At 49.2% G+C, this 138,564-nt stretch overlaps 6 protein-coding genes and 2 long non-coding RNA genes across 18 annotated transcripts; 2 read left to right on the plus strand and 6 right to left on the minus strand.

Annotated features, from left to right (window-relative positions):
- Positions 1-7,672: 7,672 nt before the first annotated feature.
- Positions 7,673-13,991, minus strand: LOC128815150 (lymphocyte antigen 6E-like). The gene is made up of 3 exons (XM_053991573.1): positions 13,940-13,991; positions 9,751-9,870; positions 7,673-8,281 (listed from the first exon to the last, which is right to left on the minus strand). Exons 1-3 carry the CDS (start codon positions 13,989-13,991, stop codon positions 8,070-8,072), a joined length of 384 nt encoding a protein of 127 aa, XP_053847548.1. The 3' UTR covers positions 7,673-8,069.
- A 4,809-nt stretch (positions 13,992-18,800) lies between these two features.
- LOC128808718 (lymphocyte antigen 6E-like) lies at positions 18,801-25,054 on the minus strand. The gene is made up of 4 exons (XM_053980163.1): positions 24,947-25,054; positions 23,935-24,260; positions 20,101-20,220; positions 18,801-19,415 (listed from the first exon to the last, which is right to left on the minus strand). The coding sequence occupies exons 2-4, from the start codon at positions 23,984-23,986 to the stop codon at positions 19,207-19,209; spliced, it is 381 nt and encodes a 126-aa protein (XP_053836138.1). The 5' UTR covers positions 23,987-24,260; positions 24,947-25,054; the 3' UTR covers positions 18,801-19,206.
- Positions 25,055-27,798: 2,744 nt separating this feature from the next.
- Positions 27,799-32,368, minus strand: LOC128810672 (lymphocyte antigen 6E-like). 3 transcript variants are annotated; one of them, XM_053983742.1, is made up of 4 exons: positions 31,904-32,368; positions 31,643-31,717; positions 29,033-29,152; positions 27,799-28,245 (listed from the first exon to the last, which is right to left on the minus strand). In XM_053983742.1, exons 1-4 carry the CDS (start codon positions 32,160-32,162, stop codon positions 28,037-28,039), a joined length of 663 nt encoding a protein of 220 aa, XP_053839717.1. In that variant the 5' UTR covers positions 32,163-32,368; the 3' UTR covers positions 27,799-28,036. The 3 variants fall into 3 exon arrangements, with proteins under 3 accessions (XP_053839717.1, XP_053839735.1, XP_053839726.1); XM_053983760.1 differs by having other exon boundaries at positions 31,643-31,783; XM_053983751.1 differs by lacking the exon at positions 31,643-31,717.
- Positions 32,369-32,512: 144 nt separating this feature from the next.
- LOC128817122 (uncharacterized) lies at positions 32,513-33,515 on the plus strand. The gene is made up of 3 exons (XR_008440114.1): positions 32,513-32,781; positions 33,218-33,275; positions 33,413-33,515. It is a non-coding gene; the product is annotated as an uncharacterized LOC128817122 (long non-coding RNA).
- A 13,254-nt stretch (positions 33,516-46,769) lies between these two features.
- Positions 46,770-50,205, minus strand: LOC128807297 (lymphocyte antigen 6E-like). The gene is made up of 3 exons (XM_053977573.1): positions 50,154-50,205; positions 47,930-48,049; positions 46,770-47,014 (listed from the first exon to the last, which is right to left on the minus strand). The coding sequence occupies exons 1-3, from the start codon at positions 50,203-50,205 to the stop codon at positions 46,857-46,859; spliced, it is 330 nt and encodes a 109-aa protein (XP_053833548.1). The 3' UTR covers positions 46,770-46,856.
- An 11,888-nt stretch (positions 50,206-62,093) lies between these two features.
- TOP1MT (DNA topoisomerase I mitochondrial) lies at positions 62,094-83,310 on the minus strand. Of its 4 annotated transcripts, none has more exons than XM_053977548.1 (21): positions 83,225-83,310; positions 80,475-80,572; positions 80,164-80,245; positions 79,968-80,044; positions 79,412-79,502; positions 77,431-77,489; positions 75,322-75,394; positions 74,240-75,198; positions 72,215-72,330; positions 70,858-70,979; positions 70,216-70,338; positions 69,668-69,855; positions 68,741-68,885; positions 67,829-67,972; positions 67,152-67,337; positions 66,602-66,670; positions 65,364-65,478; positions 64,741-64,868; positions 63,973-64,067; positions 63,348-63,497; positions 62,094-63,149 (listed from the first exon to the last, which is right to left on the minus strand). In XM_053977548.1, exons 2-21 carry the CDS (start codon positions 80,513-80,515, stop codon positions 63,047-63,049), a joined length of 3,066 nt encoding a protein of 1,021 aa, XP_053833523.1. In that variant the 5' UTR covers positions 80,516-80,572; positions 83,225-83,310; the 3' UTR covers positions 62,094-63,046. The 4 variants fall into 4 exon arrangements, with proteins under 4 accessions (XP_053833523.1, XP_053833514.1, XP_053833528.1 ...); XM_053977539.1 differs by having other exon boundaries at positions 79,412-79,505; XM_053977553.1 differs by lacking the exon at positions 67,829-67,972 and having other exon boundaries at positions 79,412-79,505.
- Positions 83,311-84,018: 708 nt separating this feature from the next.
- Positions 84,019-110,390, plus strand: RHPN1 (rhophilin Rho GTPase binding protein 1). 6 transcript variants are annotated; one of them, XM_053991093.1, is made up of 16 exons: positions 84,019-84,120; positions 85,017-85,130; positions 92,696-92,814; positions 96,953-97,081; positions 99,209-99,302; positions 99,583-99,660; positions 100,472-100,596; positions 100,988-101,154; positions 101,641-101,828; positions 101,946-102,102; positions 103,955-104,074; positions 105,869-106,063; positions 106,257-106,333; positions 107,063-107,209; positions 108,096-108,254; positions 108,346-108,763. In XM_053991093.1, exons 2-16 carry the CDS (start codon positions 85,041-85,043, stop codon positions 108,541-108,543), a joined length of 2,043 nt encoding a protein of 680 aa, XP_053847068.1. In that variant the 5' UTR covers positions 84,019-84,120; positions 85,017-85,040; the 3' UTR covers positions 108,544-108,763. The 6 variants fall into 6 exon arrangements, 4 of the variants coding, with proteins under 4 accessions (XP_053847068.1, XP_053847094.1, XP_053847085.1 ...); XR_008439489.1 differs by lacking the exon at positions 84,019-84,120 and adding an exon at positions 108,879-110,390 and having other exon boundaries at positions 84,271-85,130; positions 108,346-108,664; XR_008439488.1 differs by lacking the exon at positions 84,019-84,120 and adding an exon at positions 108,780-108,873 and having other exon boundaries at positions 84,271-85,130; positions 108,346-108,664.
- On the minus strand, positions 87,000-88,527 carry LOC128814852 (uncharacterized). The gene is made up of 2 exons (XR_008439490.1): positions 88,249-88,527; positions 87,000-87,104 (listed from the first exon to the last, which is right to left on the minus strand). It is a non-coding gene; the product is annotated as an uncharacterized LOC128814852 (long non-coding RNA).
- Positions 110,391-138,564: the final 28,174 nt, after the last annotated feature.

The raw sequence follows: 138,564 nt of genomic DNA on the forward strand, positions 1-138,564 counted from the left end.
GGGTCTGCCTGCTGATAAGAAGGAACAGGGAGGACCTAAGAGTAACAGAGGTCACAACCTAGCACGGGATCTGGAGTCATCCTGATACTGCTGGAATGGCTGGGCGGGGACAGCACTAATGACAGGATGCTGCAAAAGGAAGAGGTGACCAGAGCCACCAGGGACCAGTTTTCTGTGTTGGGAATCACACCAGGTAAGGATGGAAGCCCTTCTGAGAACTCGATGATCCTTTTGGGTCCCTTCCAACTCGGGATATTTTATATCCCATGGCCTAAGCTCATCTCCCACCTCCCCCCGCCAAGGTTGTTGTGTGGGACAGACTGCAGAGCTCAGCACAGCAACTCTGCTGGAAGAGATTTCTGTTCTAGTCCAACCCACAAAACACTGCCCCAAGTGCTCCAGCCTCTTCTTGCAAGTTTTGAGGTCACTGGAGGACTTTATTGAACCACTGGCTTAATATTGTTATTGCAAGGCCAAAAAATATTTCTTCACAAAAAGAAGGGTGAAGCAAGAGAGGCAGCAGGGGTAGAGTCCAGCACCAGGAATGTGGCCTGTGCTGGGGAAAGGTGGAGACAGCTACAAAAACACACTTGAGGGTGAAGGAGATAAGGAAGTGGCTGGATCAGAGGACAAACTGTTGCTGGGGTAAATACTTCATGGCTGTGGCACACTGGGGAGGAATGTGTACAGTTAAAATCAGGAAATGATGAGTGGGACAGGTCCCTTGATGGGTCAGGGCAGCAGGGATGGTGCAGAAATTAAACCTAGACTAACCAGGCCAGCAAGGGTTTGATGTTGAACAGGCACTAGACCAGTTAAAGCTTGTAACTGGGGGTCAGTAAAAGCTTGCTCAGCTTCTGTGGAGCCAGGTGGGACGGGGAGAGGTTCCTTCCCCACCACGCTTCTGTTTCAGGGTTTGTGTGAGACTTCCTGGGCCTGGCTGTGCACGTGAGGCACCAAAACCCCGGAGGAATTTGCAAATGAGACGTTTCCCCTGTTAGTGGAGCAGAACTGCTCAAACAGCTTTCCTCCGATGACCCAGGAAGGGGACAGAGCCCTTTTTATTTTCAGTAATTGCATCATGCTCTGGAGCTGGGAATTGCTCTTCCAGAGAGGGTTGGAACTGCTCTGTGGCAGAGTCCTGTCTCACCTGCCGAAACGTGGAGAATCAGTTTGGCAGAGGACTGGGAGGACATGAGGGAGCGGGAACCCAGCATCTCCATCCTTGCTGCTTCCTCTCATCCCCAGAATTCTCTTTGTCCAGAGCACTTTGCTGCAACATAATCTGGGCATGAAGGTCCCAGCACCCTTGCTCAGGTGCTGGCACAGCCCCAGACACTCCACGGAATGCTGGAGCTGGAATTCCATCCCTGGAATTCCTGCTCCCACCGCCCTGCTGCTCCGGGCTGAATGAGAGGCCCCATTCCATATCCCAGCCCCTCCTCCTCATCCCACCCTGGGTTTTCCTCCTCCTGAAGTCCCTCCTGATCTCTTTGGATCAAATTTGTCCAGGACACCCTCAGGATCGTATCTGGAGCATCCAAGGATGCTCTGGACATAGGTTTGCCATGGGCAAACCAAGCTGCAGGTTATCCTTTGCTGTCGACGGTGCCAAACAGGTCATTGTCCTCTACCACCTCTGCTGCATCCTCTGGGGAAAAACCTGGGATTTTTCTCAGGAAGCTACTGAGATTCCTAAAAAATCCTGAAATAAGGGTGCCCAACCAGGTCTTTGGACCACGCCATTTATTATATTTTTTATAGATAAAGGAATAAAACCTTCATCTGCCCCCTCCAACCACAACCTGCTGTCAGGTTGATGAACTTTCACTTCTGGCTGACATCCACATTTCCTTTTCCCTTCTCTCCCTGAGCCTAAGGTGAAAGTGGATTGCTGTCTGGTGATGCTCAGCTGGTGTTGGAATTCTCACACTTCCTCCTTCCGAAGTCTGCGTGACTCACCCTCAGCCGTGCTTGTTTTAGGCTTTTGACAGGAAAACAACCGTGACTCTTCAAAGAAGAGCTTGTTTCTCAGGCAAAAACTTGAATTTCCCTGAGCAGTCTCAGCAGGGCCCTCCTCAGACTGGGCCCATGGCTCCAGGAACCCCCGTTAAACTCAAGCCTAACCCTTTAGGCCCTGCAAGTGTCCCTGTCTCCGGCCACGTCCTGGATGACCTTGGCCGTGTGCTGGGGTTTGTCTCCATCTGCTTCTGGCCTCAGGTTGTGACTTTTAGGTTTGGAAATGCTGATCCTTTTGCTCTTCCAACTCAAGATGTTTCATTATTCTCTTCTCCAACACTGATCCTTAACTATATAGTGTCTGTCCCTGTCTCCAGGCCTAATTCCATCTCCTGGGCAAACTCTGGACTCATTTTATAGCTTTTTTTTTCCCAATCCTGGCTTTTTTTTTTTTTTTTTTTTTTTTGTGCTATCAGAGGTTCTGGACCACCCGCAAAATTTCCTGGGCACCTCCTCTCCCTGGAGCCTCATCTCCAGGTTTTTTGGGGGGAGGGAAGAGGCTTTTCAGTCCTTTCCCTTATTCCTTTCACCAAAAAATGCGCTTTTCTACAGACAAGGAATTCACCAGGCTCCAAGCAGGCAGCACAAAAATATGCTGAAGCTGTAGGCAAGGTGATAGACTTATGGAGGTTTGTAGTGGAAATGTTAAAATTGGTGTAAAAAATAGGAATGGGAATATTCCCGGGTGTGGAAAAACCAGAAGAACCAGCAGAGCAAAGGGTAAAAGGAAAGGCATTTGCTGAGTGCTGTGGAGCACTGTGCCTGTGTTCATTCAAAAGTACAGAAAGAACAAGCTGACCTTGGATAGGAAACTCCAGAGGACTAAGAGCAAGGTGGGAGCCATAAAACGCCCAGATAAAGTAAACAAAAGGGCCGGGATATTCAGGAATTTCATCTAAAAGAGGAAAAACGAAAGAGAAAGTGAGCAAAGGCAGCATCCTCTCACCAAAAGCTGTAAAAAACAAGTTCAAAATTGGGGTTTTTTTTGCTCTGCCTTTCACCTTTTACCTTCAACTTGTGCTCAACCTTAAAGGCACGAGGGGAGTTGCGGGGCTTTCATCTTTTTTGGCTGCTGGTGGCACAGAAGTGACACGGGCCAGATGATCTGGGCACGCCCGCACTGGTGCTTGTGATCCAATGAAATCCACAAGGAAGAGTGTGAAAGGCAAAATCCACTTTCTCCAAGATTTTTATACTATCAAGTGTAAAATCTCTCTTCTCCCCGAAGATCTCGTGGGGAGTTTTGTTCCTCCAGTTTCCTGTGACTGCAGGAGGGAGTTTCTCATTCCCAGGAGCCGTGTCTGCTCGTTATCTAATTGCTGATTAACATCTAATTCTGCATCCTGGAGCTGCAGGCAGGTCCCAGGTGAGCTGTTGTGAGCACTGGGCACAGAGCCAGGGCCTGCTCCTGCCTCTCCTGGACCAAGGAAAATTGTACCCCTGGCACCCCCAATTCTTTGTGTGGAATTTAAGGACTTGCCTGATAAGGAATCAGCTGGAAAATAGTAAAACCATCATTCCTGTGCAGAGCTCTCTCCACCTTCTGCCTCAGCACTGCTTTAATGTTGACTGAAATCCTGGAACCCCTGGAGCCAAACATCATTTGGAGCGAAAATCCCTACATGGAAGTTCTTTCCACATCACCGAAAGAGCTTTGGGTCACTTTTGCTGTTCAGTCTTTGTCTTGGAGCAACCTGATCTCGTGGAAGGTGTCCCTGCCCATGGCCAGAGTGGTTGGAATGAGATCTTTTAGGTGCCTTCCCACCCAAAGCATTCCATGATTCTGTGACAAAGCAAAGCCCAACCCCGAGCACCCCAATTCTGCTCTGGTGGAGGGAACGAGCTCCACGTGGGAATGACAGAAAGGTGACAGAGAGGGGCAGGAATGGGAATGACCAGGAATGAGTTCATTCAGCCCCAGTGGAGGCACGAAGGAGACGCTGAGACCGAAGTTTTTCCATGCTTTGATGAATCCTAATTATGGTACTAAAGCTGCTGCTTCTGGAGGCAGTTTTCCAGCTCTTCACCCTACTTTAGATGCCAGGAATTCCTTCTGATCCTATCTAAAATCCTCTTTGCTGCTGCGTCAACCCCAACACAAAAAGTGGGAAGAACAAAGCAGACGGAGCCTTCCATGTGGAGGATCTGGAAGGTTCTCATCCCGTCACACACCAGTTCACACTTCCCAGTACAATGTGTAAGAGTTTTCCATGGAGTGCAGAATTCCAGCAAGGCTTTGTTTCACATTTTTTCCCAAAGTTTGACATGTGTTACACTTGTGATCCAGCACACCTTCTTTTCCTGCCAGATTGCTGCAAGGGAGATTCCCTCATCCCATATTTGTGCCACATTAACTGGAGAGCTTTTGTGCTTGTCCTTCCTAAATTACACCCTCTTTTCTCAACCTACCACTTAAATTTACTGGAATCACCCAGAATTCTCCTGTTTGCAGATTCTCTCAGCTCGTCACCCGTGAGCTCGGTGAATTTATTGTCTAATACATCATCCAAACCAGCAATTAAAACTTTGCATCATCGCAGAGCCAAGAGGAGCCTTTTAATGGATCGTTCCAGCCTGACAGCAAATTGTTGGCTGTGATTTGCTCATGATTTCAGCCCCACTGGGTTTCCTTGGTTTTGCTTCTGAGCCCATCACGTGACGCCGTGCCAAAAGCTTTATTAAGGCTGAGCTGTGTGACAGGTACCACTTTTACCCTCACAGATTTTTGTTATCTTGTCACAGGGAGGGATATCACCCACCTGTCACAAAATCCTTGCTGATCATCCCTCCCTCCTTGATAGCCCCTACACCGTTAATTGATGATCTGTTTCAGAGCTTTCTTCCCACTCTGGGTTGGCTGCTCTTTGTGTCCCTAGAGAGTACCCTATGACCTTTATAATAATGGGTTATTTCCACATTTCTTCATGGAAAGGCTTTGGATGTGGCAATCAGTGCTCTGGTCTGGTTGACAAGGTGAGGATTGGTCACAGGTTGGACTCAATGATCTTGGAGGTCTTTTCCAACCTTAATGAGTCTGTGATTTGTTGTTGCCCAGTCTCCCAAAACACCCAGATTTTCCTGTTGCAAAGGAACAGGAGCAGGAGAAACAGGCTGGGTTTGGTAGCTGTGATGGATTTCTTTTCCCAATTTTCCTGGACACCCCTTTGGCTGACAACCCTCACTGATTTGCATATTTATGTAGAAAACACTAATTTTATTCACTTTTGATGTGTTAATTAGTTCATCTCATTAATGTCTGTGACAGCAAAGTGGTTCTTGCTGTTGTGTTTGATGTGGTTGTGTCTCCACACCTGTTTTCCCTCTTACTCCACACGTGGAAGCACAAACACAACTCCTGACTCTGCAAGTACAGCTCAAAGCTGTGGGATTGGAAAAACAAATCCTACACTGAGGCTCCAAGAATCGCCTGGAATTCTTCTCCCAGACAGCTCAGGCTGGAGAGCACCAGCACCCAAACCTCACACTGGAAAAGGGAAATGGGACTGATTCAATCCATGGGGAAAAAAAGGAGATTTAGGCTTTGCCTAAAGCTGAGCCACAGAAGCCTTGATCTTCTACCTGCACCTTCCTCCAGCCCAGGGAAGGGAGGAACCAGTATGGAAAAGGATCTGTGACCTCATAATCAGCCCATTCCTCACCTCCAATCAAGAAGAAGAGTTTTAAATTGTCCCTCTTCCTTCTTTATTTGAAAGAGTTCCAGCAGTTTTCCACTCAGAGGATCAGCGCTGACAAAGTCCATCCAGAATTCCCAGATTTACTTTTCCATGACCTTCAGCTCCCACAACCAGGAGCTTTCAGTCCAGGAACTAGGTGGGTGGAAAAGACAACGAGTAAATCCTGTTAAACACAATCCCTTCACCTCCAAAGAATCAGTCAGGATAATCCTGGCTACTTCAGCTGCTTTGGCATCCAGAAATTTCAGGAAGAGAAAGGGTTCCTCTAAAATTGTAGACAGTTTTAGGAAACCCACTCTCATTTGACCTTCTGGCAGCACTTAAACTGCTGTGGTGAAAAGCGGGGGAAAGGTGGGAGTAAGGGTCTGCAAAAGATCAGGATAAAGTTTGTTCTCCCTCCTGAACTGTGTCCATCCTGGTTCCCCACACCCTCACTGGACTTATCTCTACCTTCCACGTGTTCCTTCCCCTCCATATGGTCTCTCCACCAAGATTTTGCTTTCTTATGTCCAGCAAAACTGGTTGAGATATAAATTGCTCCTTCTACTTCCTCGTTCTCCTGCCAATATGACAGGTGGGAAAACAGTAACAGCTTTGGCCTGGAGCCCAAATTTCTTGGAGTTTTTTGAAAGCACCTGAGGTCCTGCAGGGGAAAACTGTACAGGGTATGAGGACATGCTCCTGGCGGACTTGCTCCTGGAATTGGGATGCAGCACAGCCTCCACAGCCCTACCAGTGCCTGCCCTGAGCAGCCGGACATCTCTTCCTTCTTTTTATTCTTCCCCTTCTCCATCCTACTTTTCCTTCCCTTTTCAGGTTGTGTTTGGTGAGAGAAAATTAACAGCAGGTTCTGCTGTTGATTTGGGCTTTTGACAGCTGTCATCTCCAGCCACAGCTCAGTGTGCTCTTGTCCCTGCCCACCACCTCCTTCATTTCCTTCATTTCCCCTCCATCCATTAAACAAAATATTTTAAACCAGTCACCAGATCCAGAGCTCACAGCACAAAACATGAAGTTCATGTGGAATCTTTCATCCTCCTGGAAAACCAGTGGCTCTGAAATCCAGGCTCCGTGAAATGCCTCAAAAATCCACATGTGCAACCAAAACCTGGCAGAGTTCCAGGGGAGTGCTTCAGAGAAAGCAAAGATCTTGTTTAACCATCAAACACAACAAAAAAACCGACACCCTTCAATTGTTTGGACCAGCTCTGGTTTCTCCCAGGACACAGCTGAGCTAGGGATGCTGCCAGCTTTTCCTTTTCTCTCTCTCTCTTTTTTTTTTTTTTTTTTTTTTTTTTTTCTCTGTGTTTTCCAGGAATGGGAGCTTGCAGCTGGGGCTGTGACCCAAGAAGCTCTGAGCTGTTTGTGTGAGTCCCTGGCTGGCTGCCCTTCTTCTCCTCTGTGACACCCCCCAGGCCTCCTACAGAGCTTTTCTGTCTCCCCTCAGCTGCAGCTCCTGCAGGGAGAGGAGGGAGCAGAGAGCGTGGAGGGCAAAACCAAACAAAGCTCAACACAATCGATGGTTTCTCTGCCAGGAACGTGGGTCTGTGGAAAGCCTCTCTCAACCTCTGAATGACAGGGATTGGTGACAGCTGTGTGAGGTTGTTTTGGCCCTGGGAAAAAAGAGGGCAATAGATACGGGGGTGTCTTTTCCAGCTGGATGAGATCCATGAGGAGGCAGTGTGAGAGCAACTCCCAGCTCAGCGGGCTGCCCCCAATTCTTTCCCTTCTCCCTCCCACCTTCCCACTGCCTTTCCTCTCTCAGCCACATATTTCCCTCTCTGCCTTTCCCTCTTTTCTCTGATGAGAGAAGCTCATTTCAAAACGGGAATGGGAGGAAAGACCCTGAGGAGCCAGAAATTGCTCCCCACCGAGGCTGGAGAAACGTCCACAACACTGCCACAAATCAGCTTTACTTCCACCTGCTTGTTTGTAAACAGATGTTTGATAACCAGACTCACTGTGAACAAATTCACCGATCATCCCCTGTACTGACACAACTGTGGAGTCATTCCCTGTGTTTCTGGCAGGGTGGGATTTTATTCCTCACAGAGCTTTGAAAGTGAGAGACAAAACTATGCCTTCAAGGATCTCCTCGGAGCAGTAATGATTTGAAGTTTGAACATGTCAAAAAGGCCATTTTCTGTATGTTTTCTTAGGTGAGTTGGATGTCTGGGGACACTTCGGATTCAAGCAGGCTCAGGAAATCAATGGGAGTTCAGCACCTGACTTATCCTGGCTCTCTCAAAAATCCCAGGGGGAAGCTCAACCACAAAACACGAATCTTTAAGAGTGGAAAATTATCCCAGAACAACACTTTTATTTCAGCCATCACGGGGAGCTCTTCCAAACCCATCACAATCCATATGCAAAGATGTAAGTGAGGCTGGCCAGGACACCCAGGGACATCACTCCATGCCTGCTTTGCCTGCTGCTGACTCCATTCACGTTGCACAGGGGTTTCTCACAGCAGGAAACATTTTGGGAGCTTTGGATTTGTTGCTGACCTGTTGCTGGACATGTTGGAGAGCACATCTTGGAGATGACGTATTTAGGCTTGTTGGGCTCTGGTGCAGGAAAAAAATAAAAGGTGGGGGAGAAAAGAGAAAAAGGGGGATGGAAAATAATTAAGTATTTTTGTGGCTATATCTGTTTTGGTGAGTAAAGGAAGGCCAGGCACTAATCCTCAAGGCAAATTTCATGGAATTAATCATAGAATCATGGAATGGCTTGGGTTGGAAGGGACCTTAGAAATCATCCATGGGCAGACGTGAGAAATGGATTTGTAATGAGTTGTATACTTGTGTACTTAAATATGTACAACAAATGACAAATAAGACCATCAAAAAAGTTTTTACAACCCAAAAAAGAGGGCGAGATGTGAGAAAGGAATTTGTAATGAATTCTCAAAACCGACTGAAAGCTTGTACAGCCTTGTACATGTGTATGCAAACACTGAGATGAGGTGTGCTGACTTAGGAAGGCCATGGGACAGAGATGACATTGTTGAGAGAGAGATTGAGCTGGGAACAAGTTTCAACAGGTTTCAAAATATGGCCTTGTAAAAAAAAAAAAACCCAGGTATTTTAGAGAATTAGAACTGTGAAAGATACATTGTAGCAGGACCACGTGGGGTAAAAATATAAGTGATTAATGTTAAAAGTAATAGCAGCGCTGTGTGGCAAAAGCTAATAGGCTGGAAAACATTTATAAAGTATTGCAACCAGGAAGTGGGTTGGCTTCTGATAGAATTTTTACATCTCTAATGTCTCATCCTTCCACGAGACTGATAATGGAATAAAATCTTTTAAAATGCCTCTCAGTTGCCCTGTTTCTATAAAAGCCAGGAATAATCCAACAGGCAGGGACACCTCCCACCAGACCAGGTTGCTCAGAGGCCCATCCAGCCTGGCCTTGGACATTTCCAGGGATGGGGCAGGCACAGTGCCATAGAATCCTGGAATTGTTAAGGTTGGAAAAGGCCTTTAAGATCATCAAGTCCAACCAGGACTACTCTGGGCTCCATGTTTTTAAGTTTTGTCAATCCTAGCGTGGAATTAGCACCTGTGGTTCTCAGCTCCAGCTGCCTGGAGTGATGCTCGGGCTGGGTCATTCCCACCAGGATGGTTTTTCCTACAGCGTAAACACTGGGGGAATGTTCTGCACGACCTGAGATTTGGGACAAAAGCACGTGGAGGTCTTTGAGGGCACAGAGCCCCCAGGACAGACCTGAAGGATTATGCTTGGCACAGGGAGTCAGCCACAGTGAGGTTTGGCCAAAACATTTCCCAGAACAGTTCTGGGAGTGAAACACGCACAGCTCCAGGTGGGAATCCACTCCCTGGTGCTGCCTTGTGTGTCCTCAGCGTTTCCCCAGTTTCCAGCAGGAGTATCAAGTGTGTCACACTGCAGCAGCCACAAGGTCAGTGTCTCCTAAAAGTTGGTCATCGAGGCCTGTTGATCCCGTACTGGGATGAAATCCCATTCCTGGGACTGCTTTCCTACAAAACAAACAAGGTGTTGTTCCCAAACCTACTTGTCCCGACGTCCTTCCGGACGGTCACGCAGTGTTTGTCCTCCTTGGCACACATGGAAATGGTCAAACAGTCCTTGTTGGACTCCTGTTCTTGGCAGGTGTAGCACATGAATGGATAAACTGGGTGGGAAAAAAAAAAAAAAAAAAAAAAAACAGGAAAAAGCACATTACAAGGTTTTAAAACCACAAAAGTTCCAGCACAGAGATCTCCATTTCCTCTGTTACAGCCTGAGGAATGTTTTTGTGGGAATGACCAGCGACTTTCTTTATCCCCTGACCCGTGGCAGCAGCGCTAAATCCCTCTCTGTCTCCTCTGGCTCAGGCTGTGAAGCGTTATCGATCTGTTTGCAATCCCTGGGAGCAGGAGATGTGAGTAGAATTCAAGGATTTGGGAGCTTTTATGAAGGAGATTATTGCTGAGCCATAGCAGCTCAGTCCTGAGGGCTCGGCCATGGGAATTGCCAATTACTGCTCAGGGTTTCTCCTGGGCAGGGCTTGGCAGGGAGAATTTAAAGATGCCCGTAGTTCTTCGAGGAGATGGACAATGCCCCATGTCCTACTTCTCTTTCATCTGGCTCAGAGTCTGCTGCCACATCTCTTTTTTTGTGCTTGAACTGGCCTAACCTCAGTTCTAGGAGGTCTGGTGAGAGCCCTCAGATGCTCTGTCAAACTCCTGTTTTTAGCCTAAAATTGGGAATGGATGGAAAATCTTAACCAGAAGCTTGGTTAAAATGCTAAAGGCAGATTTGGTGAGATAATTCCTACATCTGCAGCAGTTGCAGATGATTGGCAGGAAGGCCACGCAGCGATGAGTGGTGTTTCCTGCTGAGAATGTCTCTGCTTGCCCTCAAAACCAGAATGTGGTAGGCCAGACCTCTGGAAAGTAGGAAATAAGAAGGAAGTGATGCCTTGTGAAGGCTGACCTGGAACAGAGGCTAGACAGAGTTAAAAAATAAAGTAGGGATTTATTAAAAGGCCTCAATGGATCCACCTTGGGCAGCACAAGAGCCCAGCCAGGGCTATACACAAGATGAACCCAAAATGGTCACAAAATGCACGACCAGTCACGGAGTCTCTCACTTTTATAAGTTCTGATCAATTTGCATATTGGAGTTAATTGTCCAATTACAGCTTTAGCTTATGAAGTGCCATCCTTCTTGTTTTTCTCTCTCCAGCCCACGTTGTTTGTGCTCTTGGGATTGAGATTTGGATCATTTGTCCTTGGTCCCCAGCTAGAGAAGGAATTGTTTTGTCTCCCTACTCTGTGAAGAGAGCTCACCATCCCCTAATATGAAGCCCAGACCCACACACTAAAGCAGCACAGAATCTGAAAAATATAAAAACTAAAACCTGAGGCATCATGATGAGGAGCAAAAACAGAGTCTGGGTGATAAAACACCCTAAAATATTTGCAGAGCACTCCCCAGCAGGGCAGACAGAAAGGTTTAATAGTGGTGGTCGAGTTCAGAGCTCGTGAAATCACCCAGAGCAAAGTGTGGGGTTTTGTGATTGAGTTCTTTTAAAAACAAAGCTAGTTTTTTGGGGGAAACAAAGGCAAATGCTGGCTGAGTTCCTGCTAAGTCTGGGGCCAGTCTGTCACTTTGGAAAGGGCAAAAACAACTAAAGGACACGTCCCTGTGAACACACTTTTGCCCGATAAGAAGTTGGCAGTGAGAAAGTGGAAGGACAGCAGAGGTCACACCATGAAATGAGAAGTTTCTGATAGAAAGGAAAGAAAAAAGTCCCCAGCTGTTGATCCTGTGCAGCTTTTTTTGCATCATTCTCCTCTACAAGGAGTGGAATTTTCATGTGCCGAGTAGAGGAGATTCAAGGAGTTTTTATGGAGTTTTTGGCACAACTTTGAATTGTGCTCTCAAGCAAGCCCAGGAAACACGAGATGCTGAAAATTCCAGGGAATGGTTGCAAAGCCAGGTATGAAAACACCCTCAGAGGGTAATTCCCAAGGATTATTGGTCAAACCAACTGGAGCAATGGAAGGAATTCTTCCCTGTGAGGTTGCTGAGGCCCTGGCACAGGTTTCCCAGAGAAGTTGTGTCTGCCCTATCCCTGGAAGTGTCCAAGGCCAGGTTGGACAGGGCTTGGAGCAACCTGGGATAGTGGAAGGTGTCCCTGCCCATGGCATCTCTGGGATGAGATGATTTTGAAGCTCCCTTTCAACCCAAACCATCCCGTGATTTTAAGTGATTTTGACAGATGGATGCAATAAAAGAGCAAAAAAGAAGAGCGGATGCAACTAAGTAAAGAGAAATAAATTACAAAAGATAAAACTTAGACAAATACAGGGTGACAACTAATTGGTTCAGTTACGATTCAGAACCACAGTGACAACAGCGGGAGTCAACAGTGTCACATCCCAGCCATGGAAACAGGAGTCACCCAAGGGGACACGGGCAGAAATGTCATGTGCGAGATACACAAAGTGGCCTTTCCACCCTGGCAAGGCCTCAGCTGCAGCCCCGGTGCCCAAATCTCTCCGCAGCACTTCCAAAAATTCAGAGCATTTGGAGAGGGACCAGAGGAGAGGGAGGAGAGAAGGTCACAGATCTTGGAAATGTGACCTTGCCAAAAAGGTTGGAAGGGTTTTGTTTGCTTGTTGAAAATGAGGATATGCTGAGGAAAGTCGCAGGAATCTTCTTCATGCAAGAAAAAAGACGCAGCAAAGAAGAAAGTAATAAAATATTTTATGTGTCCCGTGGTGGGAATATGGGAGAACAGAAGAAAAACAGGTGCTAAGAGATATTGAAACTAAATTCCTAAAGGGATGAAAGTCTCTGAGCAATTCCAGGCTCTGGAATCTTCCTTGTTGGAAACTTTCAGGGGCACCTTAAGCAAATATCTGCCTGGTCTCGTCCAACATTCAGCAAGGACCTGACGATCTTAGAGGTCTTTTCCACCCTTAATGTGGTTCTGTGAAAAGGATCAAGACCTTTTATGATTTTTGCTCGACTCAAAATTCACAAAACAGTGAGTTTAGGGGTTGAAAAGGTGAAAGACCCTCTTTGGTTGGCTGAGAGATCAAGAGTTTTGATCAAAATTTGGTCACTAGGGTCTCAGATGAGACCCAGGATACCTGAGAAGGATCTAATGCCAGTTTCCACATTTTCCTTTGTCCCAGTTTTAGGCCAGAATGCTGCAATCTCTTATTCTGGATCTGGGCTGGGCCACAGAAAGGTGCTGTGTAAAAGCCTGTCCTTAAATCCGTTGGGAATCTGCTGCCAATACCAAATGTCACCAGTAAGGAATCCCACCATGAACCTGTGATCCTGCATCTCCGTGAGCTTTCCAATTCATCCTGGGTCACGCTGAGAACGGTGCCGTTGAAAATTCTCCTCTTCTGTTCATGTCTCGTTGCTTCAGTCAGGAATTGTGGGCAGTAAATCGATTTTTTTTTTTTTTTCAATAATTGAACAATCCTTTTCCCACACCCAAAACTGGCTGAAGGTCCTGCTCTTCCAGGCACGCTGGAGAACCATTCCAAAGGATGTAGGAGTAGGGGGTTGATACATCAGTGATAATTGATTAATTAGATGCCTCTTTCTCAACCAGATTCGTATCACGGTTTCTGGGAAACCCATCAGGTGTGGGGGAAATTTTGGCACTCTGGTCATCATTCCCACATGCCAGGAGCGATGGAGCAACATGTGTGTCTCACTCCCAGAAGGAGGACAACACTTGGCCTTCCCTTTGAGAGCGGGATGCCTTTAACATGAAAAGTTCTGTCACCTCTGCCGCTGATTTTATCTACAAAAATTCCCAGTGTTGCATTTCCTAGGAAAACACGTGGCAAACCACTACAAGGGAGGAAGCAGCAGGACAGAAAAGTCTCTAAAATACTCAAAAAACTGAAATTATTAAGGAAAAAAAAAAAAAAAATTTTGTTATGCTTTCTATCACTTCCAGCTTGCCTCCTTTTGGAGGATCCCAAGGACCACAGTGTGGATTTAACCCGGCATCCAGCACCACCAGAGCTCCAGCACCGGAAAGAAGAATCAATTCACCAGATTCTCACTTCTGCATCAAATCACTGTCTGAGGTGCAAAAGGGCATTGGTGACACCACCACAACACTGCAAAGTTGGTGACAGCCCTCTGGAGTTTTGCCACGTGGAAAACTGTCACCATCTTACCCCTAATCCTTGTCTCAAGTAGGAGCAGCACGAGAGGCTCACCTTGTTCCACACAGAGCACAGCAGCCAGCAAGGCGACAAGAGGAGTCCTCATCTCCAGCAGATCCTCCCAGCAGGACTGGGAAGCTGTTTGGAGGGAAGGTTTTATACCCCAGCCCAACAGCAGCAGTTTTACAGGTTCCAGGTGGACATGAAATCAACCCGAGGGTGTGGAGTGTTCATGTGGGAGTTTTCCAGACCAGAGCCCTTGGAAACGGGCTGGCACCTTGGGGAAAAGCCCTTTCAGCCACACATTTCTTGCTCTTCTGGTCGTGTGAGTGATGGGAAGTCGGGATCTGCTCTCTCCTCCTCTGAATTTCTTCCTTTTCTTCCTTCCAGAGCCGCTCTCTGATGAAAGCAGAGTCCGGAGGCATGGGAAAATTGTCCTAGGAATGAATATTTCTAGTCCCTTTGCATAGACAGCACGTGATGTTCCAGGGTTTGTACCATTCATTTGCTTTAATTATTCAACAGCACCAGCCTCTGAGCTGGCCTAAGCTGGTTTACCTCAAAATCAGTGTGTTTTACACTAAATTAAATTAGCTAATGGTTGGTTAAACAGAAGATTTTTCTCAAATTTTCATGTCAGTCTTCATTTCTTTATCAATTTTCCTCTGGTTAATCCCTCTGCTTGCTCTTTTTCCTGCTTGTAATCCTCAAATACCTTGTACAATTTTGACTTAATGACGTTTTGCTGCTATCCAGGGATTCTTTAGAGGAGCTGCTTTTCTCCACGCCCAACAGTTTCTGGAAATCAGGCCTCCGTTTCCAAGCCCACAAATTGGCACCCTGGAATTGCAGCTCTGCTCTGGAAAGAGCCATCCCTCAAAGTGTCATTTTCTCAAATCTCTCCCCTTAAATCAATCCTTTTGCTTTTATTCCTCCGTGTTATTCCTCTCCTCTGAATTCCTTAAAATCTGTTCCTGACAGTCTGGGACAGAGACCCTCATTCAAGATGCATCTTGTAAGAACTCAAGCTGCCACATCCACAGAGCTTCCTCTAAAACAAGATTAGTCCTGGACAGCAGAAAGAAAATATTGTCAAACCCCGCTTTTTTTTCTGGCAATTAGGGAATAACTTAACTGGCAATTCCCTGCATGTAGCCATCAGCAGGGTATTTTTGTCTGTTTCTTACATGAATCATTCCAACACTGGATGATTTCCCGATCCATGTGATTTTCTGACACCTTTTTCAGGCTTCTCCTGATCTGCTCCCGGAATGACGTCATCAGGTGGTGAATTCCAGAGTTGTTCAAGCCCTGTGTCCAAACAGACATTGCCTGGGTTTTGGAGGTCGGTGAGGTCAGCGGGGGATGTGGTGATGATCAAATTGAGCCTTGTGCTTCACGCAGGACAACTTGGTCCTTTGCCCCAGTGTTTTATAAACAGGTTTTTCTCCCTCATTAGTGGGTGTGGCTCCTTGCTGGCATTTTGCAGTGAGGCTGAAAGAACCATTTTTTTCCCCCTTATTTTTGGCCTTATTTATCCCACAGACTTGTGTTATTCCTTTCCCCTTCCATATCCCAGCTCCTGTTGATTTCCATAGAATCATAGATTGGGTTGGTAGGAAGGGACCTTAAAAACCAACTTGGACCTTAAAAATCACCTCATGCCATGGGCAGGGACACCTTCCACTATCTTAGGTTGCTCCAAGCCCCATCCAACCTGGCTTTGTTGACTTTTCCAACATCCATTTTATTCCCACATGAATCCTCTAGGAATAGGATAAGCACAAGTCAGCTTTGTCTTGGACTTTGACCTAGACTTTGACTTAGACTTAGACTTTGATTTTGATTTTGATTTTGACTTTGATTTTGATTTTGATTTTGATTTTGATTTTGATTTTGACTTTGACGTTGACTTTGACTTTGAAGGAGCACTGAGGCTGAAACATCCCCAGCATATCCAACAAATATGTACTAATAAGAGAAATTTGGGTGGGAAGTGGGATTTTCTGAGTTTTCTGGGAGCTGTCTCCAGGACGTGAATGTCTTCCTTAGTACTGTAGTTCTAAGGTACCTTGGAATGCTGGAGCATTCCCCCTTCCCGGTGCATGGAGAGCATGGAAAAGAGATTTATCTCCCAGCAGGGCAGATTACAAAACTCAAAAGCACTCAGAGGCATCACTCAAGGATCCAGCATGGAGAGGGTGTCTCCTGCAGCCTGGGATCACAGCCTGGAGGAGGGTCTGGAGCAGGGACACCAAGTGAGGAGTAAGACTGAGAAAGACTGGGAAAAAAAAATCCCCAAAGATGCTGAGTCACCTCTCTGGAGTAATCTTATCATTTTCCATACAAGAAAATTAAAGTGGATCGAATTGGAGTCATGAGTTGGCAATGGACTCAAATTGGAGCCATGGGTTGGCTCTGTGACAAGAAAGCAGCAGTCAGCTTTGAAAAAAGGGTTGCTTTTGTCCCTTTCCATGGCTTCCAGAAGATTTTTAGACTCACTGAGGGTCACTCTTGCATCCATCCTGTCTCTTGCTTTGGCATCGAGGCACTGCGTTGGATCTGGGCAAATAAACAGGGAGAAGGGGGAGAAATTTCATGTTGTGGGGGAAAAGGCAGGGGAATTATTCAAGGAGAGCAGCAGGCAGCACAAATCCTTCAAAACCAATGGTGGGAAAACCCTGAGAGAGTTAAAGCACCTCCTGCAGATGCCTCGTTTAGGCAGGGAAAGGCCTCCTTGGCTGATCCAGGTCCTGGTGCAGTGACTCAGAGCTCTGAAAAATGACTTTTATATAATCCACAGGGAGAGAGAGGCAGTTACCTCCCAGGATCTATCCCAGCTGCTGGAATGAGACTCCCATCTCCTTCCCAAAAGCCCTCCAGGCATCACAGATGTCTCTGCTCATGGGGCAGCTCAGTGCTCCCATGTGAGGAGTGTGCAGCCATGGGAGACACCAGAAACCCCGGGTGATGGAAGGATGTGGAATTAGGGAGCAGCACCTGCGTGGGAGGCGTCAGTCAGGATTTCTCGGGAGGGCTGGCAGAGTCTCCTCTTACACAACACTCCAAGGGGAGGGTTCACCACGGGAGCTCTCATGTTTTTAGGGCCTCCTGTGCCCCAGGGAAGTTGCTGCTCCCGCCTCCAGATAAGGGCTTTGGGGTGTGGGTCAGCTTTGGAGCAAATGGATGCGTTTCGTTGGGCACTAGGGAAAAACCGATGGGGTCAGGGGGAAATTAGGCAAGAAGGAACCAGCCAGGATGGAGCGTCTCCCTTAGGGATGGCACTTCTGGATTCCCAGAGCTGTTTATAACTTCTCCATGCAACAGCCATGAAACCCTCCAGGGGTGTCCCACATGCTTCCATCCCCTTTGCCATGCCAGGATCCTTCCCATCCCAAAACAGAGGCACCTGCCAAGTTCAGGCAGGTCAAGACATCACCTTAGTTTTAAACCTGGCTGCCAAGGGCAGGTCTGGACACCCAAGCTGAGCAGAACAAGAACTGAGGCCGTACCAGCCCCATCTTGGCCTTTCCCCGTGCCAGCCATTGTTCCCAAGGAATCCTAAACTTGCGGATGGCACAGGATGAAGATTATTCCAAATAGTTCAGTTGTCACCATGTTAGGAGCAGGGTGTGGGGCAGGATATGGCCAGCCAAGGTCATAGAATTGGCTTTTTTGGGGGTTTTTGGATCTGTGTCACATGAATATCCCTAAATTTGGCAGGAAGGGACGCTGGGTGAGGAGAATAAATCGTGCAGATGGATGGAGCCGGCTCAGCTGGGAAAGGCAATAAAATCCATGGTGAAAATGGGGAGACTCATGGCCAAAATCAAAGTATCCTTGGCCAATCTTGCATTTACACCGAGGGGAGAACAACGTGTTAAGGCAAGGAAATAGAGTTTGGATGGAAAAATCCAGAGTAAGACTGGAGGAAGAAGCCAACGAGAAAATCTGGGAAGGAAAACAACCAGGGAATTCTGAGCTGGGGTTGGACGTGGATGAGAGGAAGGTGCACGGGAAGGAGTAAGAGCAGATCGGGATGAGCTGGAGCCACGAGCCCACGTTTCCTCTGCAAAGCTGTTGTAAAGAACAAAGATGTGGCTGTTCCCAAGCGTTGTTGTTCCTCTAATCCCAGAAAATGCCTGTCAAATGGAGCTGTGCAAGGAGCCTAGGGAGAGAAAACCAGCTGGGTGAGCTGCACCCAACTGGTTTCCCTGGGAGAGCCTCCTCGGGTTGATCCTTGTGGAGGGCTCCTTCCTCCCAGGAGAAAGCAGTTCAGCCTCCCTGGAAAGGTCGGAGGGAGCAAACCTCTCATTCCAGAAGATTATCCACAAGGAAGGTCAGAGCAGGGTAATGAGTCCCTTCAGTTTTAACTTGACGAGCAAACATAAAAGGTTTATTTGCAGTGTTAATATTTTTTCACAGATGAGTCTGAAAAATTCCAGGTTTCTTTCCAGAAACCATTTGTCTTTTCCTACGATTTTCCTTTAAGCATGGTGCAAGATACTTTTCTCCCTGTTCTAAATAAACCTAATGCTTCTAAAGGAATTTCCACTGGGAGATCTTAAACCAGTTTAAAGAAAATGCTCCAGATCCCTTCCCTGGCTTGTCCCCTCTATTTCCTGGAGAGCTCAAGAGCCGTTTCCTTCCAGGCAGCTGACCCAGGAGAGGAATGAAAAGGAAGTTAAATAGAATTCAGTTTCTTCCGAAATGGAGTCACAAAAATGCCATTTCTGCCAGTGCAGAAAAAAAAAATGAAATCTGGGGAGAGGCTTCCTGAAGTGAATGCAAAGTAATTTTAATATATTTCAGCATTATGCCCATTCAACTTGCAGGCGAACGCCTCCGCTTTTATCCCATAACATGGATACATCCAGCAGCTACGCCCAGTGTGCCACTCCACACAGCCACACAATTGAATAAAATAACACTTTATTGTGCCCAGTTTCTGTTTAACAACTGGAATATTAAAGGCTTTCTCAGAGCAAAATGATACAGGGTGGGAAATGGGAAAAAAAAATTGGCACGAGAGAATGGCGGGGATAAAATGAAAGGCAAAAAATGCATGGAGTTATAAATGCCAGGAGCAGGAGAGATGGTGGCCACATGGGGCCATTCTGCACGTGCAGGGCTCCATTTTACCCCTTTCTCTCCCAAAACATCACTTTGTGTTGTCATCAGAGCGCGGAAAGAGCAAAAAAACACCTCCTGATGGGAGGTGACCTTCCAGGCAGGAGGCACGGGGCAGCATTCCCACCTGATGGACCGCAGCTCGAACCATGCCATGCAAAGCCAAGCAGCTCATTTTCCCCCAAAACCCCTCAAAAACCCATCCTGAGGATGCAGGCGAGACTGGCCAGGACCCCCAGGGTGAGGATGGTGGAACTGGTTTTCACGCTGCTGGCCCCACTGATGTTGCACAAGGAGGTCTCGCAGCAGCTGGTGGCGACTCCAGCTATGCCGATGTTCAGGTCAATTGTTGGGCAAAACGCAGAACATTTCTTGGTGATTCGCTGGCTCCGGTCACTGCCTGGAGTGGGAGGGAGAAAAAAACAGCAGGAAAAGTTTAGGTTTCCATCTCAATCTTTTTTTTTTTTTTTTCCTTTTTTTTTTTTTTTAGGTTTCAGTCATAAGTCGTAGCCTGGCTGTGCAATCCCGCGGGGAATTTGTTATTCTGCCCTCGATGCCGTTGGGTTTTCCCTTGGGTTTCATCACATTCCATCATTGTTTGTGTATGTGTGACCTATGGACACCCTCTCCAGGCCTTACAAGTCCTTTGCTGGTTTCAGGGCCAGCTGAGGGCAAGAATTTGGGACTTATTTGTACAATGTGAGATTGCAAGACTTTGGCATCGTGCCTTGGGATTGCTCCTTCCACAGCACCCGGCACTTTCCATTTCCACCACTTCATGGGCATGAACTTGAGACAAGGAGTTTGTGCAGGGATAATAAAAAAAATTATTTTTATTCCAGCATCTCCCTGTCCTGAGAGTGTTCAATCAGCAGTACTTAATTTTAATTGAGTTTAATCAGAAGTATTTTTACAATATGTTGCAACAGACCCAGGCCAAGTTCCCGCCTTCCCAGGATTTGTCCTCTGCATGCTAAAATCCTCATTAATTCCTCCACTGTACCTCCTGGTGGGAGGAGGATGACCTGTCAGCCCCACCTGAGCCCCACCTTGTCCTCAGGGCCTTGGGAAAGCTCCACACTCACCGGTTCCTGAGGTGGTGTAGGTTGTCAGACAATACTTCTCGTTCTCAGAGCATTTGGTGGTGCTGAGACAATGGATGTTGGAAGTTGCATCTTTGCACGAGAAGCAGGTCAGGGAGAAAGCTGCAGAAGAAGCACAAAAACATCCTTCAGGCACCTCTGGGAATATCCTTAGGAGCACAAAACTGGGGGTGGATGGATGGAGGATCTGTCAAACCCAGTGGCCACAGGCAAAAAATTCCTGCATGGGCTAAACTTGTTCCCAAGGAGTCTCCAGGAGCCAGACTAAGCTCAAATTGCTGCCACAGCTGAGGTTTGCTCATTTAGGAAACCCTCAGGATGTTTGGTTGACTCTTCCTTGGATCCATTAAAACATCTGGCATCTCCACTGTGTTTTTGGGAAGAGCAGCCCAGTCTCCCACCACTTGTAGTGTGAAGCTTTTGGGTTTTCTTTCCAACCTGGCCCCTCCAAGCCTCAGTTTCTGGCCACTGGTTCTTGTATGGAGACACTGGACCAGGGAATCTGTGGCTGGCCCATCCCTGGAAGTGTTCAAGGTCAGGCTGGATGAGGCTTGGAGCAGCCTGGGATAGTGGAAGGTGTCCCTGCCCATGGCAGGGGGGTGGAACTGGATGATCTTTGAGGTTCCTTCCAACCCAAACCATTCCAGGATTCTATCATTTATTCTACGCGGGCATCAGAATGGTTCTTTCACTTAGGCCATCCGGCAAAACCCTAGAAAAATTTGAGCTAGGATTTCTGTCACTGTCTAAACTGTGTCTTAAATGGGGTGTGGACATGTGCTGTGCAAAAAACAAACAAACAAATAAACAAACACCCAACCCCCCCCCTCCCAAAATTTAAAAAAAAGACAAGAAGACAAACATTCAAAGGCAGCAACTGTCCAGGACTTGCTCTGAATACCAAACACTAAAACGAGATGATTTTTAAGATCCCTTCCAACCCAAACCTTTCTATGATTTGGGTTGATTTTCAGAGCTCTCCTGTGCCAGGAGGAAAATCTTGGATCTGTGGAAGTCCGAGCTCAGCAAATCCCTGCCTTGGCTGCAGCAGATTCCTTTTTCCAGCCACCCATGGGAAACAACTTCCTCACTCCACAAAATGTGCACATCTGGAACACTTTGCATCTGCAAAGTGCTTTGCTGAAATCAGTGAATGAGAACAGCTGGCACTCGAGGCTGAAGCATCATTGAGAGCAAAGAGATCCTTGGGGAAGGATTCTTTGCATGATAAGGGGAATTTCCTCCTCATCTGTTTATTTGGCTGCAATGTCACCCTCCAGGGATTAAACTCATCCTCATTTCAGGAATATCCCTGGCTACTGGCAGTTAATGCCCAGCTAATTCTTGCAGCAGCTTTGTCCTTTAGCTTTGCCTTCCTTGCTCTTCATCTTTCCTCAGTCCTCGCCCTTGCCCGGGTTTCTTCGTGCCTTTGTCAGTGATGTCCCAACCTCGCCACTGCCCTGGTTTGACCTTGGACAAGTCCTTCTGGCCCAAACAGGCTCCTTGAGTGTCCTGCTAGCCCAGATCTGGCTCCAGCTCAGTCCGTGACTGCAGGATCACTGTTTTGCTTTAGCTCTCTATTCTTCCTCTGCCTGTGTGGAAATTCTGCCTTCTTCTCCCACTCCAGCCAACATCCCCTTCTTTTCCATGGCCTTTCCTCTTGTGGTCCACAGCCCTCACGTTCCCTACTCTTCCTCTGCTGTCCCTCACTCACTGGCACCGAGCTGAGGCCACCAGACAACTCAGATCCCGCTTCCCACTATTCCCATGGTCATTCCAACAACCTCAGACTTGGCACTTGGCTCTCTTTTGACTTCGTATCCAGACTTTTTCACTTTACTTCCTATCATGGTCATTCCCATCTCCAGAAGCTCCATTTGTCCTGCCTGGCTCTTGCCTTCAATATTGTCCTGACCTTTCAGGCCCAAATTTTTTTTTTTTTTTTTTCAAGTCTGGGACCCTCGTTTAGATAGTCCCTGTCCAAAGTGTTTGGTTTCATTCTCTTTTCTCATGCAAAAGTCTATTATATGGAATATAATATGGGATATTTCACCTCCACCCCACTGGTTCCCACTGGGAACCACCCTTTGCTCACAGAAGCACTCAGTCTCCAAACTGGATTTTCCAGACGCAGAGCTCACTTTAATCCTTAATAAATGCAGCATCTTTAATCCAAGCCCATTCCCAGAAAAACTTCCTGAATCAGTGCAGGAAACAGTGGAGCCGATTACATGCCCAAATCCTGTTTCATCCCAACCTCCCAAAGCTCCTAATTTCAGACTCCGGTTGCCCTGGGAGCCTCCTTGGCAGGAGAAGGGGGAAGCGCCACCCAAGGATGCATTTTTCAACCTCTCTCTCTGCTCCAGAGATTTCTGACTCACCAATTAATCCAGAACTCCGGGATTGGCTCCTAAACTGGCACACCCTGAAGTCAGGGAGGACAATTTTGGGCAAGCTACAAAAAAACACTTTAATTCTATTTCATTTCTTGAGGTCTCAGTTGCAGTGAGGGCTGAGAGGGGAAGGGAATTTTATTTCTCCCAGATGCAAACCTTGATTTAATCCAGGCTGCCTTTGGATGTCTCCACACTCACCAAGACCTCTGCTCTAACTGAAGAGAAACATTCCTCAAGGAATTTGCTGTCTTAATTCCTTGATCTTTTAAAAAAAAGGGAATAAAGCTGCAGGAAAAGATCCTTGTATTTGCCTTAACATCCTCAGCTTGAGCACAATTCCAAGTTTCAAGCCTGTGAGATCCATCAATAGGAATATTTCCCTCCTCAGATTAAGTGGGAGCCAAAAAGATCTGTTCATCCAGGACCAGAATGGCCAGGAATTTACAGGTCAAATCCCGCAGGGAAAAATTCAGTTTGCAAAGAGGCAAAAGCCCCCCGAGCTGAGGAAATCAACCATTCCCCTAAAACAGAGGGATATTCCAGGCTGCACCTCCCGTTCCCTGCCTGACCCAGAGCACAAGGTGTGGTCTTTGGCAGAGTCCAGCCAGGAAAACTGAGGTGCGGCTTCCCAGTGCTCTCCCAAAAAATCCCCCAGACAATTATCAGAACGAGAATGGGACTCTGCGTCTCCATCCCAAGCCTGGGATCTGCTGGGAATCGTGGAATCGTTAAGGCTGGGAAAGACCTCCAAGACTGAGTCCAGGCTCAGCACTAAACCCTGGCTCTGAGCACCACATCCACGGATTTTCTGAACACTCCCATGGATGTGATCCCACTTCTTCCCTGGGCAGATCGGATGCTTGACCACCCTTTCCATGATGGAATTTTTCCTAACAGATCAGATTCCACAATCTTAGAGGTCTTTTCCAACCTCAGGGATTTTTTGATCAGCAAAGTTGCACCTGGAAGCAACAGGGAAGAGTTGGGAGCCAGAATTTCACCTTCTTGTGGCTCAACCACCTCTGTCAATTTAGGAAATGATGGTTTGAGGTGCAACCAATTAAAAACAAATAAGTAAATAAATCAGGCTTTGGTGTCAAATCCAGAGATTTACTGCACATATTGCCCTGGATATCCCTCATGGATATCCCTATTCCCATGGAGCTGCCCCAGGGGCTCTCAGCTGCCACTGAGCCATCCCAGGGGCTGGGCTGGGTCTGCGGGAATCATCTGAGGTGGGAATTTCACCCCCCACTCCTCATCACCCCTCCAGCTTCAGGTGGGGTTAAAACCCCCTGTCCCCTTCTCCTGGAATAACTCCTTCCTGACCCTTCAGCTTCACCATCCACACTGCAAAATCCTGGAATACCAAAGCCATGCCCCAGTTTTGGGATGGTCCCCCAGTCCTTTCGGGACTCACCACTCTCCGTGCACAGGGCGACGCCGAGCACGACCAGGAGGAAAAGCTTCATCCTTTAGAGGTCTGGGAGCCTCCAAGATAAGCAGGACTCGGGCAGGGCAGGTTTTATACCTCTGCAGTGCTTGCTTTGATCCGGAGATAATAACCAGAGGCTGCTGTGTCAGATGCTGGATAATTGGGAGCAGCGTGTCCGGGCTTGTATGGAGAAGGGCGTTTTTTTGGAAATAAGGAGGGGGGGTGTGTTTTTACCCACAACTTCTCCTTTTCCTCCTTGTTTCACAACGCAGCTGCTCCAGCTGACGTGAACTCTGCAACTGTTTCTAATTCTGGAGAAGTGGGGGAAAAGCAAAACACAAAAACAAAGCAATTTTCCCTGCAAAAGAATAAGGTTTTCTTTTCCAGGTCTCAGAGCAGGCTGCATCCTCCAAGATCGTGTCTTTGCACACATGGAAATGGAGGGAGTTTAAATTTAAAATTGAATTTTGGATGGAAACTTCTCCCAAGTGTCTCCCAGGATTGTCAAGGCAGTGAGATCAGAAGAGCAGAATCCTTCCACTGTTTTTCATAGGGGACCAGGCATCATTTTCTGTCTCCTTTTTAAGTTCAAAATCAGAGATATTTCTGAGATATTTTTTATGAGGATAAAATGTTATCTTATTAAAAAATAAATTCCACAGAGCAAAGGAAAATGGCCATTTAAGTTTAAAAAATAGAAATAACACCCACTCCCATGGCATTGAACAAGCTGGGAATTTTTTCACAAATTCATTAACAAAAAAAATGTCAGGGAGAAAAACACGAACCAATTAAAGCATGGAGAAGGAGGGGCTGGCTGATCAATAATCTTAACTCATTAAGTCTTCAGAAAAAGAAATTTTGTGGAATGCTAAACAGGATTATTCCACTGGATTCCCAGATTGTGCTCTTTATTCCTCTTTTTTTTTTTTTTTTTTTTTCCCCTTTAAATCATGTTTCACCCAATCTCCATGAATAAAATCAGAACCTTTCCCACCTTCTTGGGGATTGTTGTTGTTTTTCCCTCCCACTGTTGCCTTTCTGCCCTCGAGTCGCAGAACGGAGGCACAATCCCAGGAAAAGTCAAGCTGGATCCTCTCACGTGACCCTCGGAGCTGCAGGAGCTGCCCCAAATCCTCTGCCAGCACCCTTGCTGCTCTCCGTCTGCTTTATCCCCTTTCTCCTTCTCTCCAACTCGCTCAGATTCCCATCTCCCATGGAATATTTTGAGCTTCCAGCGTGTCCCACCTCCAGCCCTTCTCTCACCAGGAAAACACGCCGGGTTCCTGAAGTGATGTCAGTTTTTCCAGCACCTCCAAGCTGGACTTATAAACATTGTCCCTCTGGAAGCTTGCATGAGTAAGGGAATTTTGGCTTTCCCAATAGGCAGAGCACGGAACTAATTTGGAGCAGAGGTGGCAATTAGCCAGAAAAGCTCCGAGGAAGGGTGAGGTTTGGCTCCGTCGGCCTCCTGAAGGCACCCAGCAGGAGGAAAACAAAGCTCCCTCCATGCCAGCGCAAAATATTGCAAAATATTTTATTTCCCCCAAGCCAGAATAGATTTAATGAGTTTTCAGTGGTAAATCCATGTTTATTGGGGCCTATCTGGAGGGCTCCAGTCCCAAGATGTTGTTCCATTCCAGAGCCAGCCCACGTTGGGATTTATCTCCAGCAGCATCCCCTGACAGGCTCAGAAATAGCAGCTCAGGCACTGCTTTTTTTTTTTTTCCCCCTTCCCTCAAAATCTCATCCATGCCAAACCCTAAAATATCTCCTGTCTCCTGCAAGCTGCTGAGATTTGGAGAAGGACAGAATGGATTTCTTCAAGGCTTTATTGCAGGATTCCTGACACATTTTCCACGATATGCTCCTGAAATCTTCCAGCTGGTCCATATGGCCCTCTGATATTTTGTCCCTGCCAGGGCCAGGTGACAGAATGAAAGGAGCCCATGAGGGCAGGAAGGACACAAGAAGAACTGAGGCAAAGGAGAAGTTAAAAGCCCAGTTTACAAGAGTTTGGAATTCATGAAATTCAGGACAGTTTTGTAAAGAGTAACAAGGGATTTAACTGGAGGTGAAAGTGGAAGGTGAGGTGGGAAAATTTATTTCCCTTGGCACAGTGGAGTGGAGAAGGAAAGGAGGAGAATGTTTTGCTTATCTTGTTCTAAACCTGGTTGAAGTCATCACATGAGAAGGGCAAACAATTGTATATTTTGGGGGAAAAATGCAGTTTTCATCAAACAAGTGCTGAAATGCAAAAGTAGCTGTGAAATTCAGATGTTGTTACTAAATGTGGAACTTCAAGTTGGCCGAAAGCTTTGAGAAGCATCTCAGAAATCACAGATTGTGATTAACATAAAGCAATGGGAAAAGTGATTTAAAAAAATGCAAAGCCCCAAGTTTCCGGGGAAATAGTCCCCTCAGAAATTCTACAACAATTCCACTTTCAGTTATCCCACTGAAATAAATTCCAGAACACCCTTCCTGACCAGAAATTAAATCTTTATAGGATGACTAAACCTAATCCCATTTTTACAACCTTCACCCAGCACTTCACCGTTGCACGGAAACACATGGAATTTGCAGTGCTGCTGGAGTAGGATTCCCCTCAAATCCAGCACAGGATTGCCCTCAAATCCAGCACAAGATTCCTCTTAAATCCAGCACCAGATTCCCCTAAAATCCAATGCAGGATTCCTCTCAAATCTGGACCAAGATTCTCCTCAAATCCAGCACAAGATTCCACTCAAATCCAGTGCAGGATTCATCTCAAATTCAGAACAGGATTCCTCTCAAATCCAGCACAAGATTCCCCTCAAACCCAGTGCAGGATTCCACTCAAATCCAGTACAGGATTCCTCTCAAATCTGGACCAAAATTCTCCTCAAATCCAGCACAAGATTCCACTCAAATCCAATGCAGGATTCCTCTCAAATCTGGACCAAAATTCTCCTCAAATCCAGCACAAGATTCCCCTCAAATACAGCACCAGATTCCCCTCAAATCCAGCACAAGATTCCTCTTAAATCCAGCACAAGATTCCACTCAAATTCAGTGCAGGATTCCTCTCAAATCTGGAGCAAGATTCCCCTCAAATCCAGCACCAGATTCCCCTCAAATAAAACAGGGCTGGAGGCCTTTTTTCCATGTGCTGCTATAAAGACCCTCCCAAAATTCAGTGCTGCACTTTTCCACACTCTCCAGCTCCAAGATTATTTTATTTGTCTATTGTAGCTGTAGTTCCGCTCCTCCAAGAGCTGAAAAGGATCTCTATCCCATCCCCACCATCCTCAAGCCTGGAAATGCAGCAGAAACCCTGGAAAGGGATGGAGCAGAGACCTCCCAAATCAGCTCAGACACCATCACCTCTTCCAGGCTCTTCCTGCCCATTTCCCACAGGAAAATCAGGAGCAATCACTCAGCAGCTTCTCCCAGCAGACACAGGGCTCTCCTTTCCATGAGGACAGATTCCAGAAGCGTTTTCCTTACCTTGGGCATCTCCAGCATCTTGGGGTGGGACCTTTACCTGTTTTAAAAGCTGGAGCAACCCACCTTGCAGACATCCCAGGAGAACTTCCCACAGGACCAAATTCCTGGTCTTGTCTCAGCATCTACAAGATAATTCCCGCTGGTGTTTGCAATGGGAACAACACAAACATCTCTGACCTTTCCTTATCTCAGAGGGATCTGGGAGACAGTCTGGCTCTGTGGAGTGTCTGAAGCTGCTGGATGGAAGAAAGTTAGGAAAGGCACCCTGGAGAAGGCTCCCAAGTGCTAAAAAGAGGAATTCAATGTGAAGCCGAGCTGATTTCTCGGGCTGGTCCCGGTGCGGATACAACAAACACACTCTAGAATAACACAAATCTTTATTTTGTCTGACAACCATCACACACGTGCTATCAAAAGAGCTTTTCCAGGGGAAAATTAGTACAAAACAACATGGGGGGGGGAAATGGGTGTCGTGTTGGGATCTGAAGCAATGTCTTGGAATACAACAGGGTCGCTGCTGGAAACACTCGGCTGAGGTTTCTCACTTGGGGAATACCTTGTGGCTTCTCGGGTGGTCACAATCTTCTGCCAGCCCTGCTCACAATCCCACCCTGAGCACACAGATCAAACTTCCCGCGATTCCCAGCAGGACCACGGCGTAGTTGATCCGGATGCTGTTGGCGCCGCTGAAGTTGCACAGGGAGGTGCTGCAGCACTTGGTGGAATAAGCGGCCACCCCGAAATTCACGTTGGTCTCGGGACAGTCCACGGAGCATTTCTTGGTGATGCGGTGTCCCATGTCCTTGCCTGGGTGGAGAAGGGGTGAGAAAGGAGAGCTGGGATTTAGCATTCTGTTGGAAGAGCTGACCAGAGGAGAGGGATTTGCAATTTCCTTAATTTTCCACACAGCAATAAAAGCTCTCAGGGGGTTTGACAGGGCTGGGTGTGAATCCACAAGTCCTGGATCAAATGTGGGACACTGGCAAGTCCTTGATTGAAATCCACACCAGCCAAAATCTCTGATCTGGTTGCCCAGGTGGTGGCCAGTCAAAGGTTGGCTTAGAGACCTCAGAGGTCTTCCCCAACCTTTATGACTCCTGTAGTGGTTCCTGTAGGACAGCAATCCCAATGCATTCCCAATGCATTTTTTCAATGCATTCCAATTCCAATGCATTTTTAAAAACCATGCTATTGGCACCCAACCCTTTTCTGTTCTCCATCCCACAACTTCTCAGATCAAACAACAGAGGCTGCTCCTGAAATTTGGGTGTTCCAGCCAGCCCTTCCACACAGTGGTGAGGCCCTAGCACAGGTTTTCCAGAGAATCTGTGGCTGGCCCATCTCTGGAAGTGCCAAAGGCCAGGCTGGAGCAACCTGGTCTAGTGGGAGGTGTCCCTGGAACAAGATGATCCTGAAGGTCCCTTCTGCCTCAAAGCACCACTGAGGTATTCATACTCATCACACTGAGACACTTCAACCTCAAAATCATAACTTCTTTCCAACAAAACCACTGATTTCCATCAATTCCCTTTTAAAAAGTTGCCCACCAACATCTCTAGAAGAAAAAAAAAAAATCCCATTTTCTGGGACTCACCAATTCCGGCAGTGCTGTATGTGGTCGTGCAGTATTTCTCATGATCCTCACACTTGTAGGTTTTCATGCAGTTCCAGTTGGAATGTTCGTTGTCACAGATGTAGCAAAATAGGGAGGAAGCTGCAAAAAACACCCACAACACAGATTAGTGATTCCCAGAAATTCCCTCCTGGGGAAAAAAAAAAAGTGCCAAAAGCCTTGGAAAACACAAGGGGGAAAGTCTGGTGTGAACAACTTTTCCCAGCAAGTGAAATAAGTTTAGGGTTGATTAATGGAGCTGAGAAAACAAATGTAGAGAGCAAACCAAGTTTTCTTTCTGGACTGGAGATTTTAAGGGGTTAAATTTCCATTTTTCAGCCTGAGCAGCATTTTCAGGTGATTTTTTTTTTTTTCTCCCCAGGATCCACGTTGGCCTTGTTGAAAACCAACCTTCAAAAGCAAAGTCCTGGCGAGGAGACGAGGAACCAGCCCATTTCTAGAGGTCAGTTTTAAATATTTTCACCCAACATCTGCAAAACCCTGCCCGGACATGAATTAATTAATGCCTAGTGACAGCCCTGGGAGCCAAACTGAGTAAAGGCAGTTCCCTGGGAGAGGCTGCCCTGGACAATGGATGGATTATTCTTATCAGCACCTGGAACAGGGTGCTCTCCACAATGTTTTTTCCTCAGTGCTGAGCCAGGTCTATCCCAGAGCCAGAAAAAAAGTGGGATACTATTGGGCACAACTGAAGTAAATGGAGTCAAACTTCCAGGCTGGCCACTACAACGCAGATGTGCCTTCTCGTTCCCCAGAGGTGGATTCACAATTGGTGGAAATTGTTTCCCTCCTGCCTGAAATTCCAAGGAATGCTCTTCATTTTGGGGCAAGGGTGACAGAGGCAGCTGGGCTGCTCCGAGGAAATCCTGCTCCATTGTCACCAGCGGTGAAGAGCTCTTGGTTGAAGGTGAACAAAAATTGCAAACCAGCGAGGGGTCTCCATGAGGCTGAGATTTCCCTGGTTCTGCTTTTCCTGACTTTCTCAGCCCAGGAAGGCTATTTTTTTTATTTTTTTTTTTTTTCCACAGAACACCCCTTCCAATCAAACTTAGACTTGTTTTTAGCAAGGAAATCCCTCCCAATAGCCCTTCAAAGTTTGTTCTAGATTCAAGCTCTCATCTGAGGTTGAGTCTGCCCATGACACTTGGTTAAATGATTCCAGAAGCAGATTTAAAAGAGAAGTGAAAGTCCTTTTGGTCTCTAACTGTCCCAAAGGAGGAGGAAAAAAGGCCTCCCCTCTGTGATCTGGGGAGCTCTGGGTGTCTCAGCACAGGACTGGCTTGCTCTGAAACCTTCCCAGATGCTTCAGGGAAAGTTGGACAGGGTTTGGAACAACCTGGGACAGTGGAAGGTGTGGAACCCCCAGTTCCAGGAGGTGGAACTGGATGATCTTTAAGGTCCTTTCCAATCCAAATTATTTTATCATTTGCTGATTTCTCTGCTCTTTGCCAGTGCCAGGTGTTGGAAGCTCAGGGGCTCTCTGTAGCAGGAGGTAAAATCAGCCTTGTTGCAAACTGGATTTAAGCTCTCCTCTTCATCTCTCACTATTTCTCCATCACTTGGGAATTTTCAACCTCCTACTTCTCCTCTGGAGGTTCCCCAGCCCGAGCTGGAGGCTCCTGTCCCTCTGCGGGCAAAGCAAAACCCAGACCTGGCGAGGATTATTGCAATTTACAGACCCCGGAGCTCTCCCTGATCTGCTTTTCTGCCAAATTTCCCAAACCATTTCCTGCCGCAGATGGAGCCGAGTCCTCAGCACGTGCCTGAGAGCAGCTGAAAGCGCTGATGCTCCCTAAGTGATCCAAGGAAAATCCCTTCCAGCCAGGAAACAATAACAGCTCGAGCCATTAAAGCTGATCTAACGCCTTTCCTGCGTCTGCCCTCCACCCTTCCATTAGCTGGAGTTTTGCACATGCAGCCAGAAAAGACCTTAACGGAGCAAATTGTGCTCCTCGGGCTGGCAAATCCGTGCCCAGAGCCAAGATTTCCCAACTGGATAGTCCCCCACAATTATCCAGGTACGGCTGTGCCTCCTTTTAAAGAGGACAAGAAAGAGCAGAGCGTTCTGCGTCCCATTCCAAACACACTCCCAGGCACTTAACAGCTCTTCCAATTTAGGAGCAAAGAGCTCTGAGGCTTTCAAATACCTGCCAGCAGCCTCATTACCTAATTGGAGTTGTGGGGAACAAACTGAAATGCTGGCAGGAGATGTGGTGCCAAGACCAGCCACGCTTTCGTCCACAACAGCTCCTCGAGTTTCATTCAGGAACAAAAATCAAACCAAAGGCAAAAACCCTGAGCCCTGCTTGAGTCCTGTCAGCATTTTTCAGGTCGTGTCTTCAGCTGTGAGTGGTTTGAGCTGGATATCTGAGGGTGTGAGAAACCAGAATTCATCTCCTCTGGGTCACAGAGAACCCACCCAGAAGCGAGCACTCAACCACACAAAATATTTCTCGCCGTGGCTGACACCAAAAATACCCTGCCAAGACCTCAGCAGCTGCAACAAAAGCTGCCAAACCCTTTTGCCCCTCATTTGTTTTTCCTCTCCTCTGGCTCTCCCAGCCTCCTTACCTTGCTGGGCACACAGGACTGCAGCCAGCAGGGCCACCAGAAAAGCCTTCATGGTTGGTCCTCGTGCCCTCGGAGCTGGAGCAGTGCGGGAAGATGCACCCCAGGGAGGTTTTATACCAGCCCTGCCTCATCCCTGGCTTCCTTTGATTGCAATAATTTGAGGTTTGGGCAGTGGCAGCACCCAAGATGTGATCAGTGCTGGGTGTGTTTGTGCGTAGGGACCTATTACGAGGCTGAAGATAGCGATGGTTTTTTTTTTACCTCTCCGTCTCATCAAATCTTTTTTTCCAAGGCCTGCTCCTGTCTGCATTGCTACTCTGGGGAGTAATTGAGCTGATCCAAACACGGGAGTCCCTTTTTGGGCTGAGCCACAAAACCTGGAGTGAGTCAGGGCATGGCTGGGGTGACACCTTGCTTGCTGGCACCCTCCATACTTTCTCACTGCCATGGAATGGGAGCTTAATGTCTCTGGGAAGTGGGAGAGGAGGCAAGGAAAGATTTTTGGATTGTCCAGAGCCATTCAGAATTATCTCCCTTGTACAAAATGCTTTAAGCAGGAAGCAGCAGCATTCCTACAATCGTGGAATCATAGAAAGGTTTGGGCTGAAAGGGACCTTAAAGATCCTCTTGTTCCACCCCTGATCCCACTATTTATGCCTGGACCACCCCTGATCCCACTATTTATGCCTGGAAATGTCACTCAGAGGCTCCAGCAGTCCAGGCAGGGATGGGGGTTTGATGCTTTTGTTTTGTTCTTCTGTTCTCCAGAACCATCCAGGGTTTCCAGGTGACAATGTTTGTTGCTCCCTGGAGACCAGCTCCAGATTCTGTCAGGTTTTTCCAGTCCCCCATGACCTTTCCACTCTTTCTGGGCTCCCTCCTTCTGCTCCCACACCACCTCTTGACTCAGGGTGCAGAAGAGCCAAATGACTCAGGCTGCAGGAGAGGCACAAAGTGCATGGAGGCACCTGCAGGATTTAAAAATCTACAAAATGGGAGCGAAAATGACTGAGAAATGAAAGAAATCCTGGTCAAAAAGTCTTGGCAGGACCCTTTGGAGAGAGAAATGACCAGGGGGAGGTCAGGGTCAAGGTTTGTAAGGTCTCAAGTGGTGTGGAAACAGAAGAAAGAACATCCAGGTGCTCTTTGTTTTCCCCAAAATTAATCACAGAATCACGGGATGCCTTGAGTCGGGAGGGACCTAAAAGGATCAGTGAGGCCAACTCCTGTCCTGCTCAGGCAAAATCCTGGGAAGCTGGACCCATTCCCAACCCCTGTTAGGAGCTGTTTGTTTTTAATCATTTTTCCTTTGCCCAATTCCTCCTTTTTTTTTCCTGCAGCAGCTTCAACCCTCAGTGATTCTGTCTCAGTGTCCAGAGGGTGGAGGGGATGAGCCCCCAGTTTTCCAAGTTTTCCATTCTGTTCTCTGGTCTGACCTTGAGCAGGAATCTTGAACTATTTCATCTTTTAGCGAGGATGTGAAAGGCCCACGTGACAGATAATGCAGCAACAATATTTCAGAAATAATCTGGAGAAAAAAACATTCTCTCTGAGCAAGATTCTTTATAAATACAGGCATGAAAAACATCAGGCAGGAAACAGGATCTGCTGGAGCAGGGAGGGAAAAAAACAGGTATTAATCCACATGTTTGTTTAATGTATAACACCAGGGTTGTCTCAGTCAGCTGGAAAAATGGAAAATGAGGCTTCCTTCCCTTTTATCCCATCAAAAAATCCCAAAATGAAAATGAATTATCACCCCAAATCCAGCTCATCTCGGAGCCAATCAAGCAGAAAAATGCAGCTTCTCAGCGGGAAGAGGGAACAAGGCTTGAACACAGCCCACAACAAGAAAGAAGAAAAGCTTTGGAATTAAAACAAATAAATGAGCAGTAAATAAATGAGGCTGTTAAAACAAAGTGCAGCTGAATAGAAAAACCGTCAAGTGAGAAATGGGCTGTGGGAAGTGGGAATGTGAGAAAGCTTTTAAATAGATTGGAGAGAGGAGAGGTTAATAATAATAATAATAATAAACAAGATTAATATTTCAGACAGAAGTGAAAAGAGAGAAGGAGGGAGCAGAGAAATATTGGTGCAAAGCAAAATAATTCAAGGCAAACACACAAAGCTTGGGGGGGAATAATTAAGGACAGGCAGAGTGAGGGAAAGGAATAAGATGGGATGGGAGGGAAGTCCCTCCTGTGTGGAAAATGTACATTTTCTTATGTCCAGACCCTGTTCAGGTGCTAGAAACAGCCCTGCAAGGGGCTGGGAAGCTGCAGGATTCCCCAAATCCCAGTTTAACCAACCACTGGGGGCTCCTGTGTGACCTGGATGGGGAAAGCATCCAGGGCATCACCTGACCCCTATCCCTGTGTCCCTGGGGGAGGCTGCCAAGGCTTTGGGAGGCATCCCAGGCTCTGGCCAGGTCCCAAATCCCTGCTATTCTTGGGCCCTGTTGGCATTGCAGTCACGCCCAGGGCCACTGCAAGGGCTCTGGGCTCCAACCAGCACCATGACACTGGAGGGAACGGTGCCTTTGGAAGCAAAATCCAGGTTTTTTTTCCAAGCAAGGGGTGAAGAGAGCTGGAAGAAAATCCAGGGCAAAGACAACTGAGGGAGTGGGAGTGCAGATGGTGCCAGGAGAACACGGCAGGGAGGTGTTAAAACCATTTCCCAGGGACATGAAAAAAGCGGGGTGAGGAGAGGGCAGCAGGGTGAGCCTTGCAGCAGAAACTGGGCCAGGTGGGTGTCACCCGCTGGGTGTCACCCAGTGGGTGTCACAAGGGGAATTAAACAGTTAACAGGGCCTGGAAGTTTTAAGGAAAAAGAAACCTTCACCCACTTGGGGCTTGGCAGCCACAGAGGGTGTTTGTGCCAGACTTTGGGAATGCTTTGTGCAAGGCCAGGCCTTTTTGTGTAACTGGAGCCAGACAAAGTGTGGTTTCAACCCGGGATGGAGGGATGGGATGGAGCCAGGTCCAGGGATGTTTCAATGTCAACATTTCCTCCCTTTTTTTCTCTCTGGAGGGTGGCTCCAATCTCAGCCCCCCTCAGTGGTGCAGGGAGGAATCTCTGTTTCAGCTCAGGCTTGTGAAGTGCAGCCAAGAGGGAAGGAGAAGGCCGTGGATAAGCTGGGAGGGTGGAGGACATGGATGGTGCTCCCCGTGTCCCTGAGTCACACAGATGGTGCAAGAGGTCCAGCCTGACTCCAGACAACACCAGGCTGGTCTGGTTGTGTCCTCTCCTCCTTCCTTGGAGGGTCAGGGAAGGCTGGGTTGCTTCACCTGGACCTGCAGTGCCAACAGGGTTTGGTGAAGAAGCAGAAGTGGGAGGCTGTGGGGTTCAGAAACTCACGGAAAAAAAAGGAAAAGCCGAGTGTGACGTCTTGCCTTTTCCAGTCAGGCCTTTGCAGGCAGCCTGCTCTGTTCCTCCCTTTCCCAAAGCACATCTGGCACAGCTGTTCTGGCAGGCTCCAAACAGCAGGAGACACAGCTCCTCAGGTCATTCCCATGGCAGATTGTGGGAAATAGATCTGTAGAGAATTTTTAGGGTTTAATAGAAGGGTCATACGGTATGTATTTGTGCTTAAACTTTAAACTAAGGGATGCTGATTTAGAAATGTTATAGAATCAGATAGATATTGTTGAGAGATAAATGGAGTTAGAAGAAAGTTTTAAAAGATGGTCTTGTAAATGAGACTAGCTATTTTAGAGAATTAGAACTATGAAAGATGTATTGAAGTAAGAAGTATGAGGAGTAGTTTTAGATGATTGACAGCAGATGACAGAGGCTACCAAACTTACAGCTGGGATGGACAGAAGTAGCCCAAATCCACCATGTGTGGATGAAATACCAGGTGATCAAGGCTGGCTTCAAGGCCAGGTTGGAGGGAGCTTGGAGCACCATGAGGTAGTGGGAGACATTCCTGCCCACAGCTGGGGTTGGAATGAGATGGTCTTCAAGATCCCTTCCAAACCAAACCATTCTGTGATTCTGTGGCATCCAACTCAGCAGCTGTGATCTGCACCAGGAGCCTCCTTGTTGATCTCAAGAGCTGAGGAACTTGAGTCCTTTGGTGTTGAAACCCTGATTGCTGAGAATTTTAGACTTTCTGTCTAAAATCTTAAATTCTAAGTTTAAGGTTTCTAAGGTTTTAGCATATAGTAATATATATAAAGCAAAAAGAAGGACCAGCCTCCACCCTAAAACCTCCACCTTGTTTATATTTATTACTATATTCTAAAACCTTAAACTCTAAGTTTTCCACCCTGTGACATTACACGCTCCTATTCAAACCACACGCCCATAATCCCAGTTCTGTCAATCAATTTTGGAAGCCTTCTCCACGGCCTCAGGTCAAATGCAGCGTTCTCTCGGGGGTCAGTGCCTGTCAGCACAGAAAATCTAAAATTCTCAGCAGGAACCAGGGTTCCAACACTTTGGAACCAACAGGGAACCGAAGCCATTTCTGTGCCTGTCAGCACAGAAAATCTAAAATTCTCAGCAGGAACCAGGGTTCCAACACTTTGGAACCAACAGGGAACCGAAGCCATTTCGTCACATTCCCTCAGCCTCCAAGATCCTCAGGGATATTTCAGCCCCATCAGCTTGGAGCGACATCAAACAGCACCATCGTGCTTGGAGTCAACCTCCATGATTCACACCCCCAGCAAAATCCTGATGGAAAGGCCAGATCCGGATTCTGTCATCAAGCAGGGCACCAGCCCGGCCCCAGCGCCACCCAAGCCATGGGGCCACCAACATGGCTTGGGCACACCCCAACCTGGACAGTTCGCCTGGCATGGGGCTGCTGCTTGGAAGCCACTTGGATGTAACCACCCAGTTTGTGGAGGAAAAGGGAGTTATGGATGTGAATCATCCTCCTTGGAGCCAGGTTTGTTGTTCGGCGGTGGCATCTCCGAATGGGAATTTTGGAGACCTGCAGGGGTCTGAGGGGAAAAGGGCAATGAGGAGGGTGCTGGCGAGTAGGAACAAAAGAAGAAAACAGAGGGGAAAAGATCCAGCATCCTCTTAGAATTTCCCAAAAAACAATTAATTCCAGTCCCCCTCAAGGCGGGGGCCACTGGCTGCAACCATACTTGGGAAGAAATAACCCCTCTCCCTGACAAATCCCACATCTGCCATTGTTTCTGCACTGAAAGTGGGAATTTCCCCTTGTCCAAGTCCAACCCTGCTGATCCTGTTTCATAACACGAGGAGTCAACATGCAGGAGCTAAAACGGGATCGTCCCCAGCACCATGTGATCCCACAGGCCCTGACAAGCTCTGATGCCTCTTTGTAAATCTTGGCCTGTGAAAGGAATCTCAGCCATGCCAGGACAAATATTTACAAAAAGTCGACCAAAATCTTTGCCGCAGAATATTTTGGCCGGGGTTTGAGGAAGACAAGTAGGTGGCACCTGCTGTGTTTTTCTTCACAACACCTCTGTGAGCACTGTGGGGGGGGGTCTGTGTTTATTTTGTGTGTGTTTTTAAATTGAACTTTAAGATCCGGGGTGGTTCAGGGAGCTGTCAATGAAGCCTGCCGGGCTGGTGTGACACGGCTGTGGTGGCATTTTGAGGGCATCCCCAGGTGTCTGCAGGGCTTCCAAGACAGCTTCGGTCTGCTGCATTTTGGGTCATCTTCCACAAGAACCAACATTTTCCATGTCTGCCCATTTTCATGTGCTTTGGGTTCTTGACTCATGTCTTCCATGATGGCTGTTCCAGGTGTGGAAGTGATCCTCTGCACTGGAGACAAGAGCTGGAATTTCCAAGGTTGTGTGAGAGCTGGGAATCAAATGAGAGAAATAATTTCATTTTTATCTGTGGAAAATGTGGGATGAGCTCCACAGAAAATCTGTCTGCTCTTCATGGGATCACAGAATTGTTTGGATTGGAAGGGAACTTAAAGATCATTGAATTCCAGCTCCATGCCTTGGGCAGAGACACCTTCCACTATCCCAGGTTGCTCCAAGCCCCCTCCAATCTGGCCTTGGACACTTCCAGGGATGGGGCAGCCACAGCTGCTCTGGGTAGCCCATGCCAGGGCCTCCCCACCGTCCCAGGGAAGAATTCCTTCCCAATATCCCATCTAAATCCACCCTTTTCCAGTTTTAATCCATTCCGCCTCACCCTCTCACCATTCTTAATTTATTTTAACTTCTCTGAGTCGGGTTTTTTTTCCACAAGAAGATCCCAACTGAGAGCAGAAAAACTCAACGAGAGTGGAAAAACTCGGCCCACGTGTGGCAAGATCCGGACGCTCCGGTTCCTCTCCTGCCCCACTCCCACTGCCAAAGCATCAAAAGCCCAGTTGGGTGGTGAGAACGAGAGCTTGGGCTGGTCCTTGTTACGTCCAGAAACTTGTCACACCTTGTGTAATGGCCCTGCTGAAACCTCCCCAGCCACGGCCAAGGACAGTGAGGCTGTCCCCAGGGAGAGCCCACGCTGGCGGAGGAGCTCCGGAGCCAGGAAAAATCCTGGCTGGAACCATCCCAACTCCACGGGTGTGGCCACCAGGGCACAGAAACAAACAGTCCTATCTGAGAACTCAATCGTGTCCTTCGCTGGAAGAGATGATGGGCATTTTCCCAGGAGGGTTGGCCAAAAATTCAAGGCTGTGTTGTTGTTTAGGTTTGGGTTTTTTTAATTATTATTATTTTGGGAAGGCAGGGAATGGTTTTGTCAGGGTGGGACAGAAGGAGGGGAAGCAATTAGTCCAGCTCAGGTGCATCCCTGCACATTCCAGATGGGTTTGGCTTCTTCCCACCACCCCTGGGGTTTGGTGAGGGCGGCTCAAGTGCCAAAATCAAATCCATCTACTGGCAGAGGATCCCCTCCGAGCCCAGCGGACAAACAAGGGCTTGGAAACCTCATGGATGGCAGCCTGGGAGGGGCATGGGAATCAAAATCCACCCACATGATCCAGGGAACAACAGAAGGGTTCAAAATCCACCCTGGCTTTGCAGGCATCACCTGCTTGCCAAGGAAAGGGCACAGTAGGAACAACTCAGCCCTGTGCTGATTGTGTCCCAGGTTTGACTCATCTCCAAATTATTAAACTGTCAGGAAAAGCGCAACCAGGTCTTAATGGGACTTTAAAATGCTTCAGCGAAGAATTCCCGAGCCTTAAAGTCAAGCTTGAGCTAAGAGAGGCATTCCCAAAGTCACAGGCATGGGAGAGTGGTTCCTCAGCCTCCCTCCAGCTTTGCTTTGCAGCCCAATTACTGCTCAAGGAGCAGGGGAAGAGGAAGGAAAGAGGATCTCCAGTGGAGATAGAGATCCATGAAAATTTCCAGAAATTTATCCTTTCATTTCTGGAACAACATTCTGGAATGCCATTTCTTGGCATCAGGCCCATGTTTTGCTCCCTGACTCCCCACGTGGAAGAAAATCCACTTCCCTTCAAGCTGAAAGGGAGATTGGTGAAGGAAGTGCCAACAGAAACAAATTTGGGGTTGGCTGAGCACCTGGAGGCCAAAAGCCTCCTGCCCTTTTTCCCTGGGAATGGCTTTCACAGCGACATCCTGGGAATATCCTCTCCTCCACAGCACTGAGCAGTGCCTCTGGTGGCACTTCCAGAGCCAAAATCCAGCCATGACATCCCCTCCCCTCTGTCCTCACTGCCACCTGGTCCTGATGGTGGGATGGCTCCTGCCCACCCCGTCTGATCCATCTCATTCCCTTGGGGAAGCGTGCCCAGAGAAGAGGAGGATGCACCACGCCATCCAAGAAATCCTCAGGAATCCTCAGGAATTACTTCCTTTGGGTTTCTCAGCCACTCAGGGATCCTGGGCAGGTTCACAAAGTACTCTGATAATGAAGAAGAGCTGTGAATCAACTTCTACACCATTAAATCAGTCAAAAACTTGGCATTTTCCCCCTGTCAACACTCCCGTGCCAAGAAACTCCTCCCAGTCTGTGCCCAGGAGACGGATTTGGATGTTTTGTGGGTGGAAAGGGTGCCACAAGCATGCCATGACACGTGTCCTCACAGCAGGGGGGACATCCCCTGCCCTGTGCTGTTTATCTGCCTGGATGGAGCCTCTCCCTGTAGGATTTAACCTCGGGACCTTTCACGTGTTTGCTTCTTTCCATTCCTGCAGTGCCAAATTTAGGGTGGAGGATTTGGGGTGGGAGGTGGCACGATCTGTGGGGACACTGATGGGACAGCCTCCAACCCAGCTCCCTCTTGCTGCAGAGAAGAAGAAAGAACATTTCGGGAATGCCTGGGAAGACGCGGAGCACCACTCCTGCCGGTTTCCTTGGAAGCAGGACTGCGTCCAGGGGGAAGCTCTGTGCTTCTGCCACCAAACCTTGGGGGCTGGGGGTATTTTGGGGAATGAAATGTGGTTAAATGTAGAAAACCACCAAGCCCTGCTTCCTCTGAACCTGTCAGCCCCAGAGCAGGCAGCAAACCTTGGGAAGAGAGTCTGTCTGCAGATAATCCAACCCTGCAGCAAGGACCACGTGTCCAGGAAAAGCTTTGAATTTTAAGCATAGGGAAAAGAGAAACATTTTTCAATTAAAAGTGGAGAGATTTAGATCAGATATGGGGAAGAAATTCTTCCCTATGAGGGTGGTGAGGCCCTGGGATGGAATTCCCAGAGAAGCTGTGGCTTCCCCGTCCCTTGAAGGGTTCAAGGCCGGGTTGGATGGGGTCTGGAGCAGCCTGGAATAGTGGGAGGTGCCCATGGCGGGGGTTGGAACGGGATGAGTTTTAAGGTCCCTTCCAATCCAAACCATTCTGAGATTCTCTGGAGTTTTTCTGCTGTGGGGAGGGGGTAAAGCACCAGCTCCCTTGCTCCCTGCTGACATCCAGCTGGGAGATGGCTGAGGAGCAGACAAGCCGGTTTCCCAATTTTCCAGGGTGGAGCTGATCCCTGAGCTCCTCCTTGCTGTCCTGTCCTGTGACAGTGCTGGGAGCAGGCAGCTGCTGGAGGAGGAAGGAGATCAGTGGAGCTTTCCAAGGTTTTCTGAGGGCAAGGGGCTCTGCATCCCATCCTGGAACCCACCTCACTCCAGGGACCAAATCCTGGTCTCAGAGCTCCTCTGTTTCCACCATCAGGACACGACACATTCCAGGGACCAAATCCTGGTCTCAGAGCTCCTCTGTTTCCACCATCAGGACATGACACATTCCAGGGACCAAATCCTGGTCTCAGAGCTCCTCTGTTTCCACCATCAGGACACGACACATTCCAGGGACCAAATCCTGGTCTCAGAGCTCCTCTGTTTCCACCATCAGGACACGACACATTCCAGGGACCAAATCCTGGTCTCAGATCTCCTCTCACGACACATTCCAGGGACCAAATCCTGGTCTCAGATCTCCTCTGTTTCCACCATCAGGACCCTCCAAGTGGAACAAGGGGTCCTTGATCCCACCAGACCTGCTGGGCAACCTCAACCCATGTGAGACCTGTCACCTTGGTGCCACCAAACCAGGCAGTGGCCAAGTGACCAAGGCCCTGAGCAATGGCCACACCTTCATCTTCACCTCTGTGTCTACATCGAGCTCCTTTGTGACGGGGAGGAGGGCTGGGACGTCTTTCTGCAGGCCTGGCTCCTAAGAGAACTCCCAAAAAAAGCTTTCCAGTGAGTCAAGGGACAGAATTTCCGGAGGAGGGAGCGACGTGGGAGCAGCCCCAGCGTTGCCAGGACAGGTTGTGGGAAGGAGAAGCATTCCTCGCAGTTGGAGCAGAATGGAGCTGCAGGGGCCTGCGAGAGGCCCAGACACTGTGGGTGGACCCCTGACCCTCCTGATCCTGCTCTAAGGTCATCCCTGGATGAAACATTCCCAAGGTGCCAAGATCCAAAGAATCCTAAGGTCACCTGGAGTTGTTATCTCCATTCTTATCACATGAATCAGACACCGAGTGACTCTCCCGAGGTCAGACACAGGGAAGTGGTGGGAAAGCTTGGTTTGAAGTCACACCTGGACCACCCTCTCCCAAAAAATCTTGGAGAATTTCCTCCCTGCTCCACTTCCCTGGAAGTGCTGAAGGAATCAGGTTGAATACAGGGTGAAAGCTCAGAGAAAAGGAGGGAAAAGGGGGAATTTCCATTATTAGGCCAAGTGCTGGCCCCGTGTTTTGGCTGTGACCATTTCTGGAGGGAGCCAGTGGAATTTAGAGGGGCAGGAAGCAGCACAAGGAGTCACTGCAAAGAGGGAATGGATAGGAAAATCAGGAAAAGTCACCCAGAATGGAGCAAAAAGGCACAGCCCCGTCCAATCTGATCCCCTCTTCACTCCCCAAAACCTCATGGGTGCCAAGAAAGTAAAGTTCCCTTCATGCTGCCAGGCCCATCCCGACAATTTTGGGGATTCCCAAGAGCAGGACAGAGGATCACACCCCCTTCCAAGCTGCCCAAACTCTGGATTAAAACTTTGCAGGGCTTTGGGATTCGGATGGAAATTCCCCCTGTTCTAGCACAGGGTGCTCCAGAATTATCCCGGAGTCCAAAGCAAGGCACATCCCGGATTGCTGACGGCATGGGAGAGAGCAGACGCTGGAGAATGGCCAGGACCTGCTCGGTTGGAATCAGCAGGATGGACCCACAGCCTGGACGGATCCTTCCCTGGGCTGCTTCCAGCCCAGCTGGCTCATCCCTCACACGGCTGCTCGTTTTTTTTTCCCTGGAAATTGCTCCAGGATCAGCGGCTCTCCATGAGCTGGAGCATTCAGTGGACAGAGGCAGCAGCTCCCTCTCGTGGGCTTTGTCTGGCTCTTCGTGCTGGAAAGCAGCCAGAATTTCCTAAAAAAGTGGGGTTTTTGTTGCGTGTCGTCCCCCTCCGCCTTCCCTCCGCCCTCCCGCAATTCAGAATATTCATTAGTGCCCCAGGCATGGAAATTTTATGGGAAAAGATCCAACTTTCATCAAATCCCACCTCGTAGGCGGGTGGGTTTTTTATAGTTTCGCCACCTTTTTTTTAATTTTTTTTAATTGGTTTTATTTTCCTCACTCAGTCTGGGATTCAAAACAACTCATTTAGGAAAAGGATTATGGAAAGGGTTGATCCTTCGGGTTCACTTGCTCAGGGCCTCTGGAAAGATTTGGGGGTCTCCATGGAGCCACTCAGGCGCTGTCTTGGCAGGGGGGAGTCATCCCAAAATCTGCAGGTTGTGGGGCAGACACAGACTGAGGCATCCAGCATTTAGATAAGGCCAGGACACAAATCCCCAAAAGTTATTTCAGTTTGGAATGCTGGAAATCCGATGTGTTTCATGACACCAAAAGTTTAAAAAAATAAAAGGAGAATGAAAATTTTTAAAACACTTTTTTTTTTTTTTCATTCTATCTTGAACCCAAACAGCTCCAGAGATTTCAGCTTCCAGCTTTTGGTTTGGAAAACTCCTGGTTTCCCCAAAAATCTAGTGTTTCCCCTAAAGCTGAATTTCCTGCACCTTTTCCACCCAAAATCCCAGCAGAAAAGTGTCATGAGCTCAGGGATGTGTTTGTCCACCCCTGGCTGGGGACAGCCAGGTCACTTCTCCCCTCTCCATATTCCCTGGTTTCTGTGACCCAGCCGGTCACTCCGGAATCCCAAAATCAAACGAGGACCTCACCCCCTTCCCTGAACCCTACAAAGAGTTAGGAAACAGCTCTGGGGTTGCTGTGCCTCAGGTTTGGGGTTTTCCTGCCTGGCCCAACACTCATCTCATGGTGGGGGTGGCAGGGGGACAGTGGGGTGGCCACTGGTCACATGCCACCATCTGATGCCCCCTCTCTCATGGATCCCTGCCTTGGGAATTCCTCTCCCTCTTTTTTAAAGGTTTGATGGCTCTATCCCATTCCCCCCCCCCTGTCCCTCCCAGCACTCCTCAGCCTCGCCCACACACGTGGATTGACACAGGGATCAATTTCTCCACGGGATTTGGCCGCTGGTGGCTCTGATAGCAGAGATGAAGGGTGCCAGCTGTGCTGGACCCGAAGGAACCACGTCACAACTCCATCCAGCACGTCCCTGAGGTATTTAAACTGATGATTATCCACAGCCAGGCATTTATCATTCCATTTGGAATTGTTGCTCCATCTCAATTCCACGTGATCCTGCCAGCTCCAGCCGCTGAAAGGGCTCTGTGTTTGCTCTGTGCTGCCTCTTTCAGTGCCATGCTCAGGGAATTCTTCCTCCAAGGAGCTTTTTCCATGCCTTGGAAGACAATATCTCCCCCTCCCCTCTGTCCCCATGTGTATCAGGTTGGGTATTCCCTCCCCAAATTCCTGCAATAACGCTGGGATGAGCCTCTGGAGCATCTTCACCCCTGACCAAGTCTTTGGATGGGGTCAGAGAAGCTCAGGGCGGTCTGGAGCGAGGAGAAAAAGTTTTTTACAACCCTTTTTTGTTCAGGATCCTCCAAACACCTTCCCAATCCAAGGGGTGGATATTGCCTTGCACGACGCAGCTCGGGGTAATTTTCTGGGCAGCCTCATCCGTGCGTTAATGACTCCCATCTCTCCATGGTCCCGGCTGGCCCTAATTCCTGGCCAAAATTAGTGGCTGGGAATCACACCCTCCTCTCCTTCCTGCACATCTCAGATGTCTTGGAGAGGAGTAATTGCCGCCAGGGATGATTGGCATTACGGGAGGAGGGATTTCCATATCCTTGAGCTGCAGTGGGAATTATAGGATCACGGAATGGTTTGGGTTGGAAGGGACCTTCAAGATCATCCAGTGCCATCCCCTGCCATGGGAACACCTTCCATGATCCCAGGTTGCTCCAACCCCCATCCAACCTGGCCTTGGACACTTCTAGGGATGGGGCAGCCACAGCTTCCCTGGGAATTCTATTCCAGGGCCTCACTCCCTTCCCAATAAAGATTTTCTTTCCAATATCCCATCTAAATCTCCTCTCTTTTACTTTATCTTTAATGTTGTAAAAAAATAACCCTTTATTCTTCAACATGCCCAGGATGATTTCTTTTCCCTTTCTATTATCTGTGGATACAAGGAGGTTTTTCTGCAGCAAAGGCACAGCAAATAAAGCAAAAAAAAAAAAAAAAAAACAACAAAAAAAGAAAAAAAGAAAAAAAGAAAAAAAAAAAAAAAGCCAGTTTTGCTTTAAAGCAGAAAAAAAAAAAAAAAAAATCCCAACTGTGTTTTCCTGCAGGCTGGGGGAGCCTCTGTCTCCACGACTGCAGGAAGAATAAATCCAACCCCATGAAATATTAATTATTAGAGTCTGTCCAACTGGGATTCCTCAGTGCTTTCAGAGATCGGAAAAATTCTGGCACGCAGGAGAAGAACCACACAAATCCATTTTTTTTGCTTTGTTTTGTTTTTATGAGGAAATATTGTGTGATGAGTAAATTAAGAGTTTTGGGTTGAGGGAAGGGAGGGGGTTTGAATTGCTTTAGGGTGGGAAATAAAAATTCCTGAAGAGGGTTGGGAAGAGATCGTGCTGTAAATAAGAGGAAAAGGTTCCTTCACACGGTACAAGGGGGTGAAGGAAAACAGAAGATGATTAATAAAAGAGAGAGACATCCCTGAGAATTCCCTGTTCTGGAGGATTTGGAAAGAAATCCTCCAACCTGAGCAGCCCCAGGCTCCACTCTGAGGCAGCCCTGCTCAGCACAGCTCAAAGCCCCTTTTGTCCCCGTTGTTTACCAGGCTTGGGTTGGAAGCACAACACAGAGTGTCATCCCTTGGCTGAGGAATGTTTTCCAGATTTGGGAGCTTTGACTCGAGTTAAAGCACTCCCATGATTTTTCCATCACAAAATTCCTCCAGAAAGTGTTGTTTAGGAGAAAGGAGAGGCACTCAGAGCACATCTGGCAATGAAAAACCTCTGTTGTCTTGTCATTGTTTATTTTTCCAGCCTCTTTTTACCCTCGTTTCTCTGCGGCCTCTGGAAACCTCTCTATCAAATATTTGGCCTCTCTGCAATCTCTGTTTTCCCTGTAAACCTCCCCAAGCTTCCTTAGCAGCTCGACCCAAATGCTGCAAATGCTTTTCATGAGGGGCAGCGAAGGAAGAGGCACCAATTTCTTCTCTCTGGTGCCCGGGACCTGAGGGAACAACTGGAGATGTGCCAGGGAAAGTTAGGCTGGATTTTAGGAAAAGGTTCTTCATCCAGAGGTCCTTTGAGCACTGGAACTCCCCAGGGAAGTGGTCCCAGCACCAAGCCTGACAGAGTTCCAGAAGTGCTTGGAAAAAGCTCTCAGGCAGAGGGTGGGATTGTTGGGGTTGTCCTGTGCAGGACCAGGAGTTGGGCTTCGACGATCTTTGCGGATCCCTTCCAACTCAGGATATTCCACGATTACCCTGCTGTTGCTTTGGAGGATGTCTGAGGAAAAGGTGAGAAAATGGATTGCTGGAAGACACAGTTCCAAGCAGTAGGAATTGTGAATCCAGGGAGCTGCTGGCCCTGGGTGAGGTCGTGTGGCTCCAACAACAGCAAGGAAGGGATTCCCAAGGATGCTGGAAGTGGAGGTGGGGACAGATGTGCAGACAAGAGGGGTTGTTATTTTTGCCCAGAAGTTTCCACTCTGTGGCTCCAACTGCACCCAAAATAGGATAAAATTCCAGGAGAAACCCCTCTGGACATGCAGGAAGTGCAGAAGGAGCATCTCCCTCCCAAAGCTGCCAGACAAAGCATGACAAGAGAGACATTGAGGGGCTGGAGTGTGTCCAGAGAAGGGAACGGAGCTGGAGAGGTTCTGGAGCACCAGGACGGGCTGAGGGAGCTGGGAAAGGAGCTCAGCCTGGAGAAAAGGAGGCTCAGGGGAGACCTTCTGGCTCTCCAAAACTCCCTGACAGGAGGGGACAGCCAGGAGTGGCTTGGGCTCTGCTCCCAGGGAACAAGGGACAGGATGAGAGGAAAAGGCCTCAAGTTGCTCCAGGGAAGGTTCAGGTTGGACATCAGGAAGAATTTTTTCACAGAAAGGGTGGTCAGGCATTGGGAGGGGCTCTCCAGGGAGGTGGTGGAGTCCCCATCCCTGGAGGTATCCAAGGAACTCCTGGATGAGGCACTCAGAGCTCTGGTGGAGATGCTGGAGCCGCAGAGCTCAGGGATGAGAAGAAAATCAGAAGGTCGGGAGACACCACAGGACGAGACAATGACCACAATACTTTATCTATTCCTCATGCTTGATGTCCACACCCTCCTGGGGGAATCTGGCCAAGCTCTTCAGTCCTTCAGGGTCCATCTTCTCCCAGCAGCGCCGGGCAGGTGAAGAAGGCCACGGAATGGGACGCCCTGGGACCTCATGGGCGAGCCAGCCGGGGCCCTGGGCACGCACTCAGGTTGCACAGGAAGCTCTGGCAGCAGTAGGAGGTGTAGGTGGCCAGGCCCAGGAGGAAGTTGTGGTGTGGGCAGGTGCTGGAGCACTTCTTGGTGATCCTCTTCCAAAGGGACAAAAAGCCTGGCCCAGAGAAGGGAGAGAGCGGGATTAGCAATGGGATTTGTTGAGTGATCCTTGTGCAGGATGGAGTTGGGTTGATGAGCCCCATTGTACCCCCCTGGCCCCAGAGATCAGCATGAGACCCATCGTGGTCCCACCACAGCCCAGGAATTGTTGGTGACCTCCTACACAAGGAATTCCACATCCATGCTGGGCATCCAGCACTTCCCAGCATGGATCCTCATATTAAGACTTTTTTAGGTGTACAATGACAACGTTCATTCCTGGATTTAAATCACATTTCCAGGCTTCTCTGCTTGAGGGAAATAATTCTGTTTCCCTCTAAATCTGGCTTGGATCAGAAATGGCAGCAGGACCAGGGAAGGGATTTTTCCCCTTTCTTATCACTGGTGAGGCCACACCTCAAACCATGGTATCAGTTTTTGGGCCCTCACAGCAACGAAGAAATTGAGGAGCTGGAGCATGTCCAGAGAAGGGAATGGAGCTGGGGAAGGGTCTGGAGCACCAGGAGTAGCTGAGGGAGATGGGAGGGCTCAGCCTGGAGAAAAGGAAGCTCAGGGGAGACCTTTTCACTCTCTGCAACTCCCTGAGGTGCAGCCAGGTTGGGTTCAGGCTCTGCTCTCAGGGGAACAAGGAATCAAGGTTCAGATTTATTTATTCTTCCTCTGAATGATCCTTCTTCTTCTCTCAATGTCCCCTGATTTTCAAAGCAGGAACAAAACAACAGCTGAAGAGGAAAATCTCCATGTGTGATGGAGAGGAGAATTCCAAACCTTCAGCACGGCCAGGCTGGGTTAGGAAGGGCTCCACCTCCAACTTGTGCTTCCCAGCCACTCCTGAGCCCATCACAAATCCAGCCCAGACCTCACATCCCATTCCTGAGTGCCCACGAGGGGATCCAGAGCCAGCACCTACCGATTCCTACGGAGGCCACGTTGGTGACACAGTACTCGTCCTTGTCCGAGCACTTCTCGGCCTTCAGGCAGCTCCAGTTGCTTTGTTCCCAGTTGCAGGTGTAGCAGTACAGGGCATTTGCTACAGGAAGAGACACAAAGCAGGGAAAAGGGAGATGAAATCATCCTGGCTTGTGATGAGGCCAGGAGGATCAGGGCAGGGATTGTCCCTCTGTGCTGGCCACTGCTGAGGCCACGCCTCAAATCCGGTGTTCAGTTTTGTCCCCTCATGACAAGAAAGACTTTAAGGGGCTGGAGCGTGTCCAGGGAAGGGAACGGAACTGGGGAAGGGTCTGGAGCACCAGGACGGGCTGAGGGAGCTGGGAAAGGGGCTCAGCTTGGGGAAAAGAAGGCTCCAGTGGGATCTTCTGGCTCTGCACAACTCCCTGACAGGAGGGTGCAGCCAGGTGGGATCAGGCTCTGCTCCCAGGGAACAAGAGACAGGACAAGAGGAAAAGGCCTCAAACTACACCAGGGGAAGCTCAGGTTGGACATCAGGAAGAATTTCTTCACAGAAAGGGTGGTCAGGCACTGGAAGGGGCTGACCAGGGAGGTGGTGGAGTCCCTGTCCCCAGAGGTGTCCGAAGAATGCCTGGACATGGCACTCAGCGCTCTGGTGGAGATCAAAGGTTGGACTCGAGGATCTTTGAGGTCTTTTCCAACCTAAATGATTCTGGGATTCTGTGAAATGCCAGCAGCAAAAATCATCCCCTACTTTTCATGGAATCCCAAATATACAAGGTGCAGGTCTGATAAAAGCCATGGAGCTGAAAGACCCAATCCACTCTTCCCATGCCACATCCAGCCTGGCCTTGGACACTTCCAGGGACAGGGCAGCCACAGCTTCTCTGGGAATCCTGTGCCAGGGCCTCACCACCCTCACAGGGAAGAATTTTTTCCATATATCCAACCTAAATTTCCCCTCCTTCAATTTGATAGGCCGAGGGCACCAAGTTTGATGTAATGCTTGGAGCAGGGAAGGATAGGGACTCCTGGAGGAGTTTCCAAAGATGTCCCAAGGCCTGGGGTCACTTTTTCTACTTGCTGGGGACTATTAAACTGCAGCCTAATTAGGCAGAAAGCACTGGCAGATGAAGAGGGTTAATTGGGACCTCCACAGCTTAGAAAAATCAGGCTCCCACGCCTTTGTCTTTGGGTGGAACATCAATGCCCCCAAAAAGAAATCCAGAACCTGGATTAAAGGACAAAGAAGATGAGGAGAAGGATTTTTTACTCTTTGCTGTGAGAATTCAGCCCTAAGACACATGCAGTGAATGCTTAATTTTTACTGCCTGGATAATCCAATGTGGATTAGGCCAGGCTTCATTCTGGCACTGAGGACAATCTCCCTCTCTCCCAGGCCTTGTTAACACTTGGAAATCTGTCAGGATCACTGTTCTGGTGAGTGAACAAAGCTAAATAGCAGAAAGGTATTCCTAGGACACAGTAAGCCAGAAATAACTATTCCAAGGAATTCTTTTTCTGCACCAGACATGTGGCACAATTCCAAGTGCTGGCAAAGCCTGTCCCACTCTCCAAAATGAGGAAAAGGTTTATTCTCTCTGCTCTACAGAGGATATAGGATCATATTCCATAAAGAAGGCTCTGACTTAATTTACCATCTCTCCATGAAATAAAATGCACCATCTATAACACAATTACTATGCAAATACCCAGCACCATTAACCCATTCAGCCCACATCCCAACTTCTCCCTAATTCCCTGACTTTGTACCAAAATCTCTGAAGTCAGCAAGCTGTGGGCTCTCAGAGATGGGTAGAAACAGCTGCACAGGGCCAGATGTTGGAGGTGTGGCCCTCGTGGATGAGGAACACAGAGCATTGTGCCGCCTTCATCAAAATTTAGGAATAACCACAGCCTTGCACCACCCCGACAGGAAAACGCCCTGGAAAGTCTCTCAAAGGCAGACCAGTGGGAACTGCTTGCTTTTTTTCTGTCTTGTTTCCATAAAAATCCATCAGGACAGGGAAATTTCCAGTGAAAAAATAAACTTTCCACACACCCAGACTAAGATTCTAGAAAAAAAAACCCAAAGCAAGCACTGCATCCTTCACCTGCACCATTCCAAGAGCTGAGGAGCTCTCTTCCATGATTTCTCTCCCTGGATATGAGGCATCCCTACCTTTAAAACACTCAGCTATACTTTATCTAGGAGCAAACCTCACCTTGAGCTGCAAATAGGACCAAAGCCAGCACCGCAAGGAGGGAGAACTTCATCCTCTCCCGGTCGTCTCCACAGCCCAGGAAAAAACACCCTCACCTGGGGACAGGATATAAATCTTCCCTGCCTTTGGACGGGGTGATGAGGAAGCCAACGATTTGGAAAGAGTGGGCAGGGATCATGGATTAGATGAGAGGCCAGGAATGCTCGTGGGTTGTTTTCTCACCTCGGCATTGCCTTCAGGCTGGGCTGGTGATTCCAGGGAGCAGTGAAAGCACTCTGGGAATTCACACCATTTATTAGAATTAATCCTTTAATTCATCTCTGGTAAAAGCCAGCAGTGCTGTTGATGTCTGGGTGGGGGTTTTGTTCTGATCATCGCATCTGTGGCCAGGTTACTTCCTTTTCTCCAAGGAAAATGGGAACAAGTGGTATAAATTAATGGAATTGTCTGGGTGGATTAGGCCAAGTCCATTTCCAGGGTTAGACCTGGAGAACTCCCAACGTCTACAGTCAGGGTAAACCAAGCTGGATATTCATGGGGACAGGAAATGCATAACTTGGTTACCTACAAAGTCTTAAATCATAAAATCATCAAATGGTTTGGGTTGGAATGGACTTTAAAGACCATCTCATTCCAACCCCCTGCCGGGGACAGGGACACCTTGCAGGTGCCACCCAACCTGGCTTTAAGCACGTCCAGCAAGGGTTAAAAATATCTTTGTCCCTTTTTCCACGGAGCATCCAATTCAAAGTCCTGCTCAATACCAGTGAGACAAGAACGTTCTCAGCCTTTACAATTTCTTTGCATGGAAGGGGTAGAGCTGGAGCTGATAACTTCATCCCTTCTGGGGCTTCCATCTGACTGCCTGTCCCACTTGTGATTCCAAGGAAAGAGTTATCAGGATGTCTAGTGCTGGACATCAGCAGACACCTCCGTGAATCACCAAGCCACCAGGGAGCAGAGAGGGTGAAGCAGGAGGAGCCCCTTGGAGTGAAGCCACTTGGGCCATCAGGTGTCTGCTTATCCCTTCCTTCTCCACCCTGCAGGAGAAGAGAGCAGAGACTGAGACAGCCTGGGATTTAGGAGATGGAAAAGCAGAAGAGGCAGAGGGTCCAAAAACACGTGGAAGAAAGATGGATGAGGCGAGGGTCAAAATGACTGGGGGTCAACATGATTTTCTTGGCAGGAGCCAAGAGAGATGAGCAAAATTCCCTGAAACAGAGGAGATGCTCATCCAAGACATTCAGAGCATCCAGTGGGATCAATCACTGACCACAGTGATGGCACAGCCAGAGGAAGTTCAGAGACACCAAAACTCACCACATCTTCCTTTTCAGGGAAAAAAAAAAAAAAGCTGGGGTAAATCTTGCAGAGAGCTTTTTTTTTTTGCTCAATTCACAGATATTTTGGAGGTTTCTCACACCACCGACTCTACTGATGTAAAACTGGATCAACAGGATGGGGAAGTCAGCCCTGATAAGCCCAGGAGCACCGGCCATTCCTCTTACATGGATCTACACCTGGGTGTGGAGAGGATAAACCACGTCTCTTGCCCAAGAGATGAAACCGTGCCAGGCTCGGGGACTGTGTGCCCCAGGAATGCCGGAGGGAGGAGGTGTGTCAGTGCTGCCAGGTGTCACAAGGCAGTGACCAAAGAGCAGGACCTGTTCCAGGGAATAAGGATTGGCCAGCCTGATTCATCGTGGCATCAGGGGTGACTCTTTGGGGGAGTCTGGAAGTCAGCCTGGGAAGGTGAGGCTCAGCGTCCTGCAGCAGTGGGAGCACTCTGGAAAAGCTCTGTCCTTTTGTTTTCACCAGTTCTGACTGTTTTTTGAAGAAAAATAAAAGGGTAAATAATTGTGTTACTCTTCAGTATGATTGGGATTGTGGAGTCTCCACCCCTAGAAGTGTTCAAAGACAGGTTGGACAGGGCTTGGAGCAACCTGGGATAGTGGAAATTGTCTCTGCCCATGGCAGGGGGTTGAAACAAGAAGGCCTTTGAGGCCCCTTTTAAGCCAAACCATTCCATGATTAACAACATTTATTCCCTCAGTTCCAAGGACCGATGACACAAATATCTCCTGCCTGACACAGATCCAGAGAGAAATCACCAAGTCCAGGTTTTCAAATCTGCTCCTCACTGACAGCCAGGAGAGGATCTCCAAGGCCATGGGAAGTGGTCCACCACAGCTCTGCTGGCAGGAGTGGCTTGAGGGACAGGTGGGATGATGGACAAAAGTGCACGATGGGTCAATCCCCATTTTGGGGGTTGCCGGTGGCCCACTGAACCAGATTTTTGGGAAGTTACCATCCCGGCCTTGGGGATGTGTGATGCAGGTGTGAGGTGTGGCACTGCCGTGGCTGGCATTTCCTCAGGATGGTGGTGTCACCCTGGATGGCCAACACATGGAAGCAGCATGACTGGAGCATGGAAGGCTTGGCTGGGTCAGGGCAAAGACCTGGAAAAAAGTGTCCCAGTATCCACAGGCTACAGCTGTGGCAGTAAATTCAGCTTTTCCAGGGCCATCTCCAGCACAGAGGCCAAGAGGCAGATATCAGTCTCTTGGGAATAATCCTTCCTTTGTGCCACCTCCTCTGTTTTATTCCAGATATTCCACAGAGTAATGATGGTTGATGCATCCTAGAACCTTGCCAGGGAATGTGCCAACAATTAAACCAATTAATTAAATGTTGTGGATGTTCCAGACCAGGGATGTTCCTAGCAACTGTTTATTTCCCTAGCTTAGGGTTCATCCTTGGAGATTAGGCCTTTGCAAGCATTTAAATCACATCCTTCAGGATGAGAACTTGATCCTGGACTTTACTCTTGGCTCTGGAACACCGCACTACACGCCTGTGCTGGAGCCATGGAAATGTGGCTTTGTTTGCCTGACCTCTGGAATGTTCTGGCTGTTGAATTCTCCTGGATGTAGAACAGAGATTGGAAGTCAAGGAGGAGGGATCTGCTCATTTTTTGGGAGCCTTATACCGGGTTCTTCTCAAAAATGGCCTCGGAAAAGTATCCACATAGGAAACCCAGACATGAGGAAAGACAGAAACATCATGGGACCTTTTCCTGTTATATGTCCTGAAGTTTTTACCCACTCACCTCCTCTGTGGTCAGAGTGTGACACACCTGTCTCATCCCTTCTCAGGTGGCACCTCAAGAGATTCCCAGATAATTCCATCTATCCCTCTGTTTTGCCTTTCCCCACCCAGTCCTAGCATATCAGAGGTCGCAGGATGGAATTGATTCTCAGCTCCAGGGATATTCCAGCCCTAAATAAAACCCACTGAAGAAATTGCAGAGTCTTGCTCTCCCCATGCTTCCTTTTTTTTTTTTTTTTTTTTTTTTTTTTTTTTTTTTTTTTTTTTTTTTTTCTGTGGAGTTTTTGAGGGAGGAAGAGGCCAAATTTGGCACCACTTTTTGCCAGGAATGACAGCACTTTGAAGGACACGTGGCCCAGGGAGAAGAGGAACTGTGTGTGTTGAGCACCTCCTGGACGAGTGAGAGCTCCAGCTCTTCCCTTCCTTGACCCAACAACAATGAAAAGTCATTTTCCCTCCCTCTTTTTTTCCCATCCCTTCTCCACAGGGGATTTCTCTGTGCTGATCCTGCAAGGCTCATTCTTTCCATCCTGCCTGGTTGTGACCTCGTCAAAATCAGGACACCAAGGCGAGCTGTCACCACCATGCCCCCGACACAGACTTGGCCTCACCTCAGACCCTCACAGGTGCTCAGATTCCAGGGAAACCGGGAGGAGCTCAGAGTTCATCCCACACAGGCTTGAGTCCTTTGCACGTCAAATCATGGAAGGACTTGATCCTTGTGGCTGCTCCTGCCAATCCCCCACACCTTCCCCATTCCCGGATGTCTATTTCCATGGGGAAGAGACACTCAGGATCAGGAACCAAGCACAGGTAGCCCAGGGCTGGGGTACACCAAGGTGTTGAAATCCTGAGAATTTGCCCTTTGGCTTCCTCTCTTCCAGGCAGGGAAATGGTGCCCCAGGGCCACCCCAAATCCCTGGTTATGGATATTACCTGATTTTATGGTGCCTCTGGGGCTGCTGTATTGCCCAAATCCCAGCTGGATCTGGATTAGGTCACAAAAAGGATTACACCTGTAACTGGGGACATTACAGCCCTTCGAGCTTCCCTGGGGCTGGAACCACTGTAGAAGAGCTGTCATGGAATCTACACCATGGAATATCCATGCACAATTCCAAGGGCTGCCGAACAGCTGTCCACACTTTTTAATTGCTAATGTGTTCCTCAGCGTGGCTTTCACCTGACCAAGCAGGACCAGCCCTGAAAATCTCATATCCAAAATCCCAGACCTTCTTTGGAGAGGACACAGGAACGATATCACTGGAGCTGTAAATCCATTATTTTTCAAGACTTTTTTCCCATAAACCTTCTGCAATTTCCATCTGTCTGAGACACGCAGAGAGCTGGGGCTGTGCTGATCTGGATTGGATCTTCCTCCTACTCACTTCCAATTTGTTTTATTCCCTGTGTAATTCCATGAACAACCTGTTCCCAACCACCAGCCCTGCTATGAGTCAGCTCTCCATTAAAAGAGAATAAACAATAAACATCTTGGAAATGTTTGGGGTTTTTTTTTAATGGTAAATGTAGAGGGAACGTTTATATGAAATACTGGGAAAAAGTTCTTCCCTGTGAGGATGGTGAGGCCCTGGCACAGGTTTTCCACATAAGTTGGAATCCCTGGAAGTGTCCAAGGCCAGGTTGGATGGGGCTTGGAGCAGCTATGGATAGTGGAAGGTGCCCCCACTCACAGAGGAAAGAACAAGATGAGCTTTAAGGTCTTTTCCAACCCAAACCATTCCAACATTCTGAGGAATCAGGATGGGACAAGAAGCTTCCAAAGGCACTTCAAGTTTGTAGGCCAGTTTTTTTTGGGAGCTGTGACAGCAAGAAGGAGAAGGAAAACCAACCTCCAGCCCAGCTCTTAATATAACCCTCTCTATTGACTTCCTAAGTATCCCAGGATGGGGATTCCTGGACTTCCGTGGTGCTGCATCCAGCCAGGAGAAACCACTCTGTGAGGACCAGGACTCCAGTTTTGATTGTCCAGTTGGGGTCAATCCCGGAGCCTTGGGAAGGGCTTGTTCCCACTGTGGCCATGTGGATTTCGCTCCTGCGACTCCATAGAATATCCAAAAGTGGAAATGCATCTCATGGATCATCCAAGTGCTGCCTACTCCAGGAAAGCAAAGACTAATCCTATGCAGAACAACAGGGGGAAATGTGGATGGAGGCTTTTCCATGAATGTTAATTCCTGTTTTGAAGGCAACTCGTAGAATCATGGAATGGTTTATGTTGGAAGGGACTTTGATGATCATCTCAATCCAGCCCCCTGCCATGGACAAGGACACCTTCCACTATCCCAGGTTACTCAGATCCTCATCCAGCCTGGCCTTGAACACTTCCAGGGATGGGGCAGGCACAGCTTCTCTGGGCAACTTGTGCCAGGGCCTCACCCCATCCAACCATTCCATACCTGCCCTTCTCTCCCATCCCACATTTCCCCTCCTCCAGATCTCCAAGACAGAATTTCCCTATTCTGTGTCCTTGAAGCAGAGGCACCAAATCCTTCATCTTGTGCTGAATTATGGCTTGGTGCTGCTATTTATACAAATCCACAGCTGCTCCATACAAAGCTAAACAAAAGCAGAGCTAATTAGCCAGAACCACTTGGTCAATTAGGAAAATTGCTCTTCCCACTCAGCCAAGATTAAAAAGAAAAAAAAAAAAAAAGCCACAGGCAGGTCAAGACAAACTCAGTCTGAGCAAATCTAAGAAGCCTCAATCCAGAGATTTTATAAACTCAAAGCTGGTGGCACAGTAGTAAAATCATGGAATGGGTTGTGTTGGAAGGGGTTTTAAAGATCATCCAGTTTCACCCCTTCCATGGGCAGAGACACCTTCCACTGTCCCAGGTTGATCCAAGCCCTGTCCAACCTGGCCTTGGACACTGCCAGGGATCCAGGAACAGCCACAGCTTCTCTGGAAATGCCATTCCAGTCCTTCCCCACCCTCACAGACAAGAATTCCTTCCCAATATCCCATCTATCCCTGCCCTCTGGCAGTGGGAAGCCATTCCCTGTGTCCTGTCCCTCCATCCCTTGTCCTAAGTCCCTCTCCAGCTCTCCTGGCACCCCTTCAGGCACTGGAAGGGGCTCTGAGGTCTCCCTGGATCCTTCTCTTCTCCAGGTTGGACATTCCCGGCTCTCCTAGCCTGGCTCCAGAGCAGAGGGGCTCCATCCTTTGGAACACCTCCGTGGCCTCTCCTGGACCTGCTCCAGCAGCTCCACATCCTTCTGATCCCAGCTCTGGACACGGTGCTCCAGGTGGGTCTCACCTGAGCGGGGCAGAGGAGTATCCATAGAAAGTACCAAATTAAAGGTCTTGGACTCAGAGAGGAAGACCTGGATTGAACAATTCTCCGTTCTATTTGTGGAATTTCATCTCCTGCCTTTGTAATTTTTGTGGTGTTATTTTATTTTTCCCAGCACACAAGAGGTCCCTGTGAGGATGACCCAGCACAGCCCCTTGGAGGAGCTCTGTCAAATGTGAGAACACAGAGGAAAATCAAACAAGTAAAATAAATAAAAAATACCTATAGCTTTTTTTTTTTTTTTTTTAATCACAAAAGGGAGTCACAGGTTATGCAGCCTCAGTTCAGCCAGGTTTTTGCTGAAAGGGCCACACTCCAAAGCCTGCCCAAGTGGCTGGAGAAAAAATGGAATGAAATTACGTCTGTAGCCATCCAGTACAGGGTCCCACAGGCAAAGGAAGAGAAGCCAAATTTTTAAAACAGGGATTGTGCCGAGTTCCTGGGCTTGGAAGAGCAGCCAGACCTTCTGGGTCCAGTTTATCTCCCCTCACCACCTTCAACTCCCAGCCTCAGCAGCAGCAGGATTTGTGGACATCTGAGTTCATTCCATGCCTGTTTTTGTCAGAAATCCAGTACTGGATCCAGGGATGCACAGGAGAGGGGTGGAGGTGGACGTTTAAGCCCTCCAGGTGTTCCCTCCAAATGAAGTGCTGCTTCCTGCACCAGGAGTGAACTGTGGGAAAGTCAGGATCTGTTTCTGCCTGGAAACAGGAACAGATTGGAACAGAAGCCCCAATTAAAGCTGGTTGAATTAATTGCCACACCATTCTCCTCCACTTTAGCAAATCCAGCCTTCAGAAGTAGAAAATCCCAACAAAACCTTGAGAAAGAGATGGAAGAGATTCCACAGAATGAGCTCACCGAATTCCAAGTGACCCTGGGAAGGGATTGGAGACTTCCTTGTTGTCCCATCTTGCCAGGAAAATCGTCTGCCCTGTTTCCAAGAGGAGGGGCAGCCTGGATGCAACCCACCCACCCACCTGGAAACTCGGCATTTTTTGGGAACTAATCAGCTGTCTGCCTCCTGCAGCACAGGGCAATCCCAGGGAACCTCTGGAAGCTCCTGCAGTCTGGAGAGACATCACGTCACTTGGAAGAGGCATTTTTTACACTAGGACGGGGGGAATGGCTTCCCACTCCCACAGGGCAGGGTCAGATGGGATATTGGAAAAGAATTCTTCCCTGTGAAGGTGGTGAGGCCCTGGAATGGAATTCCCAGAGAAGCTGTATCTGCCCCCATCCCTGGAAATGTTGGATGGGGCTTGGAGCAAGCCCCTTCATGGCAGGGGGATGGAATTCCATGATCTTGAAGGTCCTTTCCAATACAAACCAATCCATGATTCCATGATCCCTCTTCCTTCCAGGCTCACGGCAGCAGAAGGAACTTAGGAGCCTCCCTGGACCTGGAAGAGCCTTTGTCCCAAGGCTTATTCCTGAGCCAAGCCAATCAAATCATAATTGCAGCTTAATCCCAGCTTGGATTAAGAATATTAACCAAGTAATTTATTGGGATTTCTCCTGCCCCAGCCTGCAATGGCTCAGGAATAAAGTCTGGAGAAGCCAGTCTCAGGGCTTGGGACAACTCAGCTGAGCTTTTCCTGATTCTTTATTTTGTTTTGAGTAACAGAGATGTCCGCTGGCCAAAAATAGGAAGAGCCAGGCTGGATGTTATCCACTCAATCCTAGTGGGAGACCCAGGATGTGCAGCCATCCTCACCCCACAGCCAGTGTCAGCTCTTTCAACGGGTAAAAACCTGAGATCCTGGAGTTTCATCCTTCCTTGGAAGCCTTTCCTCTGCCCTTTATTACCCAGTCCTTCCATTTATCCTAGGGATCCGATTTCTCCCAGGCTGCTTTCCTTGCAGCCACTTTCCTTGGCATCAGGGCTTCCAAACACGTGGCCTGGGATAACAGCTCTGCAATTCAGACTGATTTTCCATCCATCTGAGCCTGGCTGAGTGTGAAGGGACAGAAATCCAGGGAGCTCTTTCAGCACATGTTTTATTTATGCCAAACCGCAGCCACGCTCTCTTGTCTCCCACTAAAAAAGGCTGGAAAAGGAAACGTGTCCACTCACTGAGCTCGGAGACAGCATCGGAATCACAGCAGCCACAGCCTCAAATGTCCTTCCCCTTTTCCTCTCAAGCAGACAAAACATTCCTTTGAAAGCTTCTGTTCTGTATTTCCCCTTTTCTTTTCTCCTCATTTCTGCAACATCAGACCTCACGGGGAGAAGGGCAGGGAGGAAAACCCCTCTGGAAATCCTTCACCTTTTTCTTCCTCAAAACCCCACCGGGGTTTCCCACCTTTTAGGAATCTGCCAGGCTGCAGCTGGGTGGTTTTCCCTTCATCCCATCACTCCAGGGACTGGATGCAAGGGAGAAGCAGCAGCAGAGCAGCAACTGCTCCATCACCTCCCCTTTTCCTCTCAGCACCAATTAAGATAAATCAGCCGAAATTCCACCTCTTCTCAAGTCTGAAGGCCCCATCATTAAGCAGATGAGAGAGCAGCCAAGCAGAGCTGATGAGTTCCCTCCCCCAAAGTGGCTGAGTCACCATTCCTGGAGGGATGTAAAAGACGTGGAAATGCGGCTCTTGGGGACACTGTCTTGTGGTGAAAGCAGCAATTAACAGCTGCACTTGATGAACTTAAAGGGCTTTTCCAAACTAAACGATTCCATGATTTAGATCATCTGATGGGCCAAGGGAGGGGAGAAGCTCTGGCTATGGAATGTGGCTCTGGAAAACAGGAGGCTGATGAGGCTTTTTCATCCATGAGGACCAAAAATCAGTTGGACACAGAGCAAGATTCTGACTCATCCCTCTGAGAGAGACGTGGGAAGGTTCGTGATGTGCACAGCTCTGGGCAATGGATTTATGTTCCCGAATCTCCAGGATGCTCATGCAGAAGCAACGAGCAGAGATGGATCCCACTGGAGCTTCCAGCTGCTCAACCAGCTTCTGTGGGAAGCGGAATTGCTTGTAAAGCCATCCTCAGATTGGTGGCGCCAGAGCTGAAGCACTGAATCCAACTCTGGGATCATCAGCACAAGGATGTGGAAGCACTGGAGCAGATCCAGAGGAGGCCACGGAGATGCTCCAAGGGCTGGAGCCCCTCTGCTTTGGAGCCAGGCTGGGAGAGCTGGGAATGTCCAGCCTGGAGAAGAGAAGGATCCAGGGAGAGCTCAGAGCCCCTTGCAGTGCCTGAAGGGGCTCCAGGAGAGCTGGAGAGGGACTGAGGAAAAGGGATGGAGGGACAAGAAACAGGGAATGGCTTCCCACTGCCAGAGGGCAGGGATAGATGGGATATTAGGAAGAAATTCTTGTCTGTGAGGGTGGTGAGGCCCTGGCACAGGCTTCCCCGAGAAGTTGTGGCTGCCCCATGCCTGGAAGTGTCCAAGGCCAGGTTGGACAGGGCTTGGAGCAACCTGAGATAGTGGAAAGAGTCCCTGCCCATGGTAAGAGGTTGAATTCCACAATCTTTAAGCTCTCTTCCAACCCAAACCATTCCATGATTCTTTGGTTTTAAGTTCTAAGTCCCAGAATTTGGGGCTAAGTGATCCCATGGAACAGGACAGGCTGAGGGGGGGATGGAGTTGCTGCCTATAACGGGGACAACTGTGGAGCTGAATTCCAAGGATAATCTGGCTCTGGCTCTGCACAATGGACAAGCAGCCGCTTCCAAGGCGCATCAAGGGAAACTCCAACCAGACCTAGGGAAGGAAAAGCTTTGCCAGGGCAGTGTTTCATTTCCAAAACAGTGACCCTGAGAGATGGTGGTGGAATCTCCCTGCACAGAAATATTGAAATTAAGTTGGAGAAAACCCTGAACAACCCAGCCAGAGTTGACTCTCTTTTGAGGAGAAGTGTGAACTGGAGCCCTCCAGAGATCCTCCCAGCCCTGGATTTCTGGGAAGAGTCTGGGCAGGGGCAGCAGATACCATAACAAGACAAGAGGAACTTCTCACCACCTCCTCCCACCCCTAAATTTATCTTCTCTAACAGCTCCTCTATCAACACTGCCCAGAGCCAGCAGCGTAGGACATCCCCAGGCTGCAGGAAGGGTACAAACTTCCCAGCCCACACATGGTGTTTTTCATTTGTTTGGGTTTTTTTGGGTTTGTTTTTGTGGGTTTGTTTTTTGTTTTTTGGTTTTTTTTTTTTGTTTTGTTTTGTTTTTTTTTTTTTTTGTTTATTAAAGCTCCATTATGTACCTAGAACAGCCCTAAGCTGCAGTACCAGCCTGAGCAGTCAACTTCATCCCTGGTAGATTTTGGGTGAGGTCTCCTCCCACCCACAGTGAAAAAAAAAAAAAAAAAAAGCTTTTATGGAAACAAAATTAGGCAACCAGAAATCACACAGGGAGGTGTCATTTCTGGTTTTGTCACAAACCACAACTTCCCTTTTTTAAATAATAAGAGGAAGTCATCACAACGGAAAAATGCTAAACTTTTGACTTTGAATATCACCAAATGCTGTCACAACCCTGGGTCACCAAACAAACACAGGTTTTCCTCTGCCTACAACATCTTTCCATAGAAAGCTGGAAAAGACCTTTAGGATCATCAAGTCCAACCACCATGCTCGCCACTAAACCATATCCTCAAGTGCCATTTCCAGAGGGTTTTTTTTGACCACTTCCAGGGACGGAGACTTCAGAAAAACACTGGAAAAACGGAGCTGACACCACGCCTGGAAAGGCCAAAGTGAGGAGGTGTCATCTGAGCACATCAGTGATGCTTGGAGCCACCAAACAACCCCAAATTATTGGGGTGGGAGAGGGATCCTCCTCTCTGGGATAGGAGCATGATCCTGTTCCACAGGGTTCTGAGCAGTAGGAAAAGCTCCTGGGCATTAGGCCATGGGAAAGGTCTATGGAATATTGCCAGAAACACTTAGAGGACTCCAGGAAAAACAGGGTGAGGATGGACAGGACCATTTGGGACAGCAACAGCTCAGCCTTTCTGGAATCACTCCTTTATTTTAGAGAATTCCAGAATGGTTTGGATTGAAAGGAACCTTAAAGCTCCTGCCATGGGCAGGGACACCTATCCGAGGTTGCTCCAAGCCTCATCCAACCTGGCTTTGGACACTTCCAGGGATGGAGCACCCAGAACCACACATGGAATGAGTTGCAAGAAGCCTCCAGTCACACACACTCAGGAAAAAAATCACTCCTGGTTTTAATGAAATGCATTCCAAGACCTCCATTTCCAACCAAAACAGCAACAGTTTCAACACAAGAATGAGTGGAAATAAACACATGGGAAGCACCAGGAGCTTTGGAATACAGAGCCCTGGACATCAGCCCTGAGGTGCCAGAAGGTTTTGCTACCAATGCAACAGTTTGTTCACACCTGGGATTGACTGGGACGTGGGAATTCTGCCAGGAATGTGCTGATAGTGCCTTTTTTGGGGATGTAGAAAGCAGCCCATTAAGCAGCAAACACAACCAGTTTATGCTGTTGATCCCTGCTTCTCCATTCCCAGCTGGAGTGGGAATGATGATGCCAAAGGTGTCATCCCAACACAGGAGCAGCTCCAGGAATATTGGTCCCACTCCCAACCACACATCCCACAGAGCCTGGCCCAACATTATCTTATTTCCTAGGAAATTCCCCATTTCCTAAACCTCTGTCTGGACAGTTCAGTTCTTGCTCTGGATGCAGGAGCTGAGCCAGAGCCAAGTGAAGGAAATAAGGAAATGAACATGGCCTCAAGTGAGATGTCCTCTCCCAGACAAAACTTTAACCACATGGGGGTGCTTAAAATGCACTTTGTTCATGGCCAGCGTGAATTTTAACTCCCTGCAACGTGAAACTGCTTTTAAATGCAACATCTTCCCTTCTACCTTCTCCTGACATGACACAAATTCCCTCCCATGTTTTTTCCATGTAATATCCCTGCAACTGCACAACTTTCTCCCCTCGTGGAGGTGAAAGAGCACAAAGTCTCCGGAAATTCTGTGAATTCTGTGAAATGTAAAACTTTGAGATTTTTCCTTTGCCCCCAGTGCATCCCTAACCTAATCCTGGGTTTTATATTGCAGTTCCTGTTTTCCTGCTGTCATCACCTCATGTTTCCCCATCCATCCCACTCAGTCTGGAAAGGGCAGCACAGCTCCACTACACAAAGGAGACAGGACTGGATTGTTGATCAGCACAATTAAGGCTCTTATTTAATCTCCTTCCAGGACTCCAGAGGAAGAAAGAAAAAATCCCAAGTACTTGGCAACTCTGAAGAGGAATTAAGAGTTGCCAAAGTCCAAAATCCCAACCAGCAATACCTGTTTCAACTGGAAATCCAGGTGCTTGCTCTTCCATACAAAAAAAAAAAAAAAAAAAAAAAAAAAAAAGGCACCAAACTCAGACAACCCACAGCTGCCAGCAGCAGCAAATTAAAAAACAAAAAAGCTTCCCAACAGCGCCAAATGAGCAGGATTTGGGATTTCACGTGGAAGGCACCGGCTCAGAATTCGAAGTCCTCGCCAGCCATGTCGATGGCCCAGGCAAACTTCTCCCTCTGGGTCTTGTTGTAGATCCTCTCAATGGGAATCCCGAACTTCTTGCACCTGTGTAGACCACAAGACACCGGCAGGGACCAGTTACCCAGCAGTGTCCTCTCCACTGCAACCCTGGAAGTCTCCAAGGCCAGGCTGGATGGGGCTTGGAGCAACCTGGAACAGTTGTGTCTCTGCCCATTGAACACCACAAATGTTAAGGTCCTTTCCAACCCAAACCATTCCATGATTTCACACCCCAAGACTCACCAAGCCACGGTAATCCTGGGATCCAGGTAATTCAGCTTGGATGTGCCCAGAGCTATTTGCTTGTTCTCCTCCTTGTCTGTGGCCTGGATGTTCATCTTGGCCAATTGCTCCTCCAGCCTCTTCAACAGCTTCTTCTTCTTCTCCACGTTGCTGAGGGCAGAGAAGGAACAACACAGAATGTCCCGAAGCCCAGAAATTCTCTGGAATGGCGGAGTCAAAGGTGCCATTCAGCACTAACCTATTTCTCAGGGGTTTGGATCTGGTGAGATGCTTTTTTAATATTAAAAATTAACAATAAAAAAAAATGTAATTTCCACCACCAAAGGTGGGCAAACAAAATCCAGCATCATGGAGTGGGTTGCCCAGAGAAGCTGGGACTGCTCCTTCCTTGGAAGTGTCCATGGCCAGCTTGGACAGAGCTTGGAGCAACTTGGGAGAGGGGGAGGTGTCCCTGAAGGGAACCATCCACAAGATCTTAACCATCTTCCAAACTTCCATGAGACAAGAAGGACACAATCCCAAACATGGGCATTTCTGTTCTGATGGGGTGTCGGGACACATCAGCCCCATCCATGGGCCCTCTGGATCCCTCTGCAAGAGAGGATTCCAAGGAAAAGCCACTCACAGCTCTGCTTTGGCATCTTTTGTGTCTTTAAATTCATCTTCAGCTTTTTTCACTTCCTCCTGGGCTTCCTCCACTTGTTTCTTCTTGGCGTCGATCTGTGAAGGTGAAACAGTCAGGCAACACTTCCAACCTCCCTGAAGGTTTCAGCTTCCTCCCTCTTTTCCTTCACACACCATTCCTCAATTTCTTACCAACCCTACTTCCCAATTTGTCCCTGCAGCATTTTCTGGGCTCAAGCATTCTTTAGCATCTTCTAAAATATCCTCCCAGCCCAGATGCCACAAACACTTGCAGCTCCTAAATCTGTCCATCTTCTGCACCTGCCTGAGACTGAGGGACTTGTGACAGCACCAGAGCGCTCAGAAAAGTCCCAGCCCTTCAGTGGGGTGTGAGCAAAAACTGAGGACAATTAAAGGTGGTAATTTAAGGTATTTTCAAGCTGCTCGTCCTGCAAAAAGACAGGAAAACCAATTTCCCTGATCTTGATACAACTGGGCTAGAGCTGCCATCACAAAAGGCCCCCAGCTTGGTTTGAAGTGATGAAAAATGCCCTAAACCCATAAAAACTCACCCAAATTCTGTGCCAAGTTGCTTCCCCCAGCATTTGAGGTCACCACATCCCTCTCCACCCCTGGGTTGCAATCCACTACTCCCAGGACATTCCCTGATGTTCTTGACCAAGGTGATTCCTTCAGACATCAGCCCAGCCCAAAAATAAAATTCAGAGGTCGGATTAGGTCTGGGATCTCTCCGCCAGGTCTGTCTCACCTTTTCCTGGAGGACCTGCATGGATCTGGCAAAGGTTTTTGGTATAGACCTCTGATGGTTGCACAGGATGGCCACAGCCCTGTTGGCTCGGTTGTAGGACAGGAGCTTTCCTGCAATGTTGTCTTCAGCTGGAAAGAAATGAAAACATCACTCTGACTCCATTCCAGGAGCTAGGAAAAGCAGGGAATACAGCAGAAGGAAAGGCAAACAAGTTGGCGTCACGTTCTCCCTCCAGGGAGAGCAATAATGGTTGTGGGAATTGGGGAAGGACAATTGAGCATCACAATTGATGTCTCACAATTGAGTCTGGTGCTGTGACTCATCCCTCACGTACCCAAGGAGGCAGAAATAGCACAGCCAACCAGCAACACAAGGAAAAGAGGGAAAAATATTCCCACCCTGGCCATTAGTTAGTCGGAGTATCCCCGAGTTCACCACTTCTCACTTACCAACATCCCCGACTTGCTGCTCACCCCCATGTGTCACTCCTGCCCCACTATGTGGAGCATCACCTGCCCCAAGTGGGACATGGGAAGTTTTAGGGATCCCAAGGGAATGGATGGACATTCCTGAGCCCTTTGGTCCCACCATGCTCTGGTGACACCACGACCCCTGGCACTCACGGTTGGTGAGGGCCTTGAGCTGCTCCTGCAGGGTGATGGAAGCGTTGTAGGTCCTGAAGACTTTGGCCGTCAAACCATCCATGAGGTGCTGGAGGTGTTTGTTCAGGAAGGTGGTCTGGAGGAGGGAAAACAGGGAAAAGCGTAGGGAAACTCACATTAGGAATTCTAGTGGTAGGACAAGGAGGAATGGCTTCAAAGTGACAAAGGGTTTGACAGGATATTGGGAAGGAATTCTTCCCTGTGAGACTGGTGAGGCCCTGGAATGGAATTCCCACAGAAGCTGTGGCTGGCCCATCCCTGGAATTGTTCAAGGCCAGGCTGGATGGAGCTTGGAGCAATCTGGGATAGTAGAAGGTCTCCCTGCCCATGGCAGGGATTTGGAACTTGACAGTCTTTAGGGTGCCTTACTACCCAAACCATTCCATGATTCCATTAAGGAATAGGCCAAGTAGAAGCCAGGACAAATCCCTTTTTAGACCATCTTCTGCCTAGAGCAACCAAAATTAGGCATTAACAAAAAATTAAATCCTGCAGCTTGTAGAGCTACTTTTGGGGTCAAGTCATCATCTACCCAAAACTGGCCTAAAATCCCACCTAAATCCACAAAAAAAATCTCTCTGGAAGTCGTCAATTTCTGCCCACCTACGTCCAAGGGGACACACTTTGGCACTGGGGGACGTGGTTTAGTGGTGGACCTGGCAGTGCTGGGTTAATGCCTGGATTTGATGATCTTAGAGGTCTTTTCCAAACAACCATTCCTGACCTCACATCCAATACCACATCCCTGTTCTACTGAGAACATGGAGCTGCTTCATCGATCCCATATCCCATCCCAAGGAAGATGAGGGAAGAGGTTTTTCCAGGAGGGAAGGCAGCACATCCCTCCAGCAACCTCTCCCACTTCTGTGGAGCCCAAATGAGGCTCAAAAGCACCAAAAAGCTGAGCTCTGGTACCTCCAGTAATTCCCCAAAATGTGGGCAGACCTTCCCAGGCTAAAAAAAAGCCCAAGTGGGTCAGTTGGAGAAGGGAAGGAGCAGGAATCCAGCTCCTCAGCAGGGACACAGGGAAGTGGAGATACTCCAGTGCAAGAAGAGGCTGGAAAACCTCACAAGGTGTTCAAACAGTGACAGTAGTGTCCCTAGAGAGCAGAGAGGTAAAACAAGGCGAAGGGATGGTTTGGCTTCTCCTCCTTCAGGGCCACCAGCACTGTTTGAAAAGCCCCGAGGTGACAACTCACATTGAGGTGGTCAAAGAGGTCATCGGTGGGGTCCTTGTTCTTCATGAACAGCTGCAGGTTCTTGAACACCTGAAGACGGGGAAAGGACAGCCCTGGTCAGGGCCAAGGAATGAACTGCTCCCAGACATCTCCCTCATCTCTTTCCTCCTCCAGATGGACTCTGATTCACCCTCGTGTTGGCACATCCCACCAACCTTCTAAAATTCACGGTGCCACTGGGTGTTCCCCCACCATCTTTCCCATCTCTGACATTCCAGTTTCTCCACAAACACCATTAAAATCTTCTTTCCCATGGGTAAAGGAAAATTATTTAATATAAATGGAGACGTTTCAAGTCCCGACGCGCACGAGCCAACTGAGGGTGCCCCAGCAGGGGGTGGGACTTCTCCCTCATGAAGCAGAACAACCTTGGAAGTTCTATCCCAAAATCTCTCCCATTCTCCAGAGTTAAAGCACATCTTGGTAACAGGTTTTGGATGGGAATTCGGGACTGATAAACATTGAGGGAACCCGGATAACCAAGCCCTTCCTCTACTCCTGCCCCACTCACCGGCTTCTCCACGGACACTTTGTTGTAGTAACGGATAGAGTCTTTCCCGAGGAAGTCGAACTCCACCACGTGCTCCTGCCCATCCAGCTGGGGGTGCAGCTGGATGTGCTCCACGCGCAAGGAGCAGCAGCCGACCGTGTCCGCAGTCTCCCCTTCCTCCTTCTCATTCCCAGCTCGCAGGGCCAGCTGGAAAGAAAATAAGGAGTCATCCATCCTATGCTATTCCACCTCAATTCCCCTTTCCCAGGTTGTTAAAGTGGATCGGGACTAGAGGAGATCGGATCATCTCCATCTATAGATTCATAGAATGATTTGGAAGGGACCTTCAGGATCATCAAATTCCAACCCCTTGCCATGGGCAGGGACACCTTCCACTAGGGACAATTTTCGTTTTCCACACCTCTGGAAATACTCAAATCCAGACTGGATGGGACTTGGAGCCACCTGGTCAAGTGGAAGGTGTTCCTGCCCACAGCAAGGGGCTGGAATGAGATGATCTTGAAGGTCCCATCCAACCAAACCATTCCAGGATTCCATAATCATCCCCAGATTCCTCATGTGGAGCCACCCTGGGCGGCAGAACCAGCAAACACCAAAAACTACACGGTGGGGTGGGTCAGGGAAGTGAATTCCCAACTTCCACCTGGATGGGGGACCTGGGGTGAGGCTGTGGATACCTTATCAATGAAGTAGAGGGCCACTGCTCTTTGCCGCTTCTTTATCTCCTTGGATTTCCAGTCTTTCCTGTACTGAGCCCGGATTGTGTGGACAACATCCTTTAGGCGCCGAGCTACCTCGTATTTCTGCCAGTCCTTCTCCCCCTGGAATGGGAAACCAGGATGTTTTCCATTCCGTGCCCCATCTTTATTCCACCCCTACCAGTCAAGTCCTGCTCTAAAAACACCTCCAGCATCTAAATCCTGCTCAAACCCTGCTGTTTTCTTGGGAAAAAAATCCATGAAGGGAATAAAGTGAAAAAGAAACAGCTCATCCAGGATTTCTGTGCCCTCTGCTGGCCATGCTGGGTCTGGATCCTGGCCAAGTCAGGGTGTTCTCCACCAGCCAGAGCATGGCAAGGACCAGTGGTCACACCATGGCCAAAGGTGGCTCCTTAGACACCGATGTGGACTGACACAGGACTTGCTCAGTTGTGTCCACCTGGGCAGCATTCCCACTTTCCCTGAGCCCTTGGAAATAGCCTTAAATCCCCTTTCTCTTCCCACAGAGCTCAATCCCATCTCTTCCTACCCTCCACTTCCCGGTTAATTTATACCGGGGTAACTCGGGTCCCTGTGGATCTTCTTAGCCCCTGTGGATCCTTTCAGCCCCCATCTTGCTTCCAACAGTTTTCCCTGGACACACATGAGCAACGTGGCACCAGGATCAGTCTGCCAGGAGCAACCCATTCCTTGGAATAAGTTTGATGCTTCACAATCATCTGTCCTTTCCCTCATTTTGTTTATCCACTTTTATATATATGTTTTGGTTTTTTGGGGGTTTTTTTTGGTTTTTTTTTTGGGGTTTTTTTTGATACTCCACATTGTGGCTTTCCCAGATTGTTTTTGTCTGACCAAGGGCATTATTCCAACCTTCAGCTTGGAGCTGGGATTCAGCATGATGTACTTCAAGGTGTTCTGGATGTTCTCTGTCCACGAGGCCAGCCAGGTGACCGTGTTGTCAAAGCGCACCTCCTTCCACTTGTGACCTTCTGGGGGCTCGGGAATCTTGGAATCCCTGCGGGAAAAGCAGGATTAGAGCCCTCGCACCACGAAGAATGAAATTTTCAGTGAGCCAAAGATGGTCACCACATTGAGAAAACATGGAATCCACCTAGAATTACTCCACAACAAGGAATCCAATAAAGTTGGAAAAGTCCTCCAAGATCAAGTCCAACCATGAACCGGCACTGCCAGGAGCACCAAACCGTGTCCCCAAGTGCCACATCTACACAGCTTTCATACCCCTGCAGGGCTGGTAACTCCACCACTGCCCTGGGCAGCCTATTCCTGTGCTTGACAACCCTTTCTGCGAAGATGTTTTCCCTAATATCCAACCTAAACCTCCTCTGGCACAACTTGAGGACATTTCCTCTTCTCCTATCTTTTTTTTTTTTTTTTTCCTGGGAGATTAATGCAAGCCCTATGTTACTCCAACTTCCTGTCAGGGAATTTTAGAAGGTCCTTCCCAGCCTGCTTTTCTCCAGGCTGAGCCCCTCCAGCTCCCTCAGCTGTTCCTGGTGCTCCAGACCCTTCCTACAATCCGGTGTTTATCATTTGGATGCTGGGAACAAGAGAAAAACTTGCGGGACCGGTGGGGAATGTTTTGAATCAAGGTTTTCAAAGGGGTAGCTTAAGACCACTCCAGCTCACAAAACTCAGAGGGAAAAACACTCTCAGGATGTGGAAAACAGGGATTTTAGAAGAGGGAAAAACCCCAACTCTGGGCAGAGGAAGTGCCCAGTTCTCCCCAGTCCCAAGGGAAGCCCCAGGAGCTCAGCACTTCCAAGGAAAACCCACTTGCTGCAGTTGATGATGACATCTTCTGGCATGATCCTCTTCTTCAGCATCCCCATTTTGGGGTGCTCCCCACGGCCACGGAAGAGCCCCGGAGGTTCAGTTTTGAAGTTGCCAATCTTCTCCCGGTGCCCATCCAGGATGCAGTATCCATATTCCTCCTGGATCTTATCCGCCTCCTCCTTCAGCTTCTGAAACCAGGACACCACAAAAAAAAAAAAAAAAAAAAAAAAAAAAAAAAAAAAAAATCACAATGGTTTGGATTGGAAAGGATCTTTAACATTCCAACCAAGAAGTCTAAGTGCCATCATTCCCTTGGCAAAGTCCACAATCCTCCGGACAGGAAAGAATTCCAAAACATGATCCAAGGATGACTGGCACCCTGCAAAGCCATGGAAGGTGCAGATCTGCTGATAAAATTCAGGAAGAGGGGGGCAATGGCCATGGAGACAGAGCTGGATTAAAGAAGTCCAAGCTCAGGGCACAGCACCAGGAAAGACAACAACAAAGAGCCAAAATTCCCAAAACGTGTAATAGGAACCAGTCCTCACCTGCTTCTCCTCCTTGGGAAGCACTTTCCGGGCCTCATTTTTGTCCACAAAATATTTGTGGATCTCCCCGAAGTCACATTTGCCCAGGTCCTTGATTATCTCTTGCTCCTCTGAGGTCATTTCCTGGGAAAGAGATGAGGGAGGCTGGGAAAAGCCAGGAAGAAAAACCGATTCTACATGGAGCTGCTGCTTGTGCCTGTCCTTGGAAAAGGGAACAGAGATCCAGTCTTCGAAAAAAGACAGCCAGTTCTGGGGTGGAAGAGCCTAACATGGAAAAAAGTCCCCAAACACAACTGCAGGGACAGCACCAAATATATTTGGGAGGTGTAAACATTCCCTAGAAAGAGTTTTGGGTTGTTTTGGGATCAGAGGTTATTCCTTCATTCCTTTGGTGTCCCAAACTGTTTTTGGAGCTGTTTGCAAGATCCACCACCTATACACATCACTAAAACTCAGAGGGAGCACAGAAAGCAAATCCCAGCCCAAACCCACAAAGAAACATGGAAATAAATCAGGATTTAGAACCTCATAATTATAAATAATTACAAATAAGGAACAAATGCCCCCATTCCCTCCATCCCACACCACAGCCAGGGGCTGACGGGTTTGATGGATATCAAGGAGCCCTCCCAGGGAAGGTACCTTCCTCCAGTCATGGAAGAAGTTGTTCTGGAAGATCTCCTTCGTGGTGTACTCATGATCCAACATTTTGGCATAAAACGTGGCAATTTCCTCCGTGGCCAGGCTCAGCTTCAAGGGTTTTCCTGGGAAAAGAGAGGCAGGGACACTTCCCACTAGACTAGGTTGCTCCAAGTTCTGTCCAACCTGGAACACTTCCAGGGATGGGGCAGCCACAGCTTCTTTGGGCAGAGTTTTGGATTAGTTCTTAGATTTTTTTAAGGATCTTGAATCATCTCTTGGAGGCAAACCCACCATCCCCTCCTGAGCTCTTTGGCTGGAGAAATACAACAGAACCAAGGAAAATCTTGGCTCATCCCAGGAATTACTTGGAAATAACTTTTTTTTTCTAGGAAAAAGTCCTCTGGAGATGTCCAGGGAATGGTTGATTCCTACTTGAACCACTGGTTTTTGGGACATTTGGACTGAAGGGAATGGAGCCCTCGAGCAGCCCCTTGACAACCCCTGAACACCGTTTCATCCATGGGCCCTTCCTGCTTGGGGTTGTTGCCTGTCCACAGTTTTCCATCCAGGAACGGTGACATTCTTTAGGAAAAAAAGTCAACACCAAAGATCCCAAAGTCCAAAGCCACCAGCTCAGATCCACAACATCTCAAAGATCACAGAGAAGGTCCAAACCCTGTCAAGGCTCCTCCTCATGGAGCCAAAATCCCTGACAGCCTCATGGAGTGCTGCCAGGCACCTCTTTTTCCCAAAATGGCCTTTTTCCTACGGCAAAAAAAGGCCAGGAAGCCTTTTTCCCTGGGAAGCCCCAGGGAAGTGAGGAACACCAAGGGAATGTGATCCCTTTCCATCTCCAGCATCCCGTGGCTGACCCCCAATGTCCTCATTTCCCCCTCCCTTTGGTCCAGCAGAAATGAGTTCAGGGATGAACTGAGAGCAGGGAATGGCAAGAAACCCAGTGGGAACGGCAGGAAACCATGGAGGCAGCAAAGGCCTGGATCTGTCCTGCCAGTGACGCCCCGGGTTGCTCTAAGGTGGTGTGAGGTGACCCTGGGGACATCAGGAGCTTGGAGCAGCCCAGCCAAATCCTTGGATTTGTCAAGTCACTGAGGCCATGGATCAGTAAAATCCCATTTTTCCAGCTCGTGGGAAAACACGGATGAGCTGACAAAAGCTCAAACCCAAAATGCAGCTTAATGAGGAAAAAACAGCACTTAGGATCAGCTCTCCAAAAACCCCCATGATTCCAACCACGTGCAAGATCCTGCAGCTTGAACCCATGGCTTTTCCAATGGGATATTCATCTTCCCTAAGGAAAGGGCACCACCCCAAGGCCTAGGTCCCATCACAGCCATACCATCGTAATAGAACTGCACATCCTCGGGCAGGGGCTCGTAGGGGGGCACAAAGTAGGGCCCTCGGTGCTCCAGCTGCATCCATTTGACTCCATCTTCCTTCTTCTCCTCTTCCCACCTGGAATAGACACACAGGAGTCCATGAGAATATCCCAAATCTGGCATCAGGCACCTCCTCCCAAGGTCACACTGGGAGAATGCTCGGAGCAGTGACAGCTGGCACTAACTCCAGGTGAAATCCCATCTTCTCTGCTGCTGCCTCAGTTTTCCTGTTCTTTAAAACAAGGAAAACTGGAATGGAATCCATGAAACTGAGGTGTGGTGACATGGAGGAACTCGGTAGAGAGTGAAGAGATCCTAAAAGCCATGTCATTCCAACCCCTTTCCATGGGTAGGGACACCTTCCACTAATCCAGGTTGCTCCAAACCCCATCCAATCCAAGGAATACTTGCAGGGATGGGGCTACCAGGGCCTCTCTGGGAAACCTATGCCTCATAAATATTTATAACTTTGATTTTACCACAAATAAGATCTTAAGGAATCTTTCCCCCTGACGGAGCAAATGGGATTTTAAAGCCAATAGAAGTTTTAACTGAGAGGATTTTAAAAAACAGCAAGAAAAAAAAATCCAATAAAATTAAATGCAAAAAATTATAAAAACAGTAATGTCAAAAAATCCAACCGGAAAAGCAGGAGCAGGACTCTAAAAAGAGGGATAAAACCACAGGTTAGGGTCAGAGGAAGAGCACTGGTGACAGCAGGGGACAGGCAGGGATCTGTCCCCCACAGCCACACTGGCACTGGCCCCTTAATCCCAGCATCTCCAGGAAATGAAAAGCCAAGGATTTCCAGGAAAACAGCAAGATTCTAGACAAAGCAAAATTCCTGTTTCTCACTTAGCAGTTCCTCGGAAGTTATTTGTGATTTTTTTTTTTCCCTCCCTATGGGAAGCAGAGTGGAATAAATCCATGGTATCCAAAGGTGCATTTTGCCAAAAAAAAACAGAGGAAATTAAATAGTTGAGGAAAACAAAAAAAAAAAACTCCAGGAATTTGGGCTGAAAGCATCAGAGAAAGGCAGCATCAGGATCATTTTGTGATTGTCTCTCTTCCCAAAATTCTGGGATCCCAAATCCCTGCAGAGCATCGCCCACACTCACCTTGCACAGCCCCCCCAAGCCCATCCAGAGGCCAAGGAGGGTGATACTTGGGAATTTCCTCATGGGAAATTCTGTGGATAATTTTTTTTTATTGAATTCCTACGTACCGGCCAGGATCCAGCCATTCCAAACAAGGCATCGATTAGGGAAAAAAAATATATAAAATCCCACTTTTCACATCACCCTGGATCCTTCCAGGGCCACCTCAAAGCTCCAGGTATCCATGGATATCCCTGTCTGGGATAACGGCTCCTCCCAGATCAGGGTTTGCCACAGGCTCCCAAAAAGCATCCCAAAAATCCTCCAGCTCTGTCCCAGATCTTGGGGAGATCTGGGAGAGAGTGACACCAAGTGGTTAAAGTCGCACTTCCAAAAGATAATCCAGCATCCAGCAGCCATATTCCACATCCTTTCCTATAAAATACCTGCCTGGATCATCCCAAATCTGCTGGAGAAGGAAGCAGGGAAGGAATTCAACCCCTCTACAGCTCCCAGATAGAGGTGCTGCTGTCTTGGAATTATTATTATTATTATTATTATTATTATTATTATTATTATTATTATTCCCTTCCGATAATTATGAGCTTCTCCCTTCCCAGGACAGGCACCAGGAAAATCATTGGAGGAGAAATAAATATTACAAATAAATTTTGAAATAAAAATAATTATGATACAAATCCTACTGTGCATTCAGGATCTCCTTCTCCTTCCCTGATCTCTCACCCATTTCCAAGAGTGGTGAGTTCAAGGCTCAAGGCAATATAGGAAAATAGCCAAAAAATAGTAATTTTCACTGTTTTGCCCCACAAAATAAAATTAAAATCCCAGTCCCAGGGTTAGACCTGCCCAAGGCACGCTGGAATTTACCATTTCCATTTATTTTCTGCTTCTTTTTCTTCTTCCTTCTGTTTTTTAGTCTTTTTATTGTTCTTTTCTTCCTCGTTCTTTTCTACTCCTTCCTTAGATTTCCTTTTCCCAGTTTTCCCTGGGGTTTCCTCCTCTTCACTCTTTGTCTCTTTTGTTTCCCCCTCTGGCTTTATCTTCTTGTTTTTCCTCTTTTTCTCTTTCCCTGGAATATCTCCCTTCCCTTCATCCTTGTCCACCTTCACCTCCTGCCCCATCCCTGTACTCCTAGTCTCTCCCAATCCTTCCTCCCCTTTCTCAACCACCTCTTCCTCCTTTATTCCTTTTCCATCTCCACTTCCTTTTCCCACCTCCTCTTCACCTCCCACTCTTTCCTCTCCCTCCTTGTCTTTCTCCATCTCTTGCTCCTCTTCCAGCAATTTTTCCTTCTTCATTTTCCTCTTCCCCACCTTTTCCACCCTCTTCGCTTTCCCCATCCTATGCTTCTTTACTTTCCCCTTCTCCTGCTTTTTTTCCCCATCATCCCATCCCTGGCTGCTGTTGCTTCTCTGTCTTTTGGCTCTTCCCTGTTCCCCTTCCCAATTCCTGCCTTCATCCCCCTCTTCCTCCTCAATGCCATTCATCAAATCCTCAAATTTATCCTTCCTCCCTCTTTTTCTCTTCAATCCCATTTTCTGCATATTTTTCTCCTGTTTCTTCCCTCCTTTTCTCTTCAATCCCTTTTCCTGCTTGTTTTCATCCTGTTTTTTCCCTCTTTTTCGCTTCAATCCATTTTCCTGCTTATTTTCCTCTTGTTTCTTCCCTCTTTTTCTTTTCGGGGCTTGGGAATCCTCTTCCTGCTGTGGGATAGGGGGATCCAGCTCCTTCTCCTCACTCTCCCTCACAGCTGTGAGCCCCACATCCCTCTCCAGAGGCTCTCCAGAGGGGGATGCAACCCCACCAGCAACACCTTCACTTGGCACCTGTGGGAAGCGGGAATAAAGGGAAGAGATGTTGGGAAAGGAGAGAGGTTATCCCAAATCCCAAGTGAATGGTGGAGATGCAGGATTAGGTCCAGGGGGTGACATTTCCCCCAGTTTTCCTACCCCAATTCCATTCTGGGTCTCCAAGAGCTGCTCTCCCACTGCAGGTCCTGTTCTCTGGGATTTCTCCTGAGACCTATGACGACATCACAGCCAATTCTCAACACCAGCATTCCCCTCTTCCATCCCAAATTAGGGAATTGCTCCCTCATTTCCCTCCAATCGTGGCAGCACCACGGATGGAGATATCCCAAGGCAGCAGGGAACGACCCCAAGCTGGATTTTGTGGGATGAGGAAGCTCAAAGGAGCAGAACCACAAGGTCTCCAGACAGAACAGAGGAGGTCCTAAGGAAATATTCCCAGAGAAACCTCAGGAGAAAAGGTCTGGTAGCACCAGTAGCACAAAGGAAAGGATCAGGCCAATCATGGAAAAGGAGCCAGATGGGACACAATTCCTGGGACTGTGGGGATGATTCCAATGGGGAATGGGCAGGGAAGGAGCCTCATCAATATAACAGGACAAGGAGTGTCCAGATCCATGATCTCCACCATCCATACGGGTGAGGAATCCAGGAGTGTTTCCCTGCTCAGCAGAGAGCTCAGGTGAATCTTTGGGAATTCTGTGGGATTTGCAACCATTATAAAGCACCAACCTGCCCCTATAATTTCTCCCAAGGCTTCTTCAAGCCAGGCAGGGAGTTCTTCAAGGTGTTCATATTCCAGAAAAATCAAGCAAAATAAGAATGAGGAAACAGCAGCACAGCCTAATCCAAGTTTTTGGGCTGTGCCTAAAACTCCAAAGGGTGGATTTAGGTGGGTTATTAAGAAAAAAAATCCTAACTGAAAGGGTGGTCAACCACTGGATGTGGCTGTCCAGGTGGGATCAGCATCCCTGGAGGTGTTCCAAAATCCCATGGATGGGGTGCTTTGGGACGTGGTTTAGTGGTGACCTTGGGTATTTTTTCCAACCCTAAGAATTCCATGAATTTAACTTCGAGGTGATGGTGTCCCTTTCCCACAGGGAAACCTGGGGCTTTCCCTTCTGGGTCATTGTCGCATCCCAACCAAATCCTCTGGTCCATCCTAGCTAAGCCTGGAGCTAAGCTCAAGCCACGGATCAGATCCATTCCCTGCTTTTCCCAGCTCCTGGATCCTGCAGCAAGAACCCTTTGGAAGCACAGCCAGCTGCCCTGATCCTTCCCAAAAAAGAGTTGGAAATCCAGTTTCCTCCTCTCAAGCAGGATAATGATTGCTCTTCCAGGACTACCAAACAGAGAAGAGCCAAAATTCCTGCTTTTAGCCAAAATACGGCAAAATTTCTGCAACATTAAGCACAAATTTTGGCCCCTTTCCATAAATTAATCTAGGCAGATAATTAATTACCAGGCTGTGGGACATCAAAGCAAGGAAAACCTTCGAGCTGGCCTGGGATGGAAACAAGTTCCCAAAAAAAAAAAACAAACCAAAAAAAAAAAACCAAAAAAACAACAAACAACAAAAAAAAAAAAAAAAAAACAAAAAAAAAAAAACAAAAAAAACAAAAAAAAACAAACAAACCAGGAGCCAGATGCTTTTTCCTCACTGCTACACAATCCCACTAAACTCCTTAGGGAAAATTATCCTGCAAAACACGCTCAGCCCCTCCAATCCCATCAGCAGGGAGCAGATCCATGACCCAAAAGGCAAAATCCCAGCACCTTTTGGGATCAGCTCCTTCCTCCAAAGCTTTTATTAGAGTGGGAATTTTTAAGAGGCAGAGAGGATTAACGAGCTTCAGGAATCCTGCTTCCTATCTCTGCCAGGATCTAGAGGGAAAGAACAGCCTTTCCCCAGGATTTGGGAGGGTGGCTGTTCCCACCAGGACTTCCCCAAATTTATGTAGGAATGTGCACCTGAGCAATCACACCCTGCTGACTGGGGAGGGTGGATGGGGCTGGAACTTCCCTCTCCACCCTCAAATCCCAGGACTGAGCCTCAAATTCCACTTGGGATTGGTTTTGGAAAGCTTCAAAGTCGTCGGAAACACCAGGATGCGGAGAAGATGCTCCAGGAAGGCACCAGCGATCCAGGAGGGAAAATCAGGATTGTGCAGCTCCACAGGGAGGAGAAAAAAAAGGACAAAATTACAGTTCCCTGGAAGAAAAATAATCCAAAAAAATGACCCAACTCACCTGGAAGAGCCTTCCAGCCCCACTGCTGGCCCTTGAGGGCAGGTTGCTTTGATCTCCTCCTAGAAAATATCAAGGATTTGGGAAAGGTTCCCTGGCATAGGTACCCCAAAGCAGCATCACCCCCAAACCAGCACTTTTCTCTCCCTCAGCCCCCTTGTCCGGAATCCAGGAACCCAAAATACCAGGTTTTCCCAAGTTTTGAGGTTTTATGGGGTTAGGAAATCCCTGTTTTCCTTCCAACAGCACAATAAAGGAATTTTTATGGATAAATACAGGAAAACTCCCAGCCCTCCTCAACCACCTGCTCATTGGAAGCACTGCTGGGAGAGGAATCCAGGGAACAGAAGGTATGGGAGGGCTCCAGAATAAAGATGGATCAAATTCCAGGTGCTTGGAAGATGAAATCACCCTTGCAGCAGATGGCAAGAGGGAAAGAGAGGTGGGGAGCAAAGCCATGGGGTGGGAAATACAATAAGGATGAGCAGAAAGCAAGGAAAAAGAAAAGAAAAATACATAAAACAGGGATAGGAGCCAGAAGAAAATAAGCTCAGAGGGGACACAAAACAGATCCTTATAATCTGACTCTTGGGGGCCACTAAAAATCCTAAAGAAAGGGGAAAAAAAAAATCAAAATATATGGAAAATGGGGATAGGAGCTAAAAGAAAATTAGCTCAGAGGAGACACGAAGAGATCCTTAAAATCTGACCCGTGGATGCCACCAGAAATCCTGGAAAAAGGTAAAAAACATGAAAATATAGGGAAAATGGGGACCTGAAAGAAAATGAGCTCTGAGGGGACATAGAGCCTTAAAATGTGACCCATGGAGGCCACGTGAAACCCTGGAGAATGGAAAAAAAAAAATCAAAATATAGGAAAAATGGGGACCTAATAGAAACCAAGCTTGGAGAGGACACAGAGCCCTAAATTCTGTCCCTTGGAGGCCACCAAAATTCCCATCCCACTATTTTTGCACTTGTTTACCAAGCTGAAGCCATCTTCTCCTTCTCCTGACTGCACAAGGCATCCCAAAACTCATCCCAGCCTCATCCAGGGCTTGCCAAGCACTGAGGTTCTCACTCTAAATCCCGACTTCCCCAAGTTTCCCTTCCCAAGGCTTTCAAGGGAAGCCAAAACCACGCAGGGATCTCTCCTGAAAGCTGCTGGGTGAACTCATTAAGGGGAAAATAAAACCCTGAGTTAATTACAGGTTGGTTACGTCCACATAAACTTTCATTCCCTGGGAACATGCCTGCTCTTGGATTCACAATCCTTCAGAAACCCTGTTGGGAAATTCAGGAAGAGCCATGACCTTCCAAAGTCATTCCTGCCTGCAAATGCCTGATGGTTGTACTGGGAATGCCAGGACCACAGGCACCCCCGGGGGGTTTCAAGGCTGCTCCTTGAATTTGATCCATCCAGGAGACTTTGGGGACATTTGGGATCCTGTTTGTGAGAGGGATGCAAAGGAGGGGGGAAAGGAAAAGCATCTCTGCTGGATTTACACACCAAGAGGACAGATTAACACAGGAAAAGCAAAATACAGCGGGGATTTGCTGGGATTTGCGCTCTCCAGCACCAGGAAAGGATCATGGAATGGTCTGGGTTGGAAAGGATCTTAAGGATCATCTCATTTCACCCTCACCTTCCACTATCCCAGATTCCTCTAAACCCCATCCAACCTGGCCTTGGACACTTCCAGGGGGGCATGAACAAGGAAGGCAGTGATAACCAAATTCCTGAGGAAGGGATTCCCAATCCCAACCTCCTGCTTATGAAGTGAGAGTCACTCCCCACTGGTGCCACCAAAATGTGATGTATTCAACCCCAAAACCAGGAAATTTACTCCTTAATTTAATTCCAGATGCTCAAAAGGTCCTTCCAGGGGCTTGCACCAAACTGCAAGCCAGAATCCTCCCGATTCCCTTGGGAACAAGCCACAGGAATGCTCCCCAGTCCTTCAGCACAGCGACCACCACGTACCAACCCAGGCGCAGCTCCCTCCTCGGCTTGGATCCCATTCCAGAGGCTGAAGCCAAGGCCTTTCCCATCTGCAGCCTCCTGCTTCAGGGAGCTTCTTGGCCAGAAATGGGACAGAGAAGGGACACACATATTTTTAGGATCGTGGTTTGAGTTGGAAGGGATCGTGTTGTTCCAAGCTGCTTCCATGGGAAGAACACCTTCTGCTATTCCAGGTTTTTCCACGCTCCATCCAACCTGGCCTCGGACACTTCCAGAGATGGGGCAGGCATGGCTTCTTTGGGAAACACCTGCCAGGGGCTCACCACCCTCCCAGGGAAGAATTCCTTCCCGATATCCAATCTAAACCTTCCATCCTTTAGCTTCAGGTGATTCCCCTTTTCCCATTACTCCGTGCCCTTTATTTTTCCCTGTTTTCCCTATCAAACTCCTTTTGATAATCAAAGCAACGCAAGGAAAGCAGAGCTGGACGTGGCATTCCCATGCACAGCTCTGGGATAACCCAGATGGAAATGCCCAGCCCTGCAGATCCCATCTCCATCCCAATCCAAGGGCTGACCTGCTGATGACGTTCTCCTGCAGTGGCTTTTCCTTGACTTTGGATGGTTTCTTCTTCTTCCCTTTTACCGTGGAAGGCTTCGCACCAGGACAGAGCAGGATAAAGGAAAAGGAAGTTCATGCCATGGGCTTGATTCCCAAGGAATTTTTGGGATAATTACAAGGGTCACCCCAAAGCACAGAGGGGGGTGCGGTACCTTCACTGTGTATTCCAGCTCCTTCTTCACCGGGAGCACCTCTGACTTGTCCTGCCCCTTTTCCAACTCATTCTTTCGCTTCCTGGGATAAGGAAGAATTGATCCTACTGAAACCAACCCCTTGGTGGTAACCATACACCATGGCATGATGCCATACTTCCTAATCCTTATGCCCAGCAGCACCCAAAGATTGCTTCCCAAAAGGAACTCTGGAGGAATTTCTCTTCTTGAGCGTGAAATTCCCAGAAAAACCAGTGTGATAACAAAGCTGGAGCCCCCCAGAATTCCCTGCCATGCTCCGTGGTACCCACCTGCTGCTGCTCTTCGCCTCACTGGCTTTTGACACCCCCATGGCTCCGTCATCCACAATTTCCTGGGAGTGCTAAGGCAGAGAATCCAAGGACGGTCACTGGAATGAGATGGAAACAGCACAGGGTTGGTGCCATCCCAGTTTTCCTCTCCAAGGAAACCCCAACAGCTCAGTCCCAAAGTTTGGAGCCCACAGGGTCAAGCTCAGCTTTAATGAGGACCCATGCTGAAAAAACTTAGGCTCAGTCCCTGAACTTCTGTTGGAGGTGGCAAAATAAAAGGCAATAAAAGGAAAAAAAGAGGAAATGCCCTAAAACGGTTCAGGAATTCACAGCTCCCACCACCACAATTAATAATAATTAAGCACAGCAGAGAAATGAGGTAAATTGGGAAGTTGAGTCTCCACCAGGACCTCTCCCCTCTCCTCTTCTCATGGAGCAGCCAGACTCTCCCAAATCCCTGATTTCCCTAGAAACTCAAGAGGATGCAAGGAATACAGCTCATGTTCCTGGTCCCTGTCCATGAAAAACCTCCATGTTGAGGGAAAAAAAAAACAAACCCACAGGATTTCTCAAGGAGGTAAGTGAAAACCAGTCTGAAACATCCTGAAAGCTTTTCTGGGAGTAGAAAACACTTGGAAAAACTCCCTATTTTACCAGGCTTTGCTGTGCCAAGAGCACTTGCAGCTGCAGTTGGGATGAAGCTCAGTTGGTACAGGAGAACATTCCCAATCCCAGCCAGCCTGGAGAAGACCTCCCTCCCCACCCAGGTAGTTCCCTAAGGGAAGTCCCCCCTCTCCCAGGAAACTCCTTTAAAGTCTCCCTCAGCCTGATTGGAGGCTCCCAGCCCAAGATGCACCCTGGGAAATGAAGTTTTAGCCCAAAAGCTGAATTTTGGGAATATCCCTCAACCAGCAACTCCTCAGCAAGCAGACTTTGGAAGCAGGGAAATACTTTGGACCACTCAGGCGGAGAACAGGCCCAAAAATATGGATTTAAAAATAATCAGGGAAAACCTGCATGGCAAGAGATGCTTCCTCTTCAATTGCATCATTAAATTAATTATGTAATCCCCAAATCCATCTTTTCCCAGCTGCCTCTCATCCTTCAGAGCTCCATGGTTGGATGTAGAGAGGTCTGGGCACAAAGCCCAGATCCCACTGGGTCCTACTGCCCCCAACCCTCATCCTGAAACCCATCCCACTCCTCTCCAGCCCTTTTCATGGGATGAGTCCATTGCTCCCAGCCTGCCCCTGATGTCATCAAGAACCTCATCCCAGCTGGGCCTCCCAATGTCCTCATCCATCCCAAAACAGGTGAAAGCAGCACACCTGGGAATGGGATGGGGAATAGGGATAATGGGCAAAAGCTTTCCCCAAATTAGGGGAGAAAAGAAGGATCCAGGGAGAGCTCAGAGCCCCTTCCAGTGCCTGAAGGGGCTCCAGGAGAGCTGGAGAAGGACTTTGGATAAGGGATGGAGGGACAGGACAAAGGGAATGGCTTTAAACTGGAATAGGGTCAGATTAGATGGGATATTGGGAAGGAATTCTTGGCTGTGAGGGTGGTGAGGGGCTGGAATGGAATTCCCAGAGAAGCTATGGCTGCCCCATCCCTGGAAATGTCCACGGCCTTGGATCAACCTGTTCTAGTGGAAAGTCTCCCTGCCCTCTATACTGGATGACCTTTCAAGCCCATTCCAACCCAAACCATCCCATAACTCCAGGAAAACTCAGGGGTTTGGGTCAGTAAAGGGCACTGCTCCACGTGGAATCCCCAGGCAGGATGAGTAGCGGGGACCCCACATTCCCTTGGGAAGGTCCCGCCCGGTTCGCGGCCGGGAGCGGAAACCCCCGGAGGAAAGGCTGGATCTGGGAAAGCCTCTTTGATCCCTGTTGCGCCATCCCGGGAAAAACACATCCAAGCCACCTTTCTGGCTGGATGAGTAGAGGTTGTCCAGGGATGGGAGCCAGCCCGGGGAAGGGAGCAGGGAAGGACAACTTCAAGCTGGGGCTTGTTCGCCCTTGTCCGCCAACTTCCAAGGACAGCTTGGGTTTTAATTTCTTGGGTTTGAATTTTCCCTGGATTCCATAAGATTTACTTGGCTTTCTCCTAAGTTTTCCATGTCCACAAAGGGAAAAGATGAGTTTGGCAAGGATGTGAGCTGGGAAAAACCTGTCCTAGCCTGGAGCAGCTCCAGTTTGCTCCTCAGTCCCACCCAAGCACAACCTGGGATAAATCCATTAAAAATTAAGCTGAGTTTTTGTGCATTTTTATGGATTTTCCCTTCGCAGACGCTCTTTGCAATGGGGGGAATTGGAATGGGAGCTCCATCCGGAGCGAGCTCTGCTGGGGAAAAGTGGAGCACAAAGGGGGTTTGTCTCATCCTTAGGGAAAACCAGAGTGGAATGGGATCCCTGCAGTGTTTGGTGCCACCACAGAAGCTGTTGGGGGATGTATCCATGAAGTAGTCCAGATTAATCAGTAATTCCACTTTTCTACTACAGCTGTTCCTTTTGTATTGGAAAATCCTGGCGGGAGAGAAGCCCTTCCCTGGGATCACACAGCCCTTGAAGCCCCGATGAGAAAAACTAACTGGGAAAGGTGGAATGGACTTAATAAGAGCAGTTATAAAATAAATCCACACCCTATAAAATATTTAGTGTATGCTGGGCTAACATTTTCCACCCAATAAGGAGCTGGATCCGCAAGGAATTCCCTGTGTCCCGCTGATACGGATGGGATTTATCACTCACTAATTTCATTGTGGCCCATGTAAAAACTCAGGGACCTTCTTGTGTTCGGTGACAAAGGTTCAGAGCAGGAACACGGGGCAGGATTTGCCTGCAAAAAGGAATGAGGTGGGTTTGATTTGACTTCTTCATTATTTTTTCATTATATTTCGTATCAAACTATGGTTTATACAGGACCAGCTACCAACAGGGCAAGGGCACAGCAGCCCAGATGTTGAGGTGAGGAAGGGGGGAGCCGAGGGGAGGAGGGTGCAGGGGTTGCAGGGGCAGAATGAGGGAGGGACCGCCCAGATGTGGCCAGGGGGGCGAGGGAGGACTGAAGTTGAGTAGCCCAGATGTAGGTGGGATGGGGGCGGGGGCTCCTTGTGGTAGGCGGGGTCACCCAGATGTGAGGCCGGGGTAGGAACATACAAGCACCCAGATAAAAGTCAGGGAGTGGGGACAGGCCCAGATGCGGCTGGAACGAGGGGGCGGGGTCGCCCGGCTGTTGTCAGGGGTCGTCCAGATGTGGCCGGGATGGGGAAGGTGCCCCTTGTTTTAGCTGGGATCATCCAGATGTGCCCGGAGTGGGATCGGCGCCCCCCGAGATGTGGAGCCCGGAGGGGCGGCCCGACTCCACCCGTGCTTGTGGGCGGGGCTTGTAGCCACGCCCCCCGTGACGTCACCCGCGTTCTAATTCCCACCGTTGCCACGGGCGACGGCCCCTCCGCTCCTCCCCCCCCACCGCCTCTCCCAATCCCGCGCTTCTATTGGGCAGCACCGCCGTCCATCAAAGCTATTCCGCGCTCCCATTGGTTGCTTGGCGGTTAAGCCCCGCCCCTCCGCCCTGCTTATGCCCCGCGCTCGGCGGAGCCGCCGCGATCGCTGCGGGGCTGGCGGGGCCTGAGGGGGCACCGGGGGTGAGCGGGGGCACGGCCGGAGGGTCCCGGGGCACCCCGGGGCGGGGAAGCGCTGTGGAGTTGTAGCTCGGCGGGGTTTGGCTCTGGGAGGAGGTTTGGGGGGGGGGTCCCCTTGGCTGGAGCATCTTTGGGAGGGGGATTTTGGGGGCGCTTACGCTGCGAGGGGAGGGGGGGTTTGACCCCTCGCCCCGTCTGGGGTCGCTGTACGAGGTGGGTTTGAGCTCGGTGTGTTTAGGGTAGTTCTGAAGAGGGGTTTTGGGGGGGGTTTAAACTTCCCCCCTCCCCCCCCCCCCCCATTTAGGATAGCTCTAAAGGGGAGTTTGGGGGGGTTCCCCCCCATTTGGGGTAGCCCTGTAAAGGGGTTTTCAGAGGGTTTGGCTCCCTCCCCACTCCGGGTCTCTTCGTTTAAACCCCTCCCCATCCCATGTGGAATAACTCTTAAAGGGGGAGTTTGTAGGGGTTTAAACACCTCCCCCTGTTTAGGGCAGCTCTGCCAGGGGAGTTTGGGGGGGTTAAACTCCCTTTTTCCCTTATCCAGAGCAGCTCTTCCCAGCGGGTTTTGGGGGGTTTAAACACCCCCCATTTAGGGTCTGGGGGGATTTAACATCCCCCTGCCTGGGGTAGCTTTACAAAAGGGGGTTTGTGTCCCCCTCTTTTACCTAAATTATTTCTGCCAGGAGGGAAGCTGTGGGCTCGCATCTGGCCAGATGTTGAGTGCAGGGGGCTTCGCAACAGAACAGAGCAGGGGTTAGGAGGGGTTTAAGCCCTCGCTTAGCGCCGGCCTGGGATCTGGACCCCGGTGGGGCTGAAGGAGGGGTTGCCAAAACCCCACTGTGAGCTCAAGCAGGAGCCTCCCAGCTCCAGCCCCCCCCCCACACACACACACACATTCCCAGCCTGTGGATGTTGCATCCCTGGAGATGATGCCCCCCGAGGAGGAGAGCCCGGATGGGGACAGGGACGGTGGCCTTGTCCTCCTGCACGGCCCGAAGAGCGGCAGCGCACGGAAGGTGAGGACGGCGTGGGCTGGCCCCATATCCCTGTCCCATCCATAGGGATGGATGGCTGTCCCCGTGGATGATGGGGGCACAGGGACAGCCAGCCCTGCTAGGGGTGGAAATGTTGTTGCTGCCCCCCAAAAACAGCCCTAAGCAACTCCCTCCCAGCTCCTCATCCCTAAAACTCCGCTCCTGAATCCCATCTTTTCTGCTGGCTCCATCCCCAAGCTTCCCAGCGCCTGCTTCTCACCTCGTTCCTCGAGATTTTGGGGTTTTTTCCTCCTTTTTGCCTGCGGGAAGCTGATCCAGCCAGGTGCTCCCAGGGAAAGTCGGGATGTGTGGGAGAGATGGGGCTGATTGCTCTTCTGGTGTCGTTGTTTAATTACCAAAATTTGGGGTGGAATCAGTGGGGCTGCCGCCAGCCCCTGATTTCTTGGGGTCAGAGGTTTTAGGGAGCAAGAAGACGTGGAAAACATTCATTTTTGGGTCTATTTAAGTGTGTTTCCCAAGTTAGTTTTGCCCCCTGAGATCCAACAGGATAAACCAGCAGTGAGTTCACTCCATAATCTGAGCTCTTCTTGCAATAAATCCCAAAAGTTAAAACACCCCTAAAAAAAAAAAAAAATCCCAAATAACCAAGAAAGCCAAACTTAGCCAAGCTCTGGAAGGGATTTTTTTTTTTTTTTTCCTCCTTGGATCAATCTGATCTGGAGTCACTTGAGACTGGGCTGCAGCTCAGGAGGTTGCAACCTTAAACCAGGTCGGGGTTTAAGTGGAGGCCTTGCCTAAAAAGCAGGTGCTGCTTGTGAGGGAAGATTAACAGGAGGGATTTGGGACTTTTTTCACAATTTATTTTCTTCAGGTCTGGAGCACAAAGAAAGACATGGAAAATGTTGCCAAGCTTTGGAGGGAGAACTGGGCAGGGCATCAGCAGCCTCTGTCATAATATGATTATTTTTTAATTAAAGCAGCAGAACACCTGATCAGCTCTGTTACTTTATTTTTGTTATTTAAAAGAAATTATCAATACAGCCTTTTCCTGCTGTTTTTATCACCCTGACAACATCAGGAGCGTGGATCCATATTTTCTGCCTTGCAGGGGATCCTGAATGCTGCTGAAAAAGTGATTTTTTTAAATAGTTTTCTTTTTTTTTTTTGCCAAGTTTTCTGTCCCAGGAGTGAAGACTTAATCCACCTGTTTCCTGCTGGCACCTTGCCCTGACTCTTTGCCTCTCCCAGCTCCTCAGAGCACTTTCACCCTCCTAAAATTCAATTTTAACTGCAGTCTGCGCTGTTTAAAAACCCCCAATGCCCCAGATTTTTATTCCCACCCTGGGTTTATTTTTTCCTTCCTCTTGCTGACTGCGTGAACCACCAGTGAGGCCACTTGGGAAATTTAAAACCTTAATCCTCCCCTCATTTGTTCAAAGGCTCTCTGATGTAACCATATTCTCAATAAAAGGTTTTAGAGGTTTTAGCTGCTCCTGTCTCCCACAGAAACCCAGCCTGGAGCCAGGGTGCTCCATGAGATTAATTCCGTGACAGGGAATTTCCTATCTAAATAGGTTTTCAGGGAGTGAAAACCCACTTGTTGTCACTTCCTGCTTGTCTTATAACAGCTCGTATTAATTTCTTAAATACTTCTGGCTGGGGAAAAAAAAAAAAAAAAAAAAAAGGAAGGAAATTCTGGATAACACTGGGAAAAAAGGAGACTTTCCAAGCCTGTTTTTTGTGTGTGGAGTGCTTCCCTGGCTTTTGTTTTCCTCTCTGTCCCATGGGATAATGTGGCTAAAGCAGGGTCACTTGGCCACCTCTCCTGTGCTGGCTTGGCTCAAAAACTTGTAGATTCCAAAGAGGAATAAAAATTCCAGCTGACAGCTCTGGCTCTGTGAAAATGCTTTAAAGACTGCTGTGGTTCTGGAATTAAAACAGGTGCTCAGAGTTATCCTATTCCAGCCTGGAACCATCTGTGCACTTGGGAACTTCCTGTTTGGAAGAAAAACTCTGTGTTAGGAAATGCTGGTGCTGCTGAGAGGGCGTGGAAATAAATCCCTGATTTTTTTTTTTTTTTTTTTTTTTTTTTTTTTTGGAGTGGGATGTAGGTGTTTAGTGGGAGAAAAATTATGGGGTTGAGGTTGGAGCCACAGACCATGAGTGTGTGGCCTAACGGATGGGGCTGGGATCATGGATCGTGGCCCAGCTTTGGGCTCCAACTGCAGAAGGACCTGGAGCTGCTGGAGCAATTCCAGAGGAGGCCGTGGAGATGCTCCAAGGGATGGAGCCTCTCTGCTCTGGAGCCAGGCTGGGAGAGCTGGGAATGTCCAGCCTGGAGAAGGGAAGGATCCAGGGAGAGCTCAGAGCCCCTTCCAGTGCCTGAAGGGGCTCCAGGAGAGCTGGAGAGGGACTTGGGACAAGGGATAGAGGGACAGGACACAGGGGATGGCTTTAAAGTGGAATAGGGTGAGGTTAGATGGGATATTGGGAAGGAATTCTTTCTTGTGAGGGTGGTGAGGCCCTGGAATGGAATTCCCAGAGAAGCTGTGGCTGCCTGATCCCTGGAAGTGTCCAAGGCCAGGCTGGAAGGGGCTTGGAGCAACCTGGGATAGTGGAAGGTGTCCCTGCCCATGTGAGGGGGTGGAATTGCATGATTTTGAAGGTCTTTTCCAACCCAAACCATTCCATGATTCCATGATCCTTCAATATCCCTTTTTGTGGCACGAAAGGGTCTCTGTGTGTTTGCCCGCACCCACGGTAGCGATCCAGACTGGCTGGAGTCCTGCTTTCCTTCATTCCCTGTCCTTGGGAACGGGAAGGTGTCTCCCTGGAGGTGGGGCTGGCTGTGGAGCTGAGCTCAGCACCAGCTGATGACTCCTCTTCCCACATTATGGATGTCTCGAGTCTCCACTCAAATTAAACTTCCTCAGTTTCTCTCTGGGCATTCCCCAGCTTCCCTAATTGGGAGGAATCCTGGTGGTGACTCCTTTGTGGCCAAAACCGGTCTTGGCCGTGGCCCTGCTTGGTCCAGTCTTTGGCAGCTGTGGAGCAGCTTCTGGAATCCAGCCAGGTTCTCCCAGTATCTCCAGGAGCTTTTCCTGCAATTCTTGCTGGGCTATAACTCCCAGTTACCAACCTCTTCCTCATTTCTCTGGAGAGATCCGTGCCTGGATTTTACCAGCACTTTCCTGATCTGTGCCAGTTCTTCAGGAGCTGGGTCTGCATCTCCAGTTCTCTCTTCCTTGAAACTTTAACAGCACTTCCAAGGATCCCAGTCTTCCCTTCCCACATTTCACTTAGTAGCCTTCAGTTTCGCTTCTCCTCTGTTGCTTCCAGCTACAAAGGAGCAGAAACAATCCCTTTGTCATGGAATTACCCTTTGGAATGACTAGCTTCCACATCTTCCTCCAGGTGATTCAGTTTGTCCCTGGTGCTGGAAAACTGGGGAGGCTGCGGGCCTTGTCTTTGTCCCTGAGGTCACAAATCACTCTCAGGGTGTGGCTGTCACCCAGGAGTCACCCAAGGCTTCATCTCTTGGGGGTGGGAAGTTCAAAGTCCACCCTGAGCAAACATTCCCTAAGGACTCCTAATTGCCACCCTGGATGTGCCCTCTGGAACTGGGAGAGGTGGCTGGAAGTGACAAAGGCCCTTGAGTCATTCCAAACATTCCCCCCCCCCCGGCAAAGATAAGGCTGGAGAATCCTTGCTCCCCCTCAGTGGGAGCTTGATTCCCTCTGGAAAGGGTCTTACGGAATCTTTTTTCCCTCATGAGGAGAGCCTGGATGAGGATTTTTGTTTCCATTGTTGCTACCATGTGAAGGTGGAACGCAGAGGGATTTCCCCTGTTTTTTCTGGGCCTAAAGAGCCTTATTCCAATAAAATCATTAGATATGGGCTGGAGTGGACTCCTTGGAATCACTGAGTCCAGTTCCTGACCCTAATCCTGCTTTGTCACAGGTGATAAATGTCAGGGCTGGCCACACCTCACTCATTTTCATGGATTTCTGTTCCATCATTCCCTGCCTACAAACAAGAGCTGCTGTTCCATGGCTCCTCCGCAGTTTATGGAAGAGTTCTGTTCTTATTCTTCCTTTAAAACCTTTAAACCAGGAAGGAAAAGTCTGATTATCTCCAGAGCCACTTCTTAAACCCCCAAATTCCCTTTTCCAGATGTCCCCAGGTGCACCCCAAAGCCTGGATGAAAGAGCCTCTCTTTCTTTTGACCTTATAGGGGTGAACTCGAGAGCTTGAGCAAAGAATTTAGTGAGGAAAATCCCTTTTGGAACCCAACAGTGGGATTTTGGTGGGATTTTTTTTTTCCCCCCTTTATGTAAGCCATGTTTAAATCCCTGGAAACTCATTCTGTGGTTTTTAGTTTTCAGTTGGAACTCAGACAGGAAAAGCTTTGGGATCCTTTAAACTGTTGGAAGGTGGAATGCCCTTCCCTTGACTCCTTATTTTGCTCATTTATATTTGGATTTAAGGATGGCCTTTTATGCTTTCCAAATTTCCTTCTTGCTCCAAGATTTGTGGAATTAAAACATTCCTGTGATGCCCCAGGAGTTCCTGCAGATGGGGCTCGGTTGTTCCTCGTGGAATGATGTTTCTATTGATCCATGCAAGCCAGGGATGATTTTTTGGGATTAAGGCAGAGCCTCTTGAGGGAAGATGTGCAGCAATCTCATATTCCTGCCCTTTGCCAGCCTCATAAATATTGAGGAAAACAAAATGTGTGGAGATCACAAGAAGTCCTTGAATTCCTGACTTAACCTCACAAGGCTTTGGGTTTATATCAGGGGCTTCTGGTTTTCCAGCACTTTTTTGCTGCTGGCTTAGGAGCCTGGATAGGGATTGGGAACTCATCCCATTAAATCTGATGGAGAAGCCAGGGAAAAAAACCCCTCATCTCCACAAACAGCTTTAGTGCTTCCCAGCAGGAGAAGTCAAATCAATTTGCTAAATCCTTTCATGGCTCCTGCAGGGAAGAGGTTTTAAACCTCTTGGAATATCTTGTGGAGCCATCCCGGTGTCTTCTGCATCCCACTCCTTTCTTTCCTTCATTACCGGTGTTTTCCCTCCAAACAACAATCTTTATTTTGGTTTTGGATAATCCTTCTACTTGTGCCTTTTCCATCATCCCACCTGCACTTCCCAAGCCTCTTCCCTTTATCTCCAGGTGATTTTTTGATCCTTTCCCCCAGAAAAATCCCCTTAAAATCCTCTGGCTGCTTCCAAACAAAGTTTTGCCAGAGGTGAAAAGGACTCCAGGGAGCTGGGATTTGCAGGAAGAGATGGAGTCAGGGAAGAGAAACTTCCTACCTGTTGAGCTTTGTGTCGATTTCTGTGGCTCTGGAGGCACAGAGAGGGAACCTGGAACTGTCTCATTTGCATATATTTGGATATAATGGCATATGTTTTGGACCTGTCAAGCTCTCAGAGATCTCATCTTGAAATTTGAAATTAAACCTTGAAATTTTAATGAGTACCTTCTCTTTACATCTTGGCTTGATTTCCTGATCCTTTCCTTTTTTTCCTCTGATTCCTAGATTTTTTTCTCCCTAGGGAGCCAACAGGATGGGTGGATTCCCCCCAGGACAAATCCAGAAGTGACAATTCTGGATCAAACTTGCCTCTATTTGCTCCTGAGTGTTTCAGACCCAATATTTATGCAACTATTGGGGTGTTTTCCTCGAATCCCACTGCTTTTCCAGAATAATTGGGATCTTATGCTTCCAGCTTGTTCCTTTCATCAAATTCATGGATCACTGTAAAGCCTTAATCCCACAGATTTATGGACCAGCTGGAGTCACTTTGATTCCTCAGGCTCCAAGGGACCAATTAGGAGCTTTAATCTTTCCCTTAAATAAAATCCCACTGTTAATTCCAGACCCTTTGCCAAAGGAAGCAGCACTCGGTGGACTTCAGATATGAGGAATTAATTTTAACGAAGCTGAAGTCCATGGAAATGCAAAATTTTCCATTTCCTTCTTGCTGGGTTCCACCTGAGAGGTGGTCAAGCATTCCATGGAATTATGGAGTGTTTTTTGTTGGAAGGGGCATTAAAGATCATCTCATTCCATGGGCAGGGACACCTCTCACTATCCCAGGGTTGCTCCAAATCCCATCCAGCCTGGCTTGGAACATTTCTAGGGGCATCCACAACTTCTCTGGGAAACCTGTGCCAGGGCAGGGGTTGGAATGAGATGATCCTTAAGGTCTCTTCCAACCCAAACCATTCCATGATTTTGGGATCTTCCCATGATTTGCAGTCTCAGAACTTTCTGTGCTTTTAAACTTTGTGCCTTCCCAGGGATTTTTTTATCCAGGGATCTTCCAGAGGCTCAGTCCACGCCTCTGAATCTTCAATTGGAATCATCCCCACTTGGGCAGAGCTTTTATGGCCCTGGATTTGGGGACGTGCCTCGTGACAGCCCCATTCCCCGAGGCATCCCATAATAACCCTGTGAGCCAGAGGGAAATTAGGTGGCTGCTATTTCCTGAAGTCGGGAATTCAGCGTGTTTTCCCTGTCTGCAGAAATTCCGAGCCGGAGCCACGGAAAGGATGGAATCAATTTAAGTGCCGTGCGCCCCTCATTCCTGCATCCCCGTGAACTCCTGACTCCCTGTGCTCCACATCCCGGAGATGGCCTTGGGATCACATTTCTTCCCCAGCTTTGGGGTCGTATTGAGCTCATCTCCAGCCCCCCTGGATCTTGGCTCATGTCCAGAGCCTGAGAAGGGGATATGGAATTCCTGTTCAGGGCTGTCAGGAAGAGTTCAGGGAAAGAGATCCCTGTTGGCAACATGTGGGATTGGGGAATAAATTGGTTATTCCAGGGGCAGGGGAAGGTCTGGGGGGTGAGAAACTCCCCTCAATGTGACCCGGCCACGTGTGCTCACATCCCAGAAATTCCCAGTGTCCTGGGCTCATCCCACAGTGTGGGCAGCAGGAAAAGGGGAATTCTGCCCCTCTGCCCTGCTCAGGTGAAACCCCACCTAGAATTCTGCATCCAGCTCTGGGCTCCAACTGCAGAAGGACCTGGAGCTGCTGGAGCAATTCCAGAGGAGGCCATGGAGAATGCTCCAAGGACTGGAACCACTCTGCTCTGGAGCTAGGCTGGGAGAGCTGGGAATATCCAGCCTGGAGAAGGGAAAGCTCCAGGGAAAGCTCAGAGCCCCTTCCAGTGCCTGAAGGGGCTCCAGGAGAGCTGGAGATGGACTTGGGACAAGGGATGGAGTGCCAGGACACAGGGAATGGCTTTAAACTGGAACAGGGTGAGATTAGATGGGATACTGGGAAGGAGTTCTTCCTTGTGAGGGTGGTGAGGCCCTAGAATGGAATTCCCAGAGAAGCTGTGGCTGCCCCATGCCTGGAAGTGTCCAAGGCCAGGTTGGAGCACCTGGGGTAGAGGAAGGTGTCCCTGCCCATGGCAAGGGGTGGAATTCCATGATCTTTAAGCTCCCTTCCAACCTAAACTGTTCCGTGACTCTGGGCTCTGAAAGTGCACAATTTAGGGAATTGATGGGATTTTTTTGAATCCCAAAATGAGGATTTCAGATGAGAACCTGCCCTTATATCTCAGCAGGGCTGTGACCCCTTTGCCCAGACCCAGCGCAGCAAACTCCAGCACCGGCGGGCCCGGATCAACCAACAGATCAACAAGGAAATGAGGATGAGAGCAGGAGCAGAAAACCTCTTCCGGTGAGTCCTGATCCCCTGAGCATCCCCCTGGCTCTGGAATTTGGTTGGAGGCATGGAGGAATAGAGTCTTGCTATCCAATATTCAGCTGGTGGAAGATTGATAAAAATCAGGATGGGAGCAGATGGGATAATGGGAATGAATTTGTGGCTCAGGTTGGGCTTGGAATGCAGAGCTCTGGTTGGAAAACCCAGCACGTGGATCCAAGGGATGTGGAGCTCTTGGAGAGAGTCCAGATGTTCCAGATGTCCAGAGAGGTTTGGAGCCCCTCTGCTCTGGAGCCAGGATGGGAGCTGGGAATGTTCAGCCTGGAGAAGGATCCAGGGAGAGCTCAGAGCCCCTTCCAGTGCCTGAAGGGGCTCCAGGAGAGCTGGAGAGGGAATTTGGACAAGGGATGGAGGGATAGGACACAGGGAATGGCTTCCCACTGCCAGAGGGCAGGGATAGACGGGATATTGGGAAGGAATTCTTTGCTGTGAGGGTGGTGAGGGGCTGAGATGGCATTCCCAGAGAAGCTGTGGCTACCCCATCCCTGGAATTGTCCAGGTCAGGTTGGGTGGGGATTGGAGCAACCTGGGATAGAAAAATTCCCTGCCCAAGGCAAGGGGTGGAACTGGAGGTTTCTGAAGATCCACCCCAAACCATTCCATGAAACCCAGCTTTAGGATCATAAATAGGTCAGAAAATCCTGTCAGGATAGAGTCCAACCACTCCCCCAGCGCTGCTAAGGCCACCACTTGTCCCCAAGTGCCACATCCACAGGGATTTTATCCCAAGGACAACTTTCTTTAGCATCTTTTGTGTTTATTTAATTTTTCCTTAATATTTGGAGCACATTCCAGGCTGGGCAGGTTGTTAATATAAAAAAATCCATAAATCTGCCTTAAAAATGCAATTTTTTGGGATTATTTTACTAACTTGTTGATTGTTTTTATCCCAAATAAAATATAATAAAATTAACTTTCCACTTTGTAACTGGAATGATTTAACATCAATGGAGTGTTCCTGTTGCATGTGGAAGAAGGGGATAATGGTTGATGCATTAAAATAAAATGTTGTTTTCCTGGGGGATGAGATCCCACTGCTCCATCCACGCTGCTGTGCCTCATTTAATTAAGGAAAAAAAAAAGCCACAGAATCCCAACTTCTGCCACTCCTGTGTTATATTTAAAAAAAAGAAAAAAAAAAACCAAAAAAAACAACAGAGGGAAATGTGCTGGCTCAGCGGAAATCAGCCTGGTTTAGGTTGGAATTGGAGCTGTGGGAAGTGGGAGTGAGGAAAAACGGGATGCAAAACACATCTTAATTATCAGGGAAATGCACTGAGGGGGCTCTTTTTTTGCTGGCTCAGCACTCTGGGTGTCCCTTGGAGCAGCCACTTTCCCTCCCTCACTCCCTCCCTCCCTCCCACAAATCCAGCTGAGTAATAAAGTTGATTTCTCGGCATTCCAGTGCTCCAAGCTTATGAAACTTCGGAAATCTAGCAGGGGGAGAGAGAAAGAGGAATGATCAAGCTTGAAATTAAAGGATGAGGAGGAGGGGGGATTATGTTGCAAGCCTAAAGGTTATTGCTTCAAAATTAAAGATTTGTGGTGCATGGATAAAATTCCTTTGGATCTTTAGCCTGATGCTGATGGAAAAAACTGTGGATTTTCCAGCCTGGAGCAGTTTGGAGCTGAATTTGCAGGAATTTTGCCTTTAAATTTAAAAACTAGCCCACTGCTTGATAAAAATATTCCTGTTCAACTTTTCCATGTTTTTTCCTGGAAAAGTTGGCAGGAATGGGTTGTTGGAAAAAAAAAAATCCATGTGGTATTTGCTCAGTGGATTTGTTTGCTGGGTAAATAAATGGGAAGAGCCAGAGGAAACGTTTTGCTTCCTGTTCAAACAGTGGGATGGAGTGGAGGAATGGGGGAGACAAAAATGTCCAGGTTTTGGGAACAAAAGAAAAACAAATCAAAAAATAAATCCCAGAATTTCCCCACATCCTGGGCTCATCCCACAGTGTGGGCAGCAGGAAAAGGGGAATTCTGCCCCTCTGCCCTGCTCAGGTGAAACCCCACCTGGAATTCTGCATCCAACTCTGGGGTCCAACAGCAAAGGAATGTGGAACTCCTGGAGCAAATCCAGACGAAGCCACAGAGATGCTCCAAGGGCTGGAGCCCCTCTGCTCTGGAGCCAGGCTGGGAGAGCTGGGAATGTCCAGCCTGGAGAAGGGAAGGATCCAGGGAGAGCTCAGAGCCCCTTCCAGTGCCTGAAGGGGCTCCAGGAGAGCTGGAGAGGGACTTGGGACAAGGGATGGAGGGACAGGACACAGGGAATGGCTTTAAAGTGGAACAGGGTGAGATTAGATGGGATTTTGGGAAGGAATTCTTCCTTGTGAGGGTGGTGAGGCCCTGGAATGGAATTCCCAGAGCAGCTGTGGCTGCCCCATGCCTGGAAGTGTCCAAGGCCAGGTTGGAGCAACCTGGAATAATGGAAGGTGTCCCTGCCCATGGCAGGGGGTTGGAATTCCATGGTTTTGAAAGTCCTCTACAACACAACCCATTCCAGGATTATTTGCTATGTGTGGCACTTGCAAGTACCCCAGGAAAACCTTTTCCCTGTTAACAGATTCCTGGCAAAATCATGGAGCAGATCCTCCTGGAAACTGTGCTAAGACACCTGGAATATAATCAGGGGTGCTGAGAGCCAAAGAAATTGTTGGCAGCTGGGAATAAGGAGGGACAACTTAATCCATATGAGATGAAAATTGGACTGACAGTGTCCTGGAAGGTGTTGGGATGTATAAGGGATAAATAGGAATTAAGTCTTGGTTTATTGGGATTAAATACTGGTTTATATGGAAACATAGGGTGACAGTGCCTGGGGAATTGCAGGAATGCTGAAGGATTTTTTCACTGGAAGCAGCCATGGGGATCTTTGGATGTGTTGTGGTTTGGTTTGGTTTGGTTGGTTTGTTTGGAATCAAAAAAATTCCTTGCTATTGGAAAATCCCGACAAAGGGGAGGCAGCAGGAGACTCTGAACCACCAGATTTTCAAGGGAAGACCCTGGAGCTCCTTCTGCTGCCCTGAACCAGGGCAGGGCAGGACCCAGAAGGACTCAATCCATACAAAATCCATGTCAAAAGCAATACTCTGGAAAAGCGGGAGGGAAGCCGTTTCCTGGTGGAGCAGAGCTTGTCCATGTGTTGTTTTCCCTGGATCCCAGCGTGGTTCAGCAGCCAGAGCCCCTTTCAGCTCTGGGTTATCTCTCCCTGCTTTCCTTTGGAGGAGATAAGCAGGGAATAATCAGCCTGGGAGCTTGTCCTGCTGGGAACAGCTGGAATCAATCCCTGGTGTTTACAGCTCCTGCCGGGAGCAGGGAAGGGAGGGCAGGAGCTCACAAATCCTTTCTTTTCCACAAGGATTCTTTGTATCCAAAAATGAGTTTTTCCTCCTCAAATCCCGCCGTTTATTTGGGATGGGGAGCACCTGGACTGGTCACAGCCCAAGCTGAAGCTGTGCTGGAGCCCAAGCGGGAATGGGCAAGGGGAAGGTGGCTTTGGAGCAGGAATTCCTGGATGCAGCAGTGCAATGAGTTTTGCCTGGGCTCAGTCTCTACCTGGATGTTCGGACTTCCCTAATTCTGAAATGCTGGGAGAGCTGGGAATGTCCAGCCTGGAGAAGAGAAGACTCCATGGACACTTCAAAGCCCTTTCCAGTGCCTAAAGGAGCTCCAGGAGAGCTGGAGAGGGATTTTGGACAAAGGATGGAGGGACAGGACACAGGGAATGGCTTCCTACTGCCAGAGGGCAGGGTTAGATGGGATATTGGGAAGAAGTCCTTCCCTGGGAGGGTGGTGAGGCCCTGGAAGGAATTCCTGGAGAAGCTGTGCCTGCCTGATCCCTGGAAGTGTCCAAGGCCAGGTTGGATGAGGCTTGGAACAACCTGGGATTCCAACCATGGAAGGTGTCCCATGGCAGTAGGTGGAATGGGATGATCCTCAGAGGTCCCATCCAAACCTTTCCAGCATCACCCGGAGAACCAGAGGCACAATCCTTTGGGAAGGTTGGGCTTGACGTGGATTGCACTGCTGGGGTGGATAAAATAAATCCACGGATAAAAAGAGGGAAATTAGATCCATTGGTTTCTTGCAGGGCCACCAGCAACCACAAGGTGAAGGAAACGGTGGCTCTGGAGCTGAGCTACGTCAACTCCAACCTTCAGCTCCTGAAGGAAGAGCTGGAAGAGCTCAACAGCAGCATGGACGTGTACCAGAACGACAGGTGGGTCTGGGAAGAGCAGCCTGTTCCCTTGGGATTTCATTTTCCCCGCTGTTTGGGAATTTTTCTGGCAGCAAGGCTGCTCTCGCCTTGTCCGCCCTGCTCTGTCCCGCGGCTGAGGGTTGGGATGACTTTCAGAGGTTCCCTTCCAACCCAAACCTTTCCATGATCAGGGACAACGAGGTGATGGCTGGAGGATATGGGAGGATTTGGGCATGGGCCGGAATTCCTGGAAAATTTTCATCCTGGGAATGTCACTGGTTCCCTTCTAGAGCTGCAAGGAGAGAAAAGTCAGCTTTTCCTAGGGGATAACGGGATGTTTTGGGATAGATGCAGCATCCTTTGGACACTGATGTCCCAAAGCAGGAGGAATAGGGAAGAAAGAACCATCTTCCCCTGTAGTGACCCCCTTATCCTGACAATCCAGAGCTCTTCCCAACAGGATATTTTGGTGATGGGAATCCCCATGCCTGGAAATGTCCAAGGGATGACTGGATGTGGCACTCAGTGCTCTGGGCTGGGTGGGATCGGTCACAGGTTGGACTCGATGATCTTGGAGGTCTTTTCCAGCTGAAATAATTCTAGGATGCTGGAATTGTTTTCCTCCTTTTCCCTTCCTGAGGTGGACGGTGTTGGATGGCAACATGAGGTGTTGTGTGGATGATGTGGTTGAGGGATGGGATGAGATCCAGAGGGACCTGGATAAGCTCCAGATGAACCTCATTAGGTTCAACAAAGCCAAGTGCAACATCCTGCACCTGGGACGGGGCAATTCCAAGCACAAATCCAGGCTGGAGGGGTGAATGGATGGAGAGCAGCCCTGAGGAGAAGGATTTGGGAGCATTGGCAGATGAAGAGCTGGAAATGCCTCATCCACATGTGCTCACATCCCAAAACCCTCCCCTCCCCCGTCCCATGCTCATCCCACAGTGTGGGCAGCAGGAAAATGGGAATTCTGCCCCTCTGCCCTGCTCAGGTGAGACCCCACCTGGAATTCTGCATCCAGCTCCAGGATCCAACATCAGGAGGATGTGGAGCTGCTGGAGCAGATCCAGAGGAGGCCATGGAGATGCTCCAAGGGCTGGAGCCCCTCTGCTCTGGAGCCAGGCTGGGAGAGCTGGGAATGTCCAGCCTGGAGAAGGGAAGGCTCCAGGGAGACCTCAGAGCCACTTCCAGTGCCTAAAGGGGCTCCAGAAGAGCTGGAGAGGGACTTTGGATGAGGGATGGAGGGACAGAACACAGGGAATGGCTTCCCACTGTCAGAGGGCAGGGATAGATGGGACATTGGGAAGGAATTCTTCCTTATGAGGCCCTGGAATGGAATTCCCAGAGAAGCTGTGGCTTCCTGATCCCTGGAAGTGTCCAAGGCCAGGTTGGATGGGGTTTGGAGGAATCTGGTCCTGTGGAAGGTGTCCCTGCCCATGGCAGTGGGTGAGAATGGATGATCTTGAAAGCCCCTTCCAACCCAAACCATTCCACAGTTCCACGTTTCTCTGTCCATCCACGTGCTTTTCCAGGCACATTCCCTATCAGGGATGCTCAGTTTTCCCAATTTGGCACTTGCTTGCCCTGGTTTAAAAAGAAATCAGGAGAAGCAACAACAAGCCCAAACCCTGCCCAGGCCAAACAAAAACCCCTTTGTTTATTCCAGACGTGGGATTCCAGTGGAATTCTCGTTAGGGAATGAGCAGTGATGTCTTTCTGCACTAATTATAGCTCCTGGAGCTGTTTGTTCCAAGGAAAATGTGGGTGCAAATTCCCTGCCTTGCTCTCCTGGTTTTCATAACCTCCTTTGCCTGTTTTCCTCCCCAGTTAATGATTGATTAATGAGTTACCAGCAATTTGAGGGGATAATGAGAGGGGACTGTTGTGTGGTGAGGGCTTGATCCTGCCTTGCCCACTCAGCATGCAGGATTTCTCTGGAAAGCAGGAGCTGGAAGAAGAAGATGATTTGGGGTTGTTTTTTGCACCTCTCTTCTTATGCTGCCATTCCCAAATCTTTTTGGGAAGAGCATTTTTCCACGTGGAGTCTCTCAATAGGAGCAGCACCAGCCCAGGGCAAGGAGCTGCTTCCTTTTAATCTCCAACCCACAGGATCTATCCAAGATTTTTAATCCAACCACCAAATAGGTTCTTGTCTTCTCCCAGTGAATCCATCAGCGTTCCCATGATCCCTCTGGGACTCAAGGAGACCAAGGAGCTGGATTTGCTGGTCCCACTCAAGGTGAGCTTTGGTGTTTCATTGATCGATGATGAAGCAACTGAAATTCATTTTCCCATTTGGAAAAGCTGCCAAAAAAATCAATTCATGGAAAGGAACTGGACTTAAAACATGGGAAAGTGGGTCTGGAGTTGCTGAAGAGCAGGAAAGGGAGGAGTTTATTACTTAGTGGAGGTTTTCTTGTGGGCAGAAGTGGAAAATTCTTATGCAAATTCACCAGAAATCTCCCTTTAAATTAAAAAAAAAAAAAAAAATCAGGATTTTCTTCTGTTTCCCAATCCAGGATTTCATCAGTGAACACTATGGAGAGGAGGGCGTCCTCTTTGAAAAGGAAATCAAGGAATTCATGGAGCTGCGACAGGTTGGTGTCCCTTGGCTTCCAAAGTTTGGCTTGTCCAGGATCACTCCTTGGAGATGCCACATTTTCCTTGGGGAGGGTCCCCTCATCCTTTCTCCAAATTCCATATTTTTCCTTGTATTTCAGGGTGCAGCATGCCCATGCTGGAGCACCTTGGACTTGGTTTATAGGTTCCAAAATATCACAGATTATTCAGGAATTGTTCATTTTTTCCTGTCCTCAATGCCCTGCTGACCTACAAATGAGCAGCAACAAAATTTATAGTACAACCATTATTTATGAATATTAATTCACCCCTGGCAAGGCTGAACAACTTCTCTCTCTCTCCAGGTAGGCCTTGGAGAAGAGGAAATATAAAGCAGTCTGGGAAAGGAGGGGAAAAAATCCTGTTTATTCCCTAGGATTTATAAAATCAGAATTTCCATGAGTTTTTTCCAGCACAGCTCCCAGGCTGCTGCTTCCACATTTGGGTGTCCCAGCACCCAGACTATCCCCATGGATGAACCTCAGAATCATGGAATGATTTGGGTTGGAAAGGCTCTTAAAGATCATCAGTTCCATCCCCTTTCATGGGCAGGGGCATCTTCCACTGTCCCGGGCTCCTCCAAGCCCCACCCAACCTGGCCTTGGACGCTTCCAGGGATGGGACAGCCACAGCTTCTCTGGGAATGCCATTCCAAGGCCTCACCACCTTCACAGGGAAGAATTCTATCCCAGTATCCCATCTATCCCTGCCTTCTGGCAGTGGCCATTCCCTATGTCCTGTCCCTCTGTCCCTCTTTTCCCATCCATGTCTCCTCTCCCATTCCCGCAGGCCATGCGCACCCCAAGCCGCAACGAGGCCGGATTGGAGCTCCTGATGGAATATTACAACCAGCTCTACTTCCTTGACAGCCGGTTCTTCCCTCCCACTAAAACCCTGGGCGTCTTTTTCCACTGGTGGGTGCAGCTTTCCCTGTCCCACCTGGGTGGGGAAGCAGTCAGGATCCAAATTTCCATGATGGAATCTCTGCCGGGGCTGGTGGACACCAGGATCTGGATTTGCTGTTGCCTTGGGTGGGTTAATTTGGGGAAGGAGAGGGGAACACAAGTCCCATGGGATGTACCATGATGGGGATGGTGCCTGCAAGCCCACCTGAGCACTGAAAACCCTTCAGGCTCCTCCTGCATCCGTGGGGATCATGGAGTGGTTTAGGTTGGGAAGGACCTTCAAGATCATCCAGTTCCGACCCCCTTTCCACAAGTGAGGACACTTTGTGTGGACCATGACAGGGGCACTTTGGGGACCATGACCAGGGGATGGGCAGCTGTTGGCTCTTCCCTTCTCCAGGTACGACTCCCTGACGGGGGTCCCATCCCACCAGAGGGCTCTGGCCTTCGAGAAGGGAAGCGTCCTCTTCAACCTCGGGGCGCTGCACACCCAGATCGGAGCGCGGCAGGACCGCGCCTCCCTGCCCGGCCTCAACCAGGCCATCGATGCCTTCCAGAAGGCAGCTGGTAAGTGGCTTCCCCTCTTCCTCCTCTTCCCAGGAAGCTTTTCCCAATGGTGGGAATGATCCACAGAAGCGCGGGAAGGAGTGGGAGCAGTCGTAGGAAGAGGTGTTCCCAAGGGATCACAAATGGAGCGCGAGGTGGCTCCATGTTGGTTGTGTGGGTTGGGAAGAGGAGTTGAGATGGTCCAACAGCCGAAAAGGATGTCCCCCAAAAGGATGGCATCCAAAAGGATGTCCCAGCTGTGGAGAGGAGAGATGCTGATCCATCTCCCCATAGAAAAAGCAGAGCCCGGAACTGGGATCACCCAGGGCTTTGGAGAAGAAATTGGGCACAAGGATGGTTTAGATGGCAAGGGTTGGACCTCAGATCTTCTTACCCGCCACCGATGGTGAGAAGTTTGATGTTCTTGGAGGGAAGCCTGCCTGATCCCGAAGTTTGACTCTCTTCCTCAGAAGCCTGGTAACTTCCAGGAACTCCTCTCTCCTCCAGGTGCCTTTAACTACTTGAAGGAAAACTTCTCCAACGCTCCCAGCCTGGACATGAGTGCGGCCTCCCTGACCATGCTGGTGAGGCTGATGGTGGCCCAGGTCCAGGAATGTGTCTTTGAGAAGATGACCTTGCTGCGTGCCCAGAACGACTTCCTGGCCCGCCTGCAGCTGGCTCAGGAGGCAGCAAGGGTGAGGATTATGGGAAGGAGAAGATTTGGTGGGGTTTTGTGGTCGGCAGAACCTTCTAGGAGAGCACGACCTGAGGGACATCCTGCATCCCATCTCTTCTCCCTTCCTTCTTCCCAGGTGGAAGATGTTTATTCCCTGGTGCACCAGACCATGAACCAGCCCCACGTCAAGGATTACGTTCCCTTCTCCTGGACCACCATGGTCCAGGTCAAGTCGGAGCATTTCAAAGCCCTCTCCCATTATTTCGCTGCCATCGCCCTCTGCGACTGCCCCGGTGAGTGTCTGGCCTGGAGGGAGCTTCCTGCTCATCCAAGTACTAATTCCACTTTATTCCTGGGTTTTGGGGACGGATTCCAAAAAAAAAAAAAAAAAAAAAAAAAGAGGCTATGGATACAACACCCAAAGTTTTTGGAATGCTCTGAGCTGTGTATCTTCTTTATGGACTCAGCAATTCGTCCCCAAGGCAGATTTTCCCATATTTCTGGTTTCCATAGGGAAAAATCCTAAGAAGGGGAGGATAAAGCTGCTGGAGGGATGTCACTTGCTGTCCCCTTTGGGGCTGGGTGGGGAAAGAAGGGTCACCTGCCTGCTTTGGGTCACCTTGTGTTGGGCCAGCCAAGGGTTTCAAAAATCAAAAATAAGTCCAAAAATACCTTGGATTTAACTTCCAGCCTCATGGATGGATGTCCTGGGAATCTCAGGGTGGTGGCAGCAAGGCACACGTGACTTCAAGATGTGACCCTTGATCTCCATCTGTGCCACCACTGACATGCTGGGAGCAATTTTGGGATGGAGCAGAGGATCCGGGGTGGGCAGCAGATGCTCCTGGAGACCTTTGGTGTCACCTGGTGGGTGGCTGAGGAGCTTTTTGAGGGCTGGCTGCCAAAACCAGTGCTGTGACCGGTGGCTGCCAGACTGTCCTCACACCCTCCCCCGCTCCAGAGCCTGCCCAAAATCTTCCTTGTGCCATGTGGGCGTTGCAGAAAAGCTGGATTAAGCAAGGAGATGGGAGAGAGGGGGATAATGTGGAGCTGGGAGGGCTTAAAGATCCAAACAGGAGAGGATGATGATGGAGATGGGATTCCATGGGGTACCAAGGGGCAGAGCAAACCTTCCCCCTAAAATTTCTGGTGTCCTTAGGCACTGTGGGAAGCAGAAATCTACAGGAGATGCCTAATTTAGGAATTTTTTTGCCTGCTGTTGGGATCTCATGTTCCTGCTCCCACCTCTCCCTTGTTGAAATAACAAATCTTTTGCTTCCATAACCAGCTGGGAATAAATTCCTTACGCTGCAGTTTATTCCCTCAGGGATGCTGACAAGGGAGGAACTGGCACAGAGAGAGCCAGCCCTGGAGCTGCCAGTTCCCAACCCTCTGGATCCCTGTGCTCACCAGGCTTTGGGATCCTCTGTTTGGAGCAACAAAACTCCCTGGAATATTCTGTGTTGGAATGTTCTGGTCTCCAGGGAGACCTTAAAGCCCCTTCCAGTGCTTCAAGGAGCTCCAGGAGAGCTGGAGAGGGATTTTGGACAAGGGATGGAGGGACAGGACACAGAGAATAACTTCCCACTGCCAGAGGGCAGGGATAGATGGGATAATGGGAAGGAATTCTTCCCTGTGCGGGTGGTGAGGCTCTGGAATTCCCAGAGAAGCTGTGTTTGCCCCATGCCTGGAATTATCCTGGGTGAGGATGGATGGGGCTTGCAGTCAAGTGGAAGTGTCCCTCCTTGTGGAAAGGGATTGGAATTGGACAGTCTTGAAGGTCCCATCCAACCCAAACCATTCCATGATTCCCTGATTTTGTTGTCTCATTTGTCTCCCTGTCAGTGACCTCCCAGGGCTCTCAATTCCCAACCCTGGTTCCACACTGGAGCAAAGGAATGCAGGAAAGAGGAAAAAAAGCTGTGTTCAGGACAAATCCTGCCCTTAACTTCAGATCCTGGTGCTTCCCTGACTGGGATCATCCCTGGGCCCATCCCTGATTCCTTGCAGGCTGTGGTTGGATGACAGGAAGGCGCTGCCAGGGCCACCTGAATGTGGATGTGGCTTCTTTGTGCCCACTGTCACTGCGGGCTGGGTGGCCCTGACCTCTCCTTAATCCCATCCCCATCCATTTCTTCCCCACAGCTCCCTCGGATGCCGAGCTGCTGGAGCAGGAGAAGGCTTTCCTGCAATTCCATGTCACCATGCCAGAGGGGCCGTCACTTCGTGTCCTGCTGCAGGATCCCGAGGAGAGGAGGAAGCTGGGTGAGCACAAATTTCTGGATCCCATCACAATTCCCACAAATGAGGTTTTAGGGGGATCTCTCCATGCAAAGAGGAATTTCTCAGGAGATTTCTTCTCCTGGGAAGCAGGAAAGCATCACAGTCCCCTTGAGGGTGTGAGGACCAACTCGTGGTGCTTGTCCCAACCTGTCCAGCTCTGACAGGAAAAATTCCAGGTGTTCCGAGCCAGGTAACATCACCCAACACTACAGAGAAATCCACAGGGACACGGAGATCCTGGGAGCTCCTTGGTTTGGGCTGACTTGGCTGGAAAATAAGACACAGCAGATGCTCAGGGGGTGGCTTTTTCAGCTGTTGCGAATTCTAGGGAGACAAGAACTTCTTCCCATGCGGAATTTCAGCTCCAGGGAAAGAACAGACGCTGCTTATTCAGCTGAAGTCGTGTTTTGGCAGCCCCTCCTCAACAGGGCTGCACCAAGAGCAAACTCAGCACTCAGAATTTGGGGTGTTGTCTCCCCTAGGAGCTCTTTTCACTCCTTGCACACATGTGGAAGGAGGCAGATCCCACCAGAAATGAGTTTGGCCGCAGCAAAATCCTTCAGGATGCTCAGCCAGATTTCACTGGAAACCTCCAAATAAACTCCAAGTTTTTTATGGTGACAGCACCCAACACCCTCAGATGTGGTTTGCATCAGCTTTTCCAGCTCTGCCTGATTTTCCTGGGGAAAGCAGGCTCTGTTCAACATTCCTGGTAAAAAATAGATGTGCAGACACCAAGCTCAGCTTGGATTTGGTTTGCAAGAAGGGAAAAATGTGGAGAGGTTGTGGATCTCCATCCCTGAACGTGTCCAAGATCAGGTCACACAGGGCTGGGAGCAACCTGAGACGGTGGAAGGTATCCCTCCGTATGGAAGGGGGTTGGAATGAGATGAGCTTTAAGTTCTTTTCTGACCCAAACCATTCCATGATTCTATTACTATTATTATTCCCCATAATTACACAATTTATAGATTTGATAAAAATTCTCAGTGCCAGGAGTCTTCTCTCTGTTTTCCATCCAACCCCAAAACATTCCCTGGGTTGTTAAGTTCCTCTGGCTGTGGATTCCGGGAGTCTGGAGCAGACCTCATCTCCCTGGATTCTGTTGCCACCGTGTGTCCTGAACGTGAAATGCCACAGGCACGCGCGTTTCCATGAGACACACGGAGAGAGCTTTTCTGGGAGTTTAGCCTTGGATACGGCTGCCTTGGTTGCAGTTTCCCACGGAGGAGATGCTTTGCGTTGATATCCGTGGGTCACTGGAATTTCAGCTCCTCTTTCCCGACCACTTCCATCTCCCGAGGGTGGGAACGCGTTGAAGGCAAGTGGAGAGGAGCAAAGAGCAGAGGATGGAGAGCAGGACCTGCAGGACAAGGAAAAGGCTTAGCCTAGAAAACAGGGATGTGTTGCACCTTCCAAAGGAGGACGGGGCTGGGTTGTTCTCCACGTTCCCATTCCCAAGGGATTGGAGGCAATGGAGAGAAGTTAATTTGCTCAGGAGATTGAGGTTAAGCGTGAGGAGGGACGTCGGGGGTGGTTTTTCAGGAACATCTGCCAGCTCCGGCGTCAGGGGAGCGAAGTAGGTCACCCTTCAAGGTCCCTTCCCAGCTCTCCATCGGCTGGGACCGACCCCATTTAGGGCTGGGAACGTGACTGGGCTGTCCCTGAGTCACAGCGGGGTGGTGGCACCGCTCCTGAAATCCGTGGGCAGCCGAGCGGGAACGGCGCGCCGGAGCTGCCGCTCCGTCGGGCTCAGCTCCCTCTGCTCCCTCGCAGGCAAAGCTCACCTCAAAAAAGCCATCATGAAGCACGAGGAGGCCATGAGGATCCATGGATTGTGCAAGATCCTAAGGAAGATGGATATCCTGCAGGAGGTCCTGTCCTTCGCCCACAAACGCTCCCTGAGCAAATATTCCGAGATCGACCACGAGGAGGATTTCTTTGAGACGGGAGAGGCTCCGGACATCCATCGTGAGTGGGGTTTTTTGGGGATTGTGGGTGGGAAGACTCTACAGACTGGATGATTTCTGAGTTCCAGTCCAAACTATTCCAGGATTTTAGGTCCTGGCTCTTACAGGGTCACGCTGTCCCTCTTTGGGATGGCAGCAGCTGCCCCAACTGCCTGAGGTCACCCCTGTCTATGCTTTTCTCTCCCTCCCATCAGCCAAAACGCACCAGAAACCTGAAATCAAGTCCCCCAACTTCTCCCAGGTGAAGGTGACCGACCTCTTCCACAGGCTGGTACGTACAGCTCCGGGAATGGGAATATCCCAAGGGAGCAGCCATCTCCTCCTCCTCCCCTGCATGCTCTGCTTGCCTGGATTCCTTCCTCCCGCAGCCTCTTCTCCCTCTCTCTGGCAGTTTTGCAAGGAGGAGCAGTAGGAGAAGGGCTGGGATCTGTCTCTGTGACACCTAAATGGGTCACAAAGCTCCTCTGGTAACAGGCGAGCAGGAATTTTGGGTGGGCTTTTCCCAAGAGACCCTTGGGAAGAAGGGTTTTGGTGGCAGGAAAATCCCACTGGAGCTTTATCCATGCCCTCTTTGGGTTTTTAGGGTCCTGGGGAGCAGGACTGGGATTCAGGACAGTGGTGGGATTTGTGGTGGGGTCATCTCCTGAGTACCCCAGGGAGAGCTTGTGCATCTCAACCTCAGGGCAGGCAGGAATATCCCGCTCCTGTGGGAATGGAAAAGCAGCAAAAAGAGGGGGAAATGGGAAAGAACTGGGGAAAAGTGACCCTGAACTGGTGACCTGTTCCACCACCCTGCTCCTGAACCAACCCCTGGTGGCATCCCCCAGTTCCAGACATCCTCAACCCCCATAATTTCTTCTTGGATGATGGGACTGTTTTCCCTGCAAAAGACAGGATTTCTTCATCTGCCCCCTCCCCATCCCTGGAATGGGGTTTTTTACAAGGCTGCACAATTCCATGGAGCTGAAAAGGTGCTTTCCATGTTTCTGCCTCATCCCAGGGCCCCCTCTCCGTGTTCTCAGCCAAGAACAAATGGTATCCAGCTCGGAGAGTCCACCTGATGAGAGGAGAGAACGGCTTTGGATTCACCCTGCGAGGAGACTCCCCCGTCCTCATTGCTGGGGTCATCCCGGGGGGCTGTGCTGCTGTGAGTATCCCAATTTCTTGCTATTCCCATGGGAATGCTGGAAGGGAGCTGCCTGGAGGGATTCCAGGTGTTTTTAGGTCTTAAAACAGTTCAGGAGAAGACTCATCCCTGCTGGAGCTCAGGCTGGGGTTTGCAGGTGGGCGTCGTGAAATTATTAATTTTTAGGAGACGGCTAAGGAGAAAACATGGAATTTTGCTCAGTTTTTAACTGCTGGAAGCCCATCCAGCTCCCTTGTCCTTAGTGTTTGGGTGTGACAGTGGCTAGAACAAGATGGCACGTCCAAAAAACAGGGGGGGCAGCTTTGTTTTCCATCAGAAGATGCTGGAGTATCCTGGTGGGATGCCCTAAGGATCTCCCCGCTCCCTCAGTACTAACCCATCCATCCAGGTCCCAGCATCTCTGAAACAGCACTCTCCTTAGCAGCAGGATCACATCCCTCTTTGGAAAACTCAAATCTCCCCAAAGATTGGGATGTGGACCGGATATGGTCCATATCTGGAGCAGAGTTGTGTCTTCTCCTCAGCCTGGAGAAGGGAAGGCTCCAGGGAGAGCTTGGAGCCCCTTGCAGTGCCTGAAGGGGCTCCAGGAGAGCTGGAGAGGGACTTGGGACAAGGGATGGAGTGCTAGGATGAGGGGGAATGGCTTCCCAAAGCCAGAGGGAAGGGTTAGATGGGTATTGGGAATAAATTCTTGGATATGAGGGTGGTGAGGCCCTGGCAGAGGTTGCTGAGAGAAGCTGCAGCTGCCCCATCCCTGGAAGTGTCCAAGGAGCAACCTGGGATAGTGGGAAGTGTCCCTGGTGGGACTGGATGATCTTGAAGGTCCCTTCCAAACCATTCCAAGATTCTCTGACGGTCCATGCATGTTTTCCCTCATTCCCTGCAGGAGGCTGGGCTGAAGGAGGGAGACTACATCATCTCCGTGAATGGCAAGGACTGCAAGTGGTCCAAGCACGCCGAGGTTGTCCAGCTGCTGAAGAGCACCGGGAAGGAGGGGGTGGACATCGGAGTCATCACCCTGCAGGGCTCAGAATGTCCCAAAGCCGTAAGTCACATCCCACAGGAAACCACGGAATTCCTTGGAGCTCTCTGGGTGCTGCCCTGGCTTCACTCCCCTCTCCACCTTTCCCAACCAGGTGGACAGGAAGGCAGCAGTGATGTCCTCGGGACCTGGGATGCCGAAGAGCAACAAGGAGAACAGCAGGAAGAGCCTGATGAACAGCAAGAGCGCCAGCACGCTGCTGGTGTGGAGCAAGAAGAGCAAGAGGAGCAAGAAGAGCACCTACAGCGGTGTCCCCTTCACCGCCGTGGGGGACAACGAGGCCATGTACTGACCGTGCTCCACGGTGTCCCCTGAGCTCCAGGACTGGCTGCCCGGGAAGATTCCCAAGCCTGGCTGGGCTGTGAGGACTCCCAGATCCGGGAATGCGCCGCTGGTCGGATCTGCGCCGAGAGGTGAGCGAGGCACCTCCCAGCTCCTGCGTCCAACGACCCCCTCAGTCTGGGGGGAACTCGGGTTTATTGTTGATTTTGGGATTTTTTTTTTTTTTTTTTTTTTTTCGCTCTCAAGGGGGTCGGGGGGAGCTGTGCTAAAGCAGGGCCTGGTTTGTGTCTTCTGCTTGGCCAAAGCCAGCCCCAGCCATTAAAGCAAAAGTGTCACCTTCTGTAGCATCTCCTGGGCTTTCTCTGCGAGGTACAAGATGGAGCTGCTCTCCAAGAGCTGCTGGAGGAGCTGAATCCTTCAGCTGAATCCTTCCAGACTCCCTTTTTTTGGGAGAGGGGACAACATGGGCATCGATGACTTGTGGTGATCCCATCACAGGGTCCAACCCAGGCAGCATCTCCCAGGTGGGGCTATCCCAACAAAGTAGGACAGTTTGACCATTTTTAGTGCTTTTGGGGTGGTTTTTTTGGGGAATGAACCCCCAGCTTGGCTCAGAAAATCCAGCCCAGCTGCCCAGCCGGATTCTTTGGAAGAAAAGGGAAGGACTTAACGTGCAGTTGTTGTCTGGCTTTTTTAATCAGGAGACGTGGATTGCCCTAAATATTCTGTGAGGAGATTAATAGCTAAGAGCCTTTTGGGGGGGTTTATTTTTCCTGGGAGGAGATTAAAATTCCAGGAAGATATCTCCTCCAGATTATTAAACTCCTAAATTTGTGCTACTGTTGGATCTTGCACATGTTGCTAATTCCCTAACACTGCTGTCAGCATTCCTGGGCTGGCCTGATGGATCCAGGCATCTTGGTAATTATCCTGGAAACGCTGGGAGACTCCGCATCCACAAAACAGATTGGCAAAATTTCCTCCATCCTGTTTCTGCCTGGTGTGTCTTTTTTTTTTTTTTTGAAGGCTGAGGAGCTGTCTGGTCTTCAGTGCTTGGATGATCTTGGGAGGTAGAAAATTCCCTTGGGAGAGATGGGATTGTATTTTTGTACTTTCTAAGGAATTTTTAGGGTTTAAAGGAGCAATGGGATCTTGTGGCCACAGTGTCCCCTGGGATTGCGACTTCTTCTAGTGGCTCCTCGTCCATTTTCCAAGCTTTTAACCCTGATTTTATTTAAGGAAAACTTCCAGGAAAAAAAGCCAGGCTGGACGGGGTTGGAGCAACCTGGGGTGGTGGAAGTTGTCCCATGGCTGGGGCTGGAACAGGATGGGCCTTAAGATCCCATCCAAGCCAACCCATCCTGGGAATTTATGAGCTCAAGGAGGACTTCTTAGCTCTGCTGTTGGCCAGGAGGCCTCTCCATAGCCAAGAGGCATCACCACACCGGATTCCGGATCCGCCTTCCAGTGCCATCTGTAGCAGCCAGGCTTCCCACGTCATCTTCCCGGCTGCTTGGCGTGGGAGCGGGAAGGAAAGGAGGGGGGTGGGGTCACAGAAAAGGCCACCTTGCCCTTAAAACATCCCGGCAGCATCTTCCCACCATCCTAAAAACGTGGGATGCCACCACGGACGTCTCCGTGCTGGAGAGGGATTTATTTAGGAGAAGCCGTCGCGCTCCGCCCGCATCACCCAACCCCAGCGTTGGCAAAGGGGTTGTGTTTTGTGGGATTGGGATAATTTTCCTAATTCCAGGGTTTTATGTCGGGCTTGTTTTTGGGGTTTTGTGTTTTTTTGTTTTGGTTTTTTTTTTTAATTTGTACATGGATTCTCACCTTTTATGGATTAAAAAGCACTGATTCAAATCCAGTTTGTAGCACTTTTGTTGGGAATTACCACCCATGACGGGAAACAAGCCCTGGCTGATCCTCCTAAAGAGTCATTTTTGGGTCATTTTTACACCAAACTGGAGCTGTTGAGGCTGGGAGAGATCCTTTGGATCCAGGATGGGCTGCTCCAAGGAAAACCAAGGTTCCAAGCATCCAAATTAAATTTGGTGAGCCGTGGTCTCCATCTCCAGGGGGATGCAATGGGAGATGGTGGCTTTGTCACGTGAATTCATGGAAGTCACGTGGGAAGTGAAGGGTGGGACTCAGGTTGGACCCCTTGGGGGCTTTTTCCCTACAAAAAAAAAAAGAGAGAATTGGTCAAGAAAGTAATTTTTGCTTCATACAGCAGGTTTTAAACTGCTTTTTTGCTTCTATAAAGGGTTTCTTATCCCTGTTTTTTGGAAGAGTTCATCAATTGGAATTTAGGCTGGAAAGCAGCAAATCCTTGGCATGGGACCCCCTGTTTTCCCTTGGGACCTGGACACCACCTCCCCACCATCCTGAGAGGATGACCAAACCCATGGATTTGGGGCTGGATTATGGGAGCACACATCCCACAGGAGAAAGGTGGGTTTAAACCCCCATAAATGGGAACAAAAACAAGGCCAAGGTTTTCAAAATCAGATTTCCTTATGAAATGTGGTGGGAGCTTTTTTTGTCCTGTCTACCAAGCCAGGGTTAAAACAGCATCCAGCTTTTTTTGGGGGGACATAATTTTGGAATTTAAGGCGTTTCCCCTTCCATCAGCCCTCCTTTGCCAGGTTTTGGAAGCCACCCACAGTGGAGTCGTTCTGCTGCAGAAGATCCTTTTCCCACCCACGTTCAGTGGATGTGGGAAACTCGTGACTCCGGAGCTGGGATCGCCTCCCCCTCTGGTGACGCGTGCTCAGATGGGATCTGTGCTCCATCAGCAAGAGCCTGGTGCTCCTTCCCTCTTTCCTGAAATCCATGGAGCTGGATCTTTCCATGCTTGTCTTCTCCAGCTTGACCAGGAAGCAGAGAGGTCCTGTAGGGTAAAACGTGGTCAAAACCACAAAAAAATAGGGCAAAAATAACTTCACATTTACCAAGAAATTGAGGTCTCTCTGTCCATGCAGAGGGGAGCTCCAGGGGAATCAGCAATCAAGGAATGTTTGGATATCCTGGACTGGGACCAGTTCTTATGACCAGAGAGGAGATGAAAAGAGGGTTCTGGGGACTTTTTTAAATCACTGATGATTTCCAGGGCCTTTCAGTCAGAAAACAGCCTGGAAACCCCATCCTATAAATCCCATTTTGGAGAGCCCAGCAAAACCGTCGGGATTCACCCAAATTTCCTGATCTTCCTCCTCTTGGAGCTTCACCCTCCATAATAAAAACCTCCCAGCCCATGGACCAGCCCTTCCAGCCTGGTGGGAAGGGGATTTGATCCCCTCCTTCATTAATGACACAACACAAGAGGAGAAGGTCCCTGTGCTGTCCTTGTCCCTTCACATCCCGCTGGCACCGTGACCCACAGCGGCTCCTCTGGAGCTGTCACTGGCTCCAAATCCATGCTCCTGCCTTTCCCTGGGGATAACGGAGGGAAAAAGAGCAAGAGAGGGTTGATGTGGATTGGTGGTGGGACACTGGAGCCGGGCCAGGTGCTCTCACTGCTAATAAATCTAATAAATTTGGATTTTTTTAGTGGGATCGGAGGCTGGAGCTGCCTCCAACCACTCCTGGTCCAGGAGCGGTGGGATGGGGCAGAGCAGGATTTCTCCCGCTCCAGGATTTCTCTGCGGGATCCCTTGTTCGGCGCCTGCTCCACCCCATGGGATGGGACATCCTCAGCTCCACCTCCGCCTTCCCGAGCATCCGGATGGAATTCCAGCCTCCTCTCCAGCCTGAGCCCACTGGAGGGCAGCAGCACCCTGTGCAATGCACCCACTGCCCACAGCCCCCCCCAAATCTGCCCAGCCGGGCACCCCCCACCCACGCTGGCACCCAAGGCCGGGCACGGGTGTCCCTGGGGTGCTTTGGAGTCCAGTGCCTCCCAAAAAAAAAAAAAAAAAAAAAAAAAAAGGCATAAATAGCGGTTTTAGTCCCTATATCCTGAAAAATCCTGCTGGGAAAAGTGTGCAAGGAGTGAAGCCAAACATTTGCAGCGCAGCTACACCCTGAGCTTGTAACAAACCCCATCCCGTGAAGGGCTGGAATTTTCCTGGAAGCAGTGGGAGCACCACCCTGCTCCTAAAAGCTGGAGCGTTCATCCCTCGTCCCCCTGTGGGGCTGCAGAGAGGGAATTACTCCCCTGGGCTGATCCTAAAAGCTTTGCCAAGATGCTCTCTCAGATTTCCAAGGTCAACTCCTGGTCCGAGGTCCCCTCTTGGCCCAAGGTCCCCTCCTGGCCCTGTCCCCCCAGCACCTTGGAGGTACAAAATCCCTTCTGTGTCACCTCAGGTGGCAGCAAACACCGAGAAGTTCATCAGGCCACCAAGAGGGGCTTTACCAGGGCGGGTGTGAAGCCACCAGAGCCACCAGGGCTGGGGACTTTAGCTGGAGGACTGGGACCTGCAGGGGTGACACCAGCAGCTTCAGGAGTGGTGGTGGCACCTGGTGGAGCTGCACTAGAGGGCAGAGCTGGGACACGCTGGATCCTGTTCTCCACGTCCCTTTGTCACCCTGAGCCGCCCCGGTCCCAAATTGTCACATGCAGGGCACGGGTGTAGCTCCACGTCCTCTGGCCACCCCTGGGTGTCACGTGGGTGGGAGTTCAGGTGCACCTGAGGGTGCTCAGCTCCAAAAATTGCCCAGCTGGGATGAGAGGGACAGCAGGGATGTGCCTGTCCCCAAGGCTCCTCATCCTCAGCTGCTTCCTATGGGGGAACAAAAGCTGGGATGGGGATAACCCCTTATCCCATCCCATTGTGTGATCCATGGGGGGTGCTTGACCACCTTCTCATGCACGAGAATTTGGGGATAACCTGGGAATAACATCCCATCCTATCCCATCCCATCCCATCCCATCCCATCCCATCCCATCCCATCCCATCCCATCCCATCCCATCCCTCCCCTCATATTCCCACGGATGGGAACAAGTGTCCCCCATATGGAAGCAGGTTAGACCTGAACCAGGTGGAGCTGGCCTGGCAGCAAGACAGGGATGGAGAAGGGAATCTCCTTGGATCCCTGTTTTCTGTAGGATGCTGGTGCTTTCGAAGTGTCTGTGCTCTGTAGTCCAAAAGAGGAGGGGGGACGGTCACGGAATGGAGAAATGGGGGATTGTGGTGGGAAAAGGGGAATTTTAGGGACCTGGAAGTCAGTGGGGACCCCATCATGGCTTGCAAAAAGCCCAGATGGTTTCATCTCACTCTGCATGGCCAGATCCCAGAATCATGAAATGGTTTGGGTTGGGATCCATCCCATTCCAACCCCTTCCATGGATAGGGACACCTTGCCCTATTCCAAAGCTTCATCCAATCCAGCCTTGAACACTTCCAGGGATGGGGATTCCACAGTTTCTCTGGGCAACCTGTGTGGTTGGGCCAGGCAGGGATTTGCTTTTGGATCCTGCCCAACTCCTGGAATCCAGGGAAAACCAAACCCTGCAGCCGCTGGGAAAAGCTTTATCGCAATACCCAGCAGCGCTTTGGGATGAAATTCCTGCCTCTCCTCTTCCCTTTTTCTCCAGCTCCTGCCATGCCCTTAGACTCTCCCAGCAACCCCATCCTATTTTTTTCCCATCTCAGGAGCAATCCTCTTTTTCCCTGCAGTCACCCTTCCGCCAGGGTCCGGCCTGTAATGGGAAGGACAGAATGGAGGCGTTCGGAAATGGCTCCTGAATCTTTAATAAAGCAAACATTGCCTGGGCCATAAACATGGGATGACAGCTCCAGAGGCTCCAAGGATTCCTTACTTAACTCTGCCATAATGGCTTTAATGGCCCGGCAGGGAGCTGAGGTGAAAGTCCTATTAAAAAATGGATTCCTGAATTTAATTGAGGCTCCATCTGTGGGGGAAGACGGAGGAGAGGTCGCTCCACAAGAGAGCTGGGGAAAAAAAACCAAAACACTCCTGCAGCAATTCCCAGCCCAGCCCTAGGAATGGCCCTAGGAATGTGGAACATTCAGTGGTGCCTCTGTGGGATTGTGCTTTGCCTGAGAGGGGACATCCCAGTTTGGATGCTCCCTTTGCAGGGAATGAGGATCCACAAAGCCCAGTGGGAAGTGCTGGAAGCACCTCCATCCATACTGGGAAGCACTGGCCTCACGGAAGGAATGAGGGATTGTCATCCCACCTGTCCGACCTGGACATGGCCTTCCAGTGACCCTTCAGTGTCCAGCTCTTCCCATGGGATTCCTGGTCCCATCCTCATCAGCATCATCAATTCATTTGCTCCAATTCCGTCAATCCGTCAATCCATCAATCCGTTAATTCACCTTTATCAGTTATCCATCCACCAATCCAGCTTCCTATTTATCCATATATCCATTCATCTGCCCATCCATCCATCCATCCATCCATCCATCCATCCATCCATCCATCCATCCATCCATCCATCCATCCATCCATCCCTCTTCCCATCAATCCATCCATCCATAGATCCACCCACCTCCATCCTTCCACTGATCCATCCATTTCTCCATCTATCCCAAGCTTTTCCCCACTCAGTGAAGATTTGCACACTGAGACCTTTGCGGGTCACCAGGGATGAGCACAACATTCCAGCTGGGAGACATCCCAGTGTCCTGGATCATCATGATCCATGATTTAACACCCAGAGATGGGGTTATTTTTCCCCCCAAAAAAACCTGTTGGAAGATGGATGGATAAAGGGACAAACAGACAAGAAGCAGATGGATGGACAGGAGGAATGAAAGAGGAAATATTTGGGATCAGGCTGGGAGATCAGTGGGAATCAGCCACAAATTAGTGAAGAAGAGGAGTTGGGAAAGGAGGAATTCACTCCCTCCTCCCCCCATCCCGCTCCTGGCGAGCCCCACCCTGAGTCAGCAGCTCTGCCGAGGTCACGCCACCCGCGCTATTAATTGGATTAATAAAGATGTTCGTCATGGAGGTAATTAGCTGCTAATTGGGGATGACAAGGTTGTCAGGCTTTGTCCCTCCAAGGGACAATTTCCCGTTCCAGGCCCTCCCCTTTCCCAACACGCTCCGAGTCAATGGCATTAATTAAAAATCAGGGAGTCCATAACCTTGTGCTGCTGAGTCCTGGGGAAATTCCCACCTCCGGAGCCCGGGAGACAGGTCTGGGTGGTGGCATTGTCACCTCCGGCCACCACCTCAGCTGAGTATCCCAACTTTCTGAAGGAAAACCAAACTGCAACCCCCATAACACGCAGGTATCCTTTTCTTCCAGACAAGGAAAAGCTCTTTGGAAAATGTTTTGTTAAAAGAAAATTCCCTGAGGAAAGATCTCAGTGTAATGGTATCTCAGGGATGAGACATTCCCATTCTCCCTAAACTTTCCCTGCCCTTTCCCTGGAGTGCATCCCTGTCAGTCACCAGCTGTGGATCGTCTCTGCCTCTCCCAGACCTTTTTTGTGGGAATGTCCGACATACATCCAAAATAATTCCAAACATGTTGCCTCATACAGCCAGAATGCCCCGGGACAATCCTGAACAGTTGGACGCGGAATCCTGCTGGGCCTGGATGCTCTGCGCAGCTGGATGCGGCACAGCTGGATGCTGAGCTGGGCATGGATCCTGCACAGGGATGAAGAGCCTGGCACAGCTGGATATGGCTCTCGCACAGCTGGATATGGCTCTGGCACAGCTGGATGCTGAGCTCTGCACATCTGGATGATGGGGGGAGCTGCTCCGGAACTGTGCATGGGCTGGCGCCGAGTCTCGCGTGGGATTGAGGAGCCTACCACAGCTGGAAAGTGAATCCAGAACATCTGGATGCTGAGCTCCACATGGGAATCCAGAGCCTGCCACAGCTGGATACCGAATCCAGCCCAGCACATCTGGATGCGGCCCATCCCTGCAGGAAATCAGGTGCAGCCTCAACACCTCCACAGCCTGGAAGTGCTGAATTTTCGGGATCAAATAACAAATCCAGGCTTAACTGGGAGAATGGAGCTATTCCCACGGTGTGGGATGTGAGGAAAACCAGGGAGTCACCACCTGGCAAAGCTCAAAAATTACCAGCATGTGGGACTGGGAGAGTTGGGAATTCAGTGCCCCTTCCCACAGTGGGAACTGGTTGGTGTGGGAGGTGACTCAAAGCTTGGAGAAAACAGGGAATGTTCTGTGATGTGTGAGGATTTGGGTGGGTTTCCCTTGGATTCAGGTCAGCCTTGCCAGAAAATTTGACTTTTCCCATGCCTGGTTGGCTTGGAGCCCCTAAATCCCTTGGATTTGCTCCATAGGGATGGGAAACTGAGGCACATGGGGGCAGCTTGGCTGCTGCCCCTTATCTTTTATCTTCCCTAATCACCAGGCTGAGGGATGGGAGTTGTTCCCTCAGCTTTTCATGGGATACAATCCCATCATTTAATCCTTGCTGAGCCCAAATCTGCCTCCCTGCCCTGGCTCTGTGTGCTGGAAAACACAGATACATTAAAGTGGATATTAAATTGCTGGAACAGCCATTAAAAATTGCCATCCACATGGAATGCTGCTCGGATAACGATCCTACAGAGACTTAGATTTCTTAATTACCCATTTTAGGATGTGTTGACTTTATCCTGATTTTTTTTTAATATTTTTTTTTTTATCTTTCCTTTAAATCAGGCCGAGGCAAACACGAATGTTCCTGTGGTTTTGGTATCCCAAAACAGCCTTTTCACTTCCCTATCCACAGGGAAACGCTGCAGGTGTTGTGTCATCCTGATGTTTTTTTTCCCAGAAAAACTCAGCAGAAAAGAATGGGAAAAGAAACTGGGAAAGTGGGAAACTCATCCCACTGGATTTCTATCCTGATATCAGGACAGGTAGAACAGGAAAGAAGAGTTTTGATCCCTGAACCTGCCTGTTTCAAGAGGTCTGGGCTCTGTTTTCCATGTTTTTATCCACAGAAAGGAAGGAAAAGGATGAAAACATGCTTGGAGAAAAGAGGTCAGGCTCAGGAATGCTTCCAGGCTCATTCCCAAAGGATGAAATGTGAAAAGGAAAATAGGGAAGAACCAGCATTGTTTCCCAAATTCCTCTGGGAAAACCTGCAGTGGTGGGGGGGGCAGAGGGATGTCACAAGGTCTGGAATGCCCTTGTTCCCTGTTTTTTTAAGCCAAGAGCAGCTTTGGGAATGCTCTGGAATGAGAACGGCAGAAAGCTCCAAGGAAAATCACGGCCAGAGCGATAAATCCTTGGAGTGGGGCTGATGACATAATAATGGTGCTATGATGTCATCCCAGTCCTTCCCATTGATTTTTCCTTCCTTTTTTCCCCACTTTCCCTCTCGCTGAACGGGCTTTTTCCATCCATCACCCTGCCCAAGCCCACACGGACTCCACTCCTGTGGCTCGTTAGATCCAGAGGTATTGATTGATCCCAACGCTGGGAGAGAGTGGAAAAGAGGGATCTCTGTGTGGATGCAGGATCCTGGGAGTCCCCTCTCCAGGGAGACCCTTCCTGAGGCACCAGGATACTTCTGGGAGCTGGGAAGAGCAGTTGGGTTCTTCAACCTCATCCAGAGGGAACAGGTCAGAGCTGGGTTGGAATTTTGTGCAATTCCTGTTCCATGAGTTCAGGATGGTTTTGGGAGGGCCTTTAAAGGACATCCAGTCCAATTCCCTGCAATAATCAGGGATACCTTCACTAGATCTGGTTGTTCAGCACCTCATCCCGCCCTTTCCACATTTTCCCTTGTAATGAAGAAAGAATTTTCCCTTTCCCCCCTCCAAATCCAGGTCAGCATCCACATTACACCAGCATGCAGAGCTGCTCTCCCATGCCATGAGGAATCCAAGCTGGAGCCCCAGCACCTTCCCCTTCACCTTGCAAGGATTTTCCCTGTCCCAGCATTCCGGCTCCAGCAGGAAAAGTACCAGGTGAGCCGGCTCCTCCAGAGCAGACAGAATTCCATCAGAAATGCAAGGACAAGCATTAATCCTGAGGCTCCGGCTCTGCCAAGGAGCAGGGAGCAGCTTCCCAGGAGGATCCCTTCTCCAGCCCCTCTGTCCCTCTCCACCACCTCTTTTCCAGCCTCAGGGATGGAGGGAAAAGCAGGAACCCCCCTCACATCTGGTTTTCCGAGGAAGCAAGACCCATCCCATAACGGCAGTGTTGCCCTGAAGAGTTTCACGTCCAAAATCTGGGAATAAATACATGGATGTGAAGATGATTCCTGGCACGTTTGGAAGCACTGAAACCACAGCAAGCCCTGGGGAGATTGAATCCCACCAGGATGTCCCAGTTTCCGGGGAACAGTTCCTCCTTTCCTTGCACCATCCCCATTCCCAAGCCTTTCCTAGCCTTGAGGAAAGGCCAAGGATGCCAAGCTCAGCTGGGAAAGGGAAAAATGGGGAGCAAGGAGCAGCTGATGGATCATCTGAGCTGCTGCCAGCAATTTCCTGCTGGGAAAATCCATCCATCAGCCTGGCACGAGGAGAGGAGCCACAGGCAGCTGGAGCCACCAGCTGTGGAGCACATCTGGCAGCGGGGCAGGGGGGGCATCCCTGTCCAAGAAAACCCCCGCCATTATCCTGATTTCCAGGAAAAAGCACCTGTTTGGGGAATGGAGCTGCAGTGAAGGATTGCAGCTGGAGCAAGGATCCCACCTCGGGATGGGAAATGGGATGACAGTGGGACGAGATGGGATTTTTCACCCCAGATGCAATCCAGGGATGAGGAGGGACAGTGATGTCACACACTGGGATCCCCTGGTGGCTCAAGGAATCCTGGATTGCCCGCAGGGTTTGGGAATGGTGTTCCCAATGCAGCACCCAGGGCTGAGCGAGGCCTTTTGAGCCTTGTGTGTCCCTATGGATCATGGACATATTGCTGGGGACATGGAAACTCCATCCTGGGGCCTCTCCTCATCCTGGCTCTGGTTTTCCAGCCCCTTTTTTTCCCTGAAGCTCACAAGATCCTACTGAAGAATCCCAGAGAGTTCTGGGATTCCTCTTCTCACCCCTTCTTTGTAGTTATTTGCTTTTCCCTCACTTCCTGACACCGCAGTGGGATCCCACTTCCACATCTCCCTGGATAACCACCAAGGGACACATTCAGAGCTGGATGGGCTTGGAATGAGCACTTTAGAATTCCCACCCAGGCGGCATTTGAGGAAAACCCCTCCAATTCTCTGTGCAGGCTCAGTCCTCGCTTCCACAGGATGAGCTTTTCCTGCAGGAGTGGGGCTGGATCCGACTCCGATCACACGAATTCCCTGGAAAAGTGCTGTGTATGCAAATCCGTGTGCAGATGGTCCCTGCAGCTGGCTGGTGCCTCATGGAGCATTTTTAGGGATGCATGGATGCCCCACGGAGGGATGCAGGGGGTTGTGGAATGTGCTCCTTTAAGAGGGAGAGGGGATTTTGTGGAGTTCGCACTTTGGAGCGTGGAATGTTAAGGCTGCAGTGGGAATTGCTCCCTGATATTGAACAGGTAAACAAAGCTTGGAAAAAGCCTCTGGAAATGGGCTGTGGATGAGGCAGAATTCCCGGGAGTGTCCTCAACTCCCACTCCCAGCCCCACAGCGGGAGCCCTGAGCAGCTCCCGATCCTCTTAACCCTTTCCTCATCCTTCGGAATCCAGGAAATATAAAATTCCTGTGCAAGACTCAGATCAGGAGGGGGAGCACCAGTGAGGTCCAGCTCAGAAAGGTGGGGATGGTCAGGAATAATCCTGGGCATTTGCACACCCCCAAAATTCCCTGTTTGCCTGTGGAGCTGCTTTGTTTTTGGAGCAGCTTTGGAGGGAAAAAAATCCAGGATATTTTTTGGGAGGGGGGGGGGGGGGGAGGAGGTCTGTGTCCTGCAGCAAATCCCAGAAGTCTGAAATTCTTCCTGCAACTCGGGCACAAGGTAGGGATGAATCCCATATTTCCAGAGCCTCCAGCAGCAGGAGAAGGTCTCCTTCCAGTCTGGGAAATGAATCCCACAGTCCTGCCCTCTTCCCAAATCATTCCCACTCATCTCATCCCTCATCTGGCCCCTCCCCATGGAATATTTTCCTTGTGCCCATCCCTGAAGGTCTCACTGGTGATAACCAGGAAGGATTTTTGTGGCCTGAGCAGATTTTCATGGATTTCACCTGGAAAAGTCTGAATGATGCTCTCCAACATCTCCATACGAGCACCAATGGTCCTGTTCCTACAGTCCCAAAAATCCACAGCTGGAAAAGTCCCATCCACATTCCCCAGTCCTGTATTTATGGAGTGGCAATGAGCTCATGATCCCACTCTTTCTCCACGATCCTTCCTGGATGTTAAACATTCCAACTCCACTGAAAGGGAATCACGGCCAATATTTTATCAGGATTTTCACCTCCCCTTGGGAATCCACTTGTGGAATTCTTGCTGGGTTGTCCCCACACACCTGGTGACCGTCAGTTGTGGAATTTGGGTGGATTCATGGTGGATTTCCTTCAGGAATATCCAATGAAAATATTAAGGGTTTTTTTTTGTTTTATTTTGTTTTGGTTTTTTTTAATGGGGAAAAAAAGGCAAAGAAATGAAAATAAAAGTGAAAACCCTCCAGAACTTGAAGAAGAAAGAGTTGGGAATTGCGATTTATTATTTAAACAAAATTCCCAGGAAAAGTGGTGTTTGCATGGACTTTTAAAGCCCAAATTCCACAGATATTCCAATGATATTATGATTCCATAATATTATTTCTGTGTCTTTGTTGAAAACCACCTGGTTTACTTTGGTGACTTGATAGGAAGTGTTTTCATTTAGGAAAAACTTGGGAATTGAGGCCTTTTCATTTTCTCATGGAAAACACAGAGAATTTCTGGAAAAATAAAGATGAATGAGAGATAATCCCACCTAAGGTAAATCCGCAGATTTTTGTTCCCTTATTAATGGATTTTTAACAAATTCATGAGTGAAAATGGGGCTGGCCTGATCCAACCTGGAATTTAGTGGGATTAAAATCCACAGTGACATTTCCTCAGGGCCGGAGGAATTTTTTTTTTTGTGGATCCACTCTGGGTTTTTCCATCCTAAACCCAAGGGAAGCGATGTCCAGAGGAAAGTTTTCCCCTCTGCTCATGTGATCCTGCTGCCAACTCACACCTGGAATTCCAACCAGCTCAGCAGAACGGACACAAAATCCCTGGAGTCAATGGCAGTGGATTGGGATTGGAGACACTTTAGGGGGTGATGCCTCCACTTGTTCCCAAAAATGCAAGAGATCCATCCCAGGAACATCCTCATGAGTGACGGAAAAGCAAGCCATGAGTTCATGGAAAACCTCAGGAAAGGTGGGGATCCTTGGGATTGGAGCAATAGGCAATCTTCTCCTGGGATGGAAAGGCCAGGTTTCCAGTGGATTCTCCATTTGGAGAAATTGCTGCTATTTTCCATCTCTCCATCACCCCAATTCCTGACCCGATTCCTGCTGATCTTCAGGAGAGTCAAAATATCCAGATTTGGAAGGGATCCATAAGGATCATCGAGTCTAACTCCTGGCCCTGTACAGGACAACTCCAATAATTCCACCATGAGGACATTTTCCAGACTTTTCCTGAGCTCTGGAACCCTTGGAGCTGTGACCATTCCCTGGGGACCCTGTTCCAAGGAGGGGATGCCCACACAGATTTTTCCTCCAGGATTGCAGCATCAATCCAAAGTGCCTGGCTTGACTCTAACTTGGCAGGACACGCTACATTTCCATTATTTCCCAGCTTTTCCAAAGGCTCTGGAAGCAGAGCTGTGTCTATTTTTGATCATTCCATGATAGCTGGAGACTTCCCACACCAATCCCCTTAGCTGTGGCATGGACACATCCCAAAAAACATGATGGTGACAAAACCCCACCATATCCCATGGGAAGCTCCTGGTCTCAATCCTTCCCTGAATTCTCTCCCAGCTGCTCCAGCCCTTCATTTGCAGGCCAGGATTACATAGGAATTTTCATCCCAGTGTTTCTCAGCAGCTCTGCTGGGAATCCTGCTCCCCAGACGCCACTTCTCCCTTTTCCTGTCCTCCATTCCAGGGGTTTTGGCACAGCAAAGCCGAAGAAACCTGAGCAGCTCCTGAGGACACCACAAAACCCCGATCTGTTTTGACCGGGAGATGAATCCCAAAATATTTCCTGTCTGGATGTTTCAACCCTTTTCTGAAACCACCAGACTCTGGAATGTGAAGTGTCAATGGTAAAGAGCCACAGGAGAGGGACCTGGATTTTCCAGCTCCAAGCAAGGAGCACAATTTAGGGAATGGCTGATTCCAAGGTTCCCCTTCTGTCTCCCTCCTGAAGGTCCCATCTGGGAGACCACTTGGATCAGGGATTGTGCCCAGAATTCCTGCTTTAGGGATGTAGGAAAGGGTGTCCTGAACGTCTCAATCCCAAGGTGCTTCTCAGCAGGATCCTGATGGACAAATGTCCCCAAGACACTTCCAGAGGGGACACTCTCCCAGTGCCACCTATCCCAAATTTGCTCCCATACAAATTCCTTGCAATTCTCTCTTTCCCTCTTGCCTCCACTCCACCCATCCCACCCCGGTCACACCACTCTGTGCGTGACATCCTGGTGTCCCCAGCCCCGTGTGGCCTCTGCGGGAGCGTTGTCCTTGAGACGTCTCCCAGATCCTGCTGAGGAACCAATTCCGGAGCTGCTGACTTGGCTGCGCGGAGGAATTTTGGGAGCAGCTTCCCCACCTGGGCCCTGGAGCTGAAATCCAACACCAGGCTGACCTTTGGGATGATGCTGTCACTGCCAGGATGCTGCTCCCAAATCCCGTGGTGGGTTCAGGCCAAGCTTTTAAACATTTCCACTCCTTTTTCAGACACGCTTGGACCTAGGAAAAGCAGGAGGACCCTTCCCTGGACAAAATTCCTTGGATTTTGATGCAGTTTAACACTGCCCTTAGTGCTTCTGCCAAGAGCATCCCTGGCTCCTTGTCCAAGCCCTGGAATGAGAAGATCCATAGGGTCCTGTTTTCCTGGATTTTGGCCAAGATGTTTCATGCCAGGGCTGAGAACACTGCTCCCATCCCATGGAACGCATTCCCCAACACCCTGCCTGATATCCAGGAGCAGCCTGGGAATGCTGTGCAGGGAGGGAAGAGGCCCTGCCATGCCAAGGGGGATGTTGGAATGCTTTATCCAGGATTAAAGCTCCCACGTGCTCCTCCGTGAGAGGTGTTCCTGCAGCGTGTCCAGACTCCTGAGCGGGAAGAGAAAGAGAGACCCCACAAGAGATGGGGAATTCCTGGGAAACCAGCCATGCTCCCTCTCCCAGTGCCTATCCCAGGCAGGAAAAGCTGGACCAAGCACCCAGGTTCATCGCTCCATCCCTCACCAACTTCCCAGGAGGAAAAATTCCCTGGAAAAGTGCTGAAAAATTCTCAGCCCCACGTTGGTGACCACTGGATCAGAGTCATTCCTTGATTTTCCTTGTTCCTCCTGCTCTCTGCGTCCACCTCTTTTCCCTTGGCAGTCACTGTGCTCCCAATGGGAGCTGGTGCTGTAGGGACATCCTGGGAATTCTCTGGCACACCATGAACCTGCTTTTTCCTTAATTCATCCCTAATTTATGGAACAGGGGTAATAATTATATTTCCTTCTCCTTCATGGAAACATTTCCTGCCTATGCTGGTGGATTTTCCTCTCTGAAGAGGAAAAATTGGAAGTGGAAAAGGATCAGGTCCCATCCCACCATCCTGCTCCACATCTGCAGGAAGATTTATTTTTTTATGGAAAAATTTAAATTCCTTTGTCATAGAGACACGGGAACCTTTGGAAGGAAGCATGCAGGAAACATTTCCAGCTCTTTCCAGAGGTTTGGAAAACCTCCTCAAAGGCAGGGATTTGCCAGAGGAGTTTCATTTTGGTCAGCGAGAGGATTTGAATGGTGAAGTCATGGACTCAGGGAATGGATTGGAGTGGAAGAGACCTTCAAGATCATGGAATTCCACCCCTTTCTATGGGCAGGGACACTTCCACTATCCCAGGTTGCTCCAAGCCCCATCCAACCTGGACTTCAACACTTCCAGGGATGAGGCAGCCACAGCTTCTCTGGGCAACCTGGTCCTGCGTTTCACCATCCTCTGAGTAAGGAATTTCTTCCTAATTTGAAGGTTTTCCAAAAAATGGGAAAACCAGGTCCACCAGAACACCTCCGAGCCACTGGACAGGATGGTTTTCCATTGATTTGTTTGGAAACAGGAGAAATCAGTTGCCTTAATCCACGGCTGGAGCAGGACAAGCAGGGAAAAAGCAGGAAAAATGAATCCCCAGGAGCTGCCTCGATAATTTTACCCCTTAAACAGCCATAAAAAAGGGCCCCCACCTTCCAGGCTCCTTCCCCACTTCCCTGCATGGAAATAATTCCTTTTCGCTTCTAAAGGGTCAAAGTTTAGTCCCTCCAAAACTAAAAAAAATCAAAATAATTCCAGGTGGAGGAAAAAAAGAAAAAAATCCTCGCTGTGCTTTGCTGGCAGAAAACAGCGAGGGGTGAGGGGTGAGGGAAAAAAATCAATTTGAGCTTGGGTCAGCGGCGTGTGCCAGAGAGACCTTTGGAGCAATGGAGATTAATTTAGTGGGAGAGGGAAGGCAGAGTGGAAAAACAAGGAAGGGGGAGAGGAGAGAGCCCAGCCCCGCTCTGGGGGAGCCAGGGCCAGGTTTGGGATGTGCCGGCTCCTTTAGAAGGATCCCAGTGATAATTAATCACTGCTTCGTTAGGACACAGATGCAAAAGTGCCACGTCAGGTGCTGCACTAAAGGAAAAATCCTTGGAGCTGCTGTGTCCTAAAGCCACCTTCCCCAGGAAAAGAGTCCTGGATTTGATCCCTCCTGTTTGTGCCTGCTGGGAACTCTGTTCTGAACTCTTTGGGGTTTTTTTTATCCCCAGATGAAGGTGAAGAATCCAGCAGCAGCAAGAACCTCACCTGGAGCAGAGCTGGGATCCCTGTGGATAACGGGAAGTCTGGACAGTGCCGGAGCCTCTGGAAGCGCCTTAATGTCAAGAGGGACGGATCCATCCCTCATCTCCACCTGTCAAAAGCATCATCCCTGGATTAGGCGTTGCTATAATTGGGGAGGGATAATAACCCCTAATCCAACGTCTGTCCCAGCCTTGGAGCATCCCGGTGGGAGATGAGCTCCCGAAAATCTGTCCTCCCCACCTCGGCCATCCCAGCCGTGGCTTCGGTGACGTGGGCATGGCCCCGAGCTGCTTAAGGGCTTATGGAGCCCAGCTGGCTCCTTAGAGGCACCTTCCAGGGCTTGGGATGGGAAACAGGAATGTTTGAAGGGAAAGGGGGGGGGGGGGGGGCCCAGAACTGAGGTGGAGCAAGGAAAAAGCAAAATTCATTTATCCCAAAAAATCACCCCACAGTGGGATGCAGGAGGCCAGGCCTGTGCCACCTGGGAATGAGTCATTCATGGACTGATTGATTTTATCCCTAATAACCCCTGGAAATTATTCCGGGGTGGATTCTGACCAGATTGACCCGGCCATCCAAGGCAGTATTGACAAGGATGAGAATTGCTCTGGACAGGACTGGGATGACAGGGGGAAAGAGGAGAAAGATCAAGCTTTGCTTTTCCTAAAGATGATCCAAAACTGCCAGGAATGCAAGGAACAATCCCAGGTGGGAAAGAGGAAGCAAAGGGTGACTCACAGCATCTTCCCACCACTTGGAAAGTGCTCCAAGACTGATCCCAGGAGGGGGATGAAGGAGCAGCCTGGTCACCAGGATGGATTGGCAGAGATTTGGGAAGATTTTTGTCTTCCTCTCCAAGCCAGGAGATGTTTGGCCGGTTCTGAGAGCATCCCAATGTGTGTCCTGCCTTCTGCCATCCTTGGGGAATGTTCCATGTGGATGTGACAGCTGGGAAGGAAAACTGGAGCAGCTGAAAATCACATTTTATGGGGTTGGTTAAACCAGCAAGGGGAAGAGTCTTAGAATCATGGAATAGTTCAGCTGGGAAAGAGCTTCCAGCCCATTTCATTCCACCTCCTTCCACGGGCAGGGACACTTCCCACTATCCCAGATGGCTCCAATCATGGATGAAAAGAGGAGAAAACCCTCAGCAAGGAGAAATTTCTGTCTCTACCCCCTCATGCCTCACAGCAAGAGATAAAGATAAGCCCAGTTCAGTGTTGTTAGGATGACTTTAAGCTTTGCTGCTCCAGCCTAGGCCCAAAGCTGGGTCTGATTCCTCCAGGCTCTTGGGAACAGTGGGATCTCACCCAGCTGGAGAGGGAAATATTGCCAACAAAGCTCCTGTCCAGCAGGATTAATGACTCCTGGAATGACCCCAGGCTTTCCTTGTCCTCACTCCGCCAATCCCGCAGCAGAAATGAGGAAAGACTTTTTTAGTGGTGTTTAAAAGGCTTTTAGGGGAAAAAAAAACCACCTCCCAAAACACCCAGCAACTCCCTCAAAACCTCTTAATTGAGTCTGCGAAGGATTTAAATGCTTGAGTGGTCGGGAATTGCTTAGAAATTACCTCAGGAGCCACAGGGACTTCCCAGCATGGGCTCGGCGTCATTGAGCGGTTCTGCCTCGTGACATTCCCGAGGTTTGTTCCTTGTCACTGGAGGATGCTCACCCTCCAGGAGACCAGGATCCGGCCCCAAGAGGTGCCAAGCCAAGAGCTGAGCAATCAGGGTCGCTGGGAATGCGGGCAGAATGGCCGTGCCTCAGTTTCCCCCGTGTCTAAAGTGGATTAAATTGGGAATGAGGCAGATGGGAGAGGGAGCTCAGCTTAAATATTAATATTTTAAGCTGAAGCAAAGCCCTGTCTTAAGTCTGTTTTGCTCACATACGTGCACATATACCCATATCTCTATCTATAAATTTTATCTATGTCTATTTGAATTTCCTCCTCAGATTTAAGCTCAGTATGAAAGCAGCCAAGGAAGAGCTCCGTCTGCTCACAAGGACTTTGTTCCCCACTTCCCTTAGGAAGAACACCGAGATCCATAAAATCCAAAGGGGAAAATCTTCCTTGAAGAAAAGAAAAAAAAAAAAAAAAAAAAAAAAAAAAAGAAAAAAAAAGAAAAAGAAAGAAAGAAAAAGAAAAATACCTGAGTCAATTTCTCGATTTGACATTCAGAAGACACCAGTTAATTTTTTTTTTCTAAGATTTCCCACAAAATGGCCTAAAATTGTTTAAAATTAGATCCAGGGAATTATTTTATACGGATGGGGAAAAGGCTGTTTGATACCACGACTGAGTAATGAGGAACTTTTCAGCTTCCCAAACAACTTAGTAAGATACTTTTGACTTTTCCCCTTTTTTCTTGTCTCGTCAATTGCTCCACTTTTGGATTTAAAGAAAAAGTATGAGGTGTTCTCAGGCGTGGCTAAGCCCAAGGTAGAGATTTGGTTTAAAATAAAAAAAGCTGGACTGGGTTTTGTGAGTTTTTCAGTTGTGTGATCTGAGACAACAGAAGAGAAATATAAAATCACTCTCATCATGATGCCATTCCCAGTGTTCCCAGTTACCCCTCCCAGCAATCAGGGAATCCTTGGGATCAAAACAATCAGGACAGACAAAGAAATTACCTTAAACTACGGAGAAGAGTGGGTTTGAGCTATAAAATCCTGGGAAAAGGGAGAGAGAGATCTGGAGATCTGCCCTGAAGGTGTTGAAGACTTGACAATCCCACCTGGAGCATCCAAGTCTGGGAGCTCCAATGTCAAAAGGACGTGGAGCTGCTGGAAAAGGTCCAGAGGAGGCCATGGAGATGCTCCAAGAGCAGGAGCCCCTCTGCTCTGGAGCCAGGCTGGGAGAGCTGGGAATGTCCAGCCTGGAGAAGAGAAGGATCCAGGGAGAGCTCAGAGCCCCTTCCAGTGCCTGAAGGGGCTCCAGGAGAGCTGGAGAGGGACTTGGGACAAGGGATGGAGGGACAGGACACAGGGAATGGCTTTAAACTGGAATAGGGTGAAATTAGACAGGATATTGGGAAGGAAGGAATTCTTCCCTCGGAAGGTGGCAAAGCCCTGGAATGGAATTCCCAGAGAAGCTGTGGCTGCCCCATCCCTGGAATTGCTCCAGGACAAGCTAGAGGAGGCTTGGAGCAACCTTGGATAGTGGAAGGTGTCCCTGCTCATGGTTGGGGGTTGGAATTCCATGATCTTAAAGGTCCTTTCCAACTCAAACCATTCCATGATTCTCCTTCCACCCTTGTGAGTGGCACATCAAGGTCTGGGCTGCAACATTTGTACCTCTCCAGGATCTCCCTGGGCTTGAGGAAGTGGGAAAGTTAAATGTTTGGAATGGTGGAAAATGTCTGCACCCAGGGAGAGGAAACTTTCCCAGTGGGAAAACTGATCCTCAGTCTCCTGTTGGGATTTTCATCATCCTGCAAGCCCCTGAAAGCATCTTACGCTCACATGGGGTTGTGGAAGAGGTGATGTCACCACGTGGAGCTGCAAATGTGGGACAGCTCAGCCGGCTTGGGGACAAAACGTCACCACAGATCCACTGCACGTAGCCCTGCAGGTGACAAATCTCCTGCCAGCCCCTCAGGTCACTGTCACCAGGCACAGTGACGGGACACAAGGGCAGGACCCGGGGTTTGGGCAACCTGCTCGGGGCTGATTTTAGTCCATGAGGGAAGATTGGGAAGAGATTTTGAGGCCAGAAAGGTCCACTTGAGTCTTCCTGACCTGGTGATGACACCAGCTGGGTGAGGGTGACACAGAATGACCAGAAATTCCCATCAACTCAGCTCCCTCATGCTGGTAAGGGACCAATCCCACCCATTCCAAGACCTCTTGGAGAGGGAAGAAAGTAAAAGTTTCCTCTTCTGGTTTTGATTTTGTTTCTGCGTTCAAAACTCCCAGAGGATTAAGATCCACAGGATCTGTATCTAAGCTCCTTATCAGTCAGCGTTTCTAAATAAAATCCTGATCCACGTCCTCCCGCCACCCGTGGAATTGTTCCGCAGGTGGTCACGGATGTGCTCCACGTGATGGGTCCCATGGGAGGACCTGGAAAAATCCCAGCAGGGAGGGAGGAGGGAGAATCCCACCTGTGCCCAGGAGGAAGGTCAGACCTTCAGGCTGCAGCTGGGACCAGCTGGTGGTGTCATTGTCACCTCCTGGAAAAGTTTACATCTGTATTCACATTCCCAAATGCAGGATCATTTAGGGCAGGTTCAGGTTGGACATCAGGAGGAATTTTGTCATGGGAAAGGCAGTCAGGGGCTGCCCACGGAAGTTTGGAGTCCCCATTCCTGAAGGTATCCAAGGAATGACTGGATGTGGCACTCAGTGCTCTGGGGTGGTGACAAGGTGGGGATTGGTCCCAGGTTGGACCCGATGATCTTGGAGGACTTTTCCAACCAAATAATTCCAGGATTCTGCATCTTGAGGGAAAAGAGCAAGACAAACAGAAGGATCACAGCCCAGGATATTTGGAGAGAAGATCTAGGACTGTTTGGACTAATCCCATGGGATACAAACACGGAAAGCAGAGGGGTCTGTGACAGCTGATTGCTTTACAAGGAGCGTGCCCTCCAAGCTGAAGAGCGGTCACAGAATCCTGGAATGGTTTGGGTTGGAAGGAACCTCCAAGATCATCTCATTCCAAACCCTTGCCATGAACAGGGACACCTTCCACTATCCCAGGCTTCTCCGAGCCCTGTCCAACCTGGTCTTGAACACTTCTGGAGATGGGTGAACAGCCCAAAGTTCAGACAGATCAACAAAAGTCAAGCTTGAAGTGTGGCTTGTGGGGAAAAAAAAAAACATTAGTAAATCTGGAATCTTCCTATTCCAAATCATCTCCAGAAAAAAAAAAAAATCCCAATTTGATGGAAAGCTCTGCCCAGAAACTGCTCCTTCATCTCTTTCCCAACTCCTCATCCCACCCTCCTGCTCTGTGCCCATCCTAGAAATCCACACAAGCTCAACACAAACATTGGGCAGCAGGCCCAAAATCCCCTGGAAAAACTCCCTGGAACTGGGAAACCACAGCAGCAAAGATGACCAGGTAAATAGAGCCGCTGTCCTGGAGACCTCTGTTAGATCCCAAGGAAACCAGGGAAGCGTGGTGCTCTGCCTGTCGTGTCATATTAATGGCCGAGATCATTTAAGCTTGGATAAAACCCACAACTTAATTTTTTTTCCCGTTTCTTTTTGGCGCTGGGGTTGTCGCCGCTGCCTTTTCCGGATGATGAATGGTCCTGTTGGAGGCCGCTCCGCTTGTTTGAGCACCGTGGAGTTTTCCAGCCCTCATGCAAAAGAGGAGCCCTGGCCATTTTTCACTCGGAGAGATGAGCGACACGGGAATAAATTTTCCTGCTTAAAATTTGCTGGGCCCAGGGTTTCTCGGGAAGGCAGCTTTGACAGGCTGTCACTTTGTTGGATGTTTGGTGCTCCCGGGATTCTGGGGCCTTTTATTGCTTTTTAAAAGATTCCAAGGAAACAAAAGCCTGGTGCATTATGACATTTAGCAGGGTCGATGTGTGGACCTGAATCTATCCAGGCATTGCATCCCAATGTGCCAGGTCCTGATCCCACCTTTCCAGAGCCCAGCGTAAATCAGGAAGGAATCTGTGGCAGTGCAGGAATCCCAGGGATTGGGAAAGCTGTAAAGCAAAGGGAGGTGAGATCAGAGCAGCTCCCAAAGCACAACTCAGCTCTGGCTGCTGGACAAGACTGAACGTTCTGCACTTTTCCATGAGGAGGAGATTTTTCCAGGCCTGGTAAAGAATAGGAACATCCTGTGCAGGGTGCTGGAGCTGGATGAGTTTGATCCGATGATATCCAAGGATCCTCCTAGTGAGCAACAACTGAGACCCCCTTCAGGGGAGATATTTTTGTTTTAAAGCTGTAAATTCAGTCTCTGTTGTTTGGCTTCACTTCGCCAAACACTTGGACTTTGGTTCAGTTTCCTGGGAAAAGCAGAATTCCCATCCATTCCAGTGCACGATCAGGACAAGCTGGGCAGTGGAAATGGTCCATCCGACCCCCCTCATGCTGAGCAATGCCTTAGACAAGTTTTCTCCTCGGAATATCAGGCACTTTACAGGATGAAAATGTGTTCTATTCCATCTCTGGGGCTCAGCATCCTAAAGATACCAGGATGCACCACAGTGGGATGTAATTCCCACCATCAGGCCTCTCCAGAAGACTGGACCACTGCATGGAGAATCAGCAATGGAGGAGGAATGGCATTAACTGGGGTTTTTTTGAGGTTTTTACTGTTGTTCCAGTTCCTCTCCACATTCCCAGGAAAAAGCCTTTTCCCAATATTTCAACTAAACCTACTCTTGGCTTGTACCCATCTCCCCTTTTCCTGTCACTCCTTGCTCTTGGGAATAGTTTGGCCCCATCTTCCCTGTAAATTCCTGCAGGAGCTGGAAAGCCACAATTTGGTCACCCCAAAGCTTCTCTTCTCCAGGCTGAACGATCCCAATTCAGCCTGAGAAAGCTGGGAAATGGGGAAGCACCAGCACCGGTTCCCGGTTTCCTGGAGCCATCCCCACTCTCCACAGCTGGATGAGGCTGGGCAGGGAGCAGGATCAGTCGCAGGCTGAGCAGGGAGATTAAGCCAAGCTCTACTCTAAGACCTGGAAAGTGGAGAAGAGACACCCCCCCAGCTCAGGTCAGATCCTGGGAGAGCAGTTTGAGGTGAAATCTGGACTTTAGGGAAGGCTGGGAACCATCAGCTGTAGGAACGGAGCCATCCCAGCCCTGCCTCAGCAGGGATTGTCCCCGGGAGGGGGAGAAAAGGGATCAGAGGATCAATTCCTCCAGGCTGGCCCCGGAGATGGGCACTGGGGGAATGTGGGCTTATAAATTCTTCATGGAATCCTGCAGGGACAGGGATTGGTGTCACTTTAAAAAGTAAACATCGGCAGCCTAATGAATGAGTTATATCCCAGGCGCTCCATTCCAGGAGAGGTATTTAACAGGAACTATTGGATTCTCCGCTATCTCTCTATCTGGAACCAGTGCATTATGACCATTAATGGATTTTTGAGGCTGGATTGATTTTTCATTAATTTGGTAAAAATCTTTTCCCTCTCCCATATAATTCTGTCTTAAAACGCCGGCCCTGACAGAGCGATAAGTCACTCACCTCATAATGCAAGGCTGGCTCATAAATCCCGGGATCTGAGGGCTGTGGGGGAGCAGACAGAGCTGGGGGAAGGAGGGGGAAAGGGGAAACCTCCGTGGGGCTGGATGGACCCTGCCAGGCAGCTTCCATTACATATGGAACAGGAGAGATCCGTCAGCAACGGAGCGAGCGGGGATGTGGATGTGATGTTTGTGGGGGCTGGTGCTCATCCAAGAGTGGATTCCAGAGGCCACCTCATCTTCCCAAGCCTTTGTAGGTTTGTAGGACAGTGCTGGGACACACTGGGATCTGGTCAGTGATCCCTGGTGAGACTGATCCATGTGTTCCCAAAACTGGCAGAGGGGTGGGAATTCCTGGCACTATGTGGTATTTATCCCGGCGATTCCTGGCACGGATTTTGACTTTTCCCTGTGTGGTTTCACCTCTTTGCAGAGGAGCAGCCCTGATCCAAGGTTTTTTCCTTCCCAAAGTTGTATCCAATCCCTGTGGAAGGCAGCCAAGCAGAGGAGAAGAGGCAGCCCAGGACCTGTTTTCCTGCGGGTGTCTGGGATACTCTGGGACTCTGAGATCTTGGATCAAAATTCCAAAGAGCCCCAAACTGAGGTTAGGATGAGTTTGTCTCTATCCTGGTGCATCCAGAAGGAGATTTTCCCTAAAAATTAATCACATCCTCCCTTGAGTGACCCATGGAACAAATCCCTGAGGGATTTTCAACCCTCCAAGCAGATGCTCTGGGCACAGAGGGAGCTGCCAGAGGAAGCCAGGGTGGGAATCCAGGACATCTTGGGAAGAGATGAAGTGGTTTCTGCGCTCTTTGGAATCTGCTGCCCCCAGCACAATCCCCACAAATTCCCGTGGCTGCGGGAAAGTGGGAGAGCCCCACTTTAATTCCCACTATTGGATTTCCTGCCACGTCACCGGTGCATTATCACCGTTAATGGATTTTTGAGGCCGGATTGATTTTCCATTAATTTGGCCCCCAAGAAAAAGAGGAATCTTTCTTTCCCCCCCCCCCCCCCCCCCTTCATCATTCTGCCTTTAAAATCACCCCCTGTGCAGCAAAGCAAGGCAGGGCTTCCCATTGGGAAGGAAAGGGTGGAAAACCCACATTCCAGAAATATTTGGCTCTTCCAGGTGGGAAACCAAGCTTGGCAAGGTTCTGATGACAGGCCTCAGACACCTCCACACCTGCCCAGGTCCTCCCTGGCAGCCTCACCTGGGCAAAGTCTCATTCCCCAGCCTGACCTGTTTCTGATCCAAAAAGAATTCCCTCCAGATCCTATAGAACACCTGGCAGCCTCAGGAGGGTGTCCCAGATTCCACAAAGATCCCACACTGATATTTCTGTACCGAGCCCACACCGGAATCCTGGGGGGAAAAGGAGAAAGGGGTGCCTTGGGGAGGAAAAGCAGAGGCAGGATCTGTGTTCACCATTCCAGATTCTATCCAGAATCCTCGCTGCCTCCATGTCCCATGGATTCAGGGATGCTGGTCCTGTCCCACCATCTGGGGACCAAGGAAGACACAGAAAAGCAGCTCCTTTTTTCTCCCAGGGCGAAGATTTTTCTGCATCCACAACATTCCTGGGACAAAGGCCACTGGTATTCCCTCAATACTGGAGCAGAGCTTGTGGACACAGGGAATTGGTGATTTGTGGTCACATCCACCCTGGAAAACCCAGGGATCACACTGAAAGTGAGCAGAATTTTCTGAGAGGCTGCAAACTCTGCAATTTAAGTCCCATTTTAAGGTTGTTTTCCTGATTTGGGCACATTTTGGATGACACCACAAAGGAGAAACAAGTTGGGATCATAAAACTCCCAGGAAATCAAATCCAAGATCCAGCTTTCTCCCCAGAAGATCTGCAAATGAACATCATTTTTTTGGGGGGGATGTCCTATCTGGAGGTGAGAAATGTTTCTCAAGAAAAACTTCTGCTGCCTTCTGGATTATCCTCCAATGGTTGATTAAAACCCATCCTTAATAAAGACTAACGGGCAAATAATCAATACCCACCAGGTCACCCAGGAATAGATAAGCCTCAATAAGCCCATGGGGATCAGGGTCTTTATTAAGCAGACAATTAAGAGGGTAATGATTATTTGGGCAATTTAAAATTAATAAGATGGGATTGCATCCCATGGAAATGGAAACTGATGAACGGAATCACACGTGGCATCGGGAAGGAGTTTTGGGAAGGGGTTTTAACCCCAGAGATCGGAGAGAAGGACCAGCACTCAAAATCCTCATTAATCTCATTAAGCCAACTTTGAATTTTCCACAGTTTTATGTTTAAATCGTAGAATCCAAAGACATTTGGAAGGAACCTGTGGCAACCTCCTGTTCAAAGCTCTGCTTAAAGCTCCTCAATGTTGAGGATAAACTCAGTTTTACACTTAGAACAGGATGCTCAGAGTTGGCCCCTTCTCCCAGGGAATAAGGGACAGGACAAGATTAAACAGCTTCAAACTGCACCAGGAAAGGTTCAGTCTGGACATGGGGGGAATTTCTTCATGGAAAGGGTGATCAGGCATTGGAAGGGGCTGCCCAGGGAGGGGATGGAGTGCCCCCCGCCCAGAGCTGTCCAAGGAACGACTGGATGTGTCACTTCTGGTCTGGGGGACAAGTTTGGGTCACAGGTTGGACTCAACGATCTTGGAGGTCTTTTCCAGCCTCAATGACCCCGTGATTTTCCAGCTGAGATCTGGATGCCTCCAGGGGTGAAGATCCCACACCTTCTCCAAGACCCTGGTCAAACATCTGATCACCTTCACCAGCAAGTGCTTCTGGTGTATTCCAGGGGGAATTCTGTGTGGCATATCCTGGGTTTTTGGGAGTGGTGTCTCTCCTGGATTTCATGGAAGACATGACCTCCGCTCCCAAATGTATCTCTATCCTTCTTGGATGGAGATGGAGCAGGGACTCTGCATCCAGAGCTGGAAAATATCCATGGATCTGTGCAGATAGAGGGGGATACAACATTCGCATGGAATGTTGCCACATCTGGGAAGAGATCTGGACAGGGAGAATGGGACAAGCATAGAAGCTCCTTTTTAGTAGGTCTGTTTTAATTGGATGTCATGGATGATATCCCTGGTTTTTGGGCATTCCTGCCTGCTCTGAACGAAGCTGGACGGATCACAAGACCACCTTGTGGGGGCTTCTTGCTGCATGAGTCCTCTGCCAGTGCAGCTTTCCATGATTTCTCTTTCCAAAGGGTGGCACCAGCTGCTGTCACTCATCAAAGCCTGATAATGATGAGGGATAAAAAACACAAATCCCAAACAAGCTGAGCATCCCTGTGGAACATTCCCTGGCGAGAGGCCATCAAAGGAGGCATCAATGACAAGTTTATGTCACCTGAGGATGGCAAAGCACCTTCCTTTCCTCTTCCCAGACAGCTCATTAGAGTTGGAAGCACTGAGGAGGGATCAGTCCTGGAGTCAGGAAGCTCCATCAGCCCTCTGAGCCTGGCTTTGATCAGCAGAAACCAAAGGTGTGACTGCAGAAAGGCTGTTCTCTAGCTGGGTTCTGGTTATGTGGGAAAAAAAAAACTGGAAAAGGGGATGGAATAGTTGCTAAAGGGTCATGGAATATCTCTGCCCTGGATCCAGAGAGGGACGAGCAGGGGATGTTCAAACTGGAGGCTCTGGAGAGAGCTCAGAGCTCCTTCCAGTGCCTGAAGGGGCTCCAGGAGAGCTGGAGAGGGACGTGGGACAAGGGATGGAGGGACAGGACACTGGGATTGTCTTCCCACTGCCAGAGGGTAGGAATAGATGGGATATTGGGAAGGAATTCCTGCCTGGGAGGGCGGTGAGGGGCTCGAATTCCCAGAGAAGCTGTGACTACCCCAACCCTGGAAGTGTTCCAGGAGAGGACAGGACTTGGAGCCCCCTGGGGCAATAGACAGAGTCCCTGCCCTTGGAATTGGATGATCCTGAAGGTCCCTCCCAACCCAAACTATTCCATGACTTCATGGAGTCATTCCCTCTCCTCAGGGTAGGAGTAGCAGGATCCATGTTATTCTTCCAAGGTTTCACCTGACCTGGTCCCAAACTCTCCCGGTATTTGGAGATCCTTCTCCTTCCCAGACATTCCTTCACTCATTCCATTTGGGAGCGTTTGCCTAATGTCCAACCCAAATCTTTCCTGCTGTATCAGCTTCTAAACCTTCCCACCAAACCCTTCCCTCCCTCTAGCTGATTTCTTTATTGGATTCGAAGGCTGGATTTCTCCTCTCAGCCAGAAACAACTCGAATTCCTGCAGGATTTCCCTGCAGTTCCTGCCCTGTCGCTCCCTGATTCCGACTGTTTGTCTTGGAATCCATCCCCCTTTGCCCCAAACTGGATTCTCCACCAACATTTCTGCTCCCTGTACTATTCTCACCCCCAGTGCTCCATCCAGCAAATTCCATCTATCCAACAACATACCCTGATTAGTGGCTTTCCTTGGAATATGGCATGGATCTGTTGGATCCTGGACTCCTGCTAGAAGAGAAAGACAATTTTCTTCTACCCTGCTGTCCACAGAGGGATTTCAACCCGCCTGCATGAAAAACAGGGAAAACAAAAGCTTGGAAGAGAGGGAGGAGGTGTTTGTCTCACTTGCTGACTTCCCTGCAGCCGGGAAACCCACCCCATTTCTTGGAGGTGAAGTCACTGGAATTCAAGCATGGAAGAAGAAAGCCAAGAGCTGGTCCTTTGGGAAATGAACATTTTTTGAACAACAATAAAAAACCCAAACCACATTTGGGAAAGCAGCTGTGATCTGAGTCATCTCCTCATTCCATTTGGGGAGTGAGTGATGCAAATGCTGCTCCAGAACAAATGGAAATCGATAAAAATGTCAGGTCTCATCTTGGAGAGGGATGGGAGAAATTCCTTCCAAAACCACTCCGTGTCCTTCTTTACACCTGCCCACCTCAGCTGGGCTCTGGAATCAGCAGCGTTTGCATTGTGAGCCACAGGAACTCTGATGGATGCACTGTCAGGAGTTATCCTGACTCCCAAGCCAAACCTTTAGAGATCCTACGCCTCACTAGGTTGGATTTATTGGAATATGGGGACAAGGACTGTGTCCAGACCACCTTTCCAGCTGCCCCAACTGGATTTTGGTTGGAGAGCAAATTAAGTCTTTTTAACTCTCAGCAATTAACTTGGTTTTTTTCATTTTGTCTCCCTGCTGCTCCTAAATCCCAGCTCTTTATTCCCGGGAGGCAATGGAATACAGCCCTAAAAACTTGACCAGGCTTGCCATGACTTTCCAAGTCCTTTTATCCAACTGTTTGGAGTAAAATCCCGCAAACCAGATGGAAATAAATATGAAGCCTCACTCCACGCCAAGCTGGGATCAGCAAAACCGTGCCTATCCCTGCTTCAGTCATTAATACTCAACTGCGGACTCTGGTGCAGGAAAAAATAATCATAAAATTAAACTGTTATCCAGTGAAAATGCATTCCCTCTCTCCAGAAACGTCTGGAAGCTCGGGCTTTCTGCATCCAGTGGTGGGATTATAACTCACGGCTCTCCTGGCAGCTGGAGCTGTAGCTCCCCATTCATTTTATGGCTGCGAGCATTAACATTTCTGCAGAACATCGGGGTAATTTTCTGCAAAGAATGATCATTTTTTTAGTGACTCGCAACAATTAATTATCTGCCTCGTAACAATTTCCCCGGGATGAGTGATCACCAGGGAGAGGCCCTTGGGCACTCAGGGAAGCTCCGAGTGTAATGGCTCAAGTGGCAAGAGGTGAAGGAAGAATATTCGGCGGTTTGGGTGAGAGGCTGCTCTGGAATTTGGGGTCGTGATGTGCTTGGAAAACCACCAAATCACATGTGAATATGCTTGGAAAACCACCCAGGTCACACTTAAATGTCCTTGGAAAACCACCCAGGTCACCCCTGAATATCCTCGGAAAACCACCCAGGTGACACCTGAATGTCCTTGGAAAACCACCCAGGTCACCCCTGAGCAGGTGCAAGCTCAGGAATCTTCTTGGAGGTTTC

The sequence above is a fragment of the Vidua macroura genome, chromosome 1 (assembly GCF_024509145.1).
Source record: "Vidua macroura isolate BioBank_ID:100142 chromosome 1, ASM2450914v1, whole genome shotgun sequence".
NCBI lineage: Eukaryota > Metazoa > Chordata > Aves > Passeriformes > Viduidae > Vidua > Vidua macroura.

Coding starts and splice junctions, on each gene's coding strand:
- LOC128815150 (XM_053991573.1), bottom strand. CDS start 13,991: ATGAGGACTCCTCTTGTCGCCTTGCTGGCTGCTGTGCTCTGTGTGGAA. Junction 9,871..13,939: donor TGTGCTCTGTGTGGAACAAG/GTGAGCCTCTCG, acceptor TTTCCCACCCAG/TTTATCCATTCATGTGCTAC. Junction 8,282..9,750: donor CCGGAAGGACGTCGGGACAA/GTAGGTTTGGGA, acceptor TTCCTGCACCAG/AGCCCAACAAGCCTAAATAC.
- RHPN1 (XM_053991093.1), top strand. CDS start 85,041: ATGATGCCCCCCGAGGAGGAGAGCCCGGATGGGGACAGGGACGGTGGC. Junction 99,303..99,582: donor ATTTGCTGGTCCCACTCAAG/GTGAGCTTTGGT, acceptor TTCCCAATCCAG/GATTTCATCAGTGAACACTA. Junction 101,155..101,640: donor TGCCTTCCAGAAGGCAGCTG/GTAAGTGGCTTC, acceptor TCTCTCCTCCAG/GTGCCTTTAACTACTTGAAG.
- TOP1MT (XM_053977539.1), bottom strand. CDS start 80,515: ATGGGGGTGTCAAAAGCCAGTGAGGCGAAGAGCAGCAGCAG. Junction 70,980..72,214: donor TGTGCAGTTCTATTACGATG/GTATGGCTGTGA, acceptor CTCTTTTCCCAG/GAAAACCCTTGAAGCTGAGC. Junction 64,068..64,740: donor TGCAGGTCCTCCAGGAAAAG/GTGAGACAGACC, acceptor TCACCTTCACAG/ATCGACGCCAAGAAGAAACA.
- LOC128810672 (XM_053983742.1), bottom strand. CDS start 32,162: ATGGCTCTGGACAATCCAAAAATCTTTCCTTGCCTCCTCTCCCACTTC. Junction 31,718..31,903: donor AGATTTGATGAGACGGAGAG/GTAAAAAAAAAA, acceptor GCACTGCTCCAG/CTCCGAGGGCACGAGGACCA. Junction 28,246..29,032: donor ATACAGCACTGCCGGAATTG/GTGAGTCCCAGA, acceptor TTCTCCACCCAG/GCAAGGACATGGGACACCGC.
- LOC128808718 (XM_053980163.1), bottom strand. CDS start 23,986: ATGAAGCTTTTCCTCCTGGTCGTGCTCGGCGTCGCCCTGTGCACGGAG. Junction 20,221..23,934: donor CGCCCTGTGCACGGAGAGTG/GTGAGTCCCGAA, acceptor CTTCTTCTGCAG/CTTTCTCCCTGACCTGCTTC. Junction 19,416..20,100: donor CTACACCACCTCAGGAACCG/GTGAGTGTGGAG, acceptor CTCCCACTCCAG/GCAGTGACCGGAGCCAGCGA.
- LOC128807297 (XM_053977573.1), bottom strand. CDS start 50,205: ATGAAGTTCTCCCTCCTTGCGGTGCTGGCTTTGGTCCTATTTGCAGCT. Junction 48,050..50,153: donor GGTCCTATTTGCAGCTCAAG/GTGAGGTTTGCT, acceptor CTCTTCCTGTAG/CAAATGCCCTGTACTGCTAC. Junction 47,015..47,929: donor CGTGGCCTCCGTAGGAATCG/GTAGGTGCTGGC, acceptor TCTCTGGGCCAG/GCTTTTTGTCCCTTTGGAAG.